The 144,179-nt window shown below is 45.7% G+C and overlaps 1 protein-coding gene across 1 annotated transcript; it reads right to left on the minus strand.

Moving 5' to 3' along the window:
* Nucleotides 1-3,593: 3,593 nt before the first annotated feature.
* Nucleotides 3,594-119,021, minus strand: EGFLAM (EGF like, fibronectin type III and laminin G domains). The gene is made up of 23 exons (XM_077281526.1): nucleotides 118,762-119,021; nucleotides 75,160-75,269; nucleotides 69,890-69,973; nucleotides 68,556-68,582; nucleotides 65,482-65,599; nucleotides 56,948-57,083; nucleotides 52,304-52,470; nucleotides 33,163-33,278; nucleotides 31,036-31,423; nucleotides 29,044-29,144; nucleotides 28,602-28,702; nucleotides 26,702-26,846; nucleotides 26,429-26,618; nucleotides 26,222-26,347; nucleotides 24,992-25,235; nucleotides 22,015-22,126; nucleotides 17,101-17,217; nucleotides 12,006-12,186; nucleotides 10,766-10,844; nucleotides 10,372-10,515; nucleotides 5,813-5,896; nucleotides 5,409-5,512; nucleotides 3,594-4,495 (listed from the first exon to the last, which is right to left on the minus strand). Exons 1-23 carry the CDS (start codon nucleotides 118,871-118,873, stop codon nucleotides 4,341-4,343), a joined length of 3,141 nt encoding a protein of 1,046 aa, XP_077137641.1. The 5' UTR covers nucleotides 118,874-119,021; the 3' UTR covers nucleotides 3,594-4,340.
* Between the last annotated feature and the right edge of the window lie 25,158 nt (nucleotides 119,022-144,179).

The following is a 144,179-nucleotide window of genomic DNA, read 5'->3' on the forward strand; positions in this document are numbered from 1 at the left end:
AACGGCAAAAGACAGATTTTATATTACAAACACATGTAAACTGTGCAAAGCGGACGATGGCCGAAATTCTACAGGACACCGGATGACGAGTTCAGGAGAAGTTTTATATAAAAATATACAAGTACAAAATGCCGATGTCCGAGCTACAAAACGGAAAGTCAAGCACAATACAAAATAGGTCGGTCGGGTCGTACAGTCGCGGAACGTGAGGAGGGTCCGCACCACGACGACTACTGAAAAACATCTGATTACTACGGCAGAGCGAAATGGAAAAGTCCGGAACCCCACTATTCGGTCTATAGAAGTTTAGGGCGATGAAAGTGGGGGGGATCCCAATGATTCGGCTGTAAAGTTATAAAAAACATCTGAGAATGTAACTAATATCACAAGTAAATTACATGGAAACCACAGCATAGCTTAAAGCGATATTACCCCAGAAAGCGAAATACCGTAATTCCCTATCTATAGGGTAGAAATCTTGCTGTTCGTTGGGGTTCCTATCACTGAGACGCCCAGCGATCCTGAGAATGGAGATCTGCAACCTCGTCCTGAAAAGGAGAGCGGTGCGCATGCGTGTCCTCCGCTACAATCGTCCTATAGGACTGCCTAGTACAGCACTTGGATCTTTCTTCGTATGCTCAACCTTCACTCCATTCATTGTCTATGGGACTGCCTAGTACAGCACTCGGATGTTTCCATCAGTCTATGGAAGAAAGACGAATCGATCACTTGCCTATTTCTATCAGTCCCATATACAATGAATGAAGTGGAAGTGTGCATGCTCGGTCTCTGCTCCTTTCATTGTCTATGGGTCTGTGTAGTACAGAACTTGGCTATTTCCATCAGTCCCATAAAAAATGAATGAAGCGGAAGTGCGCATGTTCAGTCTATGCTTTTTCATTGTCTATGGGACTGCCTAGTGCAATGCTTGCATATTTCTGACGCATTGGAGCAGAGAGGTGCATGCTTGGACTTTGCTCCTTTCATTGTCTACGGGACTGCCTAGTACAGCACTCGGCTATTTCCATCCGTCCCATAGACAATGAATAGACCAAAGGTCCACATGCTCGATCTCTACTCCTTTCATTGTCTATGGAACTGCCTAGTACAATGCTTGGCTGTTTCCAGCAGTCCTACAGATAATGAATGTCGGGGAGCAGCGCCTGCACAGACACCTCTGCTTGATTCATTGTCTATGGGACTGACAAATAGCAGAGTGCTGTCCTCGGCATTCCCACACACAATGATGGTAGCAGAGGCATCTGTATTCTCTTGAGGATGAGGTTGCAGAGTCCCCTTCTTGGGATCACTTGGAGTTTGTCCTTCAGATAGGGGTTAATTAGATTTTTTGTGTGTGTGTTTTTTTTTTTTTTAGACTAAACCTTAAAGACTGCATTGGCTTTGTACTGGTATTTGTCAGTCCATACTATTCTCAAAAGACAAACCATGTTCTACCCATGACCTTTACCTCTGCACCCCCGCTAACTGCCCACCATGGTACTCCCAATCTCAACCAGGATTGGTAAAAGATTTTTTTTTTTTCTAAATAATTTGTATATAAGAAAAAAAAAAAAACCTTTTGCAATGTAAGAAGGTCACAAACTGGGGCTCAGGTAGGAGATGGCAGATACAATCTATGCCAAATGTAGCACTTTTATGTAGATAGAAAAAAGTAAAACTACTAAATTCTGCATTCGAGATGTCTACACATAGAAAAATATTCAGGAAATGAATGAGATGTGTCTCCTGTGGTTACATCCGGACATGTTCATCTGTCCCACCTTATGGCCCTTGCAGGAAGCTAGAAATACCTGCGTGGTACCCAGGAGGTGGTGGCCACCAGCATTGCTCTACAGCCCCAGACAGAACCATGGTGGAGACTTCTGCTGCGTCCAGTTGCCTTCCAGCCAGACAGAGGATTGTGAGAAGGAGATGGATGGACAACTCCTTAGACACAGCCCAATTATTATCTTCTAAATCAAGAAATTAATCCAAACGCCACCTTTTAAATGAACGAAAATAAATACTCCGACATAGCTAGTGGAATAGTAAGTAAAAGTAAGAAAGATGGTAACTTTCCCGATTATCCACATCACTGCTGTAAACAATGTAGAAATCCCTGGTGGTCTAGGAAGGTGAAAAGTGTAAGGGAGACCTTTCTGGTGAACGGTAATATCTAATGAATTAATGGAGACATTGCTGGTGGTCTACGCTGGAAGAGGATTTGATGGAAACATCTATGGTGGTTTAAGGTAAATGAGTTGAAGGAGATATTGTTGGTGGTCTACAGTAGAGGAAGAGTTGATGGAGACATGTCTGGTGGTCTACAGTAGAGGAAGAGTTGATGGAGACATGTCTGGTGGTCTGCAGTAGAGGAAGAGTTGATGGAGACATGTCTGGTGGTCTACAGTAGAGGAAGTTGTTGATGGAGACATGTCTGGTGGTCTACAGTAGAGGAAGAGTTGATGGAGACATGTCTGGTGGTCTACAGTAGAGGAAGAGTTGATGAGACAAGGCTGGTGGTCTATGGAAGATGATTTTATGTACACATGGCTGGTGGTCTACAGTAGAGAAAAAAATGAAGGAGACTGCTGGTGGTCTATGATGGAGGAGTTGATGGAGTCATGGATGGTGATCTGTGGTAGAGGAGGAGACATGGTTTGCGAAGAATGGTTTCTAATGAATTAATCGACACTTTGCTGATGGTCTAAGGTAGAGGAGACATTAATGGAGACATGGCTGGTGCTCTGTATTCGAAAAGGAGTTGATGGCAATATGGCTGGTGGTCTACAGTAGAGGAGGAGTTGACGGAGACATGGCTGGTGGTCTACGGGAGAGGAGGAGTTGACGGAGACATGGCTGGTGGTCTACGGGAGAGGAGGAGTTGACGGAGACATGGCTGGTGGTCTACGGGAGAGGAGGAGTTGACGGAGACATGGCTGGTGGTCTACGGGAGAGGAGGAGTTGACGGAGACATGGCTGGTGGTCTACGGGAGAGGAGGAGTTGATGGTGACATGGCTAGTGGTCTACGGAAGAGGAGGAGTTGATGGAGAAATCGATGGTGGTCTGTGGTTGAGGTGGAGTTGATAGTGACATGGCTGGTGGTCTATGGTAGAGGAGGAGTTGATGGAGAAATCGATGGTGGTCTGTGGTTGAGGTGGAGTTGATGGTGACATGGCTGGTGGTCTACGGAAGAGGAGGAGTTGATGGAGAAATCGATGGTGGTCTGTGGTTGAGGTGGAGTTGATGGTGACATGGCTGGTGGTCTATGGTAGAGGATTGGGACTGTGGACATTTCCAGTTAAATATAAAGCTTCTAAGTCGGCTTATTATAGCACCAGAATACAGCAGAAAAGACAATTATGACGACTTAAAGGGAGGATGTAGGAAAAAATAATCTGCATAGAATTCCCCTGTTAATGGAAATGGTCCTCTTTAAACCGAAAACATTAAAAAAAAAAATGTGTAATGCAATGTTTGACAGCGGCCTTCTATAAAACCTGTACATCTCTAATCATGGTCTGGGGTGTGCTACCGCCACCGCCTTGTTAATTACGCAAATGCACATTAAAAGGGAGTTGACAACTTTTTTCATTAGAAATTTTTCCTTTAAAAATAATTAAAAAAAAAAATTGACCTCCAGCGATCAGCTATGATCTGTGAAGAGAAAAAAAAAAAAAATATATATATATATAAGTGCTCAATTTCCCTACAGCGCCGCCGGAGGAGAAATGAAGCATTACAAAATTCTTGGAATAAAAGGATGTATCTGGTCCTCCAGAGCGGGATGCTTTTTTGCATTTTCTCTCCTTTCAACCTTTGGAAGGAAGGGGCCTAAAACAAGTCTGTGCAGGATGGAGAGAAAGTCCACTCTATAGCAAAATAACCTAGAGATCACTTCTCAATTCCCACGATGGCCATTCAGACAGGAGATGACGGCAAATGCTGCAAGACCAACAAAATGAGGTCCGGTACCATGAGGAATGCAATAAGAGCTGGGCAACTCCAAAGTTAGGGAAAAACATAGTTATGCAAAACCGAGTCCTCGGAAAATAAATAGCTGCTAATGACCGGTCACGGGGTGGACAAAAGGATCTATGACATCGTCCGGTTTCTCAATGACCATTTTGGGCTGGTTGTGCGGAAAAGGCACGCATTTCTCATACACGAGTCTGCTCTCCGCGCAATACAAACTTCTTTTAGAAGATTCTTTTTGGTTTTTCTGGCTTTCTTGTAACAGACATGGAAAGACAAGGATTGCAGATTGTCCTCTGAGTGCAAAAGTCGTCCTTTCTCCCATCAGAATAAAAAACGAACAAACCTAAGAATGTGTCCATTCCTATTTGGTGCCACAAGTGTTAATGTTTTTCCCATCCGATGCGTCTTCCACCAGCGACACGTGATAGTCTGTAGAGAGGGTGAAGTGAGAGATGCAGCCTATAAGGCCTCCGATATATTGCCGATTGGTGTGTGACGCGATCTCCTTCATCCCACCTGGAATCCAAAACCAAACATCGTTACTTACAGGGGTCATGAAATGTAGCATACCTTAATGTTTTTTTTCTCCAAGTTCTTCAAAATGGCACAAATGTTTGATGAGTATTGCACAAAATCAAAACTGCTCTTTACTTTTGCCTTTAAACTTTTTTCCAAAGTTCTTAAAACAAAAAAGTTGTAAAAAGTGCAGTGCAGACAAAAAATAAAATCGCTCCGGGAGGGGGGACTGAAGTAAAAGTGCACAAAAACGGTGTGAACTTCTTAAAAACTGCAATTCATGAATTGGTCAAAAACATCTAGAAGCCACGAAAGCCTGCCCAAAATGACAAACAAACCAGATAAAAAAACAGACAAACGTGAAATAGACTTTAAAATAGGCACAAGTTACAAAAGTAACGAGGCACAAATGTAATAATGGATCAACTCTAAAAGTTTTACATTTTCTGTGTAATCTCCACTTATGAAGTATAAAAATCAAATACGAAATTAGATTAATGCAAAAAAACTGAAAAATGCTACCAAAACTTGCACAAATAACTATGAAAGTATAATGAATGCTAATGTTACATAAAAAAGACGTCGTCGATGTAGCGCCCGCATGTTCAATAACTTAACAGTCAACCTTGGTAATATGAAAAATGTGTTCAGATATATGTTTACACGTCACTGACAATATTCAGGATAGGGATCAGTAACAGAGACCACCACTGAGGGGTGAGACCACCACATCTCCTTGCTGCTGTACAGACCTACCATTGACACTCGCCACATGCATGAAGGCCTCGCAGTGGCACCAATACTTTTCATATTAAGTTGTCGGGTTTATTAGAAGTAAATGGAGTTGTAGATACTGTTGGGTTTTAGTATTTGTGATCAAACTTAAATTATAAGAGCCGATAGCGTCACTCACCAACATATAGGTCTCCGTTAATATTCAGCTGACGCATTAATCCTGGAGATTTTCCCGTTCTTGCTCCATAGTCATCCACAGTTACCTTTCCTGACTGACCGTCACTGAAACAGAAAATTTATTTAGTATCTGGTTAGATACTTCACGTGTGTTTGCAAATAATTCTATCATATACATTCGCCATTATGCCACGCTCGCACCAGTGTTGTCTATGTCCATCAATGTCCATGTACATAAAGGGGCCACATAACTGCCAATATGGAGGAGCAGGAGGTGATCGGTGACCTGTACCTCTGCTAATACACCCCATAAACATTAGAAGTTTGCACCCCAATGGATTTGCGGGTTTCAGGGAAAGTCATCTGATGTGTATAACAAGATCGAAGATTATAACATTCTCTTACCGTACGGCCTTCACTCGATGCCATCTGCCGTCATTAAAGGTTCCATTGACCATAACTGACACCATTCCGCTGCCCAAATTATAACTATGGAGAGAAGAACCAAAGGGAAGTGTTACTGGATCCCTCCTGTCATTCCTCCCTGTAAATAATGCATTGATCTTTTGGTTTTATTGAAAATTGCGGATCCATAATATAAAGTAGTCAGTGGGATTTCAGAACCATCAAGGAGATTTCAAAATGTATTGGTCCTCCAGCAAAACTTCCCTAGCCTTCTAGTCATTCTGTCTCAAAAGAAGACATTGGTATTACAAAATAGAATATGATATCTGCCGGTCCTGGTACAAATGCATTAAAGCCCAGGAAAATTCTAATTTGTTTCCTATAAACCTTAATATGGAGCAGAGGTTCATTCTACAATACTGAGCTCCAAACCATAGCAATAGCTTTAGAAAAATAGTGTCTACCAGCAAACAGAGATACATGATAAGATCCTGTCTGTAGCCACCACTAGGGGGAGCTCCCTGTATACAGAGATGCATGATAGGATAAGATCCTGTCTGCAGCCACCACTAGGGGGAGCTCCCTGTATACAGAGATACATGATAAGATCCTGTCTGCAGCCACCACTAGGGGGAGCTCCCTATACACAGAGATACATGATAAGGTCCTCTCTGCAGCCATCACTAGGGGGAGCTCCCTGTACACAGAGATACATGATAAGATCCTGTCTGCAGCCACCAGTAGAGGGAGCTCCCTGTATACAGAGATACATGATAAGATTCTGTCTGCAGCCACCACTAGGGGGAGCTCCCTGTATACAGAGATACATGATAAGATCCTGTCTGCAGTCACCACTAGGGGGAGCTCCCTGTATACAGAGATACATGATAAGATCCTGTCTGCAGTCACCACTAGGGGGAGCTCCCTGTATACAGAGATACATGATAAGATCCTGTCTGCAGTCACCACTAGAGGGAGCTCCCTGTATACAGAGATACATGATAAGATTCTGTCTGCAGCCACCACTAGGGGGAGCTCCCTGTATACAGAGATACATGATAAGATCCTGTCTGCAGTCACCACTAGGGGGAGCTCCCTGTATACAGAGATACATGACATGATAAGATTCTGTCTGCAGACACCACTAGGGGGAGCTCCCTGTATACAGAGATACATGACATAAGATCCTGTCTGCAGTCACCACTAGGGGGAGCTCCCTGTATACAGAGATACATGATAAGATCCTGTCTGCAGTCACCACTAGAGGGAGCTCCCTTTATACAGAGATACATGATAAGATTCTGTCTGCAGTCACCGCTAGGGGGAGCTCCCTGTATACAGAGATACATGATAAGATCCTGTCTGCAGTCACCACTAGAGGGAGCTCCCTGTATACAGAGATACATGATAAGATTCTGTCTGCAGTCACCACTAGGGGGAGCTCCCTGTATACAGAGATACATGACATAAGATCCTGTCTGCAGTCACCACTAGGGGGAGCTCCCTGTATACAGAGATACATGATAAGATCCTGTCTTTAGTCACCACTAGAGGGAGCTCCCTGTATACAGAGATACATGATAAGATCCTGTCTGCAGCCACCACTAGGGGGAGCTCCCTGTATACAGAGATACATGATAAGATCCTGTCTGCAGTCACCACTAGAGGGAGCTCCCTGTATACAGAGATACATGATAAGATTCTGTCTGCAGTCACCACTAGGGGGAGCTCCCTGTATACAGAGATACATGACATAAGATCCTGTCTGCAGTCACCACTAGGGGGAGCTCCCTGTATACAGAGATACATGATAAGATCCTGTCTTTAGTCACCACTAGAGGGAGCTCCCTGTATACAGAGATACATGATAAGATCCTGTCTGCAGTCACCACTAGGGGGAGCTCCCTGTATACAGAGATACATGATAAGATCCTGTCTGCAGCCACCACTAGGGGGAGCTCCCTGTATACAGAGATACATGATAAGATCCTGTCTGCAGTCACCACTAGAGGGAGCTCCCTTTATACAGAGATACATGATAAGATTCTGTCTGCAGCCACCACTAGGGGGAGCTCCCTGTATACAGAGATACATGATAAGATCCTGTCTGCAGTCACCACTAGAGGGAGCTCCCTGTATACAGAGATACATGATAAGATTCTGTCTGCAGTCACCACTAGGGGGAGCTCCCTGTATACAGAGATACATGATAAGATCCTGTCTGCAGCCACCACTAGGGGGAGCTCCCTGTATACAGAGATACATGATAAGATTCTGTCTGCAGCCACCACTAGGGGGAGCTCCCTGTATACAGAGATACATGACATAAGATCCTGTCTGCAGCCACCACTAGGGGGAGCTCCCTGTATACAGAGATACATGATAAGATTCTGTCTGCAGTCACCGCTAGGGGGAGCTCCCTGTATACAGAGATACATGATAAGATCCTGTCTGCAGCCACCACTAGGGGGAGCTCCCTGTATGCAGGTCTTATAATCTGTACTAGCTGTATACAGTACAGTATCAGTAGTGAGCTACATGGAAGAATAGGTATACCGAGGTGATCATATAGTACAGAACATTTGGGGCCAAAAGTTTTCAGACTGAGAGAAGTTTTGTTTTTCACATTTTGCCTCTTCAGTATTTTTCGCTCTTTTAGTCGGATGTTTCTCTGGTTACTTACGGACAATTATAACATTCTATAACTTTTTACACTTTTATTGACATCCATGAAGTTTCTGTGACTCCTCAATATTCCCAGCGCTGTCCCTTCTGCCCCCTATTCTCCAGACTTCTGCCCTTCTCCCCGACAGCTGGATATCGGCTTCTGGGCAGCCCCCGACTGATGGCCGCCCGTTCTTGTCTCATCAGACCTCAGAGTTATCACAAATTCTGGTCTTTGTTTGTCGCTTTTTGATAGTTCTCCACAGGTTGTCAGTTAGGAGTTTCCATCCGTGGTCCAAAAATATCAATATTTTGCTCCCCGATCCACTTAGTTCTCACTTTTCCTTGTGACTTGGTCTCCATCCTGCTGGAGAAAGCATCATCACCACTTTGTCCTAGATGATTGGAGAAGTTGCTCTTGGAGGAGGTTTAGATCCCGTTCTTTATTATTGTCCATGTTCTTAGGTAAATTGTTAGTGACCCTCTCCATGGATGAGAAGCCCCCACACATGAAGGGTCTCAGGAGGCTTTACTGCAGTCAGACACAGGACTCATGGCAGCGTTGACTTTTGTCCTCCAGACAATCATTCTTCTGGATGTCCCAAACAGTCTGAAGGGCCTTCATCATGGAAAATAAGTTTTACCCCATCTTCTGAAGTCCGGTCCCTGCACTTCATGCAGAATGTCAGTCTTTGATGGTTTTCTTGGAGAGAAGTGTCTTATGTGTTGCATTTTCTTAATCCCAGGCAGCCTCCCAAGTCCTTCTCCTCACTGTGCAGTGACACGTGCCTGCTGCCATTCCAGGGCAAGCTCCGCACTGGTGTAGAACGCAGTGACACCTGCCTGCTGCCATTCTAGGGCAAGCTCCGCACTGGTGTAGAACGCAGTGACACCTGCCTGCTGCCATTCCAGGGCAAGCTCCGCACTGGTGTAGAACGCATTGACACCTGCCTGCTGCCATTCCAGGGCAAGCTCTGCACTGGTGAAGAACGCAGTGACACCGGCCTGCTGCCATTCCAGGGCAAGCTCTGCACTGGTGTAGAACGCATTGACACCTGCCTGCTGCCATTCCAGGGCAAGCTCCGCACTGGTGTAGAACGCATTGACACCTGCCTGCTGCCATTCCAGGGCAAGCTCTGCACTGGTGAAGAACGCAGTGACACCTGCCTGCTGCCATTCCAGGGCAAGCTCTGCACTGGTGTAGAACGCAGTGACACCGGCCTGCTGCCATTCCAGGGCAAGCTCCGCACTGGTGAAGAACGGAGTGACACCAGCCTGCTGCCATTCCAGGGCAAGCTCCGCACTGGTGTAGAACGCAGTGACACCTGCCTGCTGCCATTCCAGGGCAAGCTCCGCACTGGTGAAGAACGCAGTGACACCAGCCTGCTGCCATTCCAGGGCAAGCTCCGCACTGGTGTAGAACGCAGTGACGCCTGCCTGCTGCCATTCCAGGGCAAGCTCCGCACTGGTGTAGAACGCAGTGACGCCTGCCTGCTGCCATTCCAGGGCAAGCTCCGCACTGGTGTAGAACGCAGTGACGCCTGCCTGCTGCCATTCCAGGGCAAGCTCCGCACTGGTGTAGAACGCAGTGACGCCTGCCTGCTGCCATTCCAGGGCAAGCTCCGCACTGGTGAAGAACCGACCCCGTAGCTGAATCCTCTTTAGGAGATGGTCCTGGCATGTGCTGGATATTCTTGACTATCCCCGAAGCCAATCTTACAACAACTGTCCCTTTCGATTTGAAGTTCTAGATGATGAATGTATAAATGCCATTCATCTGATCATTTTTCATAACAATCGAGAGTTTAAGGCAAAATTGCAGCTAAGAAAACAGAAGCGGCAAACTTTGTGAAACCTTTAGTCCCTGATTGTACAGAGAGTCAGCACCGATTTACCTGAACATCAGGTTTCCTTCCTGAAGGCCCAATGAGATAAAGTCGCTGTTTGGCCTCATGGGGCTGTCCCCCCTCCACATGAGCAGCCCATCCTTCACGGTGGTCTTGAATCTCATGAAAATGTTTGTTCGAGATCCGGAAACTCTGGAAAACATAAAAAAAAATAGTGATGATGAATATATGAACTGCAGACGCCATACTGCAAAGCACAGACTGCAGCAGCCACCACTAGGGGGAGCATACACTTCCAGACTTGTACTCCTAAGCTCCCCCTAGTGGTGGCAAAATAGCCCCAAATTAATCAATTAGTAAATTTTGACACCTCTATATATATTGTTCTAAAGGCAGAAAATGAAATCAGAACCGCACAGACAGAGTGACCGGTGACGCTCACCTTTTCAGGATTTCCCGGCTGTCGTAAATGAGATAACTTCGCCCAATGAACTGTGGAATCTCGATGGCCTCTGTAATGACTAAGAACAGGTCATGTCACGTTACATTACCTCTACTGGTCATTTTGGGGGTCGGTTTATAAAATTTCCCCTCCCCCCCCCCCACAAGTGTACTACATGCATTAACTGACCCGGCGATCATCTGATCACCGCAGGGCTGGGGTCTCTACCCAATCTGTAATGAAAGGACCAGAGGGGGAGCTACTGCCCTCCATGCTGGGTAATACAGTGGAAGACCCTCCGAGCCCCTATATGACGTGGAGAGGGGTCGTCCTCAGCAGACGGAGGGAGCAAAGCTCTTACTCTACTTACTATTGATGCAGTAGTTCCCACACTCTGCAGGCAGTTGGCAAAAAACAAGAACATTGACAATCAGAGAAGAAGCTCAGCGCCGGCATAGAACGTATCTATACTCCATCTAATACATAGATCATGCCCAGACAATATTTGGTTTTTTCTAGGATTATAGTCCGGTATATGAGTGACCAATTATACCAGACGGGTGATAATAATCATCAATTTAATATGTAAGGTGAAACAAAGCCATAAACGAAAACAGCTGCGTAGGAGGCTTAAAACTGGGTGAGGAACAGACAAACTCTACTACAAAGGTGAGGCTGTGGAAGACAGATACATCAGCACAGCAACAAGACACAAGGTAGTTATACTGCATCAGCAGGGGCTCTCCCAGGCAAGGATTTCACAGCAGACTGTACATCCACATTATATACACCTATACCAGTATACCCCAACACGTGAAGATTCCCCTCCGGGGTAAATACGTCACAGTATATGACATTACTGATTGTATTCTCCTACTAGATAATATAGGAATTACATCTAATAAAGTATCACTCCTTATATTCATGTCATCCTCCTCCTGCTTTATTTTAATCATTCATATGGTTCCATAGATATGAACCTTTTAATTTTGGGCTACTTTTTATATTATCTACCAATTGGGCTGTGCTTAGAGTGTAATACTACAGAGAAGCCCCGCCCCCGAGGATCCTGTGAGCCATGCCCCTTGGGAAAAGAGTTTAAAAAGAACAAAAAGAAAGACGGAATAAACATTGGAGCAGCGGGAATAAAATAAAGGAGGACACTACTCACTGGGTAATGGCCGAGTGCGTCACAATCTAAGCCCAGACCTACAATCACACGGGCACAATGCGTTTTTACCTTTCTGACAGTTCTTGCCATCAAAGCCCAGGGGGCAGTCACAGTCATAGCTGTCGTGTTTGGGTCTACAGCTCCCATCGTTGGCGCACGGCACATTGGCGCAGGGATGGAGAGCGTTTACAATGTTCACCCCAGAAGTCAGACCGTGCACGAGGTTCACCATCCTGTCATTGAGTATTAGCTGCAAGCAAAAAAAAGCTGTATCAATATAAAGGTTTTAATTATATATAATAGCACATGCCGACCACTAGAGGGAGCTCCTATTTGTAATAGCACATGATGACCACTAGAGGGAACTCCTATTTGTAATAGCACATGATGACCACTAGAGGGAGCTCCTATTTGTAATAGTACATGCCGACCACTAGAGGGAGCTCCTATTTGTAATAGCACATGATGACCACTAGAGGGAGCTCCTATTTGTAATAGCACATGATGACCACTAGAGGGAACTCCTATTTGTAATAGTACATGCCGACCACTAGAGGGAGCTCCTATTTGTAATAGCACATGCCGACCACTAGAGGGAGCTCCTATTTGTAATAGTACATGCCGACCACTAGAGGGAGCTCCTATTTGTAATAGCACATGATGACCACTAGAGGGAGCTCCTATTTGTAATAGCACATGATGACCACTAGAGGGAGCTCCTATTTGTAATAGCACATGATGACCACTAGAGGGAGCTCCTATTTGTAATAGCACATGATGACCACTAGAGGAAGCTCCTATTTGTAATAGTACATGCCGACCACTAGAGGGAGCTCCTATTTGTAATAGCACATGATGACCACTAGAGGGAGCTCCTATTTGTAATAGTACATGCCGACCACTAGAGGGAGCTCTTATTTGTAATAGTACATGATGACCACTAGAGGGAGCTCCTATCTGTAATAGTACATGCCGACCACTAGAGGGCGCTCCTATTTGTAATAGTACATGCCGACCACTAGAGGAAGCTCCTATTTGTAATAGTACATGATGACCACTAGAGGGAGCTCCTATTTGTAATAGTACATGCCGACCACTAGAGGGCGCTCCTATCTGTAATAGTACATGCCGACCACTAGAGGGAGCTCCTATTTGTAATAGTACATGCCGACCACTAGAGGGAGCTCCTATCTGTAATAGCACATGATGACCACTAGAGGGAGCTCCTATCTGTAATAGTACATGCCGACCACTAGAGGAAGCTCCTATTTGTAATAGAACATGATGACCACTAGAGGGAGCTCCTATTTGTAATAGCACATGATGACCACTAGAGGGAGCTCCTATTTGTAATAGTACATGCCGACCACTAGAGGGAGCTCCTATTTGTAATAGCACATGCCGACCACTAGAGGGAGCTCCTATTTGTAATAGCACATGATGACCACTAGAGGGAGCTCCTATTTGTAATAGCACATGATGACCACTAGAGGGAGCTCCTATTTGTAATAGTACATGCCGACCACTAGAGGGAGCTCCTATTTGTAATAGCACATGATGACCACTAGAGGGAGCTCCTATCTGTAATAGTACATGCCGACCACTAGAGGGAGCTCCTATCTGTAATAGCACATGATGACCACTAGAGGGAGCTCCTATCTGTAATAGCACATGATGACCACTAGAGGGAGCTCCTATTTGTAATAGCACATGATGACCACTAGAGGGAGCTCCTATTTGTAATAGTACATGCCGACCACTAGAGGGAGCTCCTATTTGTAATAGCACATGACGACCACTAGAGGGAGCTCCTATTTGTAAGAGTACATGCCGACCACTAGAGGGAGCTCCTATTTGTAATAGCACATGCCGACCACTAGAGGGAGCTCCTATTTGTAATAGCACATGATGACCACTAGAGGGAGCTCCTATCTGTAATAGTACATGCCGACCACTAGAGGGAGCTCCTATCTGTAATAGCACATGATGACCACTAGAGGGAGCTCCTATCTGTAATAGCACATGATGACCACTAGAGGGAGCTCCTATCTGTAATAGTACATGCCGACCACTAGAGGGAGCTCCTATTTGTAATAGCACATGCCGACCACTAGAGGGAGCTCCTATTTGTAATAGCACATGATGACCACTAGAGGGAGCTCCTATTTGTAATAGTACATGCCGACCACTAGAGGGAGCTCCTATTTGTAGTAGCACATGCCGACCACTAGAGGGAGCTCCTATTTGTAATAGCACATGATGACCACTAGAGGGAGCTCCTATTTGTAATAGCACATGACGACCACTAGAGGGAGCTCCTATTTGTAAGAGTACATGCCGACCACTAGAGGGCGCTCCTATTTGTAATAGTACATGCCGACCACTAGAGGGAGCTCCTATTTGTAATAGCACATGCCGACCACTAGAGGGAGCTCCTATTTGTAATAGCACATGCCGACCACTAGAGGACGCTCCTATTTGTAATAGTACATGCCGACCACTAGAGGGAGCTCCTATTTGTAAGAGTACATGCCGACCACTAGAGGGATCTCCTATTTGTAATAGTACATGCCGACCACTAGAGGGAGCTCCTATTTGTAATAGCACATGATGACCACTAGAGGGAGCTCCTATTTGTAATAGTACATGCCGACCACTAGAGGGAGCTCCTATTTGTAATAGCACATGATGACCACTAGAGGGAGCTCCTATTTGTAATAGCACATGATGACCACTAGAGGGAGCTCCTATTTGTAATAGCACATGATGACCACTAGAGGGAGCTCCTATTTGTAATAGCACATGATGACCACTAGAGGGAGCTCCTATTTGTAATAGCACATGCCGACCACTAGAGGGAGCTCCTATTTGTAAGAGTACATGCCGACCACTAGAGGGAGCTCCTATTTGTAATAGTACATGCCGACCACTAGAGGGAGCTCCTATTTGTAATAGCACATGATGACCACTAGAGGGAGCTCCTATTTGTAATAGCACATGATGACCACTAGAGGGAGCTCCTATTTGTAATAGCACATGATGACCACTAGAGGGAGCTCCTATTTGTAATAGCACATGCCGACCACTAGAGGGAGCTCCTATTTGTAATAGCACATGCTCTCCACTTGAGGGAGCTCCTATTTGTAATAGTACATACAAACCAGAAGAGGAGGTTCCTATTTGTAACTGCACGTCGACCACTAGAGGGAGCTTTTATGTGTAATACAACATGCTCACCACTAGAGGGAGCTCCTGTAATACTGTAAGGGGTTACCAGGACTGATGTGCGCCCCAACCCCTATAATTCAATTATTACTGTATACGTGACTGTGTATTTATGTAAAGTAACGTTGCTGTCACTGTACTGCATTTATATAGGGAAAGTGCAGTATTCCTTTTTGGCCACTAGATGGGGGCATTATAGTGACCGAGTTGTAAATAGGTATTCTGTGTAGCAAATAGTTAAACTTAGGAGGGGCACGGTGGATAAGGCAGGGAGGACTTCCTGACAGAAGGCAGTTGGGGCCAGGGCGTCCGTGCAGCTCACTTGGGCTAGCCAGCCCTGGGCAACACCGTGCCACACAATGTTGGAGAAGCATAAGGCCCAGCCATACAGCATCCTTGACCAGTACCTCATCGGAAGGAGCAACAGCATCAGTGCTAGAGGTGCAGTATTAGTGGGACTGCAGTTGCTAGGGGAGGCTAAGCAGTACGGGCAGGTCGCTCATCATGTGGCAGCTTATTGCGTGGGCTAACATCCTCAGAACCGGGGCGAAACAGCTGAGGGAGTCCCCAGACGGACTAAGGCTGAGCAGAGGGGACGCTGCGGGACCGAAAGGTACGGTCCGTCCCGTAAGCGGGCTTAGCGATGGAGAGAGAAGGACAGAAGAGGAGTTGCATGTTGTGAAACCTGATGTTGATGCTGGAAAGAATGTGGATATGCTGTGTACCGAACCAAATAAAGCTGTTATTGTTAAAGATGAGCTGGACTGTGTCTATCTTTGTGCGATGCCGTCTACAAAGCATCAATGGCAGTCCAGGGTGGACCATGATGGCATGGAGACCCAGAACACAGGTATGCCGAAGGAAAGGCAGTACTGTACTGTGGGAAGAGGCCGGGGCATGATACAGGGATTACTATCAGCCATGACTACCGCCCTGGCTGACCCCAACACTACTATGTGCCGGCCATTAGAAGGAGCGCTGAAGTTTAATGACAATTGCTAGGGAGTTCCAGTATGGCTACACAGTGGCTCAGTGGTTAGCACTTGTTACTTTGCAACTCTGGGGTCTAGAGGGAGCTCTAACGTGTAGAACCATATCTGTCCAAAAAGAGAAACTCAGGAATGTAATATTGCATACTGACCACTAGAGGCAGTATTGCATACACTTCAGTCCAGGTTTGGCTTGAAAGTCCGCAGTCGCACAGCCCTAAGTGCGGCAGGAACCTCCGGGTACAGTCCGACTAGACATGTGCAGCCTTGCTCAATACACGAGGCTGGACACATCTAATTGGAATGTGGTCAGGACTGCAGACTATTGTGACAAACCTGACCAACCCCTTTAACGGTGACACCCGGAGAGTTGAAGAGTCTGCTCAGTTTCTGGAGCCTTTAGAAATGGTAATTAGGCAATGGTGCTATTTCCCTAAGGCCTTGTCCAAGATGAAGATATTGATGCCCTATCATCAATCAGATAGGGGGGATCTGACATCTAACACCATCACTGATCAGCTTTTGGCAACTCCTACAGATGTACAGTGTATAGAGCCAGAACACAGCGCCGTATGATGTGTAGTGGCCATCCTCGGTACTGCAGCTCAGCTCCTATTCAAGTGAGTGTGATCTTACCTGCAGTACTGAGAATGGCCACTACACAGTGAGTGGAGCAGTATTTTCTGGCTCCATAAACTGCACTTATGACAATTCCAGGACCTGCTGACAGCTGTTCATGGAGATGTCAGGTGTCTTATCTTAGTCCTGATTAACCCTTTAAACATTGCCCAGCTTCCCTTCCCATAGCTAACAAGTTACATGATAACTTTCCATAGACTTTCTGCGACCACCAGGGGGAGCTCCTACAAAACTCAATAATAAACCCTCTGTGAGCTCCCTCTAGTGGTGGCAGAAAGAACTTTAGAATAATCATTAACAAAATTTCTCACTTTCTGAATACTTCCACTAAACGGCCGTAGGACTCCGGAGTTTTTCTTCACCGTATCGTAATCAGGAACGCCACCGATATAGATGTCACGATTACACTTGATTTGGGTGAAACCTCCCTGGAAAATGAAATAATTGATATTAAAAATAATAATAATAATAATCTTTATTTATATAGCTCCAACATTAAATAAATATTTACTATTATTAGGAAAGTAGATACAATGTATCCAGTGCGGACAATGCTGTGACTCCAGAATGATACATTGAAACAAACCAGCAGAGAGATCTGTTCCGCTGCTACTGATCTGTTCAGCTCACAGAGCATTGTCTGCACTGGATACATTGTATCAGTCTGGAGTCACAGAGCATTGTCTGCACTGGATACATTGTAACAGTCTGGAGTCACATAGCATTGTCTGCTCTGGATACATTGTATCAGTCTGGAGTCACAGAGCATTGTCCGCACTGGATACATTGTATCAGTCTGGAGTCACAGAGCATTGTCCGCACTGGATACACTGTGTCAGTCTGGAGTCACAGAGCATTGTCTGCACTGGATACATTGTATCAGTCTGGAGTCACAGAGCATTGTCCGCACTGGATACATTGTATCAGTCTGGAGTCACAGAGCATTGTCCGCACTGGATACATTGTATCAGTCTGGAGTCACAGAGCATTGTCTGCACTGGATACATTGTATCAGTCTGGAGTCACAGAACATTGTCTGCACTGGATACATTGTATCAGTCTGGAGTCACAGAGCATTGTCTGCACTGGATACATTGTATCAGTCTGGAGTCACAGAGCATTGTCTGCACTGGATACATTGTATCAGTCTGGAGAGATAGAGCATTGTCCGCACTGGATACATTGTATCAGTCTGGAGTCACAGAGCATTGTCTGCACTGGATACATTGTATCAGTCTGGAGTCACAGAGCATTGTCCGCACTGGATACATTGTATCAGTCTGGAGTCACAGAGCATTGTCCGCACTGGATACATTGTATCAGTCTGGAGTCACAGAGCATTGTCCGCACTGGATACATTGTATCAGTCTGGAGTCACAGAGCATTGTCCGCACTGGATACATTGTATCAGTCTGGAGTCACAGAACATTGTCCGCACTGGATACATTGTATCAGTCTGGAGTCACAGAGCATTGTCTGCACTGGATACATTGTATCAGTCTGGAGTCACAGAGCATTGTCCGCACTGGGTACATTGTATCAGTCTGAAGTCACAGAGCATTGTCTGCACTGGATACATTGTATCAGTCTGGAGTCACAGAGCATTGTCTGCACTGGATACATTGTATCAGTCTGAAGTCACAGAGCATTGTCTACACTGGATACATTGGGCCACCGATTTGGGCTAGAAAACTACGAAGTCCATATTGTGAATTTCCATCGATAGATCTGTCAACCACTGTAAGTGCTAGCAGCTAAACACAAAGTGCAGATTTCTCTGGAACCGTGTGGAACAACTAGTACAAATTTGGTATCAATAGAAAGCTAATTTCAATACAAGATGAATGATGTGGGTGCCGTTACTCTGCTAGGTTGTCCAGGGAAGATATAATAATAAGTTAGGCTGGCAAATCTGTAACTTTGTGGGAAAGGGGAGGGCGGTGGTAACTCAGCCCCTTTAGTGATGTCACAAGCCTGCAGGTATTAGTGACTGCACTCCACCCAACCTTCAGTCTTGTCTGATGAACTGGGAAATTTGGCTTCGCCTACCAGCCTGGTTAGCCTGAAATGACTTAAGCAAAATGTGAGTTTTATCTTTCTTTAATCCCTGTTTATTTTATAATTGCTGTACATACTTTGTCTCATATTGTTAAATCTTGATATACCTTTTATAAACACTGCCTAATCTTTTTATAGAGTAAAAGTTATAATATTTACTAGTTTCGTTCCCTTGTTCTAAAACGTACCCTAAGTCTTTTGAAGTTAATTAAGCTACTAATTTGGGTTGGCTCTGAACCCCTCTCCTGTGAGAAATCTGAGCTGGTGGCAGCGAAGTGTGTTCTGGGCTAGGTGGGTGCCACTGGCAGCGACGGAACGGGATTTTATAAGCTATTGTCTGGCTGCGGCCTGAACATTTGTAATTCCCTCGCTGCAGCGTGCCTGCTAGCCAGTCCACAGTGAAGTGGCCCGTCCGGCGACTAATTATCCTAGGTGTAGTTCCCTGACTGACCTAAGGGTAAAGGGGGCGCCAGAGAGCTGCAAGTTCCGAAGCGGAACTGGAAAGCGGGATATACATAAATCCCTGCAGTTCTTGATATTGTAGCAGCAGTGGGATAACTAAAATAAGCCCCTGCAGTAAATTGATAGGTCAATAGCCTTGTTTGTGTTTTCATCACATTGTAGCAGTGGAGGGATAACTAAGATAAGCCCCTGCACATGTGATAGCCGTGTGCTGGCCAATGGTCACCCCCGATTTGTGACATAGTGGTGTCAGCATGGTGTGAATCGTGACATTTTGGTCACTCTCTGAGTCCGTTCTCCCTCTTACAGACATAGCTTCCATTCATGACACAGATGCTGCTGCCTCTTTTTTTGACACCACAATAACAGCAACACTCGATTCGGCCGCCCCGCTCATGCATAGCAAAACTCGTACAATCAACAGGCAGCCCTGGCTGACCAGCCAGACCAAAGAACTGAGACGGGCTTCCAGAGTCGCTGAGTGGAGATGGAAGCGATCCCGCTCTGCCGACCACTACACTGCATACAAGCAGTCCCTCACCAGCATCAAGTCCACGCTCACTGCCGCAAAACAAACTTACTTCTCATCTCTCATATCCTCCCTGTCTCAACCCTAAACAGCTTTTCAACACTTTCAATTCTCTCCTCCGTCCCCCAGCACCTCCACCCTCCCCTCTCATTTCTGCTGAAGACTTTGCCTCTTTCTTTAAACAGAAGATCGATACGATCAGAGAAAGCTTTGGCCCACAGCGCCCACTGCCCCTCTTAGCTGCTCAACCCTGCTCCTCCAAAACCAGCTTCTCCACCATGACAGAAGATCAGCTCTCCACCCTCCTGTCAAGATCACACCTCACCACCTGCCCGCTCGACCCGCTCCCATCCCACCTCATCCCTAGCCTTTCCACAGTCTTCATCCCAACCCTAACGCACCTCTTCAACCTCTCACTCACAACAGGTGTCTTCCCCTCATCCTTCAAACATGCCAAGATCACACCCATCCTCAAAAAGCCCTCCCTGACCCATCCTCTGTGACTAGCTATCCCCCGATATCTCTTCTCCCCTATGCCTCCAAATTACTGGAGTAACACATCCATCTTGAACTGTCCTCCCACCTCTCCTCCTGCTCCCTCTTTGATCGATTACAATCTGGCTTCCGTCCCCATCACTCAACTGCCCTAACTAAAGTCACCAATGACCTACTAACTGCCAGGAACAAGCGACACTACTCTGTCCTCCTTCTCCTGGACCTGTCTTCTGCCTTTGACACTGTGGACCACTCCCTTCTGCTACAGATCCTCTCATCTCTTGGCATCACAGACTTGGCCCTATCCTGGATCTCATCATATCTAACAGACCGGACATTCAGTGTCTCCCACTCGCACACCACCTCCTCACTTCGCCCCTTGTCTGTCGGTGTTCCTCAAGGCTCTGTTCTAGGACCCCTACTCTTCTCCATCTACACCTTCGGTCTGGGACAGCTCATAGAATCCCACGGTATGCAGAATCATCTCTACGCCGATGACACTCAGATCTACCTAATCGGACCTGACCTCACCTCCTTACTTACCAAAATCCCACACTGTCTGTCTGCTATCTCAGCCTTCTTTTCTGCTCGCTTTCTAAAACTGAACATGGACAAAGCAGAATTCATCATCTTTCCCCATCTCACTCTACCCCTCCACCAGACCTATCCATCAATGTCAATGGCTGCTCACTTTCCCCAGTCCCACACGCTCGGTGCCTCGGGGTGATCCTCGACTCTGCCCTCTCTTTCAAGCCACATATCCAAGCCCTTACCCTCCTCCTGCCGCCTCAAACTCAAAATATTTCCTGGATCCGCGCATTCCTTGACCACAAAAACACTAGTGCATGCCCTTATCATCTCCCACCTTGACTACTGCAACCTCCTACTCTCTGGCCTCCCCTCTAGCACTCTGGCACACCTCCAATCCATCCTACACTCTGCTGCCCGACTAATCTACCTGTCTCCCCGCTATTCCCCGGCCTCTCCCCTATGCCAAGCCCTTCACTGGCTTCCTATCGCCCAGAGACTCCAGTTCAAAACTCTTACAATGACCTACAAAGCCATCCACAACCTGTCTCCTCATACATCTGTGACCTCATCTCCCTGTACCTACCAACACGCAACCTCCGATCCTCTCAAGATCTCCTTCTCTACTCCCCTCTCATCTCTTCTTCCCACAACCGCATCCAAGACTTCTCCCGTGCTTCCCCCATACTCGGGAACTCTCTACCCCAGCACATCAGACTCTCAACTACCATAGAAACCTTCAAAAAGAACCTGAAGACTCACCTCTTCCGACAAGCCTACAGCCTGCAGTGATCCTGAACCTACTGAACCGCAGCACGACCAGCTCTGCCCTCTCCTAGTGTATCATCACCCATCCCTTGTAGATTGTGAGCCCTCGCGGGCAGGGTCCTCCCTCCTTTATGTACCCGTGTGCCTTGTTTTTTGCTCATGTTTAATGTACTTGTCTATATTTGCCCCATTTTCACATGTAAAGCGCCATGGAATAAATGGCACTATATAAATGTATAATAATAATAATAATAATAATAAATAATAATCTGAATGGAAACAACTGTTCTCATTTACTGACAAGCAGCAGATGTTTTTACATTGAAATCTAAAAGTCTATTAAAAAGTTGTGGAACTTTTCATGTAGAGAAAGAAGAAATCCCACCTCGGACATCCCCTCCACCTGCTTCTGGCTGTCCACCTGCAGGAGGCCGTTCCTAGCTGTCCTGGAGACTCGCGCTTCATGCCACTGGCCGAGGGTTACAGGATTTTCGCTTCTGAAATCAGAAAATGAGGCTCAAGATCACGTACAGAACATTGGAAGAAAGGTTTCATCACTTAATAAATGCAAAAGCTGTTTGTTTTTTTACAGTCGCTCACATTATCTCAGTAAACAGCAATACCGGATACAAATCTGCCCTCTAGTGGCCGCACAGAGTAATACCAGATACAAATCTGCCCTCTAGTGGACACACACAGTAATACCGGATACAAATCTGCCCTCTAGTGGCCACACACAGCAATACCAGATACAAATCTGCCCTCTAGTGGACACACACAGTAATACCGGATACAAATCTGCCGTCTAGTGGCCGCACACAGTAATACCGGATACAAATCTGCCCTCTAGTGGCCGCACACAGTAATACCAGATACAAATCTGCCCTCTAGTGGCCGCACACAGTAATACCAGATACAAATCTGCCCTCTAGTGGCCGCACACACTAATACCGGATACAAATCTGCCCTCTAGTGGCCGCACACACTAATACCGGATACAAATCTGCCCTCTAGTGGCCGCACACAGTAATACCAGATACAAATCTGCCCTCTAGTGGCCGCACACAGTAATACCGGATACAAATCTGCCCTCTAGTGGCCGCACACACTAATACCGGATACAAATCTGCCCTCTAGTGGCCGCACACAGTAATACCGGATACAAATCTGCCCTCTAGTGGCCGCACACACTAATACCGGATACAAATCTGCCCTCTAGTGGCCGCACACAGTAATACCAGATACAAATCTGCCCTCTAGTGGCCGTACACAGTAATACCAGATACAAATCTGCCCTCTAGTGGCCACACACAGTAATACCGGATACAAATCTGCCCTCTAGTGGCCGCACACAGTAATACCAGATACAAATCTGCCCTCTAGTGGCCGCACACACTAATACCGGATACAAATCTGTCCTCTAGTGGCCGCACACAGTAATACCGGATACAAATCTGCCCTCTAGTGGCCGCACACAGTAATACCAGATACAAATCTGCCCTCTAGTGGCCGCACACAGTAATACCGGATACAAATCTGCCCTCTAGTGGCCGCACACACTAATACCGGATACAAATCTGCCCTCTAGTGGCCGCACACAGTAATACCAGATACAAATCTGCCCTCTAGTGGCCGTACACAGTAATACCAGATACAAATCTGCCCTCTAGTGGCCACACACAGTAATACCGGATACAAATCTGCCCTCTAGTGGCCGCACACAGTAATACCAGATACAAATCTGCCCTCTAGTGGCCGCACACAGTAATACCAGATACAAATCTGCCCTCTAGTGGCCACACACAGTAATACCGGATACAAATCTGCCCTCTAGTGGCCGCACACAGCAATACTGGATACAAATCTGCCCTCTAGTGGACGCATAGAGTAATACCAGATACAAATCTGCCCTCTAGTGGACGCATAGAGTAATACCGGATACAAATCTGCCCTCTAATGGCCGCACACAGTAATACCGGATACAAATCTGCCCTCTAGTGGCCACACACAGCAATACCGGATACAAATCTGCCCTCTAGTGGACGCACACAGTAATACCGGATACAAATCTGTCCTCTAGTTGCTGCACACAGTAATACCGGATACAAATCTGCCCTCTAGTGGCCACACATAGTAATACCGGATACAAATCTGCCCTCTAGTGGACGCACAGAGTAATACCGGATACAAATCTGCCCTCTAGTGGCCGCACACAGTAATACCGGATACAAATCTGTCCTCTAGTTGCTGCACACAGTAATACCGGATACAAATCTGCCCTCTAGTGGACGCACAGAGTAATACCGGATACAAATCTGCCCTCTAGTGGCCGCACACAGTAATCCCGGACACAAATCTGCCCTCTAGTGGCCGCACTTGGTACCTGAAAATTTGTAACATTACTTCTGAAATAGATGAAAGGGAATTCTGTCATCCGGATCTTCATTAAAACTACTCTTTATTGTAGAAAATAAATGAAAAAGTTGCGAGTCCAGTGCCGACTATAACTGGCTAAAGGCAGCAATCAAACTCTGAAACACGTCTAATAGTCATAGTCGGTATTGGACCTGCGACTTTTACATTTTTCTACAATAAAGAGTCGAGTTTTAATGAAGATCCAGATGTTTGAATTCCCTTTTTTCTAGTTGTTTGATCCTTCATTTATGGGTCAGTCGACTTTTCCTTCTTTTTCACTATTACTTCTGAAATGGGTAAAATTCCAAAGCGGTTGTAAAAAGGAACATAAAAATTATTCTGATCTTGAGAACGGAGGGATTTTGAATATTATAATTTACCGCTGAGAATCAGCGGTGGTCGGTCTCGCAGGCAAAGAGCACAGTGCTTACAAGCTCGATGATGATATAGAGCTTGTGAGCGCTGCTCCGGGGCTGGCCGATTCAATGGATCTTGTCATTTTCACTCCACTGTCGAGCGCCCAGTTCGGGCCGGTGGCTCAGCCATGCGGCTGTTCTGGACTGTCAATCATCAGAACTGGACCATCCCCCGACAAGCAGAGAATCAGGAGGTTGTGCAGACAGAAGATGAGACGACCCCTTTAATTGTGGGAACAGCTGACTGATAACATGTAGGAGATGAGCTAGAGGTTGAAATAATTATTTCCTCGGGTTGCAAAAAAAAAAAAAGAGTCATTTCAGGTTTGAAGGAACAAAAAACACAGAAATTGTCCAAAATGACTGTCTGCAGCAGGAGCCTCCCCCCTCTGAACAAGATTGCTAAGCCATCCCCATTGCTAAGCCATCCCCCTCCATTATCGATCGCAGTCTGTGCTCTGTGGATTGTAGGAGACGTTGGATACAAAAAAAGACAAAAAGTGCAAAAAAGTTAGCGCCCCACACACTCACCGTATCATGGCCGTGCCTGAGCCGCAGTCAAACCTGAAGACCACGTAGCCTTCCACCATGGCGATGGATATGAAGTCCCTGCTGTCCTTGTCGTAGCTGTAGAGGATGGTGCCGTCGTCCGCATCCGGCCGGAACGTCATGTCGAGCTCCATGAAGGAGAGGTAATGGTGCGGCTCAAACGGCCATCGAGTCACGGCGTAGGAGCGGGCAGACTCATTGAACTGGGGGACGGCCAGGACGAAGGCTGCGAGGAGGGAAGGAACGGACGTGAGACAAGGGTTTATACAGGATAGGAAAGACATGGCAACGGCGCCACATCTGTCCACAGGACGTGTCTGGTACTGCAGCTAAAATGAAGGAGGCTGAGCTGTAATACCGCATACAACCTGTGGACAGGGGTGGCGCTGTTAGCGGAGGAAAGCAGCTGAGTCTTTCTAACCCTTTAAGATAGGCTTTAAAAGAGTTAAAGGAGACTTTCAGATTCTTTGTAGATCCCTGCTTGCTGTCAGTGAATGAGAACACTCGGGTCATATTGTACATAACCGGTCCCGCTCTCAGGTGATACAATGTATCCAGTGCAGACAATGCTCTGTGAGCTAAACACATCAGCAGCCGCTGCACAGATCTCTGCTGGGTTGTTACAATGTATCAGTTTTCCAATGATCAGGACTATTCCTCATGACCACAGCGCCTCTAGTGGCCAGACATCGCCTTACAGGATGTCCCTAACTATGTCTCTGTTACTCTGCGTGTCCTCGAGTTTTGGCACCAAGGTGGTTTCCTTTTTTTTTTTCCATATTGACATGTTGGGGGGGGCTTTTCCTCCCTCTACTTATTTCCCAGAGTGCATTGCCTCCATAAATCAGCTAGATCTCCTCAGTGCCTCAAGCTGAAGTGGGTTCTCACCAGACCATGCACCTGCAATGGGGGTCTTCGAGAAAGAGGACGCCGACTTTCTTGGTTCCCTTCTCTTTGTTACTTTGTGGCTACAACATGTGTCGGACGTCCCTCTCTCACATTAGGGGGAATCAATAATGGGTTAATTAATCACAAAGAGCATGGAGTGGAAACAAGCGCAGTACACTGCCGTCCTAGGTGGCTGATCTCCGGACGCTCGCTCTTCCAGGACGGGCAACGAGACATCAGGGGTTAAACTCTGACTGTCTAAAAAAAAACATTTGTAAACTTTTGGGTTTTCGTGTATATGGGACGGCGCTCCGCCGGCCTCACCTTCCTCACAGTGACGCCCCTGAAATCCAACGGGACACAGACACATGTAGGAGTCCGCTGACCTGGAGGTGCAAGTCCCACCATTGACACAAGAAGCCTCGTCACAGACCCCGATGCTGCAGTCACCTGTGTAGTAACGACGGGCGGGCGGGTTACGGCGCAGCAGATGATTAATGGGGGCGGACAAGTTACCGGAGGGTCACTCACCCACGTCCGCTCCGCTCAGAGCCTTCCCCAGCGGCCACTGCCTCATGTCCACGTTCCTGCCGTTCACAGACAGAGACTGGACGCAGCCCCTGAACCCCCGGTTGGTCCCGGATGATTTTACCAGCCAGTAAATGTTTGGTGCTCCGCCGACATAGAAGGGGGTCCGGAAGGTGATCTTACTGTACTGACCCTGGTGGAGGAGAACACAAACCCAAATCTTTATATAATACTATAAATGAGATTTAGGGGCCACACTATAGACTCAGATCTTACCGGAGATCTCCCAGACACCCCAGCTCCGTTATCAAGCTTGATCCATCCATTAAGACCTTCTCTGTACAGAGTCACAATGTGCCAAGCACCGGGTTTAATTTTACTGTCACTGGTGATGACTGCAGTCCCAGTACCACAATTATACCTGGAAAAGAAAAGGTTAATTTTACAAAAATTCTCTCTGCAGTCACCACTAGGGGGAGCTCCCTGTATACAGAGATACATGATAATATCCTGTCTGCAGCCACCACTAGGGGGAGCTCCCTGTATACAGAGATACATGATAAGATTCTGTCTGCAGCCACCACTAGGGGGAGCTCCCTGTATACAGAGATACATGATAATATCCTGTCTGCAGCCACCACTAGGGGGAGCTCCCTGTATACAGAGATACATGATAAGATCGTGTCTGCAGCCACCACTAGGGGGAGCTCCCTGTATACAGAGATACATGATAAGATCCTGTCTGCAGCCACCACTAGGGGGAGCTCCCTGTATACAGAGATACATGATAAGATCGTGTCTGCAGCCACCACTAGGGGGAGCTCCCTGTATACAGAGATACATGATAAGATCCTGTCTGCAGCCACCACTAGGGGGAGCTCCCTGTATACAGAGATACATGATAAGATCCTGTCTGCAGCCACCACTAGGGTGAGCTCCCTGTATACAGAGATACATGATAAGATTCTGTCTGCAGCCACCACTAGGGGGATCTCCCTGTATACAGAGATATATGATAAGATCCTATCTGCAGCCACCACTAGGGGGAGCTCCCTGTATACAGAGATATATGATAAGATCCTGTCTGCAGCCACCACTAGGGGGAGCTCCCTGTATACAGAGATATATGATAAGATCCTGTCTGCAGCCACCACTAGGGGGAGCTCCCTGTATACAGAGATACATGATAAGATCCTGTCTGCAGCCACCACTAGGGGGAGCTCCCTGTATACAGAGATACATGATAAGATCCTGTCTGCAGCCACCACTAGGGGGAGCTCCCTGTATACAGAGATACAGGATAAGATCCTGTCTGCAGTCACCACTAGGGGGAGCTCCCTGTATACAGAGATACATGATAAGATCCTGTCTGCAGCCACCACTAGGGGGAGCTCCCTGTATACAGAGATACATGATAAGATCCTGTCTGCAGCCACCACTAGGGGGAGCTTCCTATATACAGAGATACATGATAAGATCCTGTCTGCAGACACCACTAGGGGGAGCTCCCTGTGTATAGAGATACATGATAAGATCCTGTCTGCAGTCACCACTAGGGGGAGCTCCCTGTATACAGAGATACATGATAAGATCCTGTCTGCAGTCACCACTAGGGGGAGCTCCCTGTATACAGAGATACATGATAAGATCCTGTCTGCAGTCACCACTAGGGGCAGCTCCCTGTATACAGAGATACATGATAAGATCCTGTCTGCAGTCACCACTAGGGGGAGCTCCCTGTATACAGAGATACATGATAAGATCCTGTCTGCAGCCACCACTAGGGGGAGCTCCCTGTATACAGAGATACATGATAAGATCCGGTCTGCAGTCACCACTAGGGGGAGCTCCCTGTATACAGAGATACATGATAAGATTCTGCATACAACCACCACTAGGGGGAGCTCACTTAAAGTTTTTACTTTGAACTCATTAATAGCACAGTACGCAGTGAGCTCCCTCTAGTGATTGTACAGGTAACTACAATTTTACTACGTCAATCTCTGTGGATAGGAGATTGTATCAGGAAAATGAAGCTCCAACTGATATGAAGATGCAGTATTTTAAGATTTCAGCTTAGAACTTTTAACCTGAATTGGATTAGTAAAATTAACGCACTTTTCCTTTCTAAAACCATCTTTAATCAGCTGCAAAGTGTCGTATTTCGGTGACTTACCGGAGCTGAACCGTCCTGCGAATGATGGCCAATGACATAAAATCTCCCCGGCCGTACTCGTTTTCTCCACAGTAGAGAAGCAAGCCATCGTCACCATCAGCCTGAGGATCAACATGGACACATGAGGTTCTGCCCGCAAAGGCAATCACTGAAGACGGAGCATTAGAGCAGCCGTACTGCGGTACAACTCCGGCTGATGGTTTCCATTTATTAGCTGAATTGTGAATGCAGCTCCGGAGTATAATGCAAATTGCAAAAACAACGGCAATATATGCATATAAATATAGAGAAATATTCTATAAGTGACATGCAGGGACGTAAGTTAAGTGATGTACGTCCTAGCTATATACAGTAATTATATATATATATATATACTGTGCACATTGGTTCAATACTAATCGCCCCAGGGGTCTTGCACTGAGTGACACCTGTCCGGGCTTACCTTAAATTCCACAGTGATCAGGAAGGTGTGATATGAGTTTTTCAGTGGCTCAAATGTCATATAGGAGTGACCGTAAAACTGGGGGTACTGGACGTTAATATCTGGAAAAAAAATATCTTGTGTTAAATTTGCATTTTTTTCCCTTCTGGTCATAAACTAAACTTAATATCTCTAAACAGGTTAAAATTGTTGCTCCGATTCCTGGTGTACAATATTTATATTAGACCCAGAATTAAATACCCTCTATGGACATAAAAGATAATATTCTGGCTACCTGCAGCCACCACTAGGGGGAGCTGAAGAGCGCACCATATACTGTTTATCCCAAGCTCCCTCTAGTGGCAGCAGTATGTATGAACGTGATCTATGTGTGTTATTGTGTGCGCACATTTATGTACATGTCTAAGCGGCACTATTTATGTGCACAGTATAGCTGTGCCAATTATGAATACGGTTTAGTGCTACAAATATTGAGTATGGCATATTAATTCTATTTCTCCATTACCAGTAATATGTATGGCATAGCAGTACTATTTAAGTGTTTAGTATAGCAGTGTTATTTCGGTCTGCAGTATAGCAGTACTAACTGTATGCATTACATAGCAGCACAATTATTGTGTATGAGATAGCGGCTCTATTTTATTGTAAGTTACAGCAGTGTTTCATCTGTGTATAGTGTACAAGTGCCAATAATGTGAACAGTTTAGCGGTACTAATAATGTGCACTATTTCAGTGTTTGGTATAGCAGTGTTTTTTCTGTGTACAGTATACCAGTATAAATTATCTGTACTACATTGAAGTACAATTATCGTCTATAACATAGCATAGTAGGGCAACTATTATAAATGGTATATAAGTAATATTTAAGTGATTGGCACAGCTGTATTTTTTCTGGACACAGTATAGCAGTACCAATTGTGTGTATTGCACAGCAGTACAATAATTATTGTGTATGGGATAGGGGTACAATTCAAATGTAAGTTACAGCAGTGTTATTTCTGTGTAGTGACAATTATGCGTGCAGTTTAGTTGTGCTAACATTGTGTATGGCATAGCAGTACTATTTAAGTGTACGATATATCAGTATTTTTCCTGTGTACAGATCAACAGTATTAATTATGCGTACGATATACAAGAAAAATTATTGTCTGTGACATAGTTGTACTTGGTGTGACAATGTAATTTCTGCACACAGTAAAAAAGCAATTATTGTATCGTATAGCAGTACTATTTAGGTGTATGGTATGGCAGCACTAGTTAAGTGTTTGGTGCAGCAGTGTTTTTTCTGTGTACGGTATAGAAATATCAGTTATTTTTTACTGTCAGGCAGTACAATTATTGTGTATGGGAGAGCGGTTTTATTTATGTGTATGATATAGGTGTATTATTTACATGTTAAAAAGAAAACCATAAGTTACAACCTTCACAAATGCAACTTTCCCTCCTGACTGGTGATTGACCACTGATTCAATTTGCCTTTCAGGAGGCAGAAAAGGTTATGAGACTGATGTTACATTGTCAGCACTTTATGGCGGCACAGTTACTCTCCATTATATAAGCACAATACGTTTCATCATTATTTCATTATTGACTAGGAAATGCAGCCGATGCCTCCGGGGAAGGTCATATGCGCGCATCATACATACAACGCGCCCCTGGGCGGTGGGAGAGAGGATACCCACCGCTATACCCACATTGATTAAACGAGGAGCGCACGGCAGGTCAATCTAACCGCATGTGATTAAATGGGGCCAAGCGGCAATACCAGACACATATTTGAAATACCGAAATACAGTGCAAAAATAAAAATTTTTAAAGTGACAGTGTACATACCGCCATACAGTTCTTGAAAAAATACCACCATACTGTGACCACATAATAGATCCCATAATGCATTGCTCTCTGATTACAGGAAAGAAGAAGCTTCATACATAACGAGAGAAGAAGTTCAGATAAAGCAGAGGAAAGGATCAGTAAAGTTAGGAACCTACCATGTGCACACGTGTCTCCTCCTTTCCCGAGGTTACAGTGGCATTGTGAGCCCCCGCGGTCATAATCATTAAGACAGAAGCTGTCGGCTGGACAGACGGTCTCCTCACAGGTCAGGTCAAAGAGCCGAGGAGGAGAAACCATGACTTTTTTCCTAGGTGGTCGAATGGTGGTGGCTTTACTAGTGGTGGTGGCTTTACTAGTGGTGGTGGCTTTAGTAGTAGTGGTCGTAGCTGGAGGACTTGATGGTTTTGTCACAGATGCCGATGTTACGGGGACAGCGGTTGTGGTCGTTTTCAAAGGGACTATCTTTGTGTAGGTCCCTGGGGTCATCTTAGTTTCTAGCATAAACTTCTTGTTTCCTCCTCGGATGCGTGAGAGCGGTTTGACCTATGGAGACATTAACAAAGAACCTAAGAGATCGCTAAATAGAAAAAGCAAAGTCCCCATAACTGGAGGTAGGGGCAAGTCACGGGTCACAGACCACTCAGGGAGGACTGAAGCCCCGTCATCGAGCATCCAGTCTTCTCACTAAACAGATCCTGAAGTATATGGAGGCTTCTTCTCAGGCAATGATTCAATGAAATAACTATCATTCTGGCCAGAAGGAAGAGGCGTCCATGAGCAGGTGGCTGTTTCGGGGTTAGGATGATATGAGAAGGCTTCTTCCTTCCGGTGGAGAGCTTATTTGTCATTTACAGTTCAGAAGCTTGTTTGGCCAACAGCGAATCCTCCAAACAAAAGCATCTGAGCATTCATGTGTCCTCAACTAGGAGAGAGGAGTAAGCGGCTGCTAGACACCTCTAGGGGTGACTTATCCTACCGGAGAACAAGGACCTGGGCAAATCAAACTCCAGCTGGCTGAGCCTTCTCTGCCAGTCGTGGTGACTTTACTGGTGGCGGTGGCTTTACTAGTAGCGGTGGCTCTACTAGAGGTGGTGGCCTTATTAGAGGTGGTGGCTCTACTAGAGGTGGTGGCCTTATTAGAGGTGGTGGCTTTACTAGAGGTGGTGGCCTTACTAGAGGTGGTGGCCTTATTAGAGGTGGTGGCCTTACTAGAGGTGGTGGCCTTACTAGAGGTGGTGGCCTTACTAGAGGTGGTGGCTTTACTAGTGGTGCTGGCTTTACTAGAGGTGGTGGCTTTACTAGAGGTGGTGGCTTTACTAGTAGCGGTGGCTTTACTAGTGGATGTGGCTTTACTAGTGGTGGTGGCTTTACTAGTAGCGGTGGCTTTACTAGTGGATGTGGCTTTACTAGTGGTGGTGGCTTTACGAGTAGCGGTGGCTTTACTAGTAGATGTAGCTTTACTAGTTGTGGTACTTTACTAGTGGAGGTGGTTTTACTTGCTTTAGTCGCTTTATTAGTTGTGGCGACTTTACTAGTAGCGGTGGCTTTATTAGTAGCAGTGGCTTTACTATTGGATGTGGATTTACTAGTAGCAGTGGTTTTAGTAGTAGTGGTTTTACTAGTGGAGGTGGCTTTACTAGTAGCAGTGGCTTTACTAGTTGTGGTGGCTTTACTAGTGGATGTGGATTTACTAGTAGCAGTGGTTTTAGTAGTGGAGGTGGCTTTACTAGTAGCAGTGGTTTTAGTAGTAGCGGTGGCTTTACTAGTAGCGGTGGCTTTACTAGTTGTGGTGGCTTTACTAGTGGATGTGGATTTACTAGCAGCAGTGGTTTTAGTAGTAGCGGTGGCTTTACTAGTAGCGGTGGCTTTACTAGTTGTGGTGGTTTTAGTAGTGGAGGTGGCTTTACTAGTAGCAGTGGTTTTAGTAGTAACGGTGGCTTTACTAGTAGCGGTGGCTTTACTAGTAGCGGTGGCTTTACTAATGGTGGTGACTTTACTAGTAGCAGTGGTTTTAGTAATAGCAGTGGCTTTACCAGTTGTAGTGGCTTTACTAGTAGCAGTGGCTTTACTAGTGGCTCCATCACTGGACCTATAGTGCTGCCGGAGACCTTGCTGTTAGGTCGACATTCCCTTTAAAAGTGTTTACATAGTAGAAAGTTAAAGATGGGGATCAACAGAGGATTCCTTAGATAATGGTTTTGGATCCCAGAAAACCCCTTTCAATTCTCAACCGGTCACATAATAATAAAACAAAGCAAACGAATAATTTGCCATAAACTTACATCATCAATATAAATATCGTAATCGGAGTCATCAATGTTGTATCCATCATCATCAATGATCCTGGGCTCTGTAACGTATCCGTCAATGTATCCTCCAGATCCCAGCTCATCGCTCCCTGCAATGGAAGAGACAAAGATGAAAAATTACTCTAATGATCTGTAGAGAGCACAGAGTATAAAGAAGCTGAGGAGCTTATATATGTGGACAATTAGAATTGACTTCGGCCTTCATGTACAACCACTGCGCTAAATATCTGGCAAAACACGATGCTGATTGCTGGAAATTGTACTAGTGCCATAAAAAAATCATACAAATGGTGGAGTAGCAACCATTAGAGGGAGCGCAGCTACATACAGATTTATACAGTCACCACTAGAGGGAGCTCACTACATACAGATTTATCCAGCCACCACTAGGGGGAGCTCACTACATACAGATTTATCCAGCCACCACTAGGGGAGATCACTACATACAGATTTATACAGCCACCACTAGAGGGAGCTCACTACATACAGATTTATACAGTCACCACTAGGAGGAGCTCACTACATACAGATTATACAGCCACCACTAGGGGAGATCACTACATACAGATTTATACAGTCACCACTAGAGGGAGCTCACTACATACAGATTTATACAGCCACCACTAGAGGGAGCTCACTACATACAGATTTATACAGTCACTACTAGGAGGAGCTCACTACATACAGATTTATACAGTCACTACTAGGAGGAGCTCACTACATAGAGATATATACAGTCACCACTAGGAGGAGCTCATTACATACAGATTTATACAGCCACCACTAGGAGGAGCTCACTACATACAGATTTATACATCCACCACTAGAGGGAGATCACTACATACAGATTTATACAGTCACCACTAGGAGCCTGTGGAGGAAGGTGCTGTTCTGTTTGCTCCAGGAGAGTCACCAGTTTTTTTCACCCAGGAATTCCCCCCCTCTCTGATGCAGGAAAGAGAGGGGTGTAGTGGATGGACTGTGGGGCTGAGTCCCCTTCTCCCACCCCTCGGTCTAAGCCGGTGAGGGGTGGGAGCTCATTGCTACCGACAAAGAGGGTCACCAGATCTGGCAAGGCCCAAAACATGGAGGAGCCTAGGAAGACCCAGGAGGGCTGCAAAGCCCCTAAGGCTGAGGCGAGGGCCACTGCAGTGTCTCCTCCCGGAGATGAGCCGAGTACTCGCTGAGGTTCAGCGGCGGCGGTGCCGAAGGATTGGGGCACTAGGGCCGCACGGGAGCCGGTTACCAGCTATGGCTCCCGCGTCCATGCGTACCTCAGTAAGTTTGAGGAGGCTGGGAAGACCATCAGGAGACTCCGGGAGGAGCTGAAGGAGGTGAGGCAAGCTGCAAACAGAGCCTCCCGCACAGAGAAGTCTGCCCTAACAGCCAGGATATCCAGCCTGGGTGTGGTGAAATATGTGTGTATATATATATATCTATATGTGTGTAGTGACATATGTGTAGGGTTATATGTGTGTCTAGTGATAATGTAACATCTGTCCTGAAGGCAAGTCGCACCTAGGTGTTAACAGGTACTTCCTTGGGATTAGTAGACATTGTGTCTCCCTATCTCACCAGGAGGTCTAGCTAGGGCCGAGAAGAAAAGCAACATTTGGCACCTTCTAGGTCTTGGAGGGGAGACCCTAATTGTGGCCTGAGGGAATCTATCCCTGAGAACCTCTCCACAAGAGAGAATAATATATTCATTGGGGGCGCGGCCGTGGCCCAATCAAACAGGCAGCAGTTATGATATTGGCCTGAGGGGCCGGTCTAGAAACCTGACCTCAGACCAAAGTTATAAATTTAGGCTGCAGACAGAGAATTGTGTTCACATGTTGGGGGCAGCCTAAGAAGCTGATGTGATCCAATCTACATTCGTCCTACCCTCAGGGAGCAGAAGCAACTACCAGTTAGATAACTTCTGTAAGTTTCTCCTGTTTATTTTGATACTGTTTTGCATAAGTTGTATGTCTTTTTATTATCATATTTTTATACCTTTTCTTATTGTAAGCACTGACCCTTTTGTTATTAAAGTATAAAACTTTAACAAGTTGAATGTTCTAAAGAATCCATAGCCTAAAGGTGTGTGAGCCTTCTGAGTGATAGACATATTTTTATTAGTATTATTATTAGTCCGGGACTCATCGCCCGTGTATTCGATGAGTGGTGGCAGCGCGTATGAGCGGTAGTGTGGCCTGGGTCGGTGTGTGATTTATGCTCCCATTACAGCATGGGACAGAGGTTGAATGCTGGACTGAGAGTGGGGAGATAGATTAACCCTTGCAGGCACAACCCCAAGTCACGTGTGAGAGCAGGCACGTGACGAAGAAGTGACACCACGGAGAAGGAATCCGTGACACTGGGGATCTGCATTGAGGGCATGGAAGCCCGGAGAGCGGCAATATTGGACAACAGCGGGCCCTTCCGGGAAAAGCTAGAAAATGAGGACCGATTCCACAACATGGCTGCTGCAAAGGAGCCAGAGGGGTCTCGGCGTCCGACCCAGGTGGAGGAGGCGGACCATGAGGAGATGGAGGAGGCACCGTACCCACCTGGGGGCTTGGTAAGTGATCTCCAGGCCACACACAGCGGGATAGATCCAGTGCAGGTCCCACTCCCATCAGACAATAGTATTTCAGAGGATGATGGGGGTGATGCGGATGATAGCAGCGATAACAGCAGTAGTGGGGGTTGCCTCGTCTTGCAGCAGATCCGTCAGCTAGAGTCCCCAGTAAATTATGCCCACCTGAAGTTTGGGGATGAGGTCTGCGGGGACGAGGCAACCAGGAGGGGGAAAAAGAAAAGCAAAAAAAGGAAGAAAACATCGGAGGAGAGGTTGGTGGTGTTTGTCCCCCTTCCTGGGACCCCCTGGTCCCGCTGTGTGGAGCCCGCTACCCACCCCGGCCCGGGACCTGCAGTGGGTCGGACCCGGTGGTGAACTGCACACAGGAGCATGGAGATGGTCTGCAGGAGAGGCTGGAGCAACAGTCTGCAGCTGCCAGCACATGCTCTGCTGAAAAGCAGGGTGTGGTAATTAAACTCTGCAGTATCGCTCTTAAAGGGGCAGCTGCACTGCACATAGCAACAACCCCAGCAGAAAGCAGAAAAAAAAATGCAAACAAAAATGTAAATAAGAATGGAAGTGGTGCAAGTGGTGTGAATATTGTCTGTGATAATGGTGACGGGTCAGGAGCGGTTTCTGCTGGAGGTATGGTTGGTGTGAATGGTGCATATAGGGGCTGGTCCATCGTCCCCCTCACCTGCAGCCACCATTAGTTATGCGGCTGCTGCCGGTGGGGTGCCACAGGGGTCTTCCTCATCTCCGGACCCAGGGAATGAAGCTTTTTGCCGCCGTTTCCTGGAGGCCCTCAAAAAAGGGGAGCGGACGATCAATGTAGAGGGAAGAGAGGTGGCGTTGTCCTACTGGCTAGATAAGTTTGGTCTAGCTGCCTTCCAAGAGAAAAGGGGGGGGGGAAACCGTGTGGTCCCTCCCGACAGCCGGGCAGGGGGTCTCCAGTAGAAATGTGGTTTGTCTTCGCTGGAGGGGCGATGAGTCGTGTCCATCCAGGACAAATGTGGTGAAGCTCCTCATGAAGATGGACTTCAGGGCTATTGACATCTTTGCTCTGATACATCCTTTTGGGACCTCCACCTTTGATATCAGCTTTGTTCGGCCGGAGGGCTTGGAGCTCTTTTGGTCGAATTAGGAGCTGGTAAAAGAGGAGCCCGGCTGGCGAAGGTTCGCCGTGGAAGCAATTTCTCGCCAAAGTGGGCCGAAGAAAGTGACCGTTTTAACATGTAATGAGTCTCCTTCTGGCGTTGACATAATGACCTGGTTGAGCCGGTACGGCGAGGTTGTGGAGGTCCCTAAGAAGAACCGGGACGATTTTGGTATCTGGTCAGGTGGCTGGACCTTCATGGTAAAGTTGAAGCGTTCAGGTGGCACTGTCACCCACATCCCTTCCTCGGCTTTCCTGGGAAGGGATCGGATTCTGGTCTTCTACCAGGGGCAGCCGAAGGTATGCCACAGGTGCGGTGATCCTCGCCACTTCAGCGCGGGCTGCAAGGTGCAGAAATGTGCCTTGTGTGGCGAGGTGGGTCACCTCGCCGCATCCTGTGGTGTCATTCGATGTCACCTGTGTGGTGATCTAGGTCACCCATTCAGCCGCTGCCCTCGTTCCTTCTCTAATGCCATGGCCGGCCGGGCGGAGGGGAGCCGTGAGGAAGTTCCTGGCAGTGCAACTTCTGCAGAGGTTGGAGGTGGCAGCGGGGGAGGAGCTGAGGGGCCGATGAGGAATGGCAGGGCGAGGGGCCCCTCTTACCAGCGGAGGCAGGCAAGGCGTCAGGAGGGCAGGGGGCAGGAGGAGCCTCGGGAAACTGGGGTAATGGCTGCCCCCTCCTCCGAGGCGACAGCTCATGTCACTGAGGCCCCGGGGGAGGAAGCGGTGAATGAGGAGATCAGACGGATGGAGAATGAGGAAGTGGCTGATCTCTCAGATGCCTCTCAATATGAAAGTTTTGATGAGGATGGAGGGGAACAGCCAAAAGAAATGGGTGACAAGGGTACCAAGAGTGCCAAAAGTAAAAAAAAGAAGAAAAAAGGTGGAAAATCTTCTTCCCTGACCAAGGTGCCTAAGGAAGGTCCCACCGACTCCCCTCTGATCCCCCTCTCCAACCGGTTCCAAGCCCTTGACGATCCTGCTGAGACGGGAGTCGGGGGTGAGGTTCCGGAGGCAACATCGGGAGGGCCTTTGGGAGGCGGGGGAGTCCCTTCTCCAGGGGGTGTGTCTTCCTCGGGAGGTGGGGACGACCCTGGGTCCGGAGATGAGAAAGAGGTGGGAGGGATGGATACCTCTGTCTCTCTGAAAAGAAGAGGGGGGGCTTCATCGTCCGGAGATGAGCGGGCTAAGAAAAAGGGTGGGGGGAAGAAAAAGGCCATCTAACTCGATCACTCATGATGGCGGCACCCACCCCGTTGACTCTAGCGACCATTAATGTTGCTAGTATAAAGTCTGATGCGGCTAGATTTGCGGCCTTTGATTTTCTCACCCGATTTGAGGCTGAAATTTTGTTTTTGCAGGAGACCAGGCTTACCGATATGGGGGCCATACGCAAGGCGGAGAGCGAGTGGAGGTGCGGGTCTTCGTACTGGTCTCTTGCGGCCGAGCCGTGTAGCGGGGTGGCAGTCCTTTTTAAGACTGCATCGGTTGAATGCCGGAGAGTTATCGAGGTAGAAATGGGGAGGTGCCTGGTCTTAGACGTCTTCATGAGGGGACAGGAGCTTCGGCTCATTAACATCTATGGTCCGCAGTCAAAGTGGGACCGTAAATGTCTCTTCCTGAAGATTAAGCCCTATCTTTTTACGAGTCGGCAGGTGGTCTTTGGAGGTGACTTTAACACTGTCACAAGGCTTCGTGATAGGGGAGGCTCCATTGACCGGCTGGCTTATGATAGTAATACTCTTAATAGCATAGCTAGTGACGCTCGCCTGGTGGATGTCCACATCCGGCACACCCCAGGTCACTGTGGTTTAACCTTTCATAGAGGTAATTGTAGGTCTAGGATAGACAGGTTTTTTTTAAAGGAGGATGCTGTTGTGAAATTGGATTCTGGGCTCCCCCGGTGGCCACTTGTGGAATTGTACTTGTGTGCATCATCCCCTCTGTTCACCTGCTCCTATCAGGATGTGGGAGTCGCTATATAACCTTGCTCCTCTGTCAGTTTCATGCCGGTCAACAATGTAATCAGAAGCCTTTCTGTGCATGTTCCTGCTACTAGACAACTCCCAGCTAAGTTGGACTTTTGTCCTTGTGTGTTTTTGCATTTTGTTCCTGTTCACAGCTGCTGTTTCGTTACTGTGTCTGGAAAGCTCTTGTGAGCGGAAATTGCCACTCTGGTGTTATGAGTTAATGCTAGAGTCTTAAAGTAATTTCTGGATGGTGTTTTGATAGGGTTTTCTGCTGACCATGAAAGTGCCCTTTCTGTCTTCTTGCTATCTAGTAAGCGGACCTCGATTTTTGCTAAACCTATTTTCATACTACGTTTGTCATTTCATCTAAAATCACCGCCAATATATGTGGGGGCCTCTGTCTGCCTTTTGGGAAAATTTCTCTAGAGGTGAGCCAGGACTGTCTTTTCCTCTGCTAGGATTAGGTAGTTCTCCGGCTGGCGCTGGGCATCTAGGGATAAAAAACGTAGGCATGCTACCCGGCCACTTCTAGTTGTGCGGCAGGTTTAGTTCATGGTCAGTATAGTTTCCATCTTCCAAGAGCTAGTTCTCATATATGCTGGGCTATGTTCTCTCGCCATTGAGAATCATGACAGTTTGACCGGCCCAAAAAAAAGGGTTAAATTACTGGCTGAGAAAGGAGAGAAAAAAGAAGTCTGCTACAATTTTTTTTTTTTTTTTTTTTTTTTTCCTCTAGTTCTGAGTGTTAATTGAATCACTTGCTAGTCTGCCTATACTGCAGCCTTCCTCTCTTTCTCTCCTTCTTATCCTTGAATGGCTCTGTGTTCACCTGTTTCAAATGGATCTTCAGAGTGTAGCTACAGGTTTGAATAATCTCGCCACAAAGGTACAAAATTTGCAAGATTTTGTTGTTCATGCACCTATGTCTGAGCCTAGAATTCCTTTGCCTGAATTCTTCTCGGGGAATAGATCTCACTTTCAAAATTTTAAAAATAATTGCAAATTGTTTTTGTCCCTGAAGTCTCGCTCTGCCGGAGACCCTGCACAGCAGGTCAGGATTGTAATTTCCTTGCTCCGGGGCGACCCTCAAGACTGGGCTTTTGCATTGGCACCAGGGGATCCTGCGTTGCTCAATGTGGATGCGTTTTTTCTGGCCTTGGGGTTGCTTTATGAGGAACCTCATTTAGAGCTTCAGGCGGAAAAGGCCTTGATGTCCTTGTCTCAGGGGCAAGATGAAGCTGAAATATACTGCCAAAAATTCCGCAAATGGTCTGTGCTTACTCAGTGGAATGAGTGCGCCCTGGCGGCGATTTTCAGAGAAGGTCTCTCTGATGCCATTAAGGATGTTATGGTGGGGTTCCCTGTGCCTGCGAGTCTGAATGAGTCCATGACGATGGCTATTCAGATCGATAGGCGTCTGCGGGAGCGCAAACCTGTGCACCATTTGGCGGTGTCTACTGAGAAACGCCAGAAAATATGCAATGTGATAGAATTCTGTCCAGAAGCGAGCGGCAGAATTTTAGATGAAAAAATGGGTTGTGCTTCTATTGTGGTGATTCAACTCATGTTATATCAGCATGCTTTAAGCGTACTAAGAAGCCTGACAAGTCTGTTTCAATTAGCACTTTACAGTCTAAGTTTATTCTATCTGTGACCCTGATTTGTTCTTTGTCATCTATTACCGCGGACGCCTATGTCGACTCTGGCGCTGCTTTGAGTCTTATGGATTGGTCCTTTGCCAAACGCTGTGGGTATGATTTGGAGCCATTGGAGGCTCCGATACCTCTGAAAGGGATTGACTCCACCCCATTGGCTAGTAATAAACCACAATACTGGACACAAGTGACTATGCGTGTTAATCCGGATCACCAGGAGGTTATTCGCTTTCTGGTGCTGTATAATCTACATGATGTTTTGGTGCTGGGATTGCCATGGCTGCAATCTCATAACCCAGTCCTCGACTGGAGAGCTATGTCTGTGTTAAGCTGGGGATGTAAGGGGATGCATGGGGACGTACCTTTGGTTTCCATTTCATCATCTATTCCCTCTGAGATTCCTGAATTCTTGTCTGACTTTCGTGACGTTTTTGAAGAACCCAAGGTTGGTTCACTACCTCCGCACCGGGAGTGCGATTGTGCCATAGACTTGATCCCGGGTAGTAAATATCCTAAGGGTCGTTTATTTAATCTGTCTGTGCCTGAACACGCGGCTATGCGAGAATATATAAAGGAGTCCTTGGAAAAGGGACATATTCGTCCTTCGTCATCTCCCTTAGGAGCCGGTTTTTTCTTTGTGGCTAAGAAAGACGGCTCTTTGAGGCCGTGTATTGATTATCGACTTTTGAATAAAATCACGGTTAAATATCAATATCCGTTACCACTGCTTACTGATTTGTTTGCTCGTATAAAGGGGGCCAAGTGGTTCTCTAAGATTGATCTCCGTGGGGCGTATAATTTGGTGCGAATCAAGCAGGGGGATGAGTGGAAAACCGCATTTAATACGCCCGAGGGCCATTTTGAGTATTTGGTGATGCCTTTTGGTCTTTCAAATGCCCCTTCAGTCTTCCAGTCCTTTATGCATGACATTTTCCGCGATTATTTGGACAAATTTATGATTGTGTATCTGGATGATATTCTGATTTTTTCGGATGACTGGGACTCTCATGTCCAGCAGGTCAGGAGGGTTTTTCAGGTTTTGCGGTCTAATTCCTTGTGTGTGAAGGGTTCTAAGTGTGTTTTTGGGGTTCAAAAGATTTCCTTCTTGGGATACATTTTTTCCCCCTCTTCCATCGAGATGGATCCTGTCAAGGTTCAGGCTATTGGTGATTGGACGCAACCCTCTTCTCTTAAGAGTCTTCAGAAATTTTTGGGCTTTGCTAACTTTTATCGTCGATTTATTGCTGGTTTTTCTGATGTTGTAAAACCATTGACTGATTTGACTAAGAAGGGTGCTGATGTTGCTGATTGGTCCCCTGATGCTGTGGAGGCCTTTCGGGAGCTCAAGCGCCGCTTTTCTTCCGCCCCAGTGTTGCGTCAGCCTGATGTTGCTCTTCCTTTTCAGGTTGAGGTCGACGCTTCTGAAATCGGAGCTGGGGCGGTGTTGTCGCAGAGAAGTTCCGACTGCTCCGTGATGAGACCTTGTGCTTTTTTTTCCCGTAAATTTTCGCCCGCCGAGCGGAATTATGATATTGGGAATCGGGAGCTTTTGGCCATGAAGTGGGCTTTTGAGGAGTGGCGTCACTGGCTTGAGGGGGCCAGACATCAGGTGGTGGTATTGACTGACCACAAAAATTTAATTTACCTTGAGTCTGCCAGGCGCCTGAATCCTAGACAGGCGCGCTGGTCGTTGTTTTTCTCTCGGTTTAATTTTGTGGTGTCTTACCTACCGGGTTCTAAGAATGTTAAGGCGGATGCCCTTTCTAGGAGTTTTGAGCCTGACTCCCCTGGTAATTCTGAGCCCACAGGTATCCTTAAAGATGGAGTGATATTGTCTGCCGTTTCTCCAGACCTGCGGTGGGCCTTGCAGGAGTTTCAGGTGGATAGACCTGATCGTTGCCCACCTGGTAGACTGTTTGTTCCTGATGATTGGACCAGTAGAGTCATCTCTGAGGTTCATTCTTCTGCGTTGACAGGTCATCCTGGAATCTTTGGTACCAGGGGTTTGGTGGCAAGGTCCTTCTGGTGGCCTTCCCTGTCACGAGATGTGCGAGGCTTTGTGCAGTCTTGTGACGTTTGTGCTCGGGCCAAGCCTTGTTGTTCTCGGGCTAGTGGATTGTTGTTACCCTTGCCTATCCCGAAGAGGCCTTGGACGCACATCTCGATGGATTTTATTTCGGATCTGCCTGTTTCTCATAAGATGTCTGTCATCTGGGTGGTGTGTGACCGTTTCTCTAAGATGGTCCATCTGGTTCCCTTGCCTAAGTTGCCTTCTTCTTCCGAGTTGGTTCCTCTGTTTTTTCAAAATGTTGTTCGTTTGCATGGTATTCCGGAGAATATCGTTTCTGACAGAGGGACCCAATTCGTGTCTAGATTTTGGCGGGCATTCTGTGCTAGGATGGGCATAGATTTGTCTTTTTCGTCTGCTTTCCATCCTCAGACTAATGGCCAGACCGAGCGGACTAATCAGACCTTGGAGACATATTTGAGGTGTTTTGTGTCTGCGGATCAGGATGATTGGGTTGCTTTTTTGCCTTTGGCGGAGTTCGCCCTCAATAATCGGGCCAGCTCTGCCACCTTGGTGTCCCCGTTTTTCTGTAATTCGGGGTTTCATCCTCGATTTTCCTCCGGTCAAGTGGAATCTTCGGATTGTCCTGGAGTGGATGCTGTGGTGGAGAGGTTGCATCAGATTTGGGGGCAGGTGGTGGACAATTTGAAGTTGTCCCAGGAGAAGACTCAGCTTTTTGCCAACCGCCGTCGTCGTGTTGGTCCTCGGCTTTGTGTTGGGGACTTGGTGTGGTTGTCTTCTCGTTTTGTCCCTATGAGGGTTTCTTCTCCTAAGTTTAAGCCTCGGTTCATCGGCCCGTACAAGATATTGGAGATTCTTAACCCTGTGTCCTTCCGTTTGGACCTCCCTGCATCCTTTTCGATTCATAATGTTTTTCATCGGTCATTGTTGCGCAGGTATGAGGTACCGGCTGTGCCTTCCGTTGAGCCTCCTGCTCCGGTGTTGGTTGAGGGTGAGTTGGAGTACGTTGTGGAAAAGATCTTGGACTCTCGTGTTTCCAGACGGAAACTCCAGTATCTGGTCAAATGGAAGGGATACGGTCATGAGGATAATTCTTGGGTCACTGCCTCTGATGTTCATGCCTCCGATCTTGTCCGTGCCTTTCATAGGGCTCATCCTGATCGCCCTGGTGGTTCTGGTGAGGGTTCGGTGCCCCCTCCTTGAGGGGGGGGTACTGTTGTGAAATTGGATTCTGGGCTCCCCCGGTGGCCACTTGTGGAATTGTACTTGTGTGCATCATCCCCTCTGTTCACCTGCTCCTATCAGGATGTGGGAGTCGCTATATAACCTTGCTCCTCTGTCAGTTTCATGCCGGTCAACAATGTAATCAGAAGCCTTTCTGTGCATGTTCCTGCTACTAGACAACTCCCAGCTAAGTTGGACTTTTGTCCTTGTGTGTTTTTGCATTTTGTTCCTGTTCACAGCTGCTGTTTCGTTACTGTGTCTGGAAAGCTCTTGTGAGCGGAAATTGCCACTCTGGTGTTATGAGTTAATGCTAGAGTCTTAAAGTAATTTCTGGATGGTGTTTTGATAGGGTTTTCTGCTGACCATGAAAGTGCCCTTTCTGTCTTCTTGCTATCTAGTAAGCGGACCTCGATTTTTGCTAAACCTATTTTCATACTACGTTTGTCATTTCATCTAAAATCACCGCCAATATATGTGGGGGCCTCTGTCTGCCTTTTGGGAAAATTTCTCTAGAGGTGAGCCAGGACTGTCTTTTCCTCTGCTAGGATTAGGTAGTTCTCCGGCTGGCGCTGGGCATCTAGGGATAAAAAACGTAGGCATGCTACCCGGCCACTTCTAGTTGTGCGGCAGGTTTAGTTCATGGTCAGTATAGTTTCCATCTTCCAAGAGCTAGTTCTCATATATGCTGGGCTATGTTCTCTCGCCATTGAGAATCATGACAGGATGCCATCTCTTCAGCAGTGTCCGTTGTTGAGGTGGAGTTCTCCGATCACTGTCTGATTTCTTTTTCTCTGAATGTTTCAGAAACCCCTCGGATGGGAAGGGGACTATGGAAGCTGAATTCGTCCCTCTTGGAAGAAGCAGAGATAAGACAATCCTTTGAGGACTTTCTTCAGAGCCAGGTACCGCTTTTGGATCTCTGTAGCGATAAGTCAGAGTGGTGGGAGATGTTCAAGGATCGGGTTGCGAGTTTCTTCCGCCGGCTCTCGAGCCTCAGGAGCCTGAGCAGGTACCGCCTGTATCAGGAACTGAGGAGGAAACTCGAACATCTCGTCTCGGCTGGAGGTGACCGTGAGGAGATCTCCAGAGTGAAGTCTTTACTCAAGAGGTGTCAGTACGATAGGCACACATCTTTGGTTTTTGAGAGGGATTTCGGGAGGTACCGCTCGCCTGACCCCTACAGAAACTGTAAGATGTCAGTGAGTTGTAAGGTGGTGACAGGTTTGGTCGACGATACGGGTTCCCTGAACAGATCCAAATCAGGGATCCTGGAGGTGATCAGATCTTTCTACTCACACCTCTTGGGGAAGAGGGATCTGGATCGGAACGTGATGTCGGCTTTCCTGGCCGAGGCCATCCCTGAGCCAGGAGATGACCCCTCGCTTCACGTTTTGACAGAACCAATCAGGGAAGAGGAAGTGCGACTGGCCATTGATGGGCTTCGGCCTAAGAAATCGCCAGGTCCGGATGGCTTAACATCCGAGTTTTATAAGACATTTAGGGACTCCTTGGTCCCCCTCTTGACCGAGGTGTTTAACGAGTGTCTCTCCTCGGGCGCTCTCTCCCGGTCAATGAGGCAGTCGGCCCTGATTATCCTGTCAAAGGGTAAGGACCCGTCCCGTATTGAGAATTGGCGTCCCATAGCGCTTCTCAATACGGACCGGAAGGTTCTGGCAAAGGTGCTGTTCAAACGGCTGGTGAAGTTTGCACCCCGGCTCCTTTCGGGGGCCCAGCACTGCTCTGTTCCAGGCCGCAGTACGTTTAGTGCTGTGCTCGGTGTCCGAGAGGCAGTGGAGCAGGGCAGGGCAGGTCACTGGAAGGGGTACTTGCTGTCCTTAGACCAGGCGAAGGCTTTTGATCGGGTTAACCATGAGTACCTCTGGTCCGTCCTTCTGAGGTATGGTCTGCCTGGGGGGTTTGTAAATTGGCTAAAGATCTTGTACGCGGGGGCAGAGACTTTCCCGCTCGTGAATGGTTGGTCTGGCCGCCCTTTTGAGGTTGGGTCTGGGGTCCGCCAGGGCTGTCCATTGAGCCCGCTGTTATACGTGTTCGCGATAGATCCCCTTTTAAGGAGGATTGAGCGTGGACCGTTGGTGGGAGTCAGGATGGACCAGGTGGCCCCGGAAGCCACTCTGAGGGTGGTAGCGTATGCCGATGACGTCTCCCTTTTCGTGTCCTCGGGTGAGGAGGCGGAGTGGGTCATGTCTGAGGTTGATCGCTACTCGGAGGCTTCTGGGTCCAGAATTAATCAGGAAAAGTGTGAGAGTCTCTGGCTGGGAGGGGGAGACCCTAGTTTTGGTCTCCCGGACACTCTTCCAGAGCCCCAGGCATCGGCAAAAATCCTAGGCATCGAATTTGGCCCTGGGGACTACCCCCAGCAAAATTGGGAGGGCAGACTTAAGATCGCCGCCCAGAAGGTGGACCAATGGAAGGGTTGGTCTTTGACCCTGAGGGAAAGGGTTAGCCTGGTTAAGGGTTTTTTGCTACCCTTGTTAATATACCTGGGCAGTGTCTGCATGTTGCCAGAGCCGCTCTGGACACGGGTCTACAGCCTGTTTTTCCAGATGTTATGGGGAAATAGGCTGAACCTAGTCAAGCGGGAGGTCACATACCGCACAAGGAGACTAGGAGGGTTGGGTATGGTCAACCCAGTGGTGTTTCTAATAAACACTTTTGTCAAGACTAACATCGCCAACCTCTGGTCAGAGAGGGCTCCTCCGTGGGTATTCTCCTGCAGGGGATGGCTTCGACCCTTCATCCAGGAATGGGAGACAGGAGGGCAAGTGAAGGACCTGCGCACACGGGCATCTCCCTGCTTACGCTACCCCGGTTCTGAAGGTGATCCGCCGGTGGGGTCTGGGAATGTGGGAGATCAGGACCATGTCGAGGAAATTCCTTGACAGGAGGGTCCTGTTGACCCATTTCCAGAAGCCTCTGGTGCTCAAAGATTGCCCAAGTCGGGATCTGGAGGGTGGGCTGAGGTTATTGAATTCTACACGGGTCCCCTTGAAGTTTTGGGACTTGGCTTGGCGTTGCTTCCATGGGAAACTGTATGTAAGGGACAACCTGAAGTGTAGGAACTCCGATGATCGGGGTTGTCCCCGTGAGGGGTGTTGCGACACGCTGGAAAGCATGGAGCACTTCCTCCTTCAGTGTCCTTTTAATACAGGGGTCTACAACAGGGTGGGTGCTTCCATAGGCTGGCCTCGGCTGGCACACCTTTCCTATGCGGAGTGGGCGTATGGGGCATTCGGATCCCTGGGTGGCCGAGATTGGGGCACTTTATTTCTAGTCAGTTTAGTCGTCAGGTTTTACACGTGGAACGCACGGTGCTTAGTGTCAACTCAGCAGAAAATCCTCCCCCGGGATGAGGTTGTTAGGAACATTCTGGGTGGCCTGGTGAAGGTGCGCTCTCTGGAGTATGACAGGCTGGGTGCAGCGAGGGCCTCTCTTCTCTGGAGAGGGTTCTCATTTAATGTACCTAGGGCTTAGATGAGCAGGTAAATGATAGGGACAGGTAGATAGCTTCAGTAGGGACAGGTAGATAGTTAGGGACAGGATAGGGACAGCCTAGGGACAGTTAGGTAGGCACGCGGTGAATTAGGTAGGGTAGTAGGGTCAGGCAGGGAGAGACAGGGAAAGGTAGGTAGATGAATAGGGGCAGATGTCTAGACAGGTAGGGACGGCTGGTAGGGTAAGGATTGCTAGGGTAGAAGCCTGTCATCTCCGGTTTCCCGGTGGTGGGCTGGGGCTTTTCACTATCAGATTTTTGTTTTGCAGAAGTGAATTATTGATATAGGGCTCACAGGCACCAATCCTGGCTCTGGGTAAGTGTTGTATATAGAGTTATGTAGCATTGTATTGTAAGATGATGATTCTGTGGCTTACGGGGTTAATGCACCTGTCTTGTAAGCAAGAGGTTATGAGTTACTCGGTGAGCTTATTTTTGTATTGTGTGGGTTTGGTGGTAGGTTGTTTATAGTTGTGTTTGCTGTGTAAAAAAAAAAAAAAAAAATTAAAATTAAATAATAATAAAAAATATATATAAATTTAAAAAAAATCTTTTTGGGCGATGGACCAGAGTTTTCTTTGTCAGGTTTGGTATGAAGTGTGTATGTGCGTGTGTATTAATAAAATGTTTCTTCTCTCCTTGGGTGAGGTAACCTGGGGAGGAGGAATCAAAAAGTGAAAAGAAGAGTAAAGGACAGAAAACAACATAAAGAAAGAAAGGAAAGATGGATGAAGCTTCTCTGAGAAAGAAGAAGGCAGTTTGTTTTCTTTTGCAGGGTTGCTTTGACTGGGGGCAGTTATGCTGGACTCGGACTTTGCTTTGGACTGGGGGGGGTAATGTTGGACTCGGACAGTTGCTTTTGCTGGGGTTTTGATTTTTGCTATTTATTGTAAGTTTTGTATTTTTATAATAAAAGAGTTCACTACATACAGATTTATACAACCACCACTAGGAGGAGCTCACTACATACAGATTTATACAGTCACCACTAGGAGGAGCTCATTACATACAGATTTATACAGCCACCACTAGGGGGAGCTCACTACATACAGATTTATACAGTCACCACTAGGGGGAGCTCACTACATATAGATTTATACAGTCACCACTAGGGGGAGCTCACTATATACAGATTTATACAGTCACCACTAGGAGGAGCTCACTACATACAGATTTATACAGTCGCCACTAGGGGGAGCTCACTATATACAGATTTATACAGTCACCACTAGGAGGAGCTCACTACATACAGATTTATACAGTCGCCACTAGGGGGAGCTCACTATATACAGATTTATACAGTCACCACTAGGGGGAGCTTGCTACACTTGGATTTACACAGCTTGTATTCAACTCAGTGTAAAATCTCTGTTGCGCGAACTCGCCCTGGTGCTGGCGGCAGGCAAATGCTATCACTGTTTAATGAGCAGTTTTTCTGGTTCCCTTTCTCCACAGGTCCCATGGCAATTGTGCCTCCTGCACATGCTAAAAATGTAATTTTCTGCAAACCCCTTGTACATTTGGCTCAGTCGCGGCTCAGAGATATATAAACATAGGGAAACATTTCAGAATTTTTTTCAATCAATACAATGAGCATTGGAAGTGAATTCAATTACAGCGGCTATAATAGGCATTGTGCCGGACAAGGACGTAACGATTTCTCCAACAGGCTGATCGATGCCGACATCATGCCCCCTCCCCTTTATATTTGTTTCCTGCATTTATAACACGATGCTGCTTTTTCATATCACTGTGATGGATTGAGAGGCACAAGGCGTCTTCAATGGCCAGATTATTGAATGCAAACTACGTAATAGATTAGATCAGAAACATTAAGGCTCAGGCTCCACACAGAGTCGTGACAAAATTGAAGCATTACCGCTGTGTTGTGCCCTTTTTGAGCTCCCTAAAATGAAAATTATGGTTGTGCTTCAGTCACAGATGACCTAGGAGATATGGGGAAAGCATTTACAGAATTAGGGAGGGCAGCTCAATCACGCTGTAGAAAGGGAGGAAAGCACATGATTCTTTATGAACTGTAAAAGGAGAAAATCACTCCAGGAATAAATCTGTTCTGATATAGCAGAGCTAATAAAAACAGCATTATCCTGAGGACAAGGACTTCACGTCAAGAATGTATTCGGACGAACACCCGCACAAGAAAAATCGGAAAATGAATGAAAGCCTGAAGATTGCAACGTGAACCTTGGTGCACCTTGGGGCTGCACGCTGATTTTGGTCATGACACAATGTTTCAGGGTCAAGAATCGATTTATGCCGCTGTTACATTCTAGAATAATTCAGATGAAAGTTGCTTTTTTTTTTGCCACTTGCGACCCCATTCTTGTGAACCATTGAAATAATAAAGTCGTCCATAGATAAAGTGATCATATATCACCAGATTCCCGAAGAGCGTGAATTTGTAGGACAGAATTCAACTCCAAATGAAAACTTTTGAAATAGTTTAGAAAAAAAAAAAAGAAAATTGAAAAAGTTCTTTTCTTCCAGCGTTTGGAATAACAAGTCTCGTGGGAGAGATCTGCGTGTCCCCAAACACAGAAATGTCTATTACTATTTCTCTAGAAATGAGAATCGGTCTCAGGGGGGAAGCGGATCGTACGAGCGGGGTCTCCCGGGACTCCTTTTTTAATAAACTCTCTCTTCCTCCTTGTTATTCTCGTCTCGCCGATCCGTAAATCTACGTGAAGTTTTGTATCATTTTAATTTGCATACAATCAGAGGCCACGCGCGTCGGTGCCGCCACTTGCAGGCGTGTAAATAGGACGTGTTGTGCTGAAGCGTGCGGAATAATGAGTCACATCTGGATGCGAGGACGCCGTCGCCTTATTCCTTCTTCTAAAGACAAATTCAGTTGCCTCCTAGGCGGATAGGGCTTAGCGGATCTACCTGATCGCCGCCGTATTACGCCCACTCCTCCGTCTGTTTGGATTAGTACAGCAGGCGAAGGCAATGAACTGGAAACAGCCACATGACAGCCCACAAGCGCCTGAGATAACAATGTAGATGTAGCAAGCGCTGAAAGATACTTTGTTGCACACGAACAATCGCCTGTAAACAGCAGAAACACTACGCACGAACAATGGAACAGCAACCAAAGTTTCTTCGTCGAGTATTATTACCATTTACGTCATATCCGTAGAAATCACATAAGTAGGAAAAAGGGTCTTTTTAGTATTTTTAGGGCCGGTATGATATTATTATTGTGGCAGAAGAAGTGTTGGGGCAGGTACGAGGCGCATTGGTGGCCATGGACCGGATTCCTGCCAATTAATGGCTACTTGTTACATGTTTGCTGTAGCCAATCATTGGCCCCATTATGAAACTTTCAACGATTTGACATGTGGTCGATGTAAAAAAAAGTTTTAAAAACTTTGCAGCTTTGAAAGTTTTTAAAACTTTATATATAAAACTTTTATTTTTTTATATTTATAAATTAAAAAAATAAAGGCTTTGGACTTTGTCTTTAATTTATTATAAAAGGCACGGACGATCACCCTGAGCCATAGTCCAGAAATAACTAAAAAGCCAACATAAAAGCACAATAAGATCCGGGCGTCTGCCCCGACGAACCTTACAAGGCAACGAACTCTCAAGGATCCCGCGTCACTCACAAAGGAATGTCGCCTGAAATATTGTGCAAGTTTACAGTCTGCAAATTCAGCCGCGATGCTTAACGAGCGCAGCAATTAAAGCAAAAACAGTCATAGGAAAATAGAAAAAAAAAATAATAAAATACGTCGCCGACACATTCAGATACTTCTCTCATCTGTGGGGTAAATATGAAGGGTTTATAGGGAAGTTCCAGTCTGGAGGAGCCGTCACACCTCCCCCATCCGCCTGTTGTTCTCCGCAGCGTAATTCCATCTATTAATATTGCAAAGGGCGACAATGGCGATGGCTAGTGATCCAAATATAAGTCTCCGAGGAAGAACATGGAAAAGGTTTTGTATTTGTTCTCCAGCCTGTACAATGTTACCGCTACCTGAGATTTAATCATCTCTGCAAAAAAAAAAAACCCTAAAGAACATGGAAGCTAAAGGCAGCCGAGAGGTGATTCTGGCTTTAGAACACAATTCTCTGCCAAGCGAAAGTTGAAAAAAAAAAAAAAAAGTTTGTAAGAACAATCGATAGTTTTAGAAAATGTTCCGAATGTTTCCTTTTCATCTCCTCTTCTCTAGAGACGCCCGGATACCCTAGAATTTACTTCCTTACTTTAGTTACTTTGCTCTTAGCAATCCTACAAAACCTGCCTAATTAACTGCCTATAAGTCGATCATTAGACACATTAACAAATCTTCTTAAATACTTTAAACTTATCATCTGAAAATGATACATTGTTTCAATCTGGTTACAGGGGTTTTTGAAAAAATGTTTGTTTTTTTATATTATGAACTTTATTAAAAATATACTGTAGTAATCTATACACACAGTATACACAGGATCCACCAATCACATTAGGCAATGTCATTCGTTCCCCCTCCCGTCACATTGACTTTTGCACACGCACATTAGATGCTTCAATACAAAATATAGGGTCGAGGTGTGACCTTTGCGCCTAATGTATGTGTGTTATTTAATAAAACAGCAGGAAGGTAGAGTCTAAAAAAGCCCCAGTGGCCAAAGTGAGAATTGCAGGATTTTTTATTTTTAATACAGATTGTGATATGGAAAAAAAAATTGACAAAATGAAAAGAAGATATAATACATTTCACAAAAAACTGATTTAATTAGTAGGTCATTTTCTGATTACAAATTCCCTTTAAGAGGTGCATGCTTTTTAATCAATTTGGTTATGGGAAAGAGGGATTGGGCATGTTGAGTTTCAGCATGCCTGATTCTTCGATCCCTTTAGAGAGAGGAAGCTGCTAATGGAAATGGGGAATAAAACAGTCGGATAAACAAGTGGTTGAGAGACAGTGCTCTGTAATATACTGACACTTTATAATAAAAGTATAAACTATAAAAGTAACATCATTAAGACTTACGGAAAGTTCTGATGACTTCACTCGGCGAACTAAGCTGGCTGTCTCCGAAAGAGTTAACCGCTTTTATGGCAAATTGATAGGTGGTGTCCGGCGATAGACCCTTCAGCACCATGGAGTCCATCTGTACCTGGTCTGTAATAGCGACCCAATCACTGTCAGTATCCAGCCTGAGATAAAACAGAAGAAAAAGTAAGAGAAGAGCCACCGAGCCATAGGGATAAAGAGTATGTATGGGGGAAGGTGAGCATGGGGCTTCTAGGAGGACTCACAGGCTTTCTCTATTAGTGGGAGGGGGAATCAGGACTCACACCCATTTTTTATTAGTGGGCGGAAAAAGCAGGACTCACAGGCTTTTTTAATTAGTGGGTGGAGGAAGCAGGACTCACAGGCTTTTTTAGTGGGTGGAGAAAGCAGGACTCACAGGCTTTTTTAATTAGTGGGTGGAGGAAGCAGGACTCCCAGGCTTTTTTAATTAGTGGGAGGAGGAAGCAGGACTCACACGCTTTTTCAATTAGTGGGTGGAGGAAGCAGGACTCGCAGGCTTTTTTAGTGGGTGGAGAAAGCAGGACTCGCAGGCTTTTTTAATTAGTGGGAGAAGGAAGCAGGACTCACAGGCTTTTTTAGTGGGTGGAGAAAGCAGGACTCACAGGCTTTTTTAATTAGTAGGTGGAGGAAGCAGGACTTACAGGCTTTTTTAGTGGGTGGAGGAAGCAGGACTCACAGGCTTTTTTAATTATTGGGTAGAGGAAGCAGGACTCACAGGCTTTTTTAATTAGTGGGTGGAGGAAGCAGGACTCACAGGCTTTTTTAGTGGGTGGAGAAAGCAGGACTCACAGGCTTTTTTAATTAGTGGGTGGAGGAAGCAGGACTCAGGCTTTTTTAGTGTGTGGAGGAAGGAGGACTCACAGGCTTTTTAGTGGGTGGAGGAAGCAGGACTCACAGGCTTTTTCAATTAGTGGGTGGAGGAAGCAGGACTCACAGGCTTTTTTAATTAGTGGGTGGAGGAAGCAGGACTCACAGGCTTTTCTTGTTAGTAGGTGGGGAGGAAGAGGACTCACATGTATTTTTTATTAGTGGTTGGGGAAAACAGGTCTCACAGACTTTCTTTACAAATATTGGCAGCAGTTAAAGAGCTTTTAACAAGAAATTACCAAAACATTGAAATATAAGAAAGAAAAAAAAATCTAAGAGCCCTACTGAATCCACTATAGAAATGTGATGAATCTATAGCGGGAGAATATGCAAAAATATTGTGTGAAGAAATAGTTACAAATGGGAATTTATTACTTATCTACAAGTAAAGTAAAAATGAATAAGTCATCACCTTCTTTGGATTTAAAGAAAAAAGTAGCTAAAAACCACTTATTCAGTTATTCCTTAATAATTTCCATTTCTGAGAAGCGATTGGCGCCTATCACTGCATCTCCCCCCGGGGGGTTACACTGTTGGGGGAGGGGAATGTCTAATAAAGATTTTACATTTGGAAGAAGAAGCTTCCATTTACGTCACAGTCACAAAATCTGAAAACAAATAACGTTTTTAATGAACGTATTGTTCTTAGGAAGATGCTGAAAGCAGCAGATTACATCCAGGGGAGACAATTCCTCGCCGGCCTCGAAAGAGTCGACTTGTGAAACATTTGCAAGAGATACTACATCCATTTGCAGCCACTAAATGTGGACTTTCCCCAGGAGATCAAACAGAGATTTATACATCTCGGAGTCAAAAGATCGGTACACGAATTGTCCGGAGGAGCCGCCATGTCCAGGCTCACAGAAGGGGATTTTTTTATTTCCTCCACTTCATGGCAGAGCTACTCATCCTTCCCTCGGGGGATGGGGCTTGTCAATAGTTTTTCCCCTTTTTACCAACACTCTATTACCCTCATTTTGTTCCCATTCCATTTGTGGCTCCATAAGTGCTGGACCAAACAAAGAGATGGAATTTGCAGATTGACATAAATATGGGTGTTTCTGAACCATTTTATGATTGATAAGGAGATAGGTGTCCAATGAGAACCTGAGTAGGTGGTCTTCTTGTATTAGTACACTCCCCTGAGGATTTTACCCTCTAATGTAGGGGAATAATTGAAACTTGCAGTCTTTCTCTATGAGTAGGTGGAGGAAGCAGGACTCACAGGCTTTCTCTATAAGTGGGCGGAGGAAGCAGGACTCACAGGCTCTCTCTATAAAAGGGCGGACAAAGCAGGACTCGCGGGCTTTCTTTATAAGTGGATGGAGGAAGCAGGACTCACAGGCTTACAATATAAGTAGACGGCGGAAGCAGGACTCACAGGTTTTCTCTATCAGTGGGCGGAGGAAGCAGGACTCGCAGGCTTTTTATATAAGTGGGTGGAGGAAGCAGGACTCACAGGCTCTCTCTATAAGTGGGTGGAGGAAGCAGGACTCGCAGGCTTTCTCTATAAGTGGGTGGAGGAAGCAGGACTCGCAGGCTTTCTCTATAAGTGGGCAGAGGAAGCAGGACTCACAGACTTTTCTCTAAAAGTTGGTGGAGGAAGCAGGACTCACAGGCTTTCTCTATGAGTGGAAGGAGGAATCAGGACTCACAGACTTTCTTTATAAGTGGTCGGAGGAAGAAGGACTCACAGGCTTTATCTATGAGTGGGAGGAGGAAGCAGGACTCACAGGCTTTCTCTATGAGTGGGAGGAGGAAGCAGGACTCACAGGCTTTATCTATGAGTGGGAGGAGGAAGCAGGACTTGCAGGCTTTCTCTATGAGTGGGAGGAGGAAGCAGGACTCGCAGGCTTTCTTTATAAGTGGGCGGAGGAAGCAGGACTCACAGGCTTTCTCTATGAGTGGGAGGAGGAAGCAGGACTCGCAGGCTTTCTTTGTAAGTGGGCGGAGAAAGCAGGACTCACAGGCTTTCTTTGTAAGTGGGCAGAGGAAGTAGGACTCACAGGCTTTCTTTATAAGTGGGCGGAAGCAGAAAATTATCCTGTAAACATGATTCCCATAAATGACAGGAAAGTATGACATCTGTACCATATTACCCCTTATGGGGAACTTGGATATACATTGTACACGGAGGGTCTGCATGATTGTGTTCCTGATGTGGTTTATGAGATCTTCAGGGGCTATGATATTGGATAACATCGCTCCGAGCACTTTACTCTTCTTATTATAAAAAGTCATGTGTTATGTCTGTGAAGCATCTATATGGATTTAATACCTATATGCACCAAGCACCGTATGCATTTACATGGGCTCCACCACCATAGAGGACGTCCATATCCTCCTCTTGGTAAATTGATCCCCTAATCACATTTATAGTAATATGATACAGATGTAATTCTTTCCCCTCATCACTGGGAATCATTGTTACAGGAGAGCGGTAGTTATTATTTACCAGATCATTACTGTCGGTTACTATTGCTCCTTTTATGATCATGAGTATAGAATTGGCCCTTCTCTGTGCACTGTTATTTATTATTGTGGGGTTTTGTCCTTTCCGTCTCATTCACAATCCCAGTATGTTTGCTTTCTATATTTTTAAAGTGATTCCTTTTGTTGTTATTCAAATAAAGATTTGTTTTCATGCAAGCTGTATATGGGTCTTCTTCTTTTCTCTATAAATAGGTGGGAAAAGCAGGACTCAGACTTTACTTTCTCAATCAATGGGTGGGAGAAGCAGGACTCACAGGCTTTCTGCATAGTTACTTGGGAGAAGCAGGACTCACAGGCTTTCTGCATAGTTGGGAGAAGCAGGACTCACAGGCTTTCTGCATAGTTACTTGGGAGAAGCAGGACTCACAGGCTTTCTGCATAGTTACTTGGGAGAAGCAGGACTCACAGGCTTTCTCAATAAGTGGGAAGGGGAAGCAGGACTCACATGCTTTCTCTATAGTTAGCTGGGAGAAGCAGGACTCACATGCTTTCTCTATGAGTTCGTGGAGGAAGCAGGATTCACAGGCTTTTTCTATGAGTAGGAGGGGAAAGCAGGCCTCGCAGGCTTTCTCTATAGTTAGTTGGGAGAGTCAGGACTCACAGGCTTTCTCTATGAGTGGGTGGGGGAAGCAGGACTCACAGGCTTTCTCTAGTTAGTTGGGAGAAGCAGGACTCATAGGTCTTCTTTAGGAGTGGGCAGAGGAAACAGGACTCACAGGCTTTCCCTATATAAGTGGGACAAGCAGGACTCACAGGCTTTCCCTATATAAGTGGGACAAGCAGGACTCACAGGCTTTCTCAAGGAGCCTTTTACATTATTTTTACTTTTGAAAAATAATTGGCAACTGACCCCACAGTTCCCACCGAGTTACTCTTGTGGTATATAAGATCTGAGTCGGTCAGGGAAAGAAGGGCTAATAAAGCTTTTAAAAAAAGTTGCAATTTTTTAATACATTTTGCTGCTTTCTGTCAGTAAATGTAAACATAATTTTTTTGCACTCGGAAGAAAGAAAATGTACAGTTTTCTACAATTGTGTTTCAATAATTTTTATCAATTATTAATGTTTTTTTAATATATACATAAACAACTAAGAAAATAAGAAGGGGAAGGGAAATGTGGGAAAGGTAAGGCAAAATCTAGGGAATCCTCTGTGAGAGCCAAATCCTGAGCTATAGACTGATACATTTCACATCCAGCGATACATTGTGACAGAAGACAGACGTGCGCGGTTCACCAACCTCCTGTAAGCCACCGAGTAATACAGAATGGTGGAGCTGCCCGCACTGGCACCCGGCTTCCATGAAATGGCCACCTCTGCGTCTGACACCACCACGGCCAGCGGCTGCAATGGCGGATCAGGCACCAGGCACATATCTGTAATAAGAAGAGGTCAGCGGCGGCTTCTCCGAGCCCCATCAAGGCAAAAAGGTGTCATCTATGGACCAGAAGTGAATAACTACCGACTACCTGAGCCACAATGAACCCCCAGAGACCGATCACAGGTTCAATTTGTAGAGATTATTGCATCGAGTCATTACAGTCATCACAGATCATTTGTGAAGTACAACAGCGAAAATCAATTTATAAGGAGCGCAGTTATATTCTTGTACATAGGGGCAGTATTATAGTAGTTATATTCTTGTACATAGGAGCAGTATTATAGTAGTTATATTCTTGTACATAGGGGCAGTATTATAGTAGTTATATTCTTGTACATAGGAGCAGTATTATAGTAGTTATATTCTTGTACATAGGGGCAGTATTATAGTAGTTATATCCTTGTACATAGGGGCAGTATTATAGTAGTTATATTCTTGTATGTAGGGGCAGTATTATAGTAGTTATATTCTTATACATAGGAGCAGTATTATAGTAGTTATATTCTTGTACATAGGGGCAGTATTATAGTAGTTATATTCTTGTACATAGAGGCAGTATTATAGTAGTTATATTCTTGTATGTAGGGGCAGTATTATAGTAGTTATATTCTTATACATAGGAGCAGTATTATAGTAGTTATATTCTTGTACATAGGGGCAGTATTATAGTAGTTATATTCTTGTACATAGGGGCAGTATTATAGTAGTTATATTCTTGTACATAGGAGCAGTATTATAGTAGTTATATTCTTGTACATAGGAGCAGTATTATAGTAGTTATACTCTTGTACATAGGGGCAGTATTATAGTAGTTATATTCTTGTACATAGGGGGCAGTATTATAGTAGTTATATTCATGTACATAGGGACAGTATTATAGTAGTTATATTCTTGTACATAGGGGGCAGTATTATAGTAGTTATATTCTTGTATATAGGAGCAGTATTATAGTAGATATATTCTTGTACATAGGAGCAGTATTATAGTAGTTATATTCTTGTACATAGGAGCAGTATTATAGTAGTTATATTCTTGTACATAGAGGCTGTATTATAGTAGTTATATTCTTGTACATAGGAGCATTATTATAGTAGTTATATTCTTGTACATGGGGAAGTATTATAGTAGTTATATTCTTGTACATAGGGGCAGTATAATAGTAGTTATATTCTTGTACATAGGGGCAGTATTATAGTAGTTATATTCTTGTACATAGAGGCAGTATTATAGTAGTTATATTCTTGTATATAGGGAGCAGTATTATAGTAGTTATATTCTTGTACATAGGGGCAGTATTATAGCAGTTATATTCTTGTATATAGGGAGCAGTATTATAGTAGTTATATTCTTGTACATAGGGGCAGTATTATAGTAGTTATATTCTTGTACATAGGGGCAGTATTATAGTAGTTATATTCTTGTACATAGGAGCAGTATTATAGCAGTTATATTCTTGTACATAGTAGCAGTATTATAGTAGTTATATTCTTGTACATAGGGGGTAGTATTATAGTAGTTATATTCTTGTACATAGGGGCAGTATTATAGTAGTTATATTCTTGTACATAGGAGCAGTATTATAGTAGTTATACTCTTGTACATAGGGGCAGTATTATAGTAGTTATATTCTTGTACATAGGGGGCAGTATTATAGTAGTTATATTCCTGTACATAGGGACAGTATTATAGTAGTTATATTCTTGTACATAGGGGGCAGTATTATAGTAGTTATATTCTTGTACATAGGAGCAGTATTATAGTAGATATATTCTTGTACATAGGAGCAGTATTATAGTAGTTATATTCTTGTACATAGGAGCAGTATTATAGTAGTTATATTCTTGTACATAAGGGCAGTATTATAGTAGTTATATTCTTGTACATAGGAGCAGTATTATAGTAGTTATATTCTTGTACATAGGGGCAGTATTATAGTAGTTATATTCTTGTACATAGAGGCAGTATTATAGTAGTTATATTCTTGTATATAGGGAGCAGTATTATAGTAGTTATATTCTTGTACATGGGGAAGTAATATAGTAGTTATATTCTTGTACATAGGGGCAGTATAATAGTAGTTATATTCTTGTACATAGGGGCAGTATTATAGTAGTTATATTCTTGTACATAGAGGCAGTATTATAGTAGTTATATTCTTGTATATAGGGAGCAGTATTATAGTAGTTATATTCTTGTACATATGGGCAGTATTATAGTAGTTATATTCTTGTACATAGGAGCAGTATTATAGCAGTTATATTCTTGTACATAGTAGCAGTATTATAGTAGTTATATTCTTGTACATAGGGGCAGTATTATAGTAGTTATATTCTTGTACATAGTAGCAGTATTATAGTAGTTATATTCATGTATGTAGGGGCAGTATTATAGTAGTTATATTCTTCTACATAGGAGCAGTATTATAGTAGTTATATTCTTGTACATAGGAGCAGTATTATAGTAGTTATATTCTTGTACATAGGAGCAGTATTATAGTAGTTATATTCTTGTACATAGGGGGCAGTATTATAGTAGTTATATTCTTGTACATAGGGGCAGTATTATAGTAGTTATATTCTTGTACATAGTAGCAGTATTATAGTAGTTATATTCCTGTACATAGGAGCAGTATTATAGTAGTTATATTCTTGTACATAGGAGCAGTATTATAGTAGTTATATTCTTGTACATAGTAGCAGTATTATAGTAGTTATATTCTTGTACATAGGAGCAGTATTATAGTAGTTATATTCTTGTACATAGGGGGCAGTATTATAGTAGTTATATTCTTGTACATAGGAGCAGTATTATAGTAGTTATATTCTTGTACATAGGAGCAGTATTATAGTAGTTATATTCTTGTACATAGGGGCAGTATTATAGTAGTTATATTCTTGTACATAGGGGCAATATTATAGTAGTTATATTCTTGTACATAGGGGCAATATTATAGTAGTTATATTCTTGTACATGGGGCAATATTATAGTAGTTATATTCTTGTACATAGGGGCAGTATTATAGTAGTTATATTCTTGTACATAGGAGCAGTATTATAGTAGTTATATTCTTGTACATAGAGGCAGTATTATAGTAGTTATATTCTTGTACATAGGGGCAGTATTATAGTAGTTATATTCTTGTACATAGGCGCAGTATTATAGTAGTTATATTCTTGTACATAGGGGCAGTATTATAGTAGTTATATTCTTGTACATAGGAGCAGTATTATAGTAGTTATATTCTTGTACATAGGGGGCAGTATTATAGTAGTTATATTCTTGTACATAGGCGCAGTATTATAGTAGTTATATTCTTGTACATAGGGGCAGTATTATAGTAGTTATATTCTTGTACATAGTAGCAGTATTATAGTAGTTATATTCTTGTATGTAGGGGCAGTATTATAGTAGTTATATTCTTGTACATGGGGCAGTATTATAGTAGTTATATTCTTGTACATAGGAGCAGTATTATAGTAGTTATATTCTTGTACATAGGGGGCAGTATTATAGTAGTTATATTCTTGTACATAGGGGGCAGTATTATAGTAGTTATATTCTTGTACATAGGGGGCAGTATTATAGTAGTTATATTCTTGTACATAGGGGCAGTATTATAGTAGTTATATTCTTGTATGTAGGGGCAGTATTATAGTAGTTATGTTCTTGTACATGGGGCAGTATTATAGTAGTTATATTCTTGTACATAGGAGCAGTATTATAGTAGTTATATTCTTGTACATAGGGGGCAGTATTATAGTAGTTATATTCTTGTACATAGGGGGCAGTATTATAGTAGTTATATTCTTGTACATAGGGGGCAGTATTATAGTAGTTATATTCTTTTACATAGGGGCAGTATTATAGTAGTTATATTCTTGTATGTAGGGGCAGTATTATAGTAGTTATGTTCTTGTACATAGGAGCAGTATTATAGTAGTTATATTCTTGTACATAGGAGCAGTATTATAGTAGTTATATTATTGTACATAGGAGCAGTATTATAGTAGTTATATTATTGTACATAGGAGCAGTATTATAGTAGTTATATTCTTGTACATAGGTGCAGTATTATAGTAGTTATATTCTTGTACATAGGGGCAGTATTATAGTAGTTATATTCTTGTACATAGTGGCAGTATTATAGTAGTTATATTCTTGTATGTAGGGGCAGTATTATAGTAGTTATATTCTTGTACATAGAGGCAGTATTATAGTAGTTATATTCTTGTACATGGGGCAGTATTATAGTAGTTATAGTCTTGTACATAGGAGCAGTATTATAGTAGTTATATTCTTGTACATAGGGGGCAGTATTATAGTAGTTATATTCTTGTACATAGGGGGCAGTATTATAGTAGTTATATTCTTGTACATAGGGGGCAGTATTATAGTAGTTATATTCTTGTACATAGGGGCAGTATTATAGTAGTTATATTCTTGTATGTAGGGGCAGTATTATAGTAGTTATATTCTTGTACATGGGGCAGTATTATAGTAGTTATATTCTTGTACATAGGAGTTAGGAGTAGTATTATAGTAGTTATATTCTTGTACATAGGAGCAGTATTATAGTAGTTATAACTACTATAATACTGCCCCCTATGTACAAGAATATAAATTCTTGTACATAGGGGGCAGTATTATAGTAGTTATATTCTTGTACATAGGGGGCAGTATTATAGTAGTTATATTCTTGTACATAGGGGCAGTATTATAGTAGTTATATTCTTGTATGTAGGGGCAGTATTATAGTAGTTATATTCTTGTATATGGGGCAGTATTATAGTAGTTATATTCTTGTACATAGGAGTTAGGAGTAGTATTATAGTAGTTATATTCTTGTACATAGGGGGCAGTATTATAGTAGTTATATTCTTGTACATAGGGGGCAGTATTATAGTAGTTATATTCTTGTACATAGGGGGCAGTATTATAGTAGTTATATTCTTGTACATAGGGGCAGTATTATAGTAGTTATATTCTTGTATGTAGGGGCAGTATTATAGTAGTTATATTCTTGTACATAGGGGGCAGTATTATAGTAGTTATATTCTTGTACATAGAGGGCAGTATAATAGTAGTTATATTCTTGTACATAGGAGCAGTATTATAGTAGTTATATTCTTGTACATAGGGGCAGTATTATAGTAGTTATATTCCTGTACATAGGAGCAGTATTATAGTAGTTATATTCTTGTACATAGGAGCAGTATTATAGTAGTTATATTCTTGTACATAGGGGGCAGTATTATAGTAGTTATATTCTTGTACATAGGGGGCAGTATTATAGTAGTTATATTCTTGTACATAGGGGGCAGTATTATAGTAGTTATATTCTTGTACATAGGGGCAGTATTATAGTAGTTATATTCTTGTACGTAGGGGCAGTATTATAGTAGTTATGTTCTTGTACATAGGAGCAGTATTATAGTAGTTATATTCTTGTACATAGGAGCAGTATTATAGTAGTTATATTCTTGTACATAGGAGCAGTATTATAGTAGTTATATTCTTGTACATAGGGGCAGTATTATAGTAGTTATATTCTTGTACATAGGGGCAGTATTATAGTAGTTATATTCTTGTACATAGGAGCAGTATTATAGTAGTTATATTCTTGTACATAGGGGCAGTACTATAGTAGTTATATTCTTGTACATAGGAGGCAGTATTATAGTAGTTATATTCTTGTACATAGGGGCAGTATTATAGTAGTTATATTCTTGTACATAGGGGCAGTATTATAGTAGTTATATTCTTGTACATAGGAGCAGTATTATAGTAGTTATATTCTTGTACATAGGGGCAGTATTATAGTAGTTATATTCTTGTACATAGGGGCAGTACTATAGTAGTTATATTCTTGTACATAGGAGGCAGTATTATAGTAGTTATATTCTTGTACATAGGGGCAGTATTATAGTAGTTACATTCTTGTACATAGGAGCAGTATTACAGTAGTTATATTCTTGTACATAGGGGCAGTATTATAGTAGTTATATTCTTGTATGTAGGGGCAGTATTATAGTAGTTATATTCTTGTACATAGGGGGCAGTATTATAGTAGTTATATTCTTGTACATAGAGGGCAGTATAATAGTAGTTATATTCTTGTACATAGGAGCAGTATTATAGTAGTTATATTCTTGTACATAGGGGCAGTATTATAGTAGTTATATTCCTGTACATAGGAGCAGTATTATAGTAGTTATATTCTTGTACATAGGAGCAGTATTATAGTAGTTATATTCTTGTACATAGGGGGCAGTATTATAGTAGTTATATTCTTGTACATAGGGGGCAGTATTATAGTAGCTATATTCTTGTACATAGGGGGCAGTATTATAGTAGTTATATTCTTGTACATAGGGGCAGTATTATAGTAGTTATATTCTTGTACGTAGGGGCAGTATTATAGTAGTTATGTTCTTGTACATAGGAGCAGTATTATAGTAGTTATATTCTTGTACATAGGGGCAGTATTATAGTAGTTATATTCTTGTACATAGGGGCAGTATTATAGTAGTTATATTCCTGTACATAGGAGCAGTATTATAGTAGTTATATTCTTGTACATAGGAGCAGTATTATAGTAGTTATATTCTTGTACATAGGGGGCAGTATTATAGTAGTTATATTCTTGTACATAGGGGGCAGTATTATAGTAGTTATATTCTTGTACATAGGGGGCAGTATTATAGTAGTTATATTCTTGTACATAGGGGCAGTATTATAGTAGTTATATTCTTGTACGTAGGGGCAGTATTATAGTAGTTATGTTCTTGTACATAGGAGCAGTATTATAGTAGTTATATTCTTGTACATAGGAGCAGTATTATAGTAGTTATATTCTTGTACATAGGAGCAGTATTATAGTAGTTATATTCTTGTACATAGGGGCAGTATTATAGTAGTTATATTCTTGTACATAGGGGCAGTATTATAGTAGTTATATTCTTGTACATAGGAGCAGTATTATAGTAGTTATATTCTTGTACATAGGGTCAGTACTATAGTAGTTATATTCTTGTACATAGGAGGCAGTATTATAGTAGTTATATTCTTGTACATAGGGGCAGTATTATAGTAGTTATATTCTTGTACATAGGGGCAGTATTATAGTAGTTATATTCTTGTACATAGGAGCAGTATTATAGTAGTTATATTCTTGTACATAGGGGCAGTATTATAGTAGTTATATTCTTGTACATAGGGGCAGTACTATAGTAGTTATATTCTTGTACATAGGAGGCAGTATTATAGTAGTTATATTCTTGTACATAGGGGCAGTATTATAGTAGTTATATTCTTGTACATAGGGGCAGTATTATAGTAGTTATATTCTTGTACATAGGGGCAGTATTATAGTAGTTATATTCTTGTACATAGGGGCAGTACTATAGTAGTTATATTCTTGTACATAGGAGGCAGTATTATAGTAGTTATATTCTTGTACATAGGAGCAGTATTATAGTAGTTATATTCTTGTACATAGGGGCAGTACTATAGTAGTTATATTCTTGTACATAGGAGGCAGTATTATAGTAGTTATATTCTTGTACATAGAGGCAGTATTATAGTAGTTATATTCTTGTACATAGGGGCAGTATTATAGTAGTTATATTCTTGTACATAGGGGCAGTATTATAGTAGTTATATTCTTGTATATAGGGGCAGTATTATAGTAGTTATATTCTTGTACATAGGAGCAGTATTATAGTAGTTATATTCTTGTACATAGGGGCAGTATTATAGTAGTTATATTCTTGTACATAGGAGCAGTATTATAGTAGTTATATTCTTGTACATAGGGGCAGTATTATAGTAGTTACATTCTTGTACATAGGAGCAGTATTATAGTAGTTATATTCTTGTACATAGGAGCAGTATTATAGTAGTTATATTCTTGTACATAGGAGCAGTATTATAGTAGTTATATTCTTGTACATAAGAGCAGTATTATAGTAGTTATATTCTTGTACATAGGGGCAGTATTATAGTAGTTATATTCTTGTACACAAGGCAGTAGTAAAAAATTGGAGCCGACTAACCAAAAATATTAGCCTTAAAATGTATTACTTTATTTAGGTCGGAATTTGACATTAAAATGCCAGTCTTGGGATATGTCAGTAATAATAATAATAATAATATTAAGTAAATTAACATATTACTGTTTTGGGACATGTTTTTTTCCAACAGGAATCACTTTTCGCAGTTGACCTTGTACATTGGCTAATGCAATTTGTTATCTGTCCACCCCTTTGTACCTGGGATGCCCCTATGTATATGTTAGATTGCCATTAGAAGTTGTGTTGTCAGGACCATGTGTACCGGGGGCTACATTTCTGGAATCTTTACTTGCTGGCACACTTGGTTAGTTTCGCTCTTACCTGCTGATAACGTCGATACATCTCTTGGCATACTCGCCCTTCCTTTACCTGCCCAGCTATAGGCTCCGACACTAACACGATGCAGAATTCCGGGCTGTAGATTGCCGAGGACGACTTTCTAATCGGAGAGATAAGAATATTAATATCACAATATTACAGCTCTGTAAGGAAGGAACTGGAAATAAGCTAGACATGTCAGTTGTATCCAGTGCAGACAATGCTCTGGGAGCGAAACATCCCGGACTAAAGACTGATACATTGTAACAATCCAGCAGAGATTTGTGCAGCGGCTGCTGATGAGTTTCGTTCACAGAGCATTGTCTGCACTGGATACATTGTATCCGATTCTCAGCTGAGAAAAGAGCCAACTGTTTCTACATTGCCACCTCTGAATGGAAACCAGAGCGCTATTATTCACTGACAGCAGGTGAAGGAAATGGAGGCAATGACATTTTTTCCAGTGTTGTGCAAAAGTTTTAATTGGTGTGTAAAAAATGCCGCACAGTAAGAAGCTTTCAAAAATCTAAGTGTTAACAGTTTTTTTTATCAATTAACAAAATGCAAAAAAGATCAATTCAATCCCATCAGTATCTGGTGACTGCCTGTCGCCTCCATCATCAGTAGCTGTTGGCCCCCCGTCATCTTCATCATTAGTATCTAGTGACCACCCGTCACCTCCATCATCGGTATCTGGTGACTGCCTATTGTCTCCATCATCAGTATCTGGTGACTGCCCGTCACCTCCATCATCGGTATCTGGTGTCTGCCCGTCCCCTCCATCATCAGTATCTGGTGACTGCCCATCGCCTCCATCATCAGTATCTAGTGACCACCCGTCGCCTCCTTTATCAGTATCTAGTGACCACCCGTCGCCTCCATCATCAGTATCTGATGACTGCCCATCGCCTCCATCATCAGTATCTGGTGACTGCCCATCGCCTCCATCATCTGTATCTAGTGACCACCCGTCGCCTCCATCATTAGTATCTAGTGACCACCCGTCGCCTCCATCATCAGTATCTGGTGACTGCCCATCGCCTCCATCATCAGTATCTAGTGACCACCCGTCGCCTCCATCAGTATCTGGTGACTGCGCGTCGCCTCCATCATCAGTATCTGGTGACTGCCCGTCGCCTCCATCATCAGTATCTGATGACTTCCTGTCGCCTCCATCATCAGTATCTGGTGACCGCCCGTCGCCTCCATCATCAGTATCTGGTGACTGCCCGTCACCTCCATCATCGGTATTCGGTGACCGCCTGTCGCCTCCATCTTCAGTATCACTGAGGATGGAGGTGATGGGTGGTCACCAGATACTGATGACGGAGGTGACGGGCAGTCACCAGATACTGATGATGGAGGCGACGGGCGGTCACCAGATACTGATGATGAAGGCGATGGGCAGTCACCAGATACTGATGATGGAGGCGACGGGCGGTCACCAGATACCGATGATGGAGGTGATGGGCGGTCACCAGATACTGATGATGGAGGCGACGGGCGGTCACCAGATACCGATGATGGAGGTGATGGGCGGTCACCAGATACTGATGATGGAGGCGACGGGCGGTCACCAGATACCGATGATGGAGGTGATGGGCGGTCACCAGATACTGATGATGGAGGCGACAGGTGGTCACCAGATACTGATGAGACTTAGATTTCTCTTTTGTTCAATCACTTTTGCATTTTGTCATTTGACAAATTGATTCTGTGTGAAAGCCTCCTTAGTTTGTTGCATTTTTCCACAGAACTGTATATTTTTTAAGTCTTATATCAGAAGACATAATATCGCATACAGAACATTACAGTAGTTGCAGTACCAGGGACGACCACAAGGAGGCGATACATTACTCTTACTTGAAAAACATAGGACAGAGGACATTCTGTCACCCCAGGTGTAATCCTTCAGACATTTATGACATACCCACAGGACCAGGGGACCCTCACTCAATAGCAGAATGGGGGTCCGCTAACCCCTATTTTCCCATTTGTATGCAGAAGGCCAGGAGTTGGCAAACAAAAGTCAGAGGACCCCCATTATGCTGACAGGAGGGGGTCCAAGTGATGGTACCCGCATCTATAAGGCATTTATGGCACATAGGTTTAGGATAGAAATAGCCGATTAAATAAAATAATTAAAAAGTAAGTGAAAAGTGAAATCAGAGTGATGCAGATGGATACATTTTAGGACACAAGTGAGATCTTGATTCTTTGCATTCTGATATTCTACATTGTGGCAAATGAGAAAAGGGGCCATAGCAAAGATTAAACTGCCCCCAATACTGTATGGTGCAGGTTATTGCAAAATGTCCTGAGACCCCAGCAAACCCCTAGAGCTAAGCTGACATTTTGCAAAAAATTAAAGAATGACAAATGAATTACTTTTCTTCTCCTCTCCAACCCTTTTATCGAAGTGCTCTATGGATATGGAAACCTTTTTTTCTCATCTAAATGCATACATTTTTTGGCTAAAAATACATTTTGCAATTAGGTTTAATTAAAAATGATGCATCCTTTCTGTTCCATGTCCTTTGTGCTGCTCGGTCTATTGCTGGCTACAGAATGAGTTAACCAAGGATCAGTCAGTGAGCTCCTCATGACGACGGGAGTTTGTAATTCTTCTATCTGTCTGTTACTCGGCTCCTCTCAGCTGATTTATGACCACATCAAAGTTCAGTTCTCCATTTGATGTGGCCCGTGGTCATAAATCAACTAAGAAGAGCTCAGGAAAAGACAGATAAAAGAGTTATAAAGGCTCCATCAGAACGAGCTTCCTGACAGATTCTTATTAAATCTGCATGGAAACAAAAGGCTTAAAAGCCAAATGGTGGAAAATATTTTAATAAAACCTTAGGACAAAAAGTTATTTTTTTTTAGCTCAAAAGGTTGAAAAAAACTTTTCCATGAAAAAGTCGATAAACTTATTTTTTCCTATTCTATCGGCTTAGAATGCAGCTCTTCTATAGACGGGAGCGCAGCACAGGTTCTCCCGCATGGCACATATGGTCCGTCATCAGCATCTAATAATAATAACCCTTGATAATAATATATAATAATAATAATCTACTTACAAACATTTCTATTGCCTCCAGTTGCTCCTGAAATAGAAACAGTTTGTTTATTGTTTTATTAAATGTATCAAGTTTATTAAATAGAAACTGTAGCGAGATCTCTACATGAAGAATTCTGTGTCCAGACTGTGAGTGCAGCTGCTCTCTCTGCCCCTCTCACAGCAAGATGTCTCAGGACCTCTGCGCAGGAACAGAAGGAGCTGAAATACTATACTAATGAGGTCAGCAAGCTACATTTTGGCTTTTGCCTGTCTCCATCGTTTCCAATGAGTGCATCCTAGAGAGAACAGTGCCCAAGACAAGCTCAGGAGCTAATTTGGAGCAGAATTCCTACTTGTGCTCGGTCATTAGAGAGCCGCATTATGACTGCAGCTATACACATTGTGGCTCTTAATGCCTTCCTGACCATATAACTGAAATATACATGAAATGGACAGTCATATGTCGTCTCCTATCACACCATTACATTCCTCCCTCCTAAAATATGGTCGTCCCCAACCATAACAGTCCCTACAGTTTTAGAAGCTCAGTCTCTGGCTGGGCTTCAAAGGAGACCATCAATTTCACTAAATGCTGCAAAACTGTTGCATTGCAGTATATAAAACAAGAGGTCAAACAATGACAGGTTCAAGTTGTATAGGGGGACTAAATAAATAAAGTACAAAATGATTTATAAAAAATAGAAAAATAATACAAAAAAAAGTTTGTATCCTTCTTCTTTTTCCCCAGTTCAACAATAAAGAATTTAAAAAAAAAAATCAAAAACATATTCAATCTCACTGCGTCCATAAAAGTCCAATCTATCAAAATACGTTAGTTAATCCATACAGTAAATGATGAAAATATATATATTTTTTTTACATAATTCATTCACAAAAAAATTAAAAAAGTAATTAAACATCATCTCACCACGCAAAAAACCAAACCCTCACATAGGTCCAGTGACCGAAGTATTAAAAAAAGGTTAAGTGTTCTCAGAAAATGGAGACAGAAAAATCGAATTTATTTTACAAAGTTCAACATTTTTGAAGACTCTAATATATATATATATATATATATATATATATATATATATATATATATATACCGTATATATATAAACCTTTACATGTGCGGTATCGCAGTAATCACAGTGAGCTGGAGAATCATATAATGAGGTCATTTTTACCGCACAACGAACGGTATAAAAGCAAAACTAAAAAACAAACAAACTGAAATTCAGTTTTTTGGCACCATTTCATCGCACCATTCCATGATCAATAATTCTGCAGCTTTAATCATCACCGATCCATAAAAGAAATACTAAAAATAATTCCGGTAATTATGTAACGCACCACATTCAACATGTCCAGCGTGAGGGGAACGTCCTGAGTTTGCTGTTTCACATGTTTTCCGTTAATGACTTCGGTGTAGAAAACCTGCAAGAGAGAAAACGAGAAACATATAACGACGGCTGCAAATATAATCAGTAATGAAACTTTACAGATAATGATAGCGAACGTGACGACTGCATCACCTTAATAACTTATTAGAATGTGGGGAAAATCAAATATTTAACACATTAATACCGCCCTCGTGGGATGAAATATCATTGCCACGTACCAAACGACATCATTAAGGTTATTAAAAAAAAAAAAAATCAATGAAAAAATTTTTTAAAACCTGGAATCTATTAATGCATCAAAAGTACTGAGGTTCTCAAAAGGCCCCTCTGTGCTAATAACGGAGGCTGTGATAAGTTTAGGTTACAGTGTGAGTCTCCAGTATGGTTCCTCCTATACAGATCAGGCAGGAAGGAAGAGAGGAGACTTCTTTTGGATTCTTCCTAATACAGGGTCAACAATTGCCGTGTTAACCCTTAGTAGTACGACTAATATTCACTTCAATCTGCTTCTTTATCCTGTATATTCCTGTAGCCCCCACTAGAGGGAGCTAGAGCAATTCCACTTATCTGTACACGTCTAGCTCCCTCTAGTGGTGACTGCAGAGTTTCATTATTTACAGAATGGAATGTTGACTTCTGTGTTCAGAATGTTTACAAATAGGAGTTGCAAAATCAAAATCCTCCAAAGTAGGAGCTCTCCAGCTTGACTATTAAAGGGGGTCTCAGGATAAAGGGGATGCAAAGGACTGGAATAAAAAAAGAATGCTACTTTTGTTTTCAGTGTGGAATCGAAGCTCAGCTCTGTTGAAGTGAATGAGGAAAGTTGCAATCTCTACTGTGGACAGAAGTGGGGCTGTTTTTTTTCCATTTCTTCCAATTCCTATTTTTTGACGTCGATGTATATCCTAATACATCCCCGATGGTCACTAATGTTGTTATGTACATAGTGATGATGAAAGGAGGGATAGATTCTTCTAGATACTCGCCGATCTTTCTTCTTTCATCTTTCTGTCAGCTCATTCCGGCTACATCCTCTTATTGATCAGTCTGTCTGCCCCATTGTTACTAATTAGGTGGAAATTGTCATCAGAGTGCGACAGGAAGGGTCTGGTGGGACCCCAGATCTCCTCTCCAGCATTATCTCCAGAGGATAAACTCATTTTCTGCAGCAATAAATGGCAGCGTTGTACGCGACCCATCTCTCGGCTTCGATCCACAAAGTGCGGCTCCGGCTAATGACTCCTGCAGGTAAAAATCCTCTGTGTTTTGGAATTTTCTTCCTTTCTTCTTGTAACTTTCCAGCACCTGTAATTTATATCATTTTTCATCAATAGATGTAATTGGTCTCCTGCCCGCAGTCAATTCCAATACCCGGGGGGATGTGTACAATTAATTTTTACTGCGGCTCCTGCTGATAATTTATTAACCTTGTCTATCATTTTGTTTGGTTTCGTGGTGAATTTATCGAAGCGCTCGGAGTTTATGCAGATGGGCTTTAAATATGGCGCCCATGAGAAACGAAGAAGATGAGAAAATGTATTGAGAAAGTCCATGGACGCCATAAAGCACTCGACGCCGTCACTTTATATTGTCCTCTCTTCTTATACGACTGATGGATGGAACCAGAACTAGGTTGCCTCCTTCACTTACTTAAAGGCGAGATGTCACTTGCCATAGAAATATAATTTTTTTTTACCCGTTGAAAATGCCGCAGTTCTCCTGAATCCGACGATGTTTTTCTTTTATTCCTGCGCCTCTCGGTTGCTGAGATATAGCCCCATCTTCTAGTTTCTTTCTTAGACAAATAGGTGTAGCCCTTAAGATGACGCCCACAAGGAACAGCCAACCACCACACCCATTTGTCTTACAAGACTAGATTTATATACAGGGAAGAAGAAGCCATATCTCAGGAATGGAGAGGCGCAAAAACAAAAGAAAAACATCACCGGATTCAGAAAAACAGTGGAATTTTGTTTTTTTTTCATACTAACATGTAAATTCCTTTAAGATGTGGAGTTTTATGAGGTTATTGATTCGGATTCGTATGACAACTATGAATGGGGAAAAGCTTTAGAACAAGTCCCATTTCCTTCTCTATATACTTATGTAACTCTCTTTGGGACATGGATACTGCTGAGGATCTTTTTGCTGAGGATGGTGATTAGATCTCTATGACAACACAGGAAGCCGGAATGTCATAGGCAGAACAAAACCCTGATCACATGGTGTGTCAATATATAAACTTTACATTTTCTGAAAAACCACAGATGCTGCAACACCATTAACAAGAGGCACCAATAACCAAACACCACCATGAAGACAAAGGAGATCTCCAAACAACACCATGAAGACCGAGGAGATCTCCAAACAACACCATGAAGACCAAGGAGATCTCCAAACAAAACCATGAAGAGTGAGGAGATCTCCAAACAACACTATGAAGACCAAGGGGATCTCCAAGCAACACCATGAAGAAAAAGGGATCTCAAAACAACACCATGAAGACAAAGGAGATCTCCAAACAACACCATGAAGACTAAGGAGATCTCCAAACAACACTACGAAGACCAAGGGAATCTCCAAATAAAACCATGAAGACCAAGGAGATCTCCAAACAACACCATGAAGACCAAAGGGATCTCCAAACAACATCATGAAGAAAAAGGAGATCTCCAAACAACACCATGAAGACCTAGGAGATCTTCAAACAACACCATGAAGAAAAAGGAGGTCTCCAAACAACACCATGAAGACCAAGGAGATCTCAAAACAACACCATGAAGAAAAAGGAGATCTCCAAACACCATGAAGACCAAGGAGATCTCCAAACAACACCATGAAGACCAAGGAGATCTCCAAACAACACCATGAAGACCAAGGAGATCTATAAAACAACACCATGAAGACTAAGGAGATCTCCAAACTACACTACGAAGACCAAGAAGATCTCCAAATAACACCATGAAGAAAAAGGAGGTCTCCAAACAACACCATGAAGAAAAAGGAGATCTCCAAACACCATGAAGACCAAGGAGATCTCCAAACACCATGAAGACCAAGGAGATCTCCAAACACCATGAAGACCAAGGAGATCTCCAAACAACACCATGAAGACCAAGGAGATCTCCAAACAACACCATGAAGACCAACGGGATCTCCAAACAACACCATGAAGAAAAAGGAGATCTCCAAACAACACCATGAAGATCTAGGAGATCTTCAAACAACACCATGAAGAAAAAGGAGATCTCCAACCAACACCATGAAGACCAAGGAGATCTCAAAACAACACCATGAAGAAAAAGGAGATCTCCAAACACCATGAAGACCAAGGAGATCTCCAAACACCATGAAGACCAAGGAGATCTCCAAACAACACCATGAAGACCAAGGAGATCTCCAAACAACACCATGAAGACCAAGGAGATCTCCAAACAACACCATGAAGACTAAGGAGATCTCCAAACAACACCATGAAGAAAAAGGAGATCTCCAAACAACACCATGAAGAAAAAGAAGATCTCCAACCAACACCATGAAGACCAATGAGATCTCAAAACAACACCATGAAGATCAAGGAGATCTACAAACAACACCATGAAGAACAAGATCTCCAAACAACACCATGAAGAGCAAGGAGATCTCCAAACAACACTATGAAGACTAATGGGATCTCCAAACAACACCATGAAAACCAAGGTGATCTCCAAACAACACCATGAAGACCAAGGAGATCTCCAAACAACACCATGAAGATCAAAGGGATCTCCAAACAACACCATGAAGAAAAAGGAGATCTCCAAACAACACCATGAAGACCTAGGAGATCTCCAAAGAACACCATGAAGAAAAAGGAGATCTCCAAACAACACCATGAAGACCTAGGAGGTCTCCAAACAACACCATGAAGAAAAAGGAGATCTCCAAACTATACCATGAAGACCAAGGAGATCTTTAAACAAGTCAAGGACAAAGTTGTTGAGAAGTACAAATCAGGGATGGGTTATCAAAAAATATCACAATCTCTGATAATCCCAAAATCACTATCAAATCGATAATCATTAAATGGAAAGAACATAGCACTACAACAAACCTGCCAATAGAGGGTGCCCAGTAAAACTCTCAGGGCGAGAAAGGAGGGTATTAATCAGAGAGGCAACACAGAGACCAACCCTGAAGACCAGCCAACCCTGAAGGAACTGCACACTTCCCAAGCAAAGACTTGATTATCTATCCATATGACTACAATAAGCCGTACACTACATAGAGGTGGCCTTTATGAAAGAATTGGCAGAAAAAGCTTTTACTTACGCACAAAAAATTTAAGGTTCGTTTTAAGTTTGCCAAAAGACATGTGGGAGGCTCCCCAAATGTACGGAGGAACGTGCTATGGTCAGATGAGGCCAAAATTTAACTTTTTGGCAGCAAAAGTAAATGCTATGTCTGGCACCAAACCAACACAGCTCATCACACCAAGAACACTATCCCCACAGTGAAACATGGTGGTGGCAACATCATGATGTGGAGCAGATTTGCCTTGAGGAATGGGTAAAAATTCCAGTGGCGATATGTGAAAAACTCATTAAGACTTTTCCAAAGCGACTTGAAGCTATAATTGTTGCACATGGAGGGTCCACAAGGTACTGACTTTAGGGACAGTGAATAGCTGCTACTCACGCTGACGATCTTATCCAATTCATTGTTTTCTTCACAGAAAAAAAGAAAGCCAAATGTTCAAAGTTATATGCATGTTCTTTACATGAACTGATGGAAATCCTAAAAAAGAACAGTGAAATTCCAGGTTGTGAGGTAGCAAAACACAAAAAATGCCAAGGTAGGGGGAGGGTGAATATAATTTCCTTTAGGATGTGCCTCTTGATGACAGTGGTGTTTTGAATCTCTATGGCAACTCTGAATGTACATGTATTTACAAATAGATTTCCTGCAGCCTTATGCTCCACAGATCAGCACAAGGATAAGGTTTCCTCATGGAGTAGTCCTTTCTATGGAATCTGCAAAAAAACATAGCAAGGTGCAGATTATCACCACCCCAGTCATTCGGGGTTCCAGTGACACTCCACTATGAACAGTGTGCTGCTTTTGCGCTGATCGATTTCTTGATTTGTATCAGTCGGCGCATAGGTTTTTGACAGATGGCTCCTGGTTCTCTGCACGGAGAAACTCTTGATTTTTTTCCCATTATTTCATCCATTCCCTTACCGTGTAGCCGTTGATGGTACTGGCGTGTTGCCGGGGCATCCTCCATTGTACACTGAAGGCCGTACAGTTAATCGCTTCCAAATAAATGTCCAGGGGAGGCCCGAGCCGCTCTGCAAGATGGAAAGTCACAGAATTAATTGCTAATGTAATACAGACTGGATTCTACATCTGATAAAGAACTGACCCTAGTAGAGAGCCAACAGTTGGAAGACCGACCCTGGTAGAGAACTGACCCAGGTAGAGAACCAATCCTGGTGGAGAGTCAATCCTGGTAGAGAACAGACCCTGGTAGAGAACAGACCCTGGTAGAGAACCGACCCTGGTAGAGAACCGACCCTGGAAGAGAACCGACCCTGGAAGAGAACTGACCCTGGTGGAGAACTGACCCTGGTGGAGAATTGACCCTGGTAGAGAACCAACCCTGGCAGAGAACCGACCCTGGTAGAGAACTAACCCTGGTAGAGAACCAATCCTGGTAGAGAATTAATCCTAGTAGAGAACCGACCCTGGTAGAGAACCGACCCTGGTGGAGAACTGACCCTGGTGGAGAATTGACCCTGGTAGAAAACCCACCCTGTTGGAGAACCAACCCTGGTAGAGAACCAACCCTGGTAGAGAACCAAACCTGGTGGAGAACCAAACCTGGTAGAGAATCATCCCTGGCGGAGTACCAACCCTGATAGAGAACTGACCATGGTGGAGAACAGTTCCTGGTAGAAAACCAACCCTGGCAGAGAACCGACCCTGGTAGAGAACTAACCCTGGTAGAGAACCAATCCTGGTAGAGAATTAACCCTAGTAGAGAACTGACCCTGGTAGAAGAGAACTGACCCTGGTAGAAAACCGACCCTGGTAGAGAACTGACCCTGGTGGAGAACTGACCCTGGTGGAGAACTGACCCTGGTGGAGAACTGACCCTGGTAGAGAACCGAACCTAGTAGAGAATCATCCCTGGTGAAGAACCAACCCTGATAGAGAACCGTCCTTGGTGGAGAGCCGTTCCTGGTAGAAAACCAACCCTGGAAGAGAACCGACCCGGGTAGAGAACCAGCCTTGGTAGACCATTGACCCTGGTGGAGAACTGGCCCTTGGGAGCAACAATCTACTAATGCAACTACAGTTACAAAATACTGTAATAAAGAAGCTGAGGACGTCAGGGGTCTTCAGCAAAGCTGTCACTACCAGGAGACATGTCACTTGCATTACTGCCAATATTACCCAGCATAGTGTGGATGGGGATCTGAGACTCTTCAGCTGCCAGGACCAAGGACCATCAGTCTGTCATCTAATGAGGGGCATTTTTACCAGCCTATAAAGCTTCTGCTCACTTTTGGATTGTTATTATGTAGCAGGAGGTGAAGGACACAAAAAGAGGCAAAAGCTTTGTTGGGGGAGGACAGATAATGGAAGGGGTTCTGTTGGAGGGGTGCAAAGATTCAAAGTGGAGGAGCAGTGCGGGTGTAATAAAGGGAAAGGGGGGCACAAAGTGCAGTGACTGTGAGAGCACAAAGTATATGTCAGGGGCTCTGTCAGGGAATTTAGCGTCAGGGGCTCTGTGGGGGGATAAAGTATCAGGGGCTCTGTGGGGGGATAAAATGTCAGGGGCTCTGTGGGGGAATAAGGTTGTAGGGACTCTGTGGAGGACTAAAGTGGAAGGGGCTCTGTGGGGGTTTAAGGTGGCAGGTACTCTGTGGGGTTAAGAAGAAAGGGGCTCTGTGGGGGTATAAGGTGGTAGGGACTCTGGGGTTAAGAAGAAAGGGACTCTTTGGGGGAAAAATGGCAGTGGCTCTGTGGGGGTATAAGGTGGTAGGGGCTCTGTGGGGAATAAAGTGGCTGTGGCTCTATGGGGGAATAAAGTGGCAGGGGCTCTGTAGGGGAATAAGGTGGTAGGGGCTCTGTGGGGGGACTAAAGTGTAAGGGGCTCTGTGGGGGTTTAAGGTGGCAGGGACTCTGTGGGGTTAAGAAGAAAGGGGCTCTGTGGGGGTATAAGGTGGTAGGGACTCTGTGGGGTTAAGAAGAAAGAGGCTCTGTGGGGGAGTAAAGTGGCAGTGGCTCTGTGGGGGTATAAGGTGGTAGGGGCTCTGTGGTGGTATAAGGTGGTAGGGACTCTGTGGGTTAAGAAGAAAGAGGCTCTGTGGGGGAATAAAGTGGCAGTGGCTCTGTGGGGGTATAAGGTGGTAGGGGCTCTGTGGGGGTATAAGGTGGTAGGGGCTCTGTGGGGGTATAAGGTGGTAGGGGCTTTGTGGGGGGTATAAGGTGGTAGGGGCTCTGTGGGGGTATAAGGTGGTAGGGACTCTGTGGGGGTTATAAGGTGGTAGGGGCTCTGGGGGGAATAAAGTGGCAGGGGCTCTGTGGGGGTATACGTTGGCAGGGGCTCTGTGGGGGTATAAGGTGGTAGGGGCTTTGTGGGGGTATAAGGTGGCAGGGGCTATGTGGGGGTATAAGGTGGTAGGGGTTCTGTGCGGGGTATAAGGTGGTAGGGGCTCTGTGGGGGTTAAAGGTGGTAGGGGCTCTGTGGGGGAATAAGGTGGTAGGGGCTCTGTGGGGTATAAGGTGGTAGGGGCTTTGTGGGAGGTATAAGGTGGTAGGGGCTCTGTGGGGGTATAAGGTGGTAGGGGCTCTGTGGGGGTATAAGGTGGTAGGGGCTCTGTGGGGGAATAAGGTGGTAGGGGCTCTGTGGGGTATAAGGTGGTAGGGGCTTTGTGGGAGGTATAAGGTGGTAGGGGCTCTGTGGGGGTATAAGGTGGTAGGGGCTCTGTGGGGGTATAAGGTGGTAGGGGCTCTGTGGGGGTATAAGGTGGTAGGGGCTCTGTGGGGGTTATAAGGTGGTAGGGGCTCTGTGGGGGTAAAAGGTGGTAGGGGCTCTGTGGGGGTAAAAGGTGGTAGGGGCTCTGTGGGGGTAAAAGGTGGTAGGGGCTCTGTGGGGGTAAAAGGTGGTAGGGGCTCTGTGGGGGTATAAGGTGGTAGGGGCTCTGTGGGGGAATAAGGTGGTAGAGGTTCTGTGGGGGTTATAAGGTGGTAGGGGCTCTGGGGGGAATAAAGTGGCAGGGGCTCTGTGAGGGGTATAAGGTGGTAGTGGCTCTGAGGGGGGAATAAAGTGGCAGTGGCTCTGTGGGGGTATAAGGTGGTAGGGGCTCTGTGGGGGTATAAGGTGGTAGGGGCTCTGTGGGGGTATAAAATGGTAGGGGCTCTGTGAGGGTATAAGGTGGTAGGGGCTCTGTGGGGGTATAAGGTGGCAGGGACTCTGTGGGGTTAAGAAGAAAGGGGCTCTGTGGGGGTATAAGGTGGTAGGGACTCTGGGGTTAAGAAGAAAGAGGCTCTGTGGGGGAGTAAAGTGGCAGTGGCTCTGTGGGGGTATAAGGTGGTAGGGGCTCTGTGGTGGTATAAGGTGGTAGGGGCTCTGTGGGGGAATAAGGTGGTAGGGGCTCTGTGGGGGTATAAGGTGGTAGGTGCTCTGTGGGGGTATAAGCTGGTAGGGGCTCTGTGGGGGTATAAGGTGGTAGGGGCTCTGTGGGGGAATAAGGTGGTAGGGGCTCTGCGGGGGTATAAGGTGGTAGGCGCTCTGCGGGGGTATAAGGTGGTAGGGGCTCTGTGGGGGTAAAAGGTGGTAGGGGCTCTGTGGGGGTAAAAGGTGGTAGGGGCTCTGTGGGGGTAAAAGGTGGTAGGGGCTCTGTGGGGGTAAAAGGTGGTAGGGGCTCTGTGGGGGTATAAGGTGGTAGGGGCTCTGTGGGGGAATAAGGTGGTAGAGGTTCTGTGGGGGTTATAAGGTGGTAGGGGCTCTGGGGGGAATAAAGTGGCAGGGGCTCTGTGAGGGGTATAAGGTGGTAGTGGCTCTGAGGGGGGAATAAAGTGGCAGTGGCTCTGTGGGGGTATAAGGTGGTAGGGGCTCTGTGGGGGTATAAGGTGGTAGGGGCTCTGTGGGGGTATAAAATGGTAGGGGCTCTGTGAGGGTATAAGGTGGTAGGGGCTCTGTGGGGGTATAAGGTGGCAGGGACTCTGTGGGGTTAAGAAGAAAGGGGCTCTGTGGGGGTATAAGGTGGTAGGGACTCTGGGGTTAAGAAGAAAGAGGCTCTGTGGGGGAGTAAAGTGGCAGTGGCTCTGTGGGGGTATAAGGTGGTAGGGGCTCTGTGGTGGTATAAGGTGGTAGGGGCTCTTTGGGGGAATAAGGTGGTAGGGGCTCTGTGGGGGAATAAGGTGGTAGGGGCTCTGTGGGGGTATAAGGTGGTAGGTGCTCTGTGGGGGTATAAGCTGGTAGGGGCTCTGTGGGGGTATAAGGTGGTAGGGGCTCTGTGGGGGAATAAGGTGGTAGGGGCTCTGCGGGGGTATAAGGTGGTAGGCGCTCTGCGGGGGTATAAGGTGGTAGGGGCTCTGCGGGGGTATAAGGTGGTAGGGGCTCTGCGGGGGAATAAGGTGGTAGGGGCTCTGCGGGGGAATAAGATGGAAGGGGCTCTGTGGGGGTATAAGGTGGTAGGGGCTCTGTGGGGGAATAAGGTGGTAGGGACTCTGTGGGGGTATAAGGTGGTAGGGGCTCTGTGGGGGTATAAGGTGGCAGTGGCTCTGTGGGGGTATAAGGTGGTAGGGGCTCTGTGGGGGTATAAGGTGGTAGGGGCTCTGTGGGGGAATAAGGTGGTAGGGGCTCTGTGGGGGTATAAGGTGGCAGTGGCTCTGTGGGGGTATAAGGTGGTAGGGGCTCTGTGGGGGTATAAGGTGGTAGGGGCTCTGTGTGGGTATAAGGTGGTAGGGGCTCTGTGGGGGTATAAGGTGGTAGGGGCTCTGTGGGGGAATAAGGTGGTAGGGGCTCTGTGGGGGTATAAGGTGGTAGGGGCTCTGTGGGGTTAAGAAAGGAGCTCTATGGGTGTAATAATACAGCGTGGGCTCTGAGTTGGATTAAAGTGTTAGGATACTCTGTGTTGGATATATGATGTCAGGGGCTCTATGAGGACTTATAAAGTCACAAAGGTTTGTGGGGGCATCGGGCACCAGGCTCCCTCTGTGGGGGGCATACGATGGCAGGCGGAAGATAAAACCCATTTTAAAAGTCGATAAAATAAAAACTGAATCCTGAAATGCCACAAACCAAATAGCTGTCGCACTCGCTATCAATAATGGAGACTCCCCGTCACGTCCGGTAACTGACAGCGCAGTCACCGTAGATTTGGCTGTCAGCACAGGTTGAATTATACAAGAAGCAAACACTAAATGTAAATCTGCCATCACCGGCCCCAGGTGACTGTCACTGCGGCTTTTATATCACTTAGCATTGAATTAACAGACTTGTTCTCCAGCATGGGGTGAAGTGACGGGTAACAATCCCCGGGGGGCGCCACAACAGACATTTACATAGTGACCAGAAATGACCTGTTAGGAGCCATCACTGTCATCATCCATCTTCTGCTTCTTATCTTACACAATATTTTTATCCTGCTCTCAGGTGATACATTGTATCCAGTACAGACAATGCTCTGTGAGCTAAACATCCCGAACTCCAGACTGATACATTGTAACAAACCAAAGGATCTGTGCAGCAGCTGCTGATGTGTTCAGCTCACAGAGCATTGTCTGCACTGGATACATTGTATCAGTCTGGAGTCACAGAGCATTGTCCGCACTGGATACATTGTATCAGTCTGGAGTCACAGAGCATTGTCCGCACTGGATACATTGTATCAGTCTGGAGTCACAGAGCATTGTCCGCACTGGATACATTGTATCAGTCTGGAGTCACAGAGCATTGTCTGCACTGGATACATTGTATCAGTCTGGAGTCACAGAGCATGGTCTGCACTGGATACATTGTATCAGTCTGGAGTCACAGAGCATTGTCCGCACTGGATACATTGTATCAGTCTGGAGTCACAGAGCATTGTCCGCACTGGATACATTGTATCAGTCTGGAGTCACAGAGCATTGTTCGCACTGGATACATTGTATCAGTCTGGTGTCACAGAGCATTGTCTGCACTGGATACATTGTATCAGTCTGGTGTCACAGAGCATTGTCCGCACTGGATACATTGTATCAGATGAGAGCAGGACTAGATACAATATGTACAGGCAACAAGTGTTCTCATTCACTGGCAGCAAACACGTCTCTTGAAATTAGCGATAAATTGTAACATAAATGTATTATAAGGTTGTAGAACTTTTCTCTAAGAAAATAACTTACTTCAACTAAAACTAGGAAAGTAGAACAGAGCAAAAACAAGTCTGTGCAATCTGTCTGTAAAGCAAATAGTGCGTTGCTTCATTTACCTAAATAGAGACAATGCAATCAGAGGTGCAGACACAAATCACTAAGGTCCATAGAAAAAACATGTGCATCTATCTGTTCCATACACAGAGCTTATTGTGTGTGGATTTATAGAGTTCCCATTTAATTCTGGTGACTGTATAACCTGTACGTAGTGAGCTCCCTCTAGTGGTAACTGTATAAATCTGTATGTAGTGAGCTCTTACTAGTGGTGACTGTATATATCTGTATGCAGTGAGCACTTACTAGTGGTGACTGTATAAATCTGTATGTAGTGAGCTCCCTCTAGTGGTGACTGTATAAATCTGTACGTAGTGAGCTCCCCCTAGTGGTGGCTGTATAAATCTGTACGTAGTGAGCTCCCACTAGTGGTGACTGTATAAATCTGTACGTAGTGAGCTCCCTCTAGTGGTGACTGTATAAATCTGTACGTAGTGAGCTCCTGCTAGTGGTGGCTGAAGAAATATGTATGTAGTGAGCTCCTCCTAGTGGTGGCTATATAAATCCGAATGTAGTGAGCTCTTCCTAGTCATGACTGTATAAATCTGTATGTAGTGAGCTCTTACTAGTGGTGACTGTATAAATCTGTATGTAGTGAGCTCTTCCTAGTCATGACTGTATATATCTGTATGTAGTGAGCTCCCTCTAGTGGTGACTGTATAATCTGTATGTAGTGAGCTCCCTCTAGTGGTGGCTGTATAAATCTGTATGTAGTGATCTCCCCCTAGTGGTGACTGTATAAACCTGTATGTAGTGATCTCTGTTGTGAATTTGCTTTTTGCTCCCTCTAGTGGTTACTAGTTTTTTGACTCTGGTTTTTCTGTCATTCCTTTTATCCGCACCTGGGTCGTTAGTTAGGGGTGTTGCTATATAAGCTCCCTGGACCTTCAGTTCAATGCCTGGCAACGTAGTTATCAGAGCTAGTCTGCTGTGCTCTTGTCTACTGATCCTGGTTCCAGTTATTTCAGCTAAGTCTGCCTTTTGCTTTTTGCGATTTGTTTTGGTTTTGTATTTTTGTCCAGCTTGTTCCAAATCTATATCCTGACCTTTGCTGGAAGCTCTAGGGGGCTGGTGTTCTCCCCCCGGACCGTTAGACGGTTCGGGGGTTCTTGAATTTCCAGTGTGGATTTTGATAGGGTTTTTGTTGACCATATAAGTTACCTTTCTTTATTCTGCTATCAGTAAGCGGGCCTCTCTGTGCTAAACCTGGTTCATTTCTGTGTTTGTCATTTCCTCTTACCTAACCGTCATTATTTGTGGGGGGCTTCTATCCAGCTTTGGGGTCCCCTTCTCTGGAGGCAAGAAAGGTCTTTGTTTTCCTCTACTAGGGGTAGCTAGATTCTCCGGCTGGCGCGTGTCATCTAGAATCAACGTAGGAATGATCCCCGGCTACTTCTAGTGTTGGCGTTAGGAGTAGATATATGGTCAACCCAGTTACCACTGCCCTATGAGCTGGATTTTTGTATTCTGCAGACTTCCACGTTCCTCTGAGACCCTCGCCATTGGGGTCATAACAGTTTGCCAGGCCAGTATTAAATGTTTAATGCATTGCAGAAGAGGGATTATAAGAAAGAAGATTCTGAGTTTTTTTTTTTTTTTCTTCTTCCCCTTTACCTCAGAGTGGCTATGCTTGCTGCAGACATGAATGTCCAGACCTTGATTACAAGTGTGGACCAGCTGGCTACTCGTGTGCAGGGCATACAAGACTATGTTATCAGAAATCCTAGGTCAGAACCTAAAATACCGATTCCTGAACTGTTTTCCGGAGACAGGTTTAAGTTTAGGAATTTCAGGAATAATTGTAAATTGTTTTTGTCCCTGAGACCCTGTTCATCTGGAGATTCTGCTCAGCAAGTAAAGATTGTTATTTCGTTCTTACGAGGCGACCCTCAGGATTGGGCTTTTTCGCTGGCGCCAGGAGATCCGGCATTGGCTGATCTTGATGCGTTTTTTCTGGCGCTCGGTTTACTTTATGAGGAACCCAATCTTGAGATTCAGGCAGAAAAGGCCTTGCTGGCTATGTCTCAGGGCCAGGACGAGGCTGAAGTGTATTGCCAAAAATTTCGGAAATGGTCCGTGCTGACACATTGGAACGAGTGTGCACTGGCCGCTAATTTTAGAAATGGCCTTTCTGAAGCCATTAAGAATGTTATGGTGGGTTTTCCCATTCCCACAGGTCTGAATGATACTATGGCACTGGCTATTCAAATTGACCGGCGGTTGCGGGAGCGCAAAACCGCAAATTCCCTCATGGTGTTGTCTGAACAGACACCTAATTCGGTGCAATGTGATAGAAAAACCGCAAATTCCCTCATGGTGTTGTCTGAACAGACACCTGATTTAATGCAATGTGATAGAATCCTGACTAGAAATGAGCGGAAAATTCATAGACGCCGGAATGGCTTGTGCTACTACTGTGGTGATTCTACACATGTTATCTCAGCATGCTCTAAACGTATAGCTAAGGTTGTTAGTCCTGTCACCGTTGGTAATTTGCAACCTAAATTTATTCTGTCTGTAACTTTGATTTGCTCACTGTCATCTTATCCTGTCATGGCGTTTGTAGATTCAGGTGCTGCCCTGAGTCTCATGGATCTCTCATTTGCTAAGCGCTGTGGTTTTACTCTTGAACCATTAGAAAATCCTATTCCTCTTAGGGGTATTGATGCTACGCCATTGGCAGCAAATAAACCGCAGTATTGGACACAGGTTACCATGTGCATGACTCCTGAACACCGCGAGGTGATACGTTTCCTGGTTTTACATAAAATGCATGATTTGGTTGTTTTAGGGCTGCCATGGTTACAGACCCATAATCCAGTCCTGGACTGGAAGGCTATGTCAGTCTCAAGTTGGGGCTGTCGTGGTATTCATGGGGATTCCCTGCCTGTGTCTATTGCTTCTTCTACGCCTTCGGAAGTTCCGGAGTATTTGTCTGATTATCAGGATGTCTTCAGTGAGTCTGAGTCCAGTGCACTGCCTCCTCATAGGGACTGTGACTGTGCTATAGATTTGATCCCAGGCAGTAAATTTCCTAAGGGAAGACTGTTTAATCTGTCGGTACCTGAACATACCGCTATGCGTTCATATATCAAGGAGTCTCTGGAGAAAGGACATATTCGTCCGTCTTCTTCCCCTCTTGGTGCGGGATTCTTTTTTGTGGCAAAAAAGGACGGATCTTTGAGACCTTGTATTGATTATCGGCTTTTAAATAAGATCACTGTCAAATTTCAGTATCCTTTACCGCTGTTGTCTGACTTGTTTGCCCGGATTAAGGGTGCCAAGTGGTTCACCAAGATAGACCTTCGTGGTGCGTACAACCTTGTGCGCATTAAGCAAGGTGATGAATGGAAAACCGCATTCAATACGCCCGAAGGTCATTTTGAGTACTTGGTGATGCCTTTTGGGCTCTCTAATGCCCCTTCAGTTTTTCAGTCCTTTATGCATGACATTTTCCGGAAGTATCTGGATAAATTTTTGATTGTTTATCTGGATGATATTTTGGTTTTTTCTGATAATTGGGATTCGCATGTGGAGCAGGTCAGGTTGGTCTTTAAAATTTTGCGTGAAAATTCTTTGTTTGTCAAGGGCTCAAAGTGTCTCTTTGGTGTACAGAAGGTTCCCTTTTTGGGGTTCATTTTTTCCCCTTCTGCTGTGGAGATGGACCCAGTCAAGGTCCGAGCTATTCTTGATTGGACTCAGCCCTCGTCAGTTAAGAGTCTTCAGAAGTTCTTGGGCTTCGCTAACTTCTACCGTCGTTTTATCGCTAATTTTTCTAGCATTGTGAAACCTTTGACGGATATGACCAAGAAGGGCTCCGATGTAGCTAACTGGGCTCCTGCTGCCGTGGAGGCTTTCCAGGAGTTGAAACGCCGGTTTACTTCGGCGCCTGTTTTGTGCCAGCCTGACGTCTCACTTCCCTTTCAGGTTGAGGTGGATGCTTCGGAGATTGGGGCAGGGGCCGTTTTGTCGCAGAGAGGCCCTGGTTGCTCTGTTATGAAACCTTGTGCCTTTTTCTCTAGGAAATTTTCGCCTGCCGAGCGAAATTATGATGTGGGCAATCGGGAGTTGTTGGCCATGAAATGGGCATTTGAGGAGTGGCGTCATTGGCTCGAGGGTGCTAAGCATCGTGTGGTGGTCTTGACTGATCACAAAAATCTGATGTATCTCGAGTCTGCTAAACGCCTTAATCCAAGACAGGCCCGCTGGTCATTGTTTTTCTCCCGCTTTGATTTTGTTGTCTCGTATTTACCAGGTTCAAAGAATGTGAAGGCCGATGCTCTTTCTAGGAGCTTTGTGCCTGATGCTCCTGGAGTCGCTGATCCTGTTGGTATTCTTAAAGATGGAGTTATCTTGTCAGCTATTTCTCCGGATCTGCGACGTGTGTTGCAGAGATTTCAGGCTGATAGGCCTGAGTCTTGTCCACCTGACAGACTGTTTGTCCCGGATAAGTGGACCAGCAGAGTCATTTCCGAGGTTCATTCCTCGGTGTTGGCAGGTCACCCGGGAATTTTTGGCACCAGAGATCTGGTGGCCAGGTCCTTTTGGTGGCCTTCCTTGTCAAGGGATGTGCGGTCATTTGTGCAGTCCTGTGGGACTTGTGCTCGAGCTAAGCCTTGCTGTTCTCGTGCCAGCGGTTTGCTCTTGCCCTTGCCTGTCCCGAAGAGACCTTGGACACATATCTCCATGGATTTCATTTCTGATCTTCCGCTATCTCAGGGCATGTCCGTTATCTGGGTGATATGTGATCGCTTCTCCAAGATGGTCCATTTGGTTCCTTTGCCTAAGCTGCCTTCCTCTTCCGATCTGGTTCCTGTGTTTTTCCAGAACGTGGTTCGTTTGCACGGCATCCCTGAGAATATTGTGTCAGACAGAGGATCCCAGTTCGTTTCCAGGTTCTGGCGATCCTTTTGTAGTAGGATGGGCATTGATTTGTCGTTTTCGTCTGCTTTCCATCCTCAGACTAATGGACAGACGGAGCGAACCAATCAGACTTTGGAGGCTTATTTGAGGTGTTTTGTCTCTGCTGATCAGGACGATTGGGTGACATTCTTGCCGTTGGCTGAGTTTGCCCTTAATAATCGGGCTAGTTCCGCCACCTTGGTTTCGCCTTTTTTCTGCAACTCTGGTTTCCATCCTCGCTTTTCTTCGGGTCATGTGGAGCCTTCTGACTGTCCTGGGGTGGATTCTGTGGTGGATAGGTTGCAGCAGATCTGGAATCATGTGGTGGACAACTTGAAGTTGTCACAGGAGAAGGCTCAGCGCTTTGCCAACCGCCGCCGCGGTGTGGGTCCCCGACTACGTGTTGGGGATTTGGTATGGCTTTCTTCCCGCTTTGTTCCTATGAAGGTCTCCTCTCCCAAATTTAAACCTCGTTTTATTGGGCCTTACAAGATATTGGAAATCCTTAATCCTGTATCTTTTCGTCTGGATCTTCCTGTGTCATTTGCTATTCACAATGTATTTCATAGGTCTTTGTTGCGGCGGTACATTGTGCCTGTAGTTCCTTCTGCTGAGCCTCCTGCTCCGGTGTTGGTTGAGGGCGAGTTGGAGTACGTGGTGGAGAAGATCTTGGATTCTCGCCTCTCCAGGCGGAGGCTTCAGTACCTGGTCAAGTGGAAGGGCTATGGTCAGGAGGATAATTCCTGGGTGGTCGCCTCTGATGTTCATGCGGCCGATTTAGTTCGTGCCTTTCATGCCGCTCGTCCTGATCGCCCTGGTGGTCGTGGTGAGGGTTCGGTGACCCCTCACTAAGGGGGGGGTACTGTTGTGAATTTGCTTTTTGCTCCCTCTAGTGGTTACTAGTTTTTTGACTCTGGTTTTTCTGTCATTCCTTTTATCCGCACCTGGGTCGTTAGTTAGGGGTGTTGCTATATAAGCTCCCTGGACCTTCAGTTCAATGCCTGGCAACGTAGTTATCAGAGCTAGTCTGCTGTGCTCTTGTCTACTGATCCTGGTTCCAGTTATTTCAGCTAAGTCTGCCTTTTGCTTTTTGCTATTTGTTTTGGTTTTGTATTTTTGTCCAGCTTGTTCCAAATCTATATCCTGACCTTTGCTGGAAGCTCTAGGGGGCTGGTGTTCTCCCCCCGGACCGTTAGACGGTTCGGGGGTTCTTGAATTTCCAGTGTGGATTTTGATAGGGTTTTTGTTGACCATATAAGTTACCTTTCTTTATTCTGCTATCAGTAAGCGGGCCTCTCTGTGCTAAACCTGGTTCATTTCTGTGTTTGTCATTTCCTCTTACCTAACCGTCATTATTTGTGGGGGGCTTCTATCCAGCTTTGGGGTCCCCTTCTCTGGAGGCAAGAAAGGTCTTTGTTTTCCTCTACTAGGGGTAGCTAGATTCTCCGGCTGGCGCGTGTCATCTAGAATCAACGTAGGAATGATCCCCGGCTACTTCTAGTGTTGGCGTTAGGAGTAGATATATGGTCAACCCAGTTACCACTGCCCTATGAGCTGGATTTTTGTATTCTGCAGACTTCCACGTTCCTCTGAGACCCTCGCCATTGGGGTCATAACAGATCTCCCCCAGTGGTGACTGTATAAATCTGTATGTAGTGAGCTCCCCCTAGTGGTGACTGTATAAATCTGTATGTAGTGAGCTCCCCCTAGATGTGACTATATAAATCCGTATGTAGTGAGCTCCTTATAGTGGTGACTGTATAAATCTGTATGTAGTGAGCTCCCCTAGTGGTGACTTTATAAATTTGTATGTAGTGAGCTCCCCCTAGTGGTGACTTTATAAATCTGTGTTTAGTGAGCTCCCCCTAGTGGTGGCTGAAGATAACTAGAACTTTCTCATCTCACTATAAAGGGAAGGATACTTTAAAAATTTGTAAACCTTATATTTTAAAATGTGTCATTACTGTTTATGTGATTAATTTATATACAGGATATTTCACAGGGGGTGTGCAATAATTGATAGATTATACAAGTCAGTGTCTTGATATATTATGACATACCGGATCGGCTTTACCAGTCTGCCCAGTTCACATGTGGCTTTTAATGAAATCCTGCTCTCGCCTGGTAATGGTCTCGCAATCCTTTGATGCTTCAGATGTGTAATGTGTCCGTGAGTAAGACGTCATATCTGCAGCTTATGCAGCATAATTACAGCCAGTACCCCCCGGGGGTCAATCAGAGGAGATCATTCTGGGGTCCGACCCCCCACTATATCAGACATGGGCAGGGATGATGTACGTGGTAAGGCAAGCAGGTAGGTGGCAACGATGTCTGGTGGTGGGATTCACCAGACCCCCGCTCGCCTGTGCCCACGATATCAGCCTATGGATATATTACGGGATGAACATGGTTTACAAAGTGTGAACAGAGCCGAGATCTAAATTCTGCAGAGAAGAGTCTGAGTTTTTAGATGATTAAATATGAATGTCCCATAATTGGGGAAAGTTTCCTTAGAAGACGCCGTTCGTGGTTAGTGTGACTGATACATAAGCAGCTATAAAGTATCTAATCCCTTCTCCTACAGACGACATTGTATCCACGCTCCCCAATAATCATCCGCGCTTTAATTCAATTATTCATGAAGTCAATTTTCCGAGTTCTGCAAAATCTGCTGAATATTGTTATGTGGTAATGAGGGAAAACAATGCAGATGGGCGACACATTGTTACAGAAAGTTTATGTGTCAAATCAGCAGAAGAGGCAAAATAGGACTTATCCGGGGTATGAGATGAAGGAGGCGACGTCATGGCGATTTTATCGATACATTGTAGGTGAGTGAGGCTGCATTATGACCCCCAAGTTACAGGGACCCCAACAAGTCGCCCAAAAAAAGAAATATTATCACTGACATTTATGGTTAATGGTGGAGCTGACAGGACATGGACATCATCTTTCCAGTCTTGTACATCACTTTATAGGATACAGGGACACGGGGTCGGATTTATGAGAAAACATTGAAGAAAGATTGTTACTTCCAGCTTGGATAGATTGTGAATGCTTCAGTCAACCAGCAGGTGCTGATTGGCTGCAGCGGTCACAGAATGTTCCGCAGTTCTGATAGGTGACTATATGTTCCGGTATATCGATAGATTGGGAGGAACAGAGGTTATTTTATGGCTCCCTCCATCCTGGGTTTAGTGAAGACATGGAGCAGATCGGATCTACGCTGCTATTAGAACCCGCGACTTGAGGACCAGAAATGACCCGAAATAACCGAACGCTTCACGGCGGGTCCTAATATAACGAGCAGCTGCCTCTAAGTCAGAGCGGATCAAACCCTGCAGAATAATTCATATGCAATAGTTGTGCAATTGTCCTCTGTTATCTGCTATCTGGGGAGAAGCTTATCTGCTAAAATATGTCTAGCCTCCATGAAAGCTTCCATGTCCAAGTTCTATCAGCAGCAGAAGAGGAAACATTGAAGCCTTGCAGCCTCCTAAAAAAATGTACCCCCTCCCAATGTGGTCAATTTTTACTTTTCTTTTTTCATTTCTGCTTTTTTTTTTTTTTTTTTCAAAGAATGGGGCTTGTATTTTGCATGATGATCTGTAGACTTTATTGGTACAATTCTGGGATACATACAACTTTAGATCACATTTTGCATTTTCCTATTATATTGTTGATTTCTTTTAAATTTAGGATTCTTAACTTTTAGAGCAGGATCCTCTACAGATAGAGCAGGATTCTCTACATTTAGAGCAGGAGTCTTTACAGCTAGAGCCAGGTTCTTAACAGTTAGAGCCAGGTTCTTAACAGTTAGAGCAGGATTCTTTACAGTTAGAGCAGCATTCTTTGCAGTTAGGCTAGGATAACATTGTGTTAGTGCAGTACGTTCAATGCATGCATTAAACGGACTGCGCAACGCAAGTGCCTTTTAAAGATCGCGTTATGCGATCGCGCTAGCGCAGATGCTCCATCTCTGCTAGCGGTGACAGATCCGAAAACGCTGCAGACCGCGTCCGTGGGTCCGTCACAGAATAACGGCACATCGCTAACGCATGCCAATTATGACATTCATTAGCGATGCGCTACATAATGGCAGTTAATGGGTGCGCTAACGCATCCGTTACATAGCATTAGTGCCGCTATGTAATGGATGCCGTCAGCGCAGTGCCATTAACGCAATGTGAACCTAGCCTTAGAGCAGGATTCTTTGCAGTTAGAACCAGATTCTTAACAGTTAGTGCAGGGTTCTTTGCAGTTAGAACAGGATTCTTTACAGTTGGAGCAGGATTCTTTGCATTTAGAGCAGGATTCTTTGCACTTAGAGCTGGATTCTTTGCAGCTAGAGCAGGATTCTTTGCAGGTAGAGCAGGATTCTTTGCACTTAAAGCTGGATTCTTTGCAGCTAGAGCAGGATTCTTTGCAGTTAGAGCAGGAGTCTTTGCACTTAAAGCTGGATTCTTTGCAGTTAGAGCAGGATTCTTTGCAGTTAGAAAAGGATTCTTTGCAGTTAGAGCAGGATTCCTTGCAGTTAGAGCAGGATTCTTTGCAGTTAGAGCAGGATTCTTTGCACTTAGAGCTGGATTCTTTGCAGCTAGAGCAGGATTCTTTACAGTTAGAGCAGGATTATTTCCAGTTAGAGCATGATTCTTTGGAGTTAGAGCAGGGTTCTTTACAGTTAGAGCAGGATTATTTCCAGTTTGAGCAGGGTTCTTTACAGTTAGTGCATGATTCTTTGCACTTACAGCAGGAGTCTTTGCAGCTAGAGCAGGATTATTTGCAGTTAGAGCATGATTCTTTGTAGTTAGAGCAGGATTCTTTGCAGTTAGAGCAGGATTCTTTGCACTTAGAGCAGGATTCTTTGCAGCTAGAGCAGGGTTCTTTACAGTTAGAACAGGTTTATTTCCAGTTTGAGCAGGGTTCTTTACAGTTAGTGCATGAGTCTTTGCAGTTAGAGCAGGATTATTTGCAGTTAGAGCAGGATTCTTTACAGTTAGAGCAGCCAGACTGCGGAATGCCCAACAACAAAAAGTAGTAATGGCCGAAACTATACCAGAATTTAGAAGGACTGGAAGATTTTCTCACTACAAATGGCATTGTGGGTTATAAATAATCTAGAGATAGAGAATATCGAACTGGTGGAGTAAGGAAAAACTTGCTGGACCTGTGTCTTTCTTCAACCTATGTAACATTGTAACTATTTAATATTTTGCTATTATGAGAGGCCATCAGCATCCTGTGTTCATGTTGGAGGAGGGTTAGTGATGGAAGAGGTGGTCGCTATTGACAGTGGCATCTAAGGGGATAAACTGCCAGGATCAAAGCCGCCTCCAATCCCAGCAGTTGTCAGCAAGGTGTCAGCTCAGTCCTGAACCCACTCTGGACAAGTCAAGGTCAGGGAAGGGTTAAAGGTCAATCTAGTGGATTCACCCTGTAGGAGTTTAGTCTAGATAAAGACTTCTAAGTCTTTGATATATATGGTGCCCTCTATGTATAGTTCTCCTCCTTCCACACTTTCAGAGACCCTTTAAGATAATATTAGACAATAGACCGGATTCCCCCCATTTAGGATCCTCAACTATGAACCAAGACAACTAAGAACATCTTTTTGAACAACATGTAATACTTTGTTTCGCCTGTGGTGGCGCCGCAGGGGAATGGAAGGCTGCTGCCAGGTTACCTCCGCTGATCGCTGCGGATCTCCCTGGGATCAGATCAGCAGCTTTGTTATGTTGGACATTGTATCCCTTAGTTCTGTTTTGATGTTTCTTGCTGATGTTTTTTGCAGTTCTACTTTTTAACACAATCTTGCTATTTACTCTGGGGGGCCGTTGTTTATGGCTTCGTTATCAGCTTAATGAGCTTTTCCTGGGTGGTCACAGAGAGGACATCCTCTGGCTGGAAGGATCTCGCCATTTGGGACTTTCCAGAAGAACACCCACGTGGGCCCGGACAGACAGCGCTCGGTTTATACCAGATGTACACAGAAAACTTTTCTGTACAGATCTGATTATCACAAGAATGTAACCGCAGCGAATCACTATGTCCGGTACGAGCGGCGGCATCCGCACACTGGGCACTGACCGTCTGGGCTCATCTTAGGCGACTTATAGGCTCCTACTCATTGTTCACATGGACAACATGATGGTGGACTAAGGGGCAAAATCTAGTGACAAGATTCCCTTACTGGACCCATCACAGACACCCTACATCACTGAGGCACAGAACACAAGCAGCTCAGGAATACATCACTTTCCTCTAATCTCTTTGTCTATGTTGCCAATAAACAGTAGGAAAAGTTCATACTGGGGGCTGTGCATGTGCAGTGCGTCCCCAACTAAGGCTGCGCATCTGCAGTGCTTCCCCATCTAAGGCTGCAAATGTGTATCTCAACCTGTGCATATGCAGTGCTTCCCCATCTCAGGTTGCACATGCGCAGTGCTTCCCCATCTCAGGTTGCACATGCGCAGTGCTTCCCCATCTCAGGTTGTGCATGTGCAGTGCTTCCCAGTCTCAGGTTGCACACGTGTTTACGCCTTGCAGCCTGCCCTAGACCTACGTTGGGGGTTTAGAACGGGTCCCCCGCATCATTACAGTTGGTGCATAAGGACATCCTGTTATTACAATGTTTGTACTTTGATATGTAAAAATGTTTGCACCTTTCACCTGTTTGCTCTTATGTAAATTATGATTGCAACGTTTAAAGAAAATAGCCTCCCATAAAGGGAAAAAAAAGTTTAACCTGCTGAAATGCATTTCCAAAAATGTCTGCATTCATCTAACCTGCTATTGTTTATGTTTCTTTTCCCAGTACAGGAGTACTGGACTTAATGGGGGGGGGGGGTATAACACCCCAGGAAGCCAGCTGTTACAGTGGTGTCCCTTTCCTTTTGGGGAGGGTGATGTCATGCCTGGAAGCGAGGAGCATCCCTTTAACAGGTGGTACATACATGCAACATGTTCTGATTCCAGGCCAGAAGCGGGAGCTCTGGACCCGGTTTCAGGGGGAGCTTCTCCAGATATATATATTCTGGCATGGAGGAGGAGTTAGTTAGTTTGTGTTAGTCAGTCAGTTGGAGGAGAGAGAGGTGAGCAGGAGAGCTGGGGCCGTGCAGCAACGTGGTGCTGCAGCTCCAGGCCAGAGAGGAGAAGTGGACAGTGTTGTATTTGTAGAACGTGCCAGAGGGGAGAAGCACAGGAGAACTAAGGAGCTGGAAGGGAGCTGCGACTGAGCGCCTTCCATGCTGAAGCGCAAGAAGCGGGCACCGGGAGCCCGAGGCTGAGTGGAACTGTATGTCCCATAGCAGAAACCGGAGGGCAGAAGACTTCAGGTTGTCTGTCTGCACCCACACCCGAAGGCACAGCAACACAGCCCAGAGTCAGAATTAGAGACACCTATAAAAAGGCTCGCGTTGCCTGCCATGCAGGTACTGTCTTAGGACAGGGAAAGAGGGGACCTTGTGTGGAGCCTTAAGCAGCAAGGAACTCGCCTTACAGCGCAAGAAGGAAGGCTTACAACCTCACCTGGAAAGGGGATCCATAATTGCTTCCAGGCCGACCGGACCTCACCATCACCTGTTACCGATACCCTGGACTGTGGCTGCTGCATATCAGTAAAAAAAAAGGTAAAGAGACTGCAACCATGTGTCCTCTAGTTCTTTCTGGCACTATACCATCTTTCCCTACTACACCAGGAGCCCTGGGGATCAAGCTTCACCTCTGGGAAGCTATACCATCCCAGCTGCCATAACATCATCCCAGTGGACCCCTTTTAGCAGCGTCGGTCATCCCTGACCGAATACCACAGGTGGTGTCACGAACAAACTTTATTTCAAATAACCCCTTTAAAGACATTTCCTTTTACTTGGACGCCCAGGGCCATGGACTGGGTCGCTGCCACCATGACCACTCCTTTAACAACCACTGGACCAGGCCCGAGTACCCCTAGGCCCTGGCAGGCGCTCCACATGCGCAGTGCTGCACCGTCTCAGATTGCGCATGCGCAGTGCTGCACCGTCTCAGGTTGTGCATGCGCAGTGCTTCCCCATATTTGCAGTGGCTCTTTGTGGCATTATTGTATAAGTGACTGTGCTGTAATATCAGAAATATTCCAGGAATAAGAGTGGTGCTGTTTAGTAAAGATCACATTTTAGCACGGCGACACACATGCTCAGACGGCCTCCACATGTGTACAGAAGCTTCTTATACCTTTCTTGTGCCGCCTGTGTGACTGACAGTAACAGACCTAATACAGTGCAGGAATATCACAGTGTAATGCGTCACTGATCAGAGGGTCCCGTCCCTTTATTGGCCTCATTACTGTGGTTTTAGCCCTTTGTGGTCCCTTGATCGTTGACTTCCGAGACGGCTGTGACAGCGCTCTAACACTCCGGCGTCTTCAGGCCCCATACACGTTACACTAATGTCGGCCGAGCCCACCGTTATCAGATCAGTCTATGGTGTACGGCGGTCTCCCGACTCACCCCCGATAGATGATGTAGGGGCAGGGAAGGATCCACTATGTCCATTTTGGGCAGGCGATCCTTTTGTTCTTTGTGAGATAAGCAGCAGAGCGGTAGAGGGTTAAAGAGGCAGTATATAGGAGGCAGTATAGAGGAGGCAGTATAGAGGAGGCAGTATAGAGGAGGCAGTATAGATGAGGAAGGAAGTGGCACAGAGGGGTAAGGAGGGAGTATAGAGGATAGAGGCAGTACAGAGAGGAGGAAGGAGGTACAAAGGAGGCAGGAGATGGAACAGAGCAGCAAGGCGGCAGTAAGAAGGTGTCAAGAGGCCGCACAGAGGGCGCAGGATGCGGTACAGAGGAGGCAGGAGGCCATACAGAGGAGGCCATACAGAGGAGGCAGGAGGCCATACAGAGGAGGCAGGAGGCCATACAGAGGAGGCCATACAGAGGAGGCAGGAGGGAATACAGAGGAGGCAGGAGGGAATACAGAGGAGGCAGGAGGGAATACAGAGGAGGCAGGAGGGAATACAGAGGAGGCAGGAGGCCATACAGAGGAGGCAGAAGGCCATACAGAGGAGGCAGGAGGGAATACAGAGGAGGCAAAAGGCCATACAGAGGAGGCAGGAGGGAATACAGAGGAGGCAGAAGGCCATACAGAGGAGGCAGGAGGGAATACAGAGGAGGCAGAAGGCCATACAGAGGAGGCAGGAGGGAATACAGAGGAGGCAGGAGGGAATACAGAGGAGGCAGGAGGGAATACAGAGGAGGCAGGAGGGAATACAGAGGAGGCAGGAGGCCATACAGAGGAGGCAGAAGGCCATACAGAGGAGGCAGGAGGGAATACAGAGGAGGCAGAAGGCCATACAGAGGAGGCAGGAGGGAATACAGAGGAGGCAGGAGGCCATAAAGAGGAGGCAGGAGGCCATACAGAGGAGGCAGGAGGCCATACAGAGGAGGCAGGAGAGAATACAGAGGAGACAGGAGGCCATACAGAGGAGGCAGGAGGGAATACAGAGGAGGCAGGAGGCCATAAAGAGGAGGCAGGAGGCCATACACAGGAGGCAGGAGGGAATACAGAGGAGACAGGAGGGAATACAGAGGAGGCAGGAGGGAATACAGAGGAGACAGGAGGCCATACAGAGGAGGCAGGAGGCCATACAGAGGAGGCAGGAGGCCATACAGAGGAGGCAGGAGGGAATACAGAGGAGGCAGGAGGCCATACAGAGGAGGCAGGAGGGAATACAGAGGAGGCAGGAGGGAATACAGAGGAGGCAGGAGGCCATACAGAGGAGGCAGGAGGGAATACAGAGGAGGCAGGAGGGAATACAGAGGAGGCAGGAGGGAATACAGAGGAGGCAGGAGGCCATACAGAGGAGGCAGGAGGCAATACAGAGGAGGCAGGAGGTAATACAGAGGAGGCAGGAGGTTATACAGAGGAGGCAGGAGGGAATACAGAGGAGGCAGGAGGCCATACAGAGGAGGCAGGAGGCCATACAGAGGAGGCAGGAGGCCATACAGAGGAGGCAGGAGGGAATACAGAGGAGGCAGGAGGGAATACAGAGGAGGCAGGAGGCCATACAGAGGAGGCAGGAGGCCATACAGAGGAGGCAGGAGGGAATACAGAGGAGGCAGGAGGCCATACAGAGGAGGCAGGAGGGAATACAGAGGAGGCAGGAGGCCATACAGAGGAGGCAGGAGGGAATACAGAGGAGGCAGGAGGGAATACAGAGGAGGCAGGAGGGAATACAGAGGAGGCAGGAGGCCATACAGAGGAGGCAGGAGGCAATACAGAGGAGGCAGGAGGTAATACAGAGGAGGCAGGAGGTTATACAGAGGAGGCAGGAGGGAATACAGAGGAGGCAGGAGGCCATACAGAGGAGGCAGGAGGCCATACAGAGGAGGCAGGAGGCCATACAGAGGAGGCAGGAGGGAATACAGAGGAGGCAGGAGGGAATACAGAGGAGGCAGGAGGCCATACAGAGGAGGCAGGAGGCCATACAGAGGAGGCAGGAGGCCATACAGAGGAGGCAGGAGGGAATACAGAAGAGGCAGGAGGGAATACAGAGGAGGCAGGAGGGAATACAGAGGAGGCAGGAGGGAATACAGAAGAGGCAGGAGGGAATACAGAGGAGGCAGGAGGGAATACAGAGGAGGCCATACAGAGGAGGCAGGAGGGAATACAGAGGAGGCCATACAGAGGAGGCAGGAGGGAATACAGAGGAGGCAGGAGGGAATACAGAGGAGGCCATACAGAGGAGGCAGGAGGGAATACAGAAGAGGCAGGAGGGAATACAGAGGAGACCTCCTGCCCCCATTATAACATTTCCTGCCTCCTTTTTCATCCGGGACAGCCCCAATTTTGACAGAATCACAGCTGAAAAATCAGGACCGTTGCAGGAAGGACAGCTGACAGGTACGAGCTATATAGTCCATGAGCCAAGAACCAAATTTGACGATATCGGTACCAAGCGGAGTGACTAATTCTCTTTGGTATTTTTAGGTAGATGCATGTCTGTAGTTTATTTTTTGATATGATAGCCCTTACATATACGTAGCTTATTAACCCCTTCAGCCCTAGGCCTATTTGTACCCAAGTGCCTAAGCCAATCTGACCTGTGCCACTTCATGGGCTAATAACTTTGGAACGCTTTCACCTATCCAAGCCATTCTGAGATTGTTTTCTCGTGACATATTGTACTTCACGTCAGTGCTAAATGGGAGTCAATATATTTTACCTTTCTATATAAAAAAATGCTAAATATTCGGAAATTTTGGAAAAATCGGCAATTTTTTAACTTTGAAATTCTCTGCTTTTTACAAAAATACTGATACCCCCCATAATAGTTATTAATTTACACTCCCCACATGTTTACTTCATATTGGCATCATTTTGAAAATGAAACCTTATTGTTTTACGACGTAATAGGGCTTATAGTTTTATGCGCAATTTTTCACATTTACAGCAAAACCCACTTTTCAAAGGACCAAGTCACTTCTGAAGTCACTTTAAGGGGCTTACATAACAGAAACCACCCATAAATTACCCCATTTTGCAAACTACACCCCTCAAGCTGTTCAAAACTCATTTTTAAAAACTGTTAACCCTTTAGGTGTTCCACAGGAATTTTAGCAGAATGAAGGCGAAATTTCAAAATTTCATTTTTTTTCCAGATATTACATTGTAATCCAATTTTACCTGCAACCTAGCAAGGGTTAACGGCAAACCCAAACTTGGTTACCCTAATTCTGCAGTTTATAGAAACACCCCACATGTACTCGTAAACTAAAGTATGGGCACACAGCACAGCTCAACACGGAAGGAGCGCTATGTGGTTTTTGGGTGGCGGATTCACTGGAAGAAATCTAGGGGGCCATGTCACATTTGAAGGCTGCCTGAGGTACCCCCACAGTGGAAACCCCAAAAAGTGACCCTATTTTGGAAACTACACCCCCAAGGAATCTTTTAGGGGGTATAGTGACCACTTTGACCCAACCAGTGTTTCACAGTAGTTGGAAACACTTGGTTGAGAAAATGGAAAAAGTGCATTTTTTACATGAAGGTGTCATTTTAGGCTCATTTTTTTATTTTTAAGAGGTGTACCAGCAAAAAATGCACCCCACTATTTGTTCACCAATCTCTCCCGAACACAACAACACCCGATATGTTGTCGTACACTGCAGTATTGGGGAACGGCAGGCCTCGGAAGGGAAGGAGCGCCAAATGACTTTTGGAGTGCAAATTTTACTGGAAGAAATCTAGGGGGCTATGTCACATTTGAAGACACCCTGAGGTGCCCCAACACACGCACACACACTGACACATACACGTTCTGTGCTGAACAGGACTCTCCGGTCTTCTCTGCAGAGCTCCTATCTCCCTCTGTAGAGGCTGACACCTCCCAGATGATACCATGGTGTTTTGCCTATGACAAGGTCAACTATGCCCGATACCTAACCTATTACTATGCCACAATGTCTCGGCTGCCCATAGAACACCCAGAGGTCCATGAATACTTCATGCAAGGTGGCTTTTCGGTCCAGATCGGTAGCAAGAATCCTTTTGGACGAATTCCTGTGGACCAGACCATTGAAGAGACAATCAACAAAGACACCCAGACACCAGGGGGCACAAAAGGCTTCAGCCTCAAAGTTGGAGCTGTTTCCAGGTTCTACCTGACATCAGAGTACCGCAGTATGTACTTGAGGCAGCTGAGGGCCCTGGTAGGCCAACAATATACTGACTTCAGCCATTCAGACCTACAGGTGTCTAGGATTAGAAGAGATGAAGCCGATGTCCAATCTTTCGTTCAACTGCTGGAGACAGGTTGGGTGAACCCCTTCAACAAAGAGCATAATGGTGAACTTATCAGTTTGTCAACAGCGACTGTAGCACCACCAGATGTAGCCAAAGACCTTCAAGGGGCATACAGTATAGGAGAGGATGCATATCAAACATTCAAGGATGAGCGTTTGGGTACCGATAAGCCAACTACATTGTTTCATGACAAGATGACGAAGAACAAACTTAAAACGTTCTCTAACATCCAAATGAAGACACGCAGACAAGGTCTTGGCAAGGAGGTAATTTTGAAGGCTGACAGAAACCTATTTGGCCAGATGATACTTGTAGCTGAGAACAGAAAGCTACAAATGAGTGATGTCTTGACTCATCCCCTGGGTCCATTGCCATGGGCACTTGCCAATGGTGATGGGTCTATCCGCAAGACCAACAAGGCTGCCCTCGCAAGGGAGTTGGAGAGGAATGCTCGTCCTGCAGAAGTGATCCCCGAGCCCTCTGCAACCATCATTGATGGGATGAGCCTGGTTCAGAAACTGAAGGGAAACAATGCAACATTTGGCCAGCTAGCAGGCACAGCAATGAGTCGCGCTATCCATGAGGGTGCTAAGAGCAAGCGCATTGATATTGTCTTTGACGTCTACAAGGAGACATCCATCAAAGATACAGAAAGAGTCAACAGATATGAAGGCACAGGGATCCATTTCAAGAACATTCAACATGGGCACAACATCCAGCAGTGGAAAAAGCTTCTAAGTAGTTCCTCCAACAAGGCAAGTCTCATAAAGTTTCTGGTAGAAGAATGGAAGGCGAAACACCACAGGGAGAAGCTTGAGGAGAAGGAGCTGTATGTCACATGTGAGCAGCTCTGCTTTAAGATCACCAAAGAACAGTGGGAAGAGGCTGCTGACCTTAAGTCAAATCAAGAAGAAGCAGACACACGCCTCCTTCTCCATGCTCTTCATGCAGCAGAATCTGGTTACAAGTCGGTCATCATCACTTCGGAGGATACTGATGTCATGGTCCTGTGTCTGGGCATGTGCCACAAAATCCCATCCCACCTGTTCCAGAAATGCGGTACACAGAACCGGACAAGATTCCTGGATATCACCACTCTGAGCCGAACATTGGGAGGCAGCGTATGTGATTCATTGATTGGTATGCATGCATTTACAGGCTGTGACACCGTCAGTGCATTCGCTGGCCGTGGGAAGATGACGACACTCAAGCAGTTGAAGATGAACAAGACATACCAGGATGCCTTTCAGGAAGTTGGTCGTTCATGGGAAGTGTCTACCGAACTTTTTGAGAAGTTACAGGAAATCACCTGCCACATGTACCTGCCAACTACCCAAACAACTGAGGTAAACAGGCTCCGTTATCAGCTGTTCTGTGCCAGACGTGGAGTGGTAGAGTCAAGTCAACTCCCTCCTTGCCAGGACTGCCTTTTCATGCATGCACTGCGTGCAAACTACCAGGCTGCGATCTGGAGGAGAAGTCTGCAGAGCCAGCCATGGGTTGCAAACCCAACAGACTGCGGTTGGATGATAGATAACGACGGAAAGCTTGTTGTCAAGTGGATGCAAGGGGCACCAGCACCAGAAGCTATTATACAGCTACTGTCCTGCAAGTGTGTGCGGTCATGTGAACTTCCTCAGTGTACTTGCCTCAGCAATGGCCTGAAGTGCACAGACATGTGCAGATTACAGACATGCCAGAACAAGGGTACTGAAGACGAGCCAGTAGAACAACAGTCAGATTCAGAGTCCGATGTTGAAGATATTATGGAGTAACATATATATATATATATATATATATATATATATATATATATATATATATATATATATATATATATATATATGCACATGACATGTTCAGTGTGTATTTACATAACTTGGATTAAATTTTGTTACAAATACTACATCTAGTCACTCCGGGTGGTACCGATATCGTCATATTTGGTTCTTGGCTCATGCTAAAATTCCTGTGGAACACCTAAAGGGTTAACAGTTTTTAAAAATGAGTTTTGAACAGCTTGAGGGGTGTAGTTTGCAAAATGGGGTAATTTATGGGTGGTTTCTGTTATGTAAGCCCCTTAAAGTGACTTCAGAAGTGACTTGGTCCTTTGAAAAGTGGGTTTTGCTGTAAATGTGAAAAATTGCGCATAAAACTATAAGCCCTATTACGTCGTAAAACAATAAGGTTTCATTTTCAAAATGATGCCAATATGAAGTAAACATGTGGGGAGTGTAAATTAATAACTATTATGGGGGGTATCAGTATTTTTGTAAAAAGCAGAGAATTTCAAAGTTAAAAAATTGCCGATTTTTCCAAAATTTCCGAATATTTAGCATTTTTTTATATAGAAAGGTAAAATATATTGACTCCCATTTAGCACTGACGTGAAGTACAATATGTCACGAGAAAACAATCTCAGAATGGCTTGGATAGGTGAAAGCGTTCCAAAGTTATTAGCCCATGAAGTGGCACAGGTCAGATTGGCTTAGGCACTTGGGTACAAATAGGCCTAGGGCTGAAGGGGTTAATAAGCTACGTATATGTAAGGGCTATCATATCAAAAAATAAACTACAGACATGCATCTACCTAAAAATACCAAAGAAAATTAGTCACTCCGGGTGGTACCGATATCTGGCCCGGCTCATGGACTAATACGGGATCTGACGGGCCAGGTATGAAACAGGAAAAACTTTTTTTAAACTCCCAGAAGGTGTTAGTCGGGTGCTGCTTCTCCAGCACCTAGAATCAGTCATCTGACAGGACAATTTGCTGGTTGCTGGATCTTGGACCCGCCATGCATGACAACAGCCAATATTAAATCCAGCTGTCCTGAGATGAGCACACTGTGCCCCTCTGCGCTGCTCAGACTTTATCTGCCCACTCAACACGGAAATGAAGAAAGGAAAAACTCAACCTTTACTAGAAAACAAACGGAACAATAAAATTCTCTGCCCCAATTTGTCATTTCTGTCCTACTGTATTCCAGGCGAGGTGACGACACTCTCTGCACTTTCCCCGGTCCAACCCTGCGCTCTCTCCCCGGTCCAACCCTGCGCTGCCTCCCCGGTCCAACCCTGCGCTCTCTCCCCGGTCCAACCCTGCGCTGCCTCCCCGGTCCAACCCTGCGCTCTCTCCCCGGTCCAACCCTGCGCTGCCTCCCCGGTCCAACCCTGCGCTCTCTCCCCAGTCCAACCCTGCGCTCTCTCCCCGGTCTAACCCTGCGCTCTCTCCCCGGTACAACCCTGCGCTGCCTCCCCGGTCCAACCCTGCACTCTCTCCCCGGTCCAACCCTGCGCTCTCTCCCAGGTCCAACCTAGCGCTCTCACCTCGGTCCAACCCTACGCTCTCTCCACGGTTCAACCCTGCGCTCTCTCCCCGGTCCATCCCTGCGCTCTCTCCCCGGTCCAACCCTGCGCTGCCTCCTTGGTCCAACCCTGTGCTCTCTCCCCGATCCAACCCTGCGCTCTCTCCCTGGTCCAACCCTGCGCTGCCTCCCCGGTCCAACCCTGCGCTCTCTCCCCGGTCCAACCCTGTGCTGCCTCCCAGGTCCAACAATGCGCTCCCTCCCCGGTCCAACCCTGCGCTCCCTCCCCGGTCCAACCCTGCGCTGCCTCCTCGGTCCAACCCTGTGCTCTCCCCTCAGTCCAACCATGGGCTTTCTCTATGGTCCAACCCTGCGCTGCCTCCCCGGTCCAACCCTGCGCTCTCTCCCAGGTCCAACCCTGCGCTCTCTCCCCAGTCCAAGCCTGCGCTCTCTCCACGGTTCCACCCTGCGCTCTCTCCCCGGTCCAACCCTGTGCTGCCTCCCCGGTCCAACCCTGTGCTCTCTCCCCGGTCCAACCCTGCGCTCTCTCCCCGGTCCAACCCTGCGCTCTCTCCCCGGTCCAACTCTGGGCTTTCTTCATGGTCCAACCCTGCGCTCTCTCCCAGGTCCAACCCTGCGCTCTCTCCCCAGTCCATCCCTGCGCTCTCTCCTCAGTCCAACCCTGTGCTCTCTTCCTGGTCCAACCCTGCGCTCTCTCCCCGGTCCAACCTTGTGATCTCTCCCCGGTCCAACCCTGCGCTCTCCCCCTGGTCCAACCCTGGGCTTTCTCCATGGTCCAACCCTGCCCTCTCTCCCCGGTCCAACCCTGCGTTCTCTCCCTGGTCCAACTTTGTGCTCTCTCCCTGGTCCAACCCTGTGCCCTCTCACTGGTCCAACCCTGGGCTTTCTCCATGGTCCAACCCTGTGCTCTCTCCCTGGTCCAACCCTGCGCGCTCTCCCCTGTCCAACCCTGCGCGCTCTCCCCTGTCCAACCCTGCGCTCTCACTTTTCATTGATACAAATATAACCAGTGTATCCTCATCATCCATCACATTCATATAAGAAATATTGTATGTTTCAGCCCTGAGTCCAGTAATAAAAAACAAGAAAGGCTCATTAATTTCTTAAAGGGGCTGTCTACTTTTAATAATCTTTTTTTTTTTTAAAGTGTTGTGGAAATTATTTGGTCCCAGGTTGTCCAGCTTCTGCAGTCATGAGTGATCAGAGGTGATATGCAGAAGAAATTAGCATAAAGTTTTCAATTTTTCTGCAGTGCCTCCGCAGGTAACAAAAGGTATTACATGGTTGACATTAAACTCAATGGGTAGGTTGCTTAATATGTCATCATGCCTGGTCCTCCAGAGGATCGTTACCGTGTCCCAAGTAAGGCTTGAAGGGAACTCTTTAGGAAACCTGTCCTTAGGATAGACCATCAATGTTTGGGTTGGATGAGTAGACCTTGCATAGGACGAGCTTTATTACGGAGGTCAAGAACGGGGGACGTGGCCTATAGATGAGCTGGAAAGCTAAGAGATCTGGTTGATTTCTTTTTGCTTTGCCTTCGGTTACCCGTGTGTGGTCTCTAAAATACTAGAGATATTTCCAAAGAACAGAACGTCAAGCTTATTATCCAGAACATAAAAGGTTGAATTGTCGGCAGAGCGGACAATCAATGACCTATTTCCTAAAGTTATATATTGTGAGACATGATTGCGAGCTCTGCTTCCCGGGAGGATGTGCAATCAATACCGGAGCATAGAGTACATGATGCCTATTTTAATGAAACACCTTCCAGTGACATAGAAATGTAGTTGTGCATTACATACTGTATACTGTATATACCGAGTGTGCCCCACTTTACACATCGATATGAATAGATGCTGTGTAATACTTTATTCCTCCTCCGGGGGAGCTGCAGGGAAACTGTGCACTTAGTGCCAGGGTTTCGCACAGATCGCAGCTGATCACTGGAGAGCAGGTTACTTTCTCATCAGTGGGAACTTCTAATAAGTAGAGATGGCACAAATTAAGGAATTTTTTTGTTCAATCGGGGTGAAAAAATAATAATTTACTACCCAGGACTAATTAGGGTGGTTTGTTAGCTACCTAGATTAGTCGGGATCAATATTTCACAAATTGCCACTCCTGAGATTGAGGAGAAACATCCAGACAAAAGGAAATCCCACGTGTGGAATCAGTTTACCAATAAAAGGGGTCAGAGGAGGATGTGAAGAACCTTTTTTACAAAAGGATCAGTGGGGATTGTGAAGAATTGTTCTTAGGAAAGTGTCCAAGGAGAATGTAAAGAATCGTTCTAATGAAAGGATTCGAAGGAGGTTGTGAAGAATGGTTTGAATTAGTGGATCACAGGTGGCAACGAAGAATGATTCTGATGAAAGGATCAGAGGAGGATGTGAAGAACTGAAGAGGCAAAAGTACCAGGGAAGGATATGAAGGATTGTTATGATGAAGAGATGAAAATAAAGCTATGAAGAATTGTTCTGATAAAAGGACTTGAGGAAAACATGAAGAATCATTTTGAAAAAAGGATCAAAGAAGGCTATGAAGAATCGTTCTGACGAAAGGATCGAAGGTGGCTATTAAAAATGGTTCTTATGAATGAGGTTAGAGAAATACGTAAATACTTTTTCTGCTGAAGGAATTAGAAGAGAATGTGAGGAATCATTCTAATTAAGAGATCAGAGGAGGATGTGAAGAATCGCTCTGATGAAGAGGATGTGAAGGATTGTTCTGACAAAAGCATCAGACGAAGATGTGAACAATTGTTCTGATAGGACCAGAGCAAGATGTGAAGAATTGATGAAAAGGTCAAAGTATGAAGTGAAGAATCGCTCTGGGAATGGGATCAAAGGAGGCTATGAATAATTTTTCTGACGATATCGATTGGAGATGGCTGTTAAGAATCGTTCTAATGAAAAAGGTCAGAAGAGGATGTGAGAGATTTTTCTTTTTTGTAAATTCTTTAAGATGTGAGAGATTTTTCTGATAAATGGGTTAGAAGAGGATGTGAAGAACTGTTCTGATGAAAGGGTCAGAAGAGGATGTGAAGAATCGTTCTGACAAAAAAGATCAGATGAAGATTCAAAGAAGGCTCACTCAACACGGAAATGAAAAAAGGAAAAATGCAACCTTTGCACAAAACAATACAATTCCCTCTGTCCCAATTTGTCATCTCTTTTGTATTCCAGGCAATGAGGAGACTCGCGACACTCTCGGCACGCTCTCCCCCATCCAACGCTGAGCTCTCACTTTTCATTGATACAAATATGATCAGCGTGTCCTCATCATCCATCACATTTGTAGAAAAAATATTGTAAAAATATGTTTCTGCCCTGAGTTCCATCACTACTTTCACAGTCATAAAAAAACAAGAAAGGCTCATTAGTGTCTTAAAGGGGTTGTCTACTTTTAATAATCTTTTTTTTTAGAAGAGTCCTGTGGAAATGATCTGGTTCCAGGTTGTCCAGCTTCTTCAATCATCAGTGATCAGAGGTGATCTGCAGAAGAACCTAGAATAAAGTTTTCAATTTTTCTGTAGTGCCTCCGCAGGTGGCAAAAGGTATTACATGATTGACATTAAAATCAATGGTCAGTTCACAGAAGAGAATGTGAAGAATCGTTCTCACCAAAAAGATCAGATGAAGACGTGAAGAATCATTCTGATTAACAGGATAATAGGAGGACGTGAAGAATTGTGTTCAGTGTAGCAAGTAATATGACCAAATAAAAGCAAAACTAAGACATGTAGCAGCCTTAGTATATTGCTTGAGACAGCCGTAATGATTCCCGATCCGTCTCTCTGCTTCTGCGGCCTCCAGATATGACAGCTCCTACATGTCACATAATACTTTGCCTTTTACCAGGTTAATACTCGATCTCACGCCGACACCGAAGTATTTTTCACATCATTGCCCTGGAATTTCTTTTTCGTTTTTAATTTCTAAATTGTCAGATTTGTATAAAGTCTTTTTTTTTGCCTTTTGTATTGTTACATGTTGTTATATTATTATATATGTTTTTTTGGGGGGAAATCGCGATCCCAGCGCGGCGCTAGTCAAAGCTTTTCACTTCCCATATAAAAGGCAATCTTTCATTCTAAAGGTCGAAAATAAGAACCCCCGCGTAGTGCTGAACACACCGCCATCCACCATTTAGAAAAAGAAAAGCCCAAATTACAGTGTTTTTATTTCTGTTTTTGCCTTTTGGAGATATGAGACCGGCCAAGAACAACAATTTTCTGTTGCTTTGCACGCGTTTTTTTTTTTTTTTTCCTATGCAATAATCATTCTCTGGTGGTTTAATCTGACTTTTAGCCAGTGATGAAAACAAAGGCAAAAACCACGGAGGCAGAATTCATTTTGCTGATTCATGGGTGCAATTACCTTAAGCTCCAGGCATTAAACAGGTTGTCCATTTCTCTATATAGCCCCCCCTCCCGATGACCAATTGTTTGCTTTATGCATCTTTGATTTGGCCACTGTATAGCGGTATTAAAGTGCGCCTGACACTCCTGTCCGATGAGGTCATGTCTGTCCCCTACCTGTCTGGATGTGTGCACGAATCTGCCGGTATCAGGCACGAGTCCTATTCTAATGATTGGGCATATGCGTGACGGTTTTGGAGGTGGCGATGAACAACCCTCCGGTGATATTTACCTGTGTGGCACTCCCCCTTCATATAGATGACCAGTAAGGAGAGCTAATTGACAGTCTGTTTAGATGGGCCGATAATCGGGAAGAAGCAATCATACGAACACTAATTTCCAGATTATCGTTCCTTCTAAGGCCCCTTCATACATCTTGGTGATCCCAGTCCTGGAACAGCCAGTACCGGTGAGGTCCGTGTGTGACAAGTAATGCAGAATACAAATGATAGATGTTTAGGTGTTAGATGTACAAAAATAGAGATAGATAAAATACTTTTAATAACCAGCTGAGGAAAAGCACACAGCTGAGGGCGGGTGGTATTATTCAGGGAAGGGGCCACTAACCCTGGAGGTTCCCAGCCTATTAATATCAGCTCACAGCTGTCTGCGTAGCCTTTACTGGTTATTTAAAAGGGGGGACCCTAGGAAAAAATGATGTGGGTCCCCCCCTATTTTTAATAACCAGCAAAGACTAAGCAGACAGCTGATAGCTGATATTAACAGGCTGGGAAGGGGCCATGGATATTGTTCCCCTCCCAAACTAATAACATCAGTCCTCAGCCACCCCAGAGATGGCACATCAATTAGATGCGCAAATACTAGTGCTTACCGATTGCCCTGGTGCGGTTGCAAACAGGGTAATGGTTTTGGGGTTGATGTCAGCTGTGTAATGTCTGCTGGCATCAAGCCCAGGAGTTAGTAACGGAGAGGTGTCAGTCAGACAACCCTATTACTAACCCCATAGTCAAAAGTAAGAGAGACACATACACAGGAAAGTCCTTTAATTGTAAAAATCACTCCCCGACCCTCTTTTACTCATTTATTGCTAAAAATAAAAGTAATCCACAAAGGTCCACTGTAAATCCATAATAAGGAGGTCTCACGACGATCCTCGACTCTGTTACATCCGGAGGCTTTGGTGAGCGGTGACATTAGTAACGTGACCACTCACCACGACCGCCGGAACATACAGAGTAGCGTGCGAACCTCCGGCTGTGACCTGCGGTGGTTGAAAAAAGATATAAAAGATGGAGCAAGTCGTTTTGATATTGCTGTGTATATGTTCATTCTTTTTTACATTTTTTTTAACGCTTTTTCTGGCGGGTTCCAGGCAGAATCTGCCCGAAAAAGACATTGTGTGCACATACCCTTAACTCCTTACCGACATGACATCCAGTTACATCATATGTTGGCTCCCTGACCGGCCATCACTTATACAATACACTACAATACTGCAGTAGTGCAGAGTATCGGGCTTCACAGGAGTTCCAACATGGCAAAAACAAGGACCTTCTGTAGACCACCAGCTGCCATATGGACAATCGGCAAGCCACAATCACGACACAAGTGAACGACGCCATTCTGAAGCTGTTAAATGCTGCTGTCAATCTTGGCACAAGCATTTAAGAGGTTAAACCTAAATATTGTAGAGCTGGCTCGCTAAGGGTTTGGGATGCATCTCATCTTTTGGGGTTTGTCTCTACCAGCTTTGCCCAGGTAAAAAGGACATTTTTGCCCCTTCTTCTTTGCACACTCGCTCTCACTCAGTGGGATTCGATGGAGACATTTGTGATCAGCAATTTTCAAGTCTGGTCTCCAATTCTCAATGAGATTTCGGTCTGGGTCATACACAAACAGAAATATACTGTGACCTAAACCATCTATTGTGGCTCTGCCTGGACGTATAGGGTCGTTGTCCTGCTGAAAGGTGAACCTCCGCCCCAGTCTAGCTGTCCTGTGGACAGATTCTTCCCCTGAGCTGTGGACCTCTGCAACTCCTCCAGAGTGACCATGGGCCTCTTGGCTGCTTCTCTAATTAACGCTCTCCTGACTTTAGATGTCAGGTTAGGTGGACGGCCATGCCGTGGTAGGTTTGCGGTATTGGATGATGGATTGAACAGTGCTCCGTCAGATGTTCAGAGCTTGGGTTATTTTATTTTATAACCTAACCCTGCTTTACTCTTCACCACAACTTTATCCTTGACCTGTCTGGTGAGCTCCTTGATTTTCATGATGCTGTTTGATCCATAATGTTCTCCAACCTTTGAGGCCTTCACAGAACAGCTGTAGATATACTGAGAAGAAATGACACCCAGGTGGACTCAATGTACTAATTATGTGACTTCTGGTGGTGATTGGTCACTCAGGATTTTATTTAGGGGTATCAGACTGCAGGGGGCTGAATACAAATTTCCAGATTTATATTTTTAAAATAAATAGAAAACCCTGTATCAATTCCTTTCACAATTACTCGCTACTTTGTATTGATATCACACAAAATCCCGATATTATATAATATTTAAGTTTGTGCATATAACGTGAAAAAAATGTGGAAAAGTTCACGGGGTTTGAGTACTTTTTTAAGGCACTGTAAACTAATATAGAGAATAGAAAAAGTTTTTTTTCGGACAATACCAATTAAGGAATATGAGAACTGATTCTATCCTAACAAAATATTGGTGGGTGTAAATGGCCAACTCTGACCAATTCGATCATCTGTAAGATTTGTTTGAGTGGTCAGAAATCCACAAGAAAACCAGCTGAGATGGCGTCTGTCACTTCAACAAACTGCGCAAATAAATGAATAGTACAAGAAACTGTGTAATGTATCGTATCAGTGATCTCTGCATCTTTCTCCATTTATGAGCCACTTCTTCTCCTTCTCTTTTCTTTCCCCCACCTCTTAAATTCATTATTCAGCTAAAATCCATGTAGGTGAAAACAAGACATCGGTTCTTAGGACTATGGAGCGAAGAGGAGGAGTGACGAGCAAAGTGACAGAGAAGAGATAATCAAAGGACAGGAAGTGAAAAACAAAGGCAGAGAAAGATTGTGCAGATGCTTTCTAATAAGTGTTTTATCTCACCTGTAAGCTACACTCTTTAGTACTGCTGCATAATGGCCTCCATTCTACTGTTTTTCGAGAAGCATTTTCGCTCAGTTCACCTGGATTCACAGCTACACTGCTCAGCACTGCAGTTTAATGACTTCCCTGTCACAGCTGCTTTCTGGTAAAAGTTTTATCTCACCGGACACCTAGATTCACAGCTACACGTTTCAATATTGCGGTATAATGTCATCCATGCTGTTGCTTTCTGATAAGATTTTTTTTATCTCACCTCCGAGCTGGATTCACAGATATACTTCTCAGTACTGCAGTTTAATGTCTACTCTGTCACTACAGCTGCTTTCTGGTAAACGTTTTCTCTCACTCAACACCTTGATTCACAGCTACACTTTTCAGTAATGCTGTATAATGTCATCCATGATGTTGCTTTCTGGTGTTTTTATCTCACCCCTAAGCTGGATTCACAGATATACTGCTCAGTACTGCAGTTTAATGTCTTCCCTGACACTGCAGCTGCTTTCTGGTAAACGTTTTCTCTCACCTAACACCTTGATTCACAGCTACACGTTTCAGTATTACTGCATAATGTCATCCATGCTGCTGCTTTCTGATAACTGTTTTACATCACCGCAGAGCTGGTTTCACAGATACACTGCTCGGTGCTGCAGTATAATGTCTTCCATTTCACTGCAGCTGCTTTCAGGTAAAAGTTTTATCTCATCCTGCAGCTGGATTCACAGTTACACTCTTTAGTAGTGCAAAAGTTACAAAGAATCCGAGGCAAAAAAAAGTAACTCACATGAAAAAAAGATAACTTTTATTCCATCCTTAAAATAGCATAGCAACGATAAAAAGACAAGGTAGACAAGGCAACGTTTCGGCAACATTTAGTCTTTTTCAAACATTAAATAGTAGCTGTATCTTTACAATTTATGGCTTGAAAAAGGCCAAAATGTTGCTTTGTCTACACTGTATTTCTATCGTTGCTATGTTATTTTAAGGATGGAATAAAAGCTATGTATTTTTCATACAAGTGATTTTTGTTGCCCCAGATTCTTGGAACTTGCTGTTTTTAGGCCTGGATGGAGGTAACACCGAGTTAGCACAGAATCTATCAATGTTGCATAAGAATTGCTCACCGGATTAAGTAAGTTTTTCACTTGTTAGTAGTGCTACATAATGTCCTCAATGCTACAGTAGCTACAAGGCACTTTGTTTTGTCTCATACCAGTGCAGGATTCACAGCTGCACTGCTCAGTACTGCTGTATAATGTCCTACATGGTATTGATGCTTGTGCTACATAGAGCCAGGGGAGCAGGAATCTCTCATGTCTGTGTGTGCTGTGTATGGGAGACATCATGGCAGGTAGTATCCTCCCACTAGCTCAGAGACGACTGGAAAATAGCGATATTGCCTACAAAGGGGCGTTACTGGTAAAAAGAAAATGCAGGATACTAGTCATATAATGGTCAGAAATAGTGTTATTCCTCTTGTACACGTTACTGCTTATTCTGAACGGTCACCTGAAATGACAAGTATTGCGTGTACAAAACAAAAATAAACTACCAGGACAGGAGATTTTTGCAGTTCATATACTTAGATTCTTGTGAGCGGAAAGACTAGAAATTCAGTTTAATGCTTGTTTTTCTCATTTGGACGCAGCCATCACAATGTCAGAAAGTGGAAAAGAACTGAGCCATTAGGAATATTAGAAAGTTACATAACTTTTCTTTGTGAACTGACTTAAAAGCCGAAATCGACCTCCCCTTCATACAAGGACGTGAGTGATACATTGTGTTTGTATATAGGAGGTAATGGCTTACAAAACAGCACTCGGGAAAGAATGCGGCATCCGGAGCCACGGCCGAACTTCACCACTATTTCTGTAACATCTGCAAAGTGGCGACATAATGTGGGCCTGTGTTCTCCGAGGCTCGGAATAAGCTTCACGCTGAGAATCTATTGACTTTTCAATTGTCCGTCAAAGTTCACGACTGCCCGAATGGAGGGTCTACTAATGAAGATACGCTAGTGGCTTCTGCTCAGAAATAGAGGGGAGGGGGCGTCTGAAAGGAACGTATTGTCAAGGACGCGGGGAAGACGGAGGATCAACTTGTAGCTACTGCAAAATCTGTGCCCGGCCGTGTGCCACTTATAATACTGCTGGTGTGGCACCGATTGTGATCCCGCTATAGCTATGGATGCCAGGAGCATGCAGTAAGATGGAGCCCCCACCTGGTGCTGGCCAATACCACCACCCCAATAATCACCTGCTGCTTTTCGCCATGACTATACACCCTCTTTTTTTGCAAAAGACGTAAGACCTATGGAACAGTCATCCTGTCTTTGCTTGCAACACTGTAGAACGCAGTTTAGCCCAACGGCCCAACCTGGACACCTGTCAATCAATTCTTCCTGTGATGTTTCATATGAGAAGGGTCTCAGATGCGACCTCTCAGGAGCACAGACCTGCAGCCACTTCCCTGCGGTTTCTCTCAACTCCCCCATAGCAGGATGTCATCAAGGGGCAGGGCACTGTCACTCACCTTGCTTCTATCACCGCACCCTGATGATGAGGTCTCATTTCAAAGAAAAAAGTGGTGGTGATAGAAGCAGGGAATGTGGCAGAAGCTATCGAAGATGCGGGCGGTGAGAACAGAAGAACTGTGGTGAGGACACTGAAGACGGGATGTCGAGGACAGAAGAAGTGTGGAAGTGGACACTGAAGATGGGGGCATATAGGACAGAATAAGTGTTTTGGGGACACTGAAGATGCGGGCTGTGAGGGCAGAAGTCTGGTGGGGACACCGAAGATGCGGGCTGTGAGGACAGAAGTCTGGTGGGGACACTGAAGATGCAGGCTGTGAGGACAGAAGTCTAGTGGGGACACTGAAGATGCAGGCTGTGAGGACAGAAGTCTGGTGGGGACACTGAAGATGCGGGCTGTGAGGACAGAAGTCTGGTGGGGACACTGAAGATGCGGGCTGTGAGGACAGAAGTCTGGTGGGGACACTGAAGATGCAGGCTGTGAGGACAGAAGTCTGGTGGGGACACTGAAGATGTGGGCTGTGAGAACAGAGGAAGTGTGGCAGTGGACACTGGAGATGGGGTGTCGAGGACAAAAGAAGTGTGACAGTGGACACTGAAGATGGGGGCATCAAGGACAGAAGTAGTGTGGCAGTGGACACTGAAGATGGGGGCGTCAAGGACAGAAGTAGTGTGGCAGTGGACACTGAAGATGGGGGCATTAAGGACAGAAGAAGTGTGGTGGGTACACTGACGATGGGGGCATCAAGGACAGAGGAAGTGTGGTGGAGACACTGACAATTAAGGCATCAAGGACAGAGGAAGTGTGGTGGAGACACTGACAATTAAGGCATCAAGGACAGAGGAAGTGTGGTGGGGACACTGACGATGGGGGCATCAAGGACAGAGAAAGTGTGGCAGTTGAAACTGAAGATGGGGGAGTCGAAGACAGAAGGAGTGTGGTGGGGGACAATGAAGATGGGGCATCAAGGACAAAACAAATGTAGTAGTGGACACTGAAGATGGGGTAATCGAGGAAAGAAGAAGTGTGGTGGGGGACAATGTTGATGTGGGTGTCTAGAACAGAAAAAGTGTGGCGATGAATAGTGAAGATAGCTACAGCGAGGACAGAAGAAGTGTGGAGGGGACACTGAGGATGCGGGCTGTGAGGACAGAAGGAGTGTGATGGGGGACACTGAAGATGTGGCCTTTGGAGACAGGAGAAGTATGGTGGGGGACACTGAAGATGGGGCATTAGGAGACAGGAGAAGTGTGGTGGGGGACACTGAAGATGCAGGCGGTGAGAACAGAAGAAGTGTGGCGGCAGACACTGAAGGTGCAGACGGTGAGGACAGGAGAAGTGTGGTGGGGAACATTGAAGAAGGGGCCTTCAAGGACAGGAGAAGTGTGGCGTAGGCCAGTAAAGATGTGGAAGGCTGGCACAGATGCAGTATGGCGGTGTTCACATCTCCATCACCCCCCTGAAACAGGATGAGATCAGGGGATGGCGGTGACAGAAGCTGTGATGAGTGACCTCAGTGCCGCCCCTGAAGTGGCTGAAGCGGTATCCTCAGGAAGTAAAGAAAATATTACAGATACAGGATCAGCAGGAGAGGGAGAGGTGCAGGGAAATGTACAACCAAGCAAATCACAGAAGTGATTCAGGGTTAAAGGTAAATATCAGTGCACTACAGGTATCACACAAGCCCTTACGCACTATAAGTCAGTATGATCTATGTGCCGTATGGCAGTATAATGAAAACACTGGTGGTATTATATAAGTACTATATGCTGTACTTTGTAAGTACTATGTGCTGTATTATTTCGGTATTGTATTATTTACATATGATATGTAGCAGTATATAGGCAGTATTAAGTACTGTATGGTGGTATGATTTAAGGACTAAGTGGCAGTATTAAGGACCATATGGCGGCATTATTTAAGCACTGTGATAGCATAAATTACTGTATAGCGGTAGTATTATGTAAATACTATCAGCATTATTTTTGCACTATATGTCAATATTATTTAAGAACTAAATACAGTATTAAGAACTGCATGATGGTATTATTGAAGCATTCTGTGCAGTAATATTTAAGTACTATATGCGGTATTAGATACTATATGGCAGAATTATTTAAGTAGTATATGGCAATATTACGGATTATATGAATTATTATTTATGTCAATGCCGGTGCGCTCTCATCTCTCTCTCCTGTCTGCGGGGCTTTCAGGCTGTACATAGGATCACACAGTAGTGGGCTGCAGACAGGAGAGAGGGAAGAGAGCGCACTGGCACTGACACTGGGTGCGTGTCTGTCTGGTTCCTGCGGGGCCATGGATTCAGTTCATGAAGCGCTCAATAATGGGCGAGTGCTATCAATCAAGCTGATGGGAGGTGCGGAGGACATGATTGAGGGGGCAGAGCTGAGCACCAAAGAGCCCTTATAAGAATATATGACAAAGTGTTTTTTATGTAAAATTAATGCAGTTGAATCTACACTGCAGGGATGAGTTTTATAGTGGCTAAGTGCTGTATATGACTATAGAAGTGGAAGAATTTGAGGTACTGTATGGTAGAACTATTTCAGTACTGTATGCGGTATTATGTAGACACTAGGCGGTGGTATTATTTAGTTGCTGTACGGCAGAATTATTTAGGCACTGTATGGTGCTACTACCGTTGCTGTACGGCCGTATTATTTAGGTAGTTTTTAGTTGGCATTGTCACTGGGTCGCTGGTTTTAGGGCTCATTGTTAGACCTTATTTTTCAGAAAAGGTTGGGCAATGAGTTGACAAGGAGGACCCCGGCATAGTATTTTGCCAGCTGCTCTGATTTAACCCCTCCTGCTCACAGGTGTAATAATGAAGCTTCCCCTCCTGCCATTGTACAGGGAGTAATTACCATCACCGTGTTATCCCGGCTCCTAGCAAGTTAACAATGGCGAATTAGTGCAAAACACACAAGTGTCTCATATTCACCTCAAATCCCCACAACCTGGGCGACAACTCAGCTGCAGGTCAGAAAAACAGCAGAAAGTGCAAAATATCCGGACTAATGGAAGTAATCTACTGATAGCTGTCAGTACAGGAAAATCTGCAGATATCATAGATAATAGATAGATAGATGGATAGATAGATAGATAGATAGATAGATAGATAGATAGATAGATAGATAGATAGATAGATAGATAATATAATAATAGATAGATAATAGATAGATAGATAGATAGATAGATAGATAGATAGATAGATAGATAACAGATAGCTAGATAGATAATATAATAATAGATAGATAATAGATAGATAGATAGATAATAAATAGATAGATAATAGATTGGTGATAGATAGATAGATAGATAATAGATAGATAGATGGATAATAGATAGATGATAGATCGATAATAGATAGATACATGATAGATCGATAATAGATAAATAGATAATAGATAAATAGATAGATAGATAGATAAGAGATTGATAACAGATAGATAATAGATGACAGATGGATAATAGACAGACAGACAGATAGATAGATAATAGATAGATAGATAATAGATAGATAGATAGATAGATAGATAGATAGATAGATAGATAGATAATAGGTAGATGATAGATAGATAGATAGATAGATAGATAGATAGATAGATAGATAGATAGATAGATAGATAGATAGATAGATAGATAGATCTCCTAGTACGATGAATAAATTGGGGATACGGAACAAGGATTACGAGTTGCTCTGGATGTTATGGGTCATTTTATGTCTCCCGTTGTTTTATTTTGTTGATACTTTTTTTGTTACAAAATTACAAAAGCAGAAGACAGAAGTTCCACAACAAAGAAGATGATGGGGGAGCAGGAGGCTCCTGTTACTGCTGATCCAGTGCCGTCCCCGACACAGGACCCCACTGCACAGAGCAGACACAGGACCCCACTGCACGGAGCAGACACAGGACCCCACTGTAGGGAGCAGACACAGGACCCCACTGTAGGGAGCAGACACAGGACCCCACTGCACGGAGCAGACACAGGACCCCACTGCACGGAGCAGACACAGGACCCCACTGCACGGAGCAGACACAGGACCCCACTGCACGGAGCAGACACAGGACCCCACTGCACGGAGCAGACACAGGGCCCCACTGTAGGGAGCAGACACAGGACCCCACTGCACGGAGCAGACACAGGACCCCACTGTAGGGAGCAGACACAGGACCCCACTGTAGGGAGCAGACACAGGACCCCACTGTAGGGAGCAGACACAGGACCCCACTGCACGGAGCAGACAGGACCCCACTGCACGGAGCAGACACAGGACCCCACTGCACGGAGCAGACACAGGACCCCACTGTAGGGAGCAGACACAGGACCCCACTGCACGGAGCAGACACAGGACCCCACTGTAGGGAGCAGACACAGGACCCCACTGCACGGAGCAGACAGGACCCCACTGCACGGAGCAGACACAGGACCCCACTGCACGGAGCAGACACAGGACCCCACTGCACGGAGCAGACAGGACCCCACTGCATGGAGCAGACACAGGACCCCACTGCACGGAGCAGACAGGACCCCACTGCACAGAGCAGACACAGGACCTCACTGCACAGAGCAGACACAGGACCCCACTGCACGGAGCAGACAGGACCCCACTGCATGGAGCAGACACAGGATGTCACTGTATGGAGCAGACACAGGACCCCACTGCACGGAGCAGACAGGACCCCATTGCACGGAGCAGACACAGGACCCCACTGCACGGAGCAGACACAGGACCCCACTGCACGGAGCAGACACAGGACCCCACTGCACGGAGCAGACACAGGACCCCACTGCACGGAGCAGACAGGACCCCACTGCATGGAGCAGACACAGGACGTCACTGTATGGAGCAGACACAGGACCCCACTGCACGGAGCAGACAGGACCCCACTGCATGGAGCAGACACAGGACGTCACTGTATGGAGCAGACACAGGACCCCACTGCACGGAGCAGACAGGACCCCATTGCACGGAGCAGACGCAGGACCCCACTGCACGGAGCAGACACAGGACTCCACTGCACGGAGCAGACAGGACCCCATTGCACGGAGCAGACACAGGACCCCACTGCACGGAGCAGACACAGGACCCCACTGCACGGAGCAGACACAGGACCCCACTGTACGGAGCAGACACAGGACCCCACTGCACGGAGCAGACACAGGACCCCACTGCACGGAGCAGACACAGGACCCCACTGCACGGAGCAGACACAGGACCCCACTGCACGGAGCAGACACAGGACCCCACTGCACGGAGCAGACACAGGACCCCACTGCACGGAGCAGATACATGACCCCACTGCACGGAGCAGACACAGGACCCCACTGCACGGAGCAGACACCGGACCCCACTGCACGGAGCAGACACAGGACCCCACTGTACGGAGCAGACACAGGACTCCACTGCACGGAGCAGACACAGGACCCCACTGCACGGAGCAGACACCGGACCCCACTGCACGGAGCAGACACAGGACCCCACTGCACGGAGCAGACGCAGGACCCCACTGCACGGAGCAGACACAGGACCCCACTGCACGGAGCAGACACAGGACCCCACTGCACGGAGCAGACACAGGACCCCACTGCACTGAGCAGACACAGGACCCCACTGCACGGAGCAGACACAGGACCCCACTGCACGGAGCAGACGCAGGACCCCACTGCACGGAGCAGACGCAGGACCCCACTGCACGGAGCAGACGCAGGACCCCACTGCACTGAGCAGACACAGGACCCCACTGCACGGAGCAGACACAGGACCCCACTGCACGGAGCAGACACAGGACCCCACTGCACGGAGCAGACACAGGACCCCACTGCACGGAGCAGACACAGGACCCCACTGCACAGAGCAGACACAGGACCCCACTGCACGGAGCAGACACAGGACCCCACTGCACAGAGCAGACACAGGACCCCACTGCACGGAGCAGACACAGGACCCCACTGCACGGAGCAGACACAGGACCCCACTGCACAGAGCAGACACAGGACCCCACTGCACAGACCACTCCTGCTCTGTTCCATCCTGTGCCCACCATTCACCTCAGATGTGAGCCCCTGATTAACCCCAGATGCCGCAGCTGCCTCAGCCCTCTCCTCCATCCTCCCGCCGCCGCCTCCTCCCTCTGTACTATGGAGCGGAGTTTGTCGTTACTGCTCCATAGATCTGAATGACAAACTCAGCTCCGCTTCATCTGCAGAAAGTTCTCCCTGAGCTCTGAGAAGGGTCCCCGAGTGACAGGGCGGGCTGCCGGGACCCCCGTACCTTGTCTCCGGGGGGTGACAGCTTTCCTGGAGCACAGGACAAATCCAAGGAAGAGGTTCAGCAGCAGCAGCAGCAGCCGCAGACAGGACCGGGAATCACTCCTCAGATCCATGTCCTGTCACGGTGACCAGCGGCGACCCCCGATGCAGGAGACCCGCAGGACGATGCTCTGGATCCTGGTGGGTTTAGCACGTGTGGGTGGGAGGGGGAGACGAGGAGGGGCTCACGGGAGATTACACCCACAGCACCGGGGGGACGGAGCGGACTAAGCAGATAATGGGGATTAGTACTGGCCCAGATGGAGGCGACATGGTCCGGCCACTCAGACTAATGGAGCAGCATGTCGGGGGGATTAGGAGGAGGCGGAGGGGCCGCGGCTGAGGCGTCACCACTGGGGACCCCAAACTGTCCGCTATAGGGGCGCAGAGATGTCCTGGTACATGGGGGCACCAGGAGCAGAGACAGCCAAGCACAGTATATATAGGGGTCCTCTACATGCACAGTATAGGGGTCCTCTACATGCACAGAATAGGGGTCCTCTACATGCACAGAATAGGGGTCCTCTACATGCACAGAATAGGGGTCCTCTACATGCACAGAATAGGGGTCCTCTACATGCACAGTATAGGGGTCCTCTACATGCACAGAATAGGGGTCCTCTACATGCACAGTATAGGGGTCCTCTACATGCACAGTATAGGGGTCCTCTACATGCACAGTATAGGGGTCCTCTGCATGCACAGTATAGGGGTCCTCTGCATGCATAGTATAGGGGTCCTCTACATGCACAGTATAGGGGTCCTCGCATATGTAGCGCCCCCACTGCCGCAGGGCCGAGGGGTACCCGGTACCGGGCCTCTGAGTCTCTGCTCTGGGGTTGTCACGGTGGCTAGGCCCGGTCCGTGACCCTGCCGAGGGGCGCACAGTGAATGATAGATGTAGATGATGGTAGTGGTGGTGGTGCGGTGCAGTAAATAACGAGGACACCAGGTTGCAGTCTCTTTACTGAAGATCTCTGGGTCCTCAGTCCGGAATACGGTTCACCAGGCTGCGCAAGTCCGGCCGGTCCAATGGCACCTCCAGAGTTCTCTTTGCAAGTGGAAATCTGTGCCTTCCCGCTAGCGCTATGTGTTGTGGTCCTTCCCTGCGGTGCTTACGGAAAGTCCCCACAACTGTTGTGTCTGTTTCTGAAGTTCCCTCACAACTCGTTCGGATGTTCTTCTCCTCCGTCCCTCCCTGATGTTCTGGTTAGGACGGCACCCGTATGACGAGTAGGCTCGGAGCTCTTCCGGGACCCTAGAGTCGCCCCTCTCCTAGTGTGCCCCCCATGTCTTCATAGGTGATTTAGGTGAGACAGCCCGCCTTAGACTGACTGTCCTGCCGTTGGTTTGAAGTATTGCTTGGAGCTAGATATATAAATACTTCCTCGGCGTTCCGGCCGCCGGTTGTGCGCCTCAGTAGGATGTTGCCTCGGTCTTACAGCACGACCCCTACTGGTATTCTCCTCTTGCTTTGATCTCGTTTCTCACTCAGCACAATCTATCTCGCTTCTGATCCTTTCTTGGGCACCGCCACTATGCTGAGCAGGCACGGTCCCGTGACGTTCTTTCTTGTAGCCAGGCCTCTGTCAGGGTCCCAAACCTGACAGGGACCCTACCGAATCTTCCCCCACAACACCCTCTGCCACAAGGTGTTGCCTGGTTCCAACCCAGTCAGCTTTCTCCTCTAACTTCCTGCCTGACCCCCAGTTTACCCACAGTGGTGAGGAGTGGCCTAATAAATAGCACCCTTAGCTCCCCCTGGAGGCCCGACTGTGAAATGTATTGGTGTCTGTGATACCTGGTCAGATGAACTCCTTCAGTGCCATCAGACGTACCATAGCCCCCCTTAGCGGCGGAGCCACAGTACTGCAACGACCAGGACTCTGGGGCGCTGCACTCCCCCCCGGTTAAATCCAGTACTCCGGGACTGGGAAGAAAACAACAATACATGTCAGCAAAAAGACATACAATTTTTGTGAGTGCAATAACAGTAAGCATATTTAAACAGGCTTCCCTTTATGGGAGGTGAGGACACTTGAACGTTACAAACATGGTTAAATATTATAGCAACATGCTATAACTAACTTTCTTTTACCCAACCGGGTATTCTACTTAGTACAAAATTGTTAAACAATAATTTAACATTGCCTTTAAGGATGTACACTCTAAATCCACTAAAGACCTTATTATAATACATTATAAGGCAATTAACTTCATACTCCTTCTTTAAATCTGCAGGACCGCCTGTCCTAGATGCTCCAGACCTACTGCCTCTCCTTTCTTTACAGGACCGCCCCTTTCAACCCGGGCCTACTGCCGCTCCACTACTATACACAGTATAGAACATGTTTTTCTTTCAGTTTGAGGTCACTGAGCCATCTCTATATGGCCCCTAAGAGGACTCACCACTAACCCCTACGGGTTCACTTCCTGTCCTCATCCTTCTATCAACATTATTGAACCTTTCTTACAATTAACTAGTTAGTTACATTTAAAAGGGACAACACATTGCCAAATCTAGGAGCTCCATATACCAAAACAGGCATTGGTTATTAAAACGTATCCCTAGCCAGGTATCAGGGTCATTGTTACATTGTGACCCCTAGTCACTGTCAACTTTTTTCGTTTTTATTTGTTGTTTTCCCCTCATTCTGTTTGGTTAGGTTGCACTCAGCACAAGGGTGTTTGTTGTTCTGTTCTTTTGTCTATTTTTATAGTCCATGTATATGCACCATTTTATATAGACCAATTAAAGGTTAAGTTTTATCCAATTGCTAATACTATTAGTTACATTTAACTCTTACATATCAGCATTATTACTTTCTCTTTTTAAGACATTATTGCCATCTATCTGTCTTAAAGCAATACCATTCTTTAAGTGCAACAAGTGAACATCCCCTTTAAGAGGGGATCAAGTCTCTATGAGGTAGTACATCTTCTCAAGCTACCAGTTCGTACTCAGCAAAGGCTGCGGTACGGTATCTTCGCAAAGAGTCCTTCTTTCAAGTAAAACCAGTAGGGAGCACCTTTAAGAAGGTGCAAACTATTTAAAAGCAGTTTGTATCATGCACTGTTCATGATTGCGGCAGTTCTTGATAATGGAACGAAAAGGTAGAAAAACAAACAAAAAGCAGAAACTATAGGGATCCCGGGTCAACAAAGGGATCCCTTTAAGAGTTAACCCTGGACGGGTTTAGCAGCAAAACGGTAGAACAGTAACTATTTACAATTATTAAAGCATTCTTGCTTACTCAATCTTGTAGTGTAGGGGGTGGTCTTCTTCCAGGCCTCACCCGGCCAACGGGTCGCCTTGGAGTAGCAAGGGCCGGTCCTGGCTCCAACAGCGACAGGATCCCTCGCCGGGATGCCCTCCCTGCTTGTGGGCGAGCGCGACCCAGAGGCACGCGGTGGACCCGGACCTCCTGAGGTTCCGCGGGGACGGGCTCCGGCACCTTCCCTGTAGAAGGCTCGTCCTCCGGCGTTCCGGCAGCAGCCTGGAGGGCGACGCACCGCTGGACGCCCCGAGCTATCCAACCAGCTCCACCAGCTTCCCTCCTCCACCGGGTGTAGGTCACCGCATCGCCAGGCTCCAGATCGGGATCGTACCTTCCCCCGCAGGGCTCCACTTCTTCCCGATCCACGCGGATCTGCAGTGGCTCCCCGATCTCCTGTATAACTCCCCTTCCCTTCCGGGAGTTAAAGGATACTACTACACCCCAGTGTGATGGTGGAACCTCCTCAACACTCCTCAGATCGACCTGGGCTGCCGGTTGGGGCCTGTTCCGCCACGCTGTCATCAGGCGCTGCAGGTGCTCCGCCTCCGGCAGGATCCTCAGGCCCGGTGCCTGCAGCTCACACTCCGCCGCGGCCGGGATGAAGGAAGCGGGAGACACCGAAGACAGGCGGACCTCCGTGGGTTGGCCCAGCCGAGCGGTTATACGGGCATCGGCTTCCAGGCGGTAGGCTACCTGCCGGGCCTCGGCTGCAGCCACACACTCCTCGGACATCGGCCATGGGGGTTGGCCTATCGGTAGCTCCGCAAGGGTCAGTTCCCGCAACGATGGCGCATCCGGGGCTGTGTCGGGTTCTGCAGCCTCGTGCCGAGTTGGAGCATTCACACGCGGTGCTTCCGGCGTCGCCATTTTCGCTTCTTCTCTGGTGTCCTCTTCCCGCGGTCTCTTTTGTGGGCGGCCCCGTCTCCATGGTCTCCACCCTCCAAACAGGATCAGGAGGCGTACCTCGGCTGTTGACGGACACGTCCTCAGGACACAGAAATATTTAGACTGGGCGGCCATTGTCGTTCGCGCTCTTCAGCTTGTCCACGCCCACTCCACGCCCCTCTTCTCTCCTGCGCTCTCCTCAGCGCTGCAATGGCGGCGGATTTTGGCGGTAAATGGCACAGCACAGTCTTTGCAATAAAGTACAGTCCAAGCACAGTAAATCACAGTTCCAAGGCACACATGACCTGATTCTTCAGGCTTAAGTAGATCCTGTTCGTGACGCCAAGTTGTAGCGCCCCCACTGCCGCAGGGCCGAGGGGTACCCGGTACCGGGCCTCTGAGTCTCTGCTCTGGGGTTGTCACGGTGGCTAGGCCCCGGTCCGTGACCCTGCCGAGGGGCGCACAGTGAATGATAGATGTAGATGATGGTAGTGGTGGTGGTGGTGCGGTGCAGTAAATAACGAGGACACCAGGTTGCAGTCTCTTTACTGAAGATCTCTGGGTCCTCAGTCCGGAATACGGTTCACCAGGCTGCGCAAGTCCGGCCGGTCCAATGGCACCTCCAGAGTTCTCTTTGCAGGTGGAAATCTGTGCCTTCCCGCTTGCGCTATGTGTTGTGGTCCTCCCCTGCTGTGCTTACGGGATAGTACCCCACAACTGTTGTGTCTGTTTCTGAAGTTCCCTCACAACTCGTTCGGATGATGTTCTTCTCCTCCGTCCCTCCCTGATGTTCTGGTTAGGAGGGCACCCGTATGACGAGTAGGCTCGGAGCTCTTCCGGGACCCTAGAGTCGCCCCTCTCCTTGTGCGCCCCCCATGTCTTCATAGGTGATGTATGTGAGACAGCCCGCCTGTGACTGACTGTCCTGCCGTTGGTTTGAAGTATTTCCTGGAGCTAGATATATGAATACTTCCTCGGCGTTCCGGCCGCCGGTTGTGCGCCTCAGTAGGATGTTGCCTCGGTCTTACAGCACGACTCCTACTGGTATTCTCCTCTTGCTTTGATCTCGTTTCTCACTCAGCACAATATATCTCGCTTCTAATCCTTTCTTAGGGCACCGCCACTATGCTGAGCAGGCACGGTCCCGTGACGTTCTTTCTTGTAGCCAGGCCTCTGTCAGGGTCCCAAACCTGACAGGGACCCTCCCGAATCTTCCCCCACAACACCCTCTGCCACAAGGTGTTGCCTGGTTCCAACCCAGTCAGCTTTCTCTAACTTCCTGCCTGACCCCCAGTTTACCCACAGTGGTGAGGAGTGGCCTAATAAATAGCACCCTTAGCTCCCCCTGGAGGCCCGACTGTGAAATGTATTGGTGTATGTGATACCTGGTCAGATGAACTCCTTCAGTGCCATCAGACGTACCATAGCCCCCCTTAGCGGCAGAGCATCAGTACTGCAACGACCAGGACTCTGGGGCGCTGCACATACACAGTATAGGGTCCTCTACATGCACAGTATAGGGGTCCTCTACATGCACAGTATAGGGGTCATCTGCATGCACAGTATAGGGGCCCTCTGAATGCACACTATAGGGGTCCTCTGCATGCACAGTATAGGGGCCCTCTACATGCACAGTATATGGGTCCCCTCTGCATGCACACTATAGGGGTCCTTTGCATGCACAGTATAGGGGCCCTCTACATGCACAGTATATGGGTCCTCTGCATGCACAGTATAGGGGTCCTCTGCATGCACAGTATAGGGGTCCTCTACATCCACAGTATAGGGGCCCTCTACATGCACAGTATAAGAGTCCTCTGCATCCACAGTATAATGGTCTTCTGCATCCACAGTATAGGGGTCCTCTACATGCACAGTATAGGGGTCCTCTGCATGCACAGTATAGGAGTCCTCTATATGCACAGAATAGGGGTCCTCTACATGCACAGTATAGAGGTCCTCTACATGCACAGTATAGAGGTCCTCTGCATGCACAGTATAGGGTCCTCTACATGCACAGTATAGGGTCCTCTACATTCACAGTATAGGAGTCCTCTATATGCACAGAATAGGGGTCCTCTACATGCACAGTATAGAGGTCCTCTACATGCACAGTATAGAGGTCCTCTGCATGCACAGTATAGGGGTCCTCTACATGCACAGTATAGGAGTCCTCTATATGCACAGAATAGGGGTCCTCTACATGCACAGTATAGAGGTCCTCTACATGCACAGTATAGGGGTCCTCTACATGCACAGTATAGGGGTCCTCTGCATGCACAGTATAGGGGTCCTCCTGCACAGTATAGGGGTCATCTGCATGCACAGTATAGGGGCCCTCTGAATGCACACTATAGGGGTCCTCTGCATGCACAGTATAGGGGCCCTCTACATGCACAGTATATGGGTCCTCTGCATGCACAGTATAGGGATCCTCTACATGCACAGTATATGGGTCCTCTGCATGCACAGTATAGGGGTCCTCTGCATGCACAGTATATGGGTCCTCTGCATGCACAGTATAGGGGCCCTCTACATGCACAGTATATGGGTCCTCTGCATGCACAGTATAGGGGTCCTCTGCATGCACAGTATAGGGGTCCTCTACATCCACAGTATAGGGGCCCTCTACATTCACAGTATAAGAGTCCTCTGCATCCACAGTATAAGGGTCTTCTGCATCCACAGTATAGGGGTCCTCTACATGCACAGTATAGGGGTCCTCTGCATGCACAGTATAGGGGTCCTCTACATGCACAGTATAGGGGTCCTCTACATGCAAATTATAGGGGTCTTCTGCATGCACAGTATAGGGGTCCTCTGCATGCACAGTATAGGGGTCCTCTACATCCACAGTATAGGGGCCCTCTACATTCACAGTATAAGAGTCCTCTGCATCCACAGTATAAGGGTCTTCTGCATCCACAGTATAGGGGTCCTCTACATGCACAGTATAGGGGTCCTCTGCATGCACAGTATAGGGGTCCTCTACATGCACAGTATAGGGGTCCTCTACATGCAAATTATAGGGGTCTTCTGCATGCACAGTATAGGGGCCCTCTACATGCACAGTATAAGAGTCCTCTGCATCCACAGTATAAGGGTCTTCTGCATCCACAGTATAGGGGTCCTCCTCATGCACAGTATAGGGGTCCTCTGCATGCACAGTATAGGGGCCCTCTACATGCACAGTATAGGGGTCCTCTACATGCACAGTATAGGGGTCCTCTGCATGCACAGTATAGGGGTCCTCTGCATCCACAGTATAGGGGTCCTCTGCATGCACAGTATAGGGGTCCTCTGCATGCACAGTATAGGGGCGCTCTACATGCACATTATAGGGGCCCTCTGCATCCACAGTATAGGGGTTCTCTGCATGCACAGTATAGGGGTCCTCTAGATGCACAGTATAGGGGCCCTTTGCATGCACAGTATATGAGCCCTCTGCGTTCACAGTATAGGGGTCCTCTGCATGCAGAGTATAGGGGTCCTCTGCATGCACAGTATAGGGGCGCTCTACATGCAAAGTATAGGGGCCCTCTACATGCACAGTATATGGGTCCTCTGCGTTCACAGTATAGGAGTCTTCTGCATGCACAGTATAGGGGTCTGGCCTCTGTTCAGCAGTGTCTTTCTTTTCAGAAGTGCACAAAACTGTGGCCTACGGCACTTTTATGCAGGACAAACACCACTGGATCACGGGTCAGACGGCGTTGACAGTGCCTCCATCTGCCTCATTATGGGGAATCTTCTGCCGGGGGTTCTGTCTGAATCACGTATTTCAGAGATTTACACTGAAACCCAGGTGTAAGTGCTCAGCATGGAGCACAGGATAAATGTGCGCCAAGCCTTACTGCGATCTTTGGGAGGCAGAATAAAAAAAATTAACAGTATGTGAAGAATTGGTTTTATTTTTTACGCAGTTCCTCGTGAGGTATAAGTGATTAGGTGACTTTATTCTTGGGGTCGGTGCAATTACAGCGATACCAGATTTATGTTTGGTTTTTATGTTTAGCTGCTGGTACACACTAAAAGACACTTTTTATTGCAAAAACTAGGCATCACCATATTTTGAGAGCTATAATTTTTTCATATTTCGGCCGACAGAGTCATGTGAGGTCTTTTTGCAGGATGAGTTGACGTTTTTATTGGTAACATTTTCGGGCACATGACATGTTTTTATCACTTTCTATTCTGTTTTTTTGGGAGGCAGAATGAACAAAGACAAGGAATTCAGGAATTGCTTTTTTTGTTTTTTTTATACTGTTCCGCGTGTGGTAAAATTGATATGACAGCTTTATTCTTCGGGTCAGGACGATTACAGCAATACCACAGTTGTATCTTTTTTTCATGTTTTGGCGCTTTTACACGATAAAAACTATTTTATAGAAAATAATATTTTTGCATCGCTTTATTCTGAGAGCTATAACTTTATTATTTTTTCACTGATGACGCTGACAAGATGACGTTTTCAGCGGTGCAATTTTTATTGACATCCGTCTTTGATTGCGTTTTATTGCACTTTTTGTTCCGCGGTATAATGATAAAGCATTGTTTTCTGCCTCGTTTTTTATGTATTTTTTTATGGGGTTAACTAGTGGGACAGTTTTATAGAGCAGGTCGTTATGGACGCAGCAATACCAAATATGTGTACTTTAAGGCTATGTGCACACGTTGCAGATTTGGCTGCAGATCCGCAGCAGTTTTCCATGCGGTTTACAGTACTATGTTAACCTGTGGAAATTCAAAAACGCTGTGCACATACTGCGGAAAAAAATGCACAGATTCACAGCATTTTTTTTTTCGCAGCATGTCAATTCTTTGTGCGGATCTGCAGCGTTTCTGCACCCATTGACTTGCATTGAGTCAGGCAAATCCGCAGCAGAACCGCAGATGTAAAAAAGATCTGCAGTTTAGCTGCAGATGAAACGCTGCAGATTGAGAGGAGGGAGTGTGTGGGCGGTGACAGTGTGCATGTCTGTGTGTGCGGGCGGGGTCTGCGGGGTGGGCGGGGCTGTGTGCGGGGGTCGGTGGGGCTGTGTGCCGGGTCGGGGGACTGTCCGGGGGTCTGCGGGCTGTCCAGGGGTGGCCGGGGCTGTGTGTGTGGGGGTCTACGGGGCTGTCCAGGGGTCTGTGGGCTGTCCGGGGGTCTGCCAGGGCTGTGTCAGTGTGTGTGTGCAGGCATCATCCGATGGGACTACAAGTCCCATCCGGCCATGCCTGCTACAGTGACAGTGATTGACACATTAGCCAATGATGGGACAGTAGTAGTCCCATCATCTGGCTAATGTGTTGACTGTAAAACAAAACATACAGTACATATATAGTTCATACTCACCATCTACAACTAATCCCCGAAGCCCTCGCTCACCTGAAAAAAAATTAAAATAATAAACCAACAATATACTCCCCATGTCCCACGTAATCCAATTAATACGATTGTCCCATGACGATCTCCTGTGGAGAGCTGCCACATCAGCAGATGCAACCGCTCTCCAGGGGCGCCGGGATACAATGACGGAAGATATCCTTCCGCACTGTATCCCTCCGCCGCTGTGACTATAGTTCATACTCTCACTTGCGGCACAGCTGTGTGGGAAAATTCTCATGCAGCATTGCCATAAAGCGAGACAATGAACTAAAGTAACCTCTTCAGTGATGCACTGCAGGAGCCATTGTCTCCTGTCATTGTGTCACTGGAGGCCCTAAAGAGTGGTGACATCACCCGGTGTCACTGTTGTATAGGGGAGATCGTCGCGGGACACTCGTTATTAATTGGACTGCGTCCGACAGGGAGTATACGGTTGGTTTATTATTTTTTATTTTTTGCAGGAAATCGAGGGCGTCGCAGCAATTAGGCATGCCTGTAAGTATGGTGAAATTAAGAATATTAAAATACTTTTTTCGGGCTGTCTTTTTTTTTAACTCTCTCACAACTATAGGATTAGTAATGGATAGGTGTCTTATTGACGCCTCTCCATTATTAACCGGGCTTAATGTCACCTTACAATACAAAGGTGACATTGACCCCTTATTACTCCATATGCCACCACTTCAGGGCAGTGGGAAGAGACAGGCAGGGAAGGAGGGATGCCAGCGCCTGCTCTCAGCTTACAAGCCACCTTCCCTGCAGGACCCGGAAGGACCCCACGCTGTTGTGAATTCCGTTCTCGAACTCCCTCCTGTGGTAATGAATGGTACTTCGGCGAGTTCTGTCCGTGGACTCCCTCTGGTGGCTGTGAGTGGAACTGCTGGTTCTGAGGTTGCTTTCTCAGCTGCCCTCGTTTGCGGCTAGGCTGGCTTCTCTATTTAACTCCAATCAGATCGTTAAGGTACCTTCACACGAAGCGACGCTGCAGCGATAGCGACAACGATGCCGATCGCTGCAGCGTCGCTGTTTGGTCGCTGGAGAGCTGTCACACAGACCGCTCTCCAGCAACCAACGATGCCGAGGTCCCCGGGTAACCAGGGTAAACATCGGGTTGCTAAGCGCAGGGCCGCGCTTAGTAACCCGATGTTTACCCTGGTTACCAGCGTAAAAGTAAAAATAACAAACAGTACATGCTCACCTGCGCGTCCCCCGGCGTCCGCTTCCTGTACTGTGTGAGCGCCGGCCCTAACAGCAGAGCGGTGACGTCACCGCTGTGCTTTTACTTTCACTTTAGGGCCGGCGCTCAGTCAGAGCAGGAAGCGGACGGCAGGGGACGCGCAGGTGAGCATGTACTGTTTGTTTTTTTTACTTTTACGCTGGTAACCAGGGTAAACATCGGGTTACTAAGCGCGGCCCTGCGCTTAGTAACCCGATATTTACCCTGGTTACCAGCGTAAAACATCGCTGGTATCGTTGCTTTTGGTGTCAAACCTGACGATACACGGCGATCTGACGACCAAATAAAGTTCTGAACTTTATTCAACGACCAGCGATATCACAGCAGGATCCAGATCGCTGCTGCTTGTCAAACACAACGATATCGCTATCCAGGACGCTGCAACGTCACGGATCGCTGTCGTTCTCATTGTAAAGTCGTTTCGTGTGAAGGTACCTTTACTCCATGCCAGCAGTCAATGTATCAGTACTGGTTCAGATCTCTCTCGGATCTTTCTGATGACCTGTCTACTCCAGCAGAAGTTAAGTCCCTGCTAGTTCATTTGTTGTTCATTGTGTACTGAATATGTTTCTTAGTGCTTGCTAAGTTCTAGTCCAGCTTGCTAACATGATATTCCCTTGCTAGCTGGAAGCTCTGGGGTGCAGAGTGGCACCTCCGCACCGTGAGTCGGTGCGGGGGTCTTTTTGCACACTCTGCGTGGCTTTTTGTAGTTTTTTTGTGCTGACCGCATAGATTCCTTTCCTATCCTCAGTCTAATTAGTAAGTCTGGCCTCCTTTGCTGAAACCTGTTTCATCCCTGTGTTTGTGACTTTCCTCTTAACTCACAGTTAATATATGTGGGGGGCTGCCTTTATCTTTGGGGAATTTCTCTGAGGCAAGGTAAGGCTTTATTTCCTATCTTTAGGGGTAGTTAGCTCTTAGGCTGTGAAGGGGCATCTAGGGAGAGTTAGGTACGCTCCACAGCTATTTCTAGTTTGTGTGTTATAGGATTAGGGTTTGCGGTCAGCAGAGTTCCCACTTCCCAGAGCTTGTCCTGTCTTCTAGTTTAACCATCAGGTCATTCCAGTTGCACCTAACCACCAGGTCCATAACACCACGCCCATCTTGATGCTGGTGGTCTCCATGGAGACCATCATGATAATGTGATCGCAACTCGTTGTCCTGATGGAAGCACGCAGGTAACTGATTCCCTGCGTGATGCTCCCCTATGCCGCTGTCACTACTGACAGTGTCATCAGAGGGGTTATATGCCCACGATCGGTGCTGGCACGCAATTGCCTCGGCACTCAGCGTGAGGCCGTGCGATTGCCATGCCGTACATATACATATACTTCTCTTTGTGGGAATACACCTCCTGCAGAGCAGTATTTCTATGGCGCATGTTGGGAAGGGGTTAAGGAGGACTACGTGGTGCCCATTGTATTATATGGAGCACTGTGGGACCCTTAATACTGTATGGAAGATTATGCCCATTGTACTGTATAGAGCACTACATGGAACCATTATACTGTATGGAGGACTATGCGGGGCCTATTATTCTGTATCAAGGATTATGTGGGGTGCATTATTCGGTATGGAGCGCTATGTGGCGCCCATTGTATTATATGGAGCACTATGTGGGGCCCATTTTACTGTATGGAAGATTATGCCCATTGTACTGTATAGAGCACTACATGGAACCATTGTACTGTATGAAGGACTATGCGGGGCCCATTATTCTGTATGGAGCACTATGTGGGGCCCATTGTATTGTATGGAGCACTATGTGGGGCCCATTTTACTGTATGGAAGATTATGCCCATTGTACTGTATAGAGCACTACATGGAACCATTGTACTGTATGGAGGACTATGCTTGGCCCATTATTCTGTATGAAGCACTATGTGGGGCCCATTGTATTGTATGGAGCACTGTGTGGGGCCCATTGTATTGTATGGAGCACTGTGTGGGACCCATTTTACTTTATGGAAGATTATGCCCATTGCACTGTATAGAGCACTATGTGGGACCATTATACTGTATGGAGGACTATACGGGGCCCATTATACTATGTGAAGGGCTGTGTAGTGATCACAGTTGGGGCATCATACTGTGTTAAAGTCACCATACTTTGCTGGAGGGGTACAGTAGGGTCATCATACTGTGCGTGTGGAGGGTACTGTGGAGGAAGTCACTGTGGGGTTATTCTACTGTGTTTGGGGGCTATTTTGTTGGCATCATACTTTATTATTTGTATTATTTATTAATTCAATATTTTTTTAACCTTTGTTATTACATATAAATTAGGCCTTTGGGCCGTGTGCTTTTCACTGCTCTTACATAACATGATATTATTCCAATATTTTATTCTAAGATCTCTTTTGTTTCCATATGAAAAGGTTCATTGTTATACTGTATTTGATAAGGAAAAACTTCAATTGTGGACTTTTAATAAATATCAATGTTGTTTGCAACTTTGTCCATGTTTTTAATTTTGGCCTTCTGTGTATTTGAGTTTGACATCCCTGATCTAGATCCTTTAAAGTTGGGGACATTCTTGGTTCCAATCCCTCCTTCTGGGCACAACATAAGAATCCTAAAATATTGGGGGGTTTCAAGACAGGAAACTTTTTTAAGAATACAGTACATGCAGCAAAGTCGGTGACCTCGCAGGGTACGGTGGCTGAAGACCACTCATTGTTCTTGATCGCTCAGTGACGTCTCCCAGTTCTTGGTGGGATTTTGCTCACAGGTGATGTAAAATATTGGAACCTTTCCTTTATGGAACGTTTACTCCAGGTAGTTTACTTATTATGACTCCTTCTTACTCATAGCAGATATTTACAGCCCACTCGAATGGAGAATCACTTAGTCTTGTAGCGGAGGCTTCCGAGATCTTGAAAAAAGTGTTCAAATGGCAAAAATATGAATTAATGCCATGCTCAGAACATTCCAATCCTTTTCGTCAGCTGTTTTCTACACTAAATCTGTACTTTATAAAATCTTCAATATTTTGAGAAGATTTGTCTCTGCACCTTGAACCCCGCTGATCTCTGAAACTTTGGTTGATCCCTGGAGAGACACGAACTGTGTACAGAACCATAGAAAGTCCATGAGCCGCTGCACCACTCTGCTTGTGGATGAAGTGGCCCGGTGCTTAGTGGGGGGCTTCTGCCCCTTTGTTTCAGTGATCGAGGGGAGTGGGATCCCAGCTTTTCTACATGATGGACATATAAATTAGAGGTGGCGGTAGAGCGGTGTTTTTGGAACCGCCATACAAATCAATGGAGATAGAGGTGCATGCACAGCCACCTTTCCACTGCCACGTGCCCCCGTTCCGGAACCCACTTTAATCATACTTTTGTAGCCTAATGCCATAATTGTAAGAGATGAGAAGACCCCTTAAAGCAACATTCTCATCATAGGGTATGCCATCACTAGAGATGATCCAAAAGATTTGCAGGACTCTGACCCAGAGGCCACTTTGACAGACAGTGGACATGGCATCCACCTACCTACCGGCATCCCCGGTGCCTCCTCTGATTAGTAGCCTATTGTGACATTATCTTTGTGGTGGGACACACCTTGACATCAATGGGGGACCTACTATCAGAAGTAGCGCAGGGAGGCCAACAGGTGGAGGTTCTCAGTGCTTTGGTCTGGCAGCCACGGTCTACCGACACAGCGGAAGGTCCAGGGTCCTGTGAATCTATTTGCTCAACCATAGTGCTATTACTCTAACCGTTTGGCGTACCTACTTATCCTGAGAAGAATGTGGCCCCTGGGGTAGTGTAGCAATGCTGCTCCGGTGCGGTTTTTCCTGCACAATGGCTGTGCCGGTCATCGCCTGGACGGGGAACTGCAGACATTGACACTATAGAGGAATATGCTGTACACCAGCACCGCGGACCGTTCAGGCTCAGGATTGGTGAGGGTGTTAGTGGATCTCTTCTCTAGTATTAGGTGGAGTAGATCGTGGAGCACAGTAATGGAGACAGTACTAATGACAACCCAATCTATCCATTGGAAATCTTGGATGAGCCAGTTCCATATTCGTTAGACTCTATCTATGTATCCGAGAACCCAACCAGTTCCATTACTCGTCATTGTTCGGATGAAAAATAAGGTGAAAAAAGGGGCAAAGATGATGTGCACCAGGATGAACAATGCACAAAGCATGGACACATCATGGAGAAGTCAGAAGGGGACACTGGTGGAGAGGTGGGATGCAGACACTCTTGAGGGCTCATGCCTTCCATGTCTGGTGCCAGTTGTGCCACCGCTTCCAGCATCGTCGCTTACATAGGGATCAAAGGAAGGCACGTATGAGGCTAAAGACAAAGTCTGTTTCTTCCCCCAACCCAATTTCACTTTAGTTGTTCTCATGAGTAACATTTTGCTGCACTATGGGGCACATTAATCAATGGAAAAGGCCATTGTCCGAGAAGTCGCCCCTCCTCCATTGATTGTGCGAACACGTGTTGCTGGGTAATCATTTCCCGGGCCGATATCTGCTGTTGCCCAGTGCAGGGACCACAAAAACCCAGACTCTAGATAAAACTCTAGATAAAACTCTGATGAACCTTTGATAAAACTCTGATGAAGCTTGGACCAAACTTTGATGAAACTTTTCAGTCTGCGAATACCCCTTTAATCTTTGCATGTTAGACGCCAAATTACTAAGAAGCCAGAATGTTTTAGGAGGAACATAAAAGTACCTGGAAGAATATATGACCTCCACGCTGACCTTGTCCTTAGTTGGATTGGACCGCTGCAAAGTTTTAAAGCGACAGAGCCACTACGGACTCCTGCTGGATGTTCCCCTTTGGCCCTACTTTTTTCACCATTTATTGATTGAGAAGGTCGAAGGCAGCAAAAAGAAACCTAAAAAGGCGCACGGCGATTTGGTCTCATAAGTTGCTAGACCTTTTTTAGAATTGTGATTTTTGCTGTGAAAAATGGCAAAATTATAGCCAAGGGGCAGACAAGTCACTGATATCTTGCACTAAAGTCTATGACCAGTGATAGAAATTCAAAGATACATTTGTGTTGTAACATTGTGACATAATAGGAAATCATGTCGCCGCGCAGTCGTAGCCTAAAGTTCTCCATTAATGTTACATTTAGCAAGTGGATTGGTAATTTGCTTATTCGCCTGCAGACAGTTTGGGAGTCGGGAGACAGGAGCACCTCTCTGCTTCCATGGGACGTGTTTCTGCAGAAATGAGAAGCTGCCCTCGGGTTTATGCTGTGGATTTGCAGTTTGATCAGCAAAAAAAAAATTGAGAAATCATCGGGTGATTGGTCTTTATCATCAACTGGTAATAATTGCCGTCAGGGGACGGTTACCTCACTGCACTCGTACCTATAACAGTGAATGGGGTCATTCTATGCCCGAGAGGTCCACGCAAAAGAATGGAGTGTCAGATCAAAATCGGCATTGCAAGTCTATGGAACAATGGAAAAAATCAGATGCCATCCAAGTACGGTCCGATTTTCACGGAATGAGAGATAGGGGAAGGTGGAGAAACCTTTCTTTCACGCATTAAAACCCACTCGGACAAAACTGATGAAACTTGGTCCAAACTCCGATAAAACTGTTTAATCTTGGACCAAAACTCTGATGAAGCATGGAAAAAATTCTGATAAAACTCTTATGAAACTCAGACCAAACTTTGAAAAAAACTGTAATGAAACTTGGAGCAAACTTTGATGAAACTCCGGCCAAACTTTGATGAAACTCAGACCAAATTTTGAAAAAAATTCTAATGAAACCCAGACCAAACTTTGATGAAACTCGGACCAAACTTTGATGAAACTCGGACCAAACTTTGATGAAACTGGGACCAAACTTTGATGAAATTCGGACCAAACTTTGATGAAACTCGGACCAAATTTTGAAAAAAAATCTAATGAAACCCAGATCAAACTTTGAATAAACTCGGACCAAACTTTGAAAAAACTCTAATGAAACTCGGACCAAACATTGATGAAGCTCAGACCAAATTTTGATAAAACTGATTAAACTTGGCCCAAACTTTGATGAAATTTGGACCAAACTTTGAAAAAAACTCTAATAAAACTCGGACCAAACTTTGATAAAGCTGATGAAACTTGGCCCAAACGTTGATGAAAATCGAACCAAACTTTGAAAAAAACTCTAATAAAACTCGGACCAAACTTTGATGAAAATCGGACCAAGCTTTGAAAAAAACTCTAATAAAACTCTGACCAACTTTGATGAAACTGATGAAACTCGGCCCAAACTTTGATGAAAATCGGACCAAACTTTGAAAAAAACTAATAAAACTCGGACCAACTTTGATGAAACTGATGAAACTCGGCCCAAACTTTGATGAAAATCGGACCAAACTTTAAAAAAAACTCTAATGAAACTCGAACCAAACTTTGATAAAACTCGCACCAAACTCTTATAAAACTCTGATGAAACTTGGACCAAACTTGAATAAAACTATGATAAAATTCTGATGAAAATCACTGATGAAATTGAGGCCTTAGGCTAAATTCACACAAGCAAATAAAAAATTGTCCAATTTTCATCTAGAAAAAAGGAGCGATTTTACATCCATATGCTGTCCGTTTCTACATATCAGAAATTAATACAAAATCAAAAACACCAAGTACAATTTCTTATGTTTAATAATTGTGGCACGATATCCAGAAACCTGACCAATTCCTTTACATCTCTTTTGATTTCTCCATAGGCAGATTATCTATATAAAATATCATGGATCATCAGATAGAAATCTCCGGCATCTTCCCTGCACCGCTACAATTCAGCCCAGGTATCAGGGGATTCGGCTTTTTCGCGCCACTGGGGTATTTACCTCTTTGCTTGTTGGGTGGAATTCTGATTGCAGAGAATGGGGACAGGAGGGGCTTTGTTTTTCTCTTAATTGGTTGGGAATTAAAACGAGGTGTAACGAGGCCATAATGGATGGTAATCAGGGCCAATGTGTCCTCTGGGAAGAGGGAGCGATGAAGGATGAGGCACCAAACGTTCCCCTCACGTAACAAGATGCATTGGGAGGGTGCACAGAAGTCTCCGGGGGGGGGGCACATCAGCCTTATATCCTCCACTGAAGAGATATCTATGGTGGAAAAACTCAATAGCAATAGATAATGGAAGATAATTAGAGGAATTCCATTTATTGGGGTCCTTCATATTATAGTAGATAATTAATAAAGGGGGCATGCCCCAATATAACATGTATTAGGTGGGGTCACATTTATACAACGCACTCCACTGGACGTAATTGCCTGAATTGCAAAAAGAAAAAAGACCTAGATTCAGATGTATATGGTGCGTATCGGTGTAGATGTAGTAAAAAAATGTCCTACACAAACATCTGCAGATGGAGAAATGTGAACCAAGCCCTAGTCCTCCAGAGCTGTATGGAGGCACATAAACAGTAATTGTTTCCCTATTGAAGACCCTTACCGTTCTCACCCACTACGATATACCCTTTCGTGGCCCGCATACAGTATGATACCCCCACGTGCACGGTGTCCCCACACAGTATGATGCCCCACATCCCCCTTCCAAGATCTGATTCTACCACAGCTCTCTCACCCAGTATGATGCCCCAACACAGTATAACAGACCCCACAATACCCCAAACAGTATGTTGCCCTCAGAGCCCCCATACAGTATGATGTTCTCACAGTCCCCCCACATAGACACTATGATCACCAATGTTGTTCCCCAAATGCAGTATGATGCCCCACATCCCCCTTACATGGTATGATGCCCCCACACAATGTAACAGCCCCCACAATCTCCCACAAAGTATGTTGTTCTCAGACACCCCACACAGTATGATGTCCCCACAGTCCCCCTTACAAGATATGATTCTACCACAGCTCCCTCACCCAGTATGATACCCCCACACAGTATAACAGCCCCCTAAATCCTCCACACAGTGTGTTGCCCTCACAGCCCCTCACACAGTATGATGTCCCCACAGTCACTGTGATGAACCATGTTGTTCCGCCAAATACAGTATGATGCCCAACATCTCCTATATATGGCATGCTTCCACACAGTATAACAGCCCCCACAATCCCCCATACAGTATTATGCCCTCAGAGCCCCCACACAGTATGATGTCCCCACAGTCCCCGTACACACACTGTGATGATCCATGCTGTTCCGCCAAATACAGTATGATGCCCCACATTTCCTATATATGGCATGCTTCCACACAGTATAACAGCCCCCACAATCCCCCGCACAGTATGATTCCCTCAGAGCCCCCACACAGTATGATGTCCCCACAGTCCCCGTACACACATTGTGATGATCCATGCTGTTCCGCCAAATACAGTATGATGCCCCACATCTCCTGTATATGGCATGATGCTTCCACACAGTATAACAGCCCCCACAATCCCCCGCACAGTATGATGCCCTCAGAGCCCCTCACACAGTATGATGTCCCCACAGTTCCCGTACACACACTGTGATGACCCATGTTGTTCCGCCAAATACAGTATGATGCCCCACATCTCCTATATATGGCAGGATGCTTCCACACAGTATAACAGCCCCCACAATCCCCCGCACAGTATGATGCCCTCAGAGCCTGCCACCCTGTATATTGCCCCCAGAGCCCCCCACACAGTATGATATCCCCACAGTCTCCCTCACACTTTAATGACCCATGTTGTTCCCCCATTTACAGTATGATGCTCCACAGCCCCCTTACATGATATAATGCTCCCATGCAGTATAAAAGCCTACACACCCACCACACAGTATGATGCCCTCAGAGCCCCCACACAGTATGATGGCTCCCACAACTCCCAACACAATATAATGGCTCACACAGCCCCCCACTCTTTACAATACCCCTACAGCACCCCTACACCGTAATATAGCAAAACAATCCCCCCTCACACACTGTTTTATGCCACACTGTTATGCGCACACAGCCCCACCACACACATTTTGATGCCCCACAGCCACCCTACAAACAGTATAATACTCAAACCATCCCCTACAACATACAATGTGATGCCTCACAGTCCCCTACACACAGTATGATGCCCCTCACAGCCCCCTTCAAATAAAAAAATAAAAACTACTTATCTGTCGTCATTCCCCTGTGCAGCAGGCGCAATCTGGTAATGTCATTGACACTCAGATGTCCGAGCTACACGGTGGAGTGAGAACTGATGGCGGTGTGGCTCAGTGCCTAGTAGTATGGGCACCATAGCGGCCTCATGGTCTTCTGCTATTAGCAGAGCGCCACTGATGAGGAATATTTCATATATAATATTATTTCTTCCTTTTTCCTTCTGTAAAACACGAGTTCTCCTGCTGACTATGAGGCCACGTTCGCCAGGCCACCGTCCATGGGCATCTGTGTGCCCATCCGCAGATGATGCCTGCCATTCACATGCCCCCGACGGGTCTATATATCGGGCCGGTCTAGATTCTGAGTACTGTCATGTGAGATCCATTCTTTACACGGACATCACTGGTGTGAACGTTCCCTAAGGGTCTTTCCATGTGGTCTGTAGAAGCCCCCCATACAGTCCACAGTCCTCCCATCCTGCACAGATCATAAAAGCACCCAATAACCCTCAGACGGATAACATGGCGTGTAGACTTATTGTAATACCAATGAAGAAACGTCTGCGGTGGATTTTCCTCCAGGGATGGGGGTCACATTTGGCCTCTTGATTTCCCCTTAGTCACTGTTAACTCTTTCATGGCCGCACCAGGCTCAGTTTTCCTGTGGAGGATTTAATAGGTCCCATATGGTGGATTAAGCTCCCGGCATCTGTAGTCTCAGGATCTGAGGGTGTAAATACGTTACAATGCTTGTGGTCATGTGCAGTGTTAGTTATATATAATGTCATTCTTGGCTGGTTAGTTATCCGTGGAGCTGCACAGCGGAGTTTCTTGGGGTCCCTTGTCTTCCAATCCTTACGCCTCATTCATTCCGTTTTGCCCGGACGTCTTCTATACTTTTTTTTGTTTCATGGATGGGACACGTGCTTATTATAATGGATGGGGCTGCTCTTGTGTCCGTGCCAAAATCAGAGACTTGTCTGTTTTTTTTTCTGGTATCACAGATTAATAGGGCCAATACAAGTCCACGAGTCCTTGAAAAACACGTAGCGCACACGGATGGTATCAATACAGTCACTGACACATGGATGGTACAAACAGACGCACGGATTGTAAAAGCGGACACATCAATGGTAAAAACGGACACACGGAAGGTACAAACGGACACATGAATGGTAAAAACGGACACACGGAAGGTACAAACGGACACATGAATGGTAAAAACGGACACACGGATGGTAATAACGGACATATGAATGGTAAAAACGGACACGCGGATGGTAATAACGGACATATGAATGGTAAAAACGGACACACGGATGGTAATAACGGACACGTGGATGGTAAAAATGGACACATGAATGGTAAAAATGGACACATGGATGGTAAAAACGGACACACGGATGGTAAAAACGGACACACGGATGGTAAAAACGGACACACGGATGGTGATAACAGACATATGAATGGTAAAAATAGACACATGGATGGTAAAAATGGACACAGATGGTAAAAATGGACATACATATGGTAAACACGGACACACGGATGGTAAAAACAGACCCAGACCAGACGGACGAGTGAATGAGGCCTTGTATTGAGTTATGAACCTTTTATGAATAAGCCATTATAATATAAAGGACCCCAATAAATGGAATTCCTCTTCTGTCAACAGTATCTTCAGATCTGATGCGGCGGTCCAAGGTGTCTCCCAGGTGGTCCCCTGGGGTAGCGTTCCGCCTTTCTCAATTGTAACCCTGACTGCCTGCACTTCTTGGTCGGGCCGACATCAGCAGAATGATCGTGTCATCTGATGACGCTGCTAACGTCACTCCTGCGCTGCAGAGGACGTGTTCAGTTGCAAGGTGGGTATGACAAGACACAGTATGGGCAGGAGGGGGGTTGGAATGTGTGAGGAGACACTATGGACAGGAGTCGGGTTGGAATGTGTGAGGAAACAGTGTGGGCAGGAGGAGGCTTAAAATGTGTGAGGAGACAGTAAGGGCAGGAGGGAGCTTATAATGTGTGAGGAGACAGTATGGGCAGGGGGTGGAATGCGTAAGGAAACATTATGGACAGGAGGGGGGTGAAATGTATGAGGAGATAGCATGGGCAGGAGGGGGTGGAATGTGTGAGGAGATAATATGGTCAGGAGGGGGGTGGAATATGTGAGGAGACAGTGTTGGTGGGGGGGCTGTGTGAGGAGACAGTGTGGGTAGGGGGGCTGGTTTTGGTTGTGGAGACAGAGTTGGTGAGGGGATGTATGTGGAGACAGTATGTGCATGTTACTGGGAAGGTGTGAGGAGACAGCATGGGCAAGTGGAGAATGTGAATGGACAGCATGGGGAATAAATCTGTAAGGGGACTGTAAGTATGGGGGAGAAAAGTGTACACTGTGTTCCAAATTATTATGCACAAAGCGTTTAGGAGTGATAAGGTTAGAATTTTTTTGTTTGTCATTTAAACTCATTGATGGTGATGTGTGTCAGGGCTCTTTATATCACTGAATTGCAGATACCTGTGCACGTTAGTTTGGCCGGTGTGTCCAAATAAAGGCAAGACTACTTAAGAAGGCTGTTCCACATTATTAAGCAGCCTACATTTCTTGCCAAAATGGGAAACAAAGAGGATGTGTCGGCTGCTGAGAAGCAACAAATTGTGGAGTATTTAGGTCAAGGCATGACTACAATCAACATTGCCAAGACACTTCATCGTGATCATCGCACAATCAAGAAGTATGTAGCTGATTCCCAGCACACACGTGTGCGTGCTGATAAGGAAAAATTGAGGACTCTTTCCAACAGGCAATTGCGTAAGGTTAAAAGAGCAGCTGCAAAAATGCCTGGTCATAGCAGCAGACAAGTTTTTGAAGCTGCTGGTGCCTCCAACGTCCCCAGAACAACAAGATGCAGGGTCCTTCAGAGGTTTGCAGCTGTGCGTAAGCCATCCTGTCGACCACCTCTATCCACTGCACACAAGCAGAAACGGCTCCAGTGGGCCAAACGATACATGAAGACTGACTTCCAAACTGTTTTGTTCACCGATGAGTGCCGTGCAACCCTCGATGGTCCAGATGGATGGAGTGGAGGATGGCTGGTTGATGGACACCCCATGAAAACACGGCTAAGGCCCCAACAAGGAGGAGGTGGAGTAATGTTTTGGGCTGGAATCATGGAGGGAGAGATTGTCGGCCCTTTATGATCCCTGAAGGGGTAAAGATGAACTCCATAATCTGTGGAGTTTCTAAAACAACACTTCCTGCCATGGTTCAAGAGGAAGAACCGTGCTTTGCGCAGCAAGATCATTTTCATGCATGATAATGCACCGTCTCATGCTGCAAAAAACACATCTGCATCTCTGGCTGCTATGGGCATAAAAGAGGACAAACTTATGGTGTGGCCACCATCTTCCCCTGACCTCAACCCCATTGAGAACCTCTGGAGCATCATCAAAAGGAGTGTCTGTGATGGCGGGAGGCAGCTCACATCTAAGCAACAGCTCTGGGAGGGGATTCTGTCCACATGCAAAACAACTGAAGCAGAAACCATCCAAAAACTGACAAATTCAATGGACGAGAGAGTTCAGAAGCTTCTTTCCAACAAGGGGTCCTATGTGCAAATGTAACATCACCTAGAATAAAGTTTTCACTTGAAAACTGTTTGATTTCATTATGTAATAAGCTGATAATGCTTATAACTTCACAATTGACCATTTGTTTGTTCAAAATAAAAAAAAAAGTTGAAATCTCTGCTGTGCATAATAATTTGGAACATGCATTTTGAGTGTTTATTTTTTTTAAAAAAGATACTGTTTTCATAGGCAGTTTGTTCCAAAACATTGCAATTATACTAGAATAGTAGATGCTAATACATAGCAACAACATATAAAAGTACACTACAATATGTATCAAAGTTATAGAAAAGTGGTAAGTAGCACAGATAAAACACAGTGCGGCACTCAGGCTGATGCCATATAAAAATATATATATATATATATATATATATATATATCATCTGCGTTAAGCATAGTAGAGTGCAGGTATTCAACTGGGGGGTAAAAATAGCTCCATGTGGAGAAGTATCAAGAGCCCTGTACACTGGCTCATGTCACACCGAAAAAATAATAAAGTATAAATCCCCACCCAGTATTCTTACCCACACGAATGGCACCAGGACCGGACCGCACTGGACGCCCCAACGCGCGTTTCGCGTCGGCTTCTTCGGGGGGCGGTGCTGCTAACTACCCGGCGCTGTGTTTTATGGGGTCGCTGATTAGATTGATATCGCCCACCTGTAGCGGCGCATATCCATGTGCAGTCCGGCCGGGAACTGCATCGCGAACGGCATCAAAGATGGCGCTGCGGTTCATCAGTGCGGTCAGGTGACCTCACTGAAACGCAAGCGTCATCAGCCAGCGCCGCCCACAATGCCCCGGGACTAGGACGTCACTGGGCATGCGCACAGTGGTTTAGGTACCTATTATACTACAATGAGGAACGACGGATCACATAGTGCCTTCCCTAGAAGAGGGAGAATTTACAAAGAAGCACGGACAGGACCACAACAATTAATAAAAGTGAAAGGCCACGATACAGCACCTATTTACGAAAAAAGGGGGGGGAGGGGTGTAACATAACTCCGCCAGGAACACCACGTTAAAATACAAATCAGAGCAAACTAACAAACCAATGCAAATCTATATATAAACAGTGACCATATATATAACATACAGTAATAAGAACACAAATATGTTATAAAATATAACTAAAAAAGTGATAAATGTGAATAATCATATACATGAGAAAAACGTATTAGAAATGAAAAGAAGAATATATGTGAATATATATATATATGGTGCTGACACCGTCCGGCTTCTTTTATGATCCCAGGATGTCTTGTGAATTGTGACACACCAACGTGAGCAAGATATGGGAAAGACGCTCATCATTCCTCAGCATGATCCACGGACCATCCAGACCCTCAGCAGTGGAAAAACCACAACGAAAGCGCCACAACCTAACATAAGGTACTATATAAAATCAAAAAAATACAAGTTAAAAAAGAATAAAAAAGAGAGACAGACAGCAACACATACACAAAATACATAAAAAAGGAGAAAAATTTATCATAAAAAGGAGCTGAAGCTCAGGCTTTCATTCAAGCCAGCAGGGGCCATAGTGTTCAGTACCGCTATCCAGCGGCACTCCCTTTGAGCCAATTTTTGTTTTGCGTCACCCCCTCTTATGCCTACACGAATCCTCTCAATCCCCCATGCTTGTAGATCTTTGGGGTTACATTTATGATGTTTCCGGAAATGTTTCGGGATTGGTTTCAAACTCTCTACATCCTCGACATCACGTGCCGCTATTATGTCTCGTACATGTTCGCGAATGCGAATGCGTAGCTCACGTGATGTTAAGCCGATGTAGACCAGTTTACAAGTACACATTGCGTAGTATACGACATGCGTAGTATTGCATGTGATGTATTGATTTATCCGAAATTGCCGCCTCCCATCTGATGAGGAAAAA

Source organism: Ranitomeya variabilis, chromosome 1, assembly GCF_051348905.1.
Source record: "Ranitomeya variabilis isolate aRanVar5 chromosome 1, aRanVar5.hap1, whole genome shotgun sequence".
In the NCBI taxonomy this organism is placed as follows: domain Eukaryota; kingdom Metazoa; phylum Chordata; class Amphibia; order Anura; family Dendrobatidae; genus Ranitomeya; species Ranitomeya variabilis.

What these genes read in the sequence shown, in the direction of transcription:
- EGFLAM (XM_077281526.1), bottom strand. Translation starts at nt 118,873, where the DNA reads ATGGATCTGAGGAGTGATTCCCGGTCCTGTCTGCGGCTGCTGCTGCTG. An exon ending in TGGAGGCAATAGAAATGTTT is followed by an intron (nt 65,600 to 68,555) that starts GTAAGTAGATTA and finishes CTCTCCGATTAG; the next exon opens with AAAGTCGTCCTCGGCAATCT. An exon ending in TCAGGCACGGCCATGATACG is followed by an intron (nt 22,127 to 24,991) that starts GTGAGTGTGTGG and finishes TTCTGATTTCAG; the next exon opens with AAGCGAAAATCCTGTAACCC.